The sequence below is a fragment of the Oncorhynchus kisutch genome, linkage group LG2, assembly GCF_002021735.2.
Source record: "Oncorhynchus kisutch isolate 150728-3 linkage group LG2, Okis_V2, whole genome shotgun sequence".
Classification (NCBI taxonomy): Eukaryota; Metazoa; Chordata; class Actinopteri; order Salmoniformes; family Salmonidae; genus Oncorhynchus; species Oncorhynchus kisutch.
Genome location: NC_034175.2, coordinates 59797063 through 59941241, shown reverse-complemented (window position 1 = coordinate 59941241; position 144179 = coordinate 59797063). Strand labels below are relative to the sequence as shown.

Genomic DNA, 144179 nt, shown 5'->3' with positions numbered 1-144179 from the left:
AGTGCGGCCCGAAACTAATGGCCTAAATCCACTACCCCCCTACCCCTTGCCAACCAATAGCTGGAGTGACAGGTTCACATGTAGAGACTTAAAGCGAGTGAACTCTGGGTAGTGCTCCTTCGCTGAGTCTGGGCCATTCCAGACCGCGTTTGCCCACTCTAGAGCACGACCCGTCAGGCAGGAGACGAGGACACTCACCCTCTCCGCTCCCGAGGGAGTGGGTCTCACGGTCGCCAGGTACAGTTCCAGTTGGAGTAAGAACCCCTGGCACCCCGCCGCCGCTCCATTATAAACCCTCGGGAGCGTCAGACGGAGAGCGCTGGAGCCGGGGGATGGGGAGAGAGGAGCAGGGGGATGGGGAGAGAGGAGAAAGGGGCTCTTGAGCTAGGGTGGTCGAAGGTGGAGAGAGGAGACCACTCCTCTCCCATCGGTCCATTCTCTCCATCATTTGGTCCATAGCGGATCCGATCTGATGGAGGACAGTGGTGTGGTGGAGAACCCGTTCCTCCATCGATGGGAGAGGGTTGGCCGCTGCTCCTGCTGACTCCATTATATGGTGCGGGATTCTGTAACGATCTGGGTGTAGTGGGTGCAAAATCAGGCGCAGGAAACAGAGAGTTCAGGGTAGTGCTCTTTAATGCACAAACGGCGAACATAAGCCACCCCACGAAACACTGGGCGCACACAAAACAAATGCCCCAAACACGGGGACTAAAATAGTCCAGCAAAACCCACGAACAGGGAAAAAACACGTTCACCTCAAACATGCACAAATGTCACACAAACAATCCCGCACAAAGAGCAGGCGGGCCGGCTGGCTAATAAAGCCCAACTAATCACCAAAATACATATCAGGTGTAACCAATAAACAGACAAGGAGGGGGAGGAAAGAATCAGTGGCAGCTAGTAGGCCGGCGACGACGACCGCCGAGCGCCACCCGAACGGGAAGTGGAGCCACCTTCGGTAGGAGTCGTGACAACTAAGGCTTTAAGTTGTGCTCACATTCACACAGGGGAGGTCTCAGTGCTCCCTTCTACCCCGTGGCTTATTGGCTAAGTCCCACTAGAAAATGGCATTAGTTCAGGGAAAAGACGGGACGTCCTGTGAAGCTGAAGGCGATCCCAAATGCACCTTTGACCTCTGACTGAGAGGGGGGAAGAAGGGGGATTGAGAGGGGATAAGAGAGCGAGAAGGACACCAAGACGATTGAATTTTGTTTTCCTGTCGGAAGAGGGGTTTGAGGACTTAGGGAGAAATCAAACCCCTCTCTCTCCCCTGGTTCTTCCCCCGTGGTCCAGGCCCTTGCAGCTGTCCCATTTCCCTCTCATTTTTCTATGTCAGATTTCAACCTATAATTAGCAGAAAGACCTCGGTAACTCCACACACACATGTGAGTGTGTGTCTGCGAGTGCGGCCCGAAACTAATGGCCTAAATCCACTACCCCCCTACCCCTTGCCAACCAATAGCTGGAGTGACAGGTTCACATGTAGAGACTTAAAGCAACTTCTTCCTCAACGGCTGAGGGAGGCAGACTTAAAGGACAACCCCGTGGAGGTCCTCTCCACCGTGCCAGGGCATCACTAAGCCTCCACTGAGCCTCAGTCCGCCTTGGTTCCTTCAGCATTCCAGACGTGACACATACAGACCCACCTGTTTCTTATTGCTTTTAATTATGAATTTTATAGAACACAAGATTGTAGATCTAGATTGGCATCTGATCTACGCTGACTGATGAAGTCAAAAGGAGAAGGAAGGTGGCCGTATCTCCACCAGGCATGCTGTCTATAGCAAACCTGGACTCGGGGGTCATGTAAATGTAAATCCCCTTGATGTGTCCCCAAAAAATATTTAAAAAATTATTGGATGAAAATGTTTATTTGGCCTTGCTGTTATTAGCCCATAAAAAGGCATTGAATAACAGATTCACTACATGGAACAACATATAGCCCCTCAAAAAATCAAAAGGAAGTTGATTCTAAAGTAGATGTCCTAAATCTGAGAGATATCAGAAAGATCAGGTAACAATGTATTGTTGTAGTTGTTGTTGTTGTTGTTTTTTTACACTATTCTAAAATGGATAAAATTATATTTTTTCCTCATCAATTTACACACAGTACCCAATGATGATGAAGTGAAAACAGGTTTTTAGAAATGTTTGCAAATTTATAAAAAATTAAAAACAGAAATACCTTATTTACATACGTGTTCAAACCCTTTGCTATGAGACTCGAAATTGAGCTCAGGTGCATCCTGTTTCCATTGATCATCCTTGAGATGTTTCTACAACTTGATTGGAGTCCACCTGTGGTAAATTAAATTGATTGGACATGATTTGGAAAGGCACCCACCTGTCTATACAAGGTCGCATATTTGACAGTGCATATCAGAGCAAAAACCAAGCAATGAGGTAAAAGGAATTGTCCTTGGAGCTCTGAGACAGGATTGTGTCGAGGCACAGATCTGGGGAAGAGTACCAAAACATTTCTGCAGCATTGAAGGACCCCAAGAACACAGTGGCCTCCATCATTCTTAAATGGAAGACGTTTGGAACCACCAATACCCTTCCTATAGCTGGCCGCCTGGCCAAACTGAACAATCAGGGGAAAAGGGCCTTGGTCAGGGAGGTGACCAAGAAACCGATGGTCACTCTGTCAGAGTTCTAGAGTTTCTCTGTGGAGATGGGAGAACCTTCCAGAAGGACAGCCATCTCTGCAGCACGCCATCAATCAGGCCTTTATGGTAGAGTGGCCAGACGGAAGCCACTCCTCGGGAAAATGCACACGACAGCCCACTTGGAGTTTTGCCAAAAGCCACCTAAAGTCTCTCAGACCATGAGAAACAAGATTCTCTGGTCTGATGAAACCTAGATTGAACTCTTTGGCCGGAATGCCAAGCGTCACAACTGGAGGAAACCTGGCACCAGGTGAAGGTGAAGCATGGTGGAGGCAGCATCATGCTGTGGGGATGAACGGAGCAAAGTAAAGAGATATCCTTGAGGAGGCCTCCCGGGTAGCGCAGTGGTTAAGGGCACTGTACTGCAGCGCTAGCTGTGCCACCAGAGACTCTGGGTTCGCGCCCAGGCTCTGTCGTAACCGACGCACAATTGGCCTAGCATCGTCCGGATTAGGGAGGGTTTGGCCGGTAGGGATATCCTTGTCTCATCGCACACCAGCGACTCCTGTGGCGGGCCGGGCGCAATGCACGCTAACCAAGGTTGCCAGGTGCACGGTGTTTCCTCCGACACATTGGTGCGGCTGGCTTCCGGGTTGGATGAGCGCTGTGTTAAGAAGCAGTGCGGCTTGGTTGGGTTGTGTATCGGAGGACGCATGACTTTCAACCTTCGTCTCTCCCGAGCCCGTACGGGAGTTGTAGCGATGAGACAAGATAGTAGCTACTAACAATTGGATACCACGGAATTGGGGAGAAAATTGGGGTAAAAATTCACACAAAAAAATAGAGATATCCTTGAGGAAAACATGCTCCAAATCAAATCGTATTGGTCACATACACGTGTTTAGCAGATGTTATTGCGGGTGTAGCGAAACGCTTGTGTTTCCTCAGGACCTCACACTGGGACAGACTGGACAGACAGGACAGACAGGACAGGACAGACTGGAGACTCTAGCGGCTCAGGACAGACGGGAGACTCTAGCGGCTCAGGACAGACGGGAGACTCTAGCGGCTCAGGACAGACGGGAGACTCTAGCAGCTCAGGACAGATGGGAGACTCTAGCAGCTCAGGACAGACGGGAGACTCTAGTCGCTCAGGACAGACGGGAGACTCTAGCAGCTCAGGACAGACGGGAGACTCTAGCAGCTCAGGACAGACGGGAGACTCTAGCAGCTCAGGACAGACGGGAGACTCCTGCAGCTCAGGACAGACGGGAGACTCTGGCAGCGCTGGGCAGGAGGAAGGCTCTGGCAGCATTGGACAGGCGGGAGCACCTGTAGGGATGAGACGGAGAGACAGCCTGGTGCGGGGGGCTGCCACCGGAGGGCTGGTACGTGGAGGTGGCACTGGATAGACCGGACCGTGCAGGCGCACTGGAGCTCTTGAGCACCGAGCCTACCCAACCTTACCTGGTTGAATGCTCCCCGTAGCCCGACCAGTGTGGCGAGGTGGAATAGGCCGCACTGGGCTGTGCTGGCGAACCGGGGACACCATGCGTAAGGCTGGAGCCATGTATGCCGGCCTGAGGAGACGCACTTGAGACCAGATGCCTCAGAAATTGCAGCACAAATAAATGCTTCACAGAGTTCAAGTAACAGACACATCTCAACATCAACTGTTCAGAGGAGACTGTGGGAATCAGGCCTTCATAGTCGAATTGCTGCAAAGAAACAACTACTAAAGGACACCAATAAGAAAAAGAGACTTGTTGGTTCCAAGAAACACGAGCAATGGACCGGTGGAAATCTGTCCTTTGGTCTGATGAGTCCAAATGAGAGATTATTGGTTCCAACCGCCGTGTCTTTGTGAGATGCAGGGTAAGTGAACAGATTATCTTCCCATGTGTGGTTTCCACCATGAAGCATGGAGGAGGAGGTGTGGTGGTGTGGGGGTGCTTTCCTGGTGACACTATTGGTGATTTATTTAGAATTCAAGGTACACTTAACCAGCATGGCTACCACAGCATTCTGCAGTGATACGCCATCTCATCTGGTTTGCACTTAGTGGGACTATCATTTGTTTTTCAACAGGACAATGACCCAACACACCTCCAGGCTGTGTAAGGGCTATTTGACCAAGAAGGAGAGCAATCAAGCTCTGCATTTGATGACCTGGCCTCCACAATCACCCAACCTCAACCCAATTGAGATGCTTAGGGATGAGTTGGACCGCAGAGTGAAGGAAAAGCAGCCAATAAGTGCTCAGCATATGTGGGAACTCCTTCAAGACTGTTGGAAAAGCAATCCAGGAGAAGCTGGTTGAGAAAATGCCAAGAGTATACAAAGCTGTCATCAAGGCAAAGGGTGGCTACTTTGAAGAATCTAAAATCTAAAACACTTTTTTGGTTACTACACTCTTCACTATTATTCTACAATGTAGAAAACAGTCTAAATAAAGAAAAACCTTTGAATTGAGTAGGTGTGTCCAAACTTTTGACTGGTACTGTATTTTATGTCTAGTCTTTGAGGCCAGGCTGCTATAGCAGGAAGGAAACACTGACAACTTTTCCATGATATTCCCATACAGTCCTTCATGCACTGCCTGGTTGTTTAACCCAAGAGCAAGGTCATGATGTTACGGGTTTGCAGTTCCCCTCTGGACTAACTAACGACCAGACCTGTTTCCAACGCTGTGATTGGTCACCAGAGCCTTCCCACAAAGCCTTCGACCTCATCTTGATTTAGCCATCTGTTATTATTCTACGACTCTAAGCCGGGGGTGTAACAGCGCAAAACAAAAAATAACATTTGATGTCATAGTAAATTTCAAAGTTGCAACTTATTTTATTATTGTTATTAGAATGTCAATGTTCTAAAGCACGTATCCATGTTCAAATGGTACCTCTGTAAACCTGTTGCTGAGGACAATTTATGTAAGACCTTTAAGGAGCTTACATAAGCATTTTGTGACATCTGACATTAGCTCTCAAAATATATTTAACGTATATTGGTGTTTAAGTACACAAAACATTTATCAATACTGTACACACCACTAGATGAAAGTATGGACAGGGACAAAAAAAAAAAAAAATCATTACTTGAGAATCCAAAATTCACCCAAAGTATGTAGTTTTTAAATAAATGGTGAACTACCAAAAAACGAAATATCAATTTAATTGAATCGTTTTCTTGGAAATACCAGACAATAAGAATAACAATCAAATAGAGTAAACAGCAAAGTTCACAGATGTCTTGAAAGGTGGGGAAGGTCATTACAATGATACAACAACTTGAAATTCAAGCATGACTATTTCCAGCTTAATACTGATGTGTAAGTCAGCGTGCAAAATGTGACAAATTCTGCATGCATTTCATAGGCAGCAATATTTCCAATGAAACTTGATACTTATCCTAGTGTAAACCGTGTCATTAAAGATATTACAATGTCATTCTTTTCTCCCTGTTTCTCACACTTAATTTGGGCATTACTCAGGGTTACGGAGGCTTTCTGTTGTTACGCTGGCTTTGTGTGGTTTATCGAGTTTTCCTGGAGTTTCACCCTCAACTCGCAATGCTTAAATCACACATTATCTCCAAACAGATGTGGTTACCCGGCATGGCGTGCAACTCTTACACCTTACATGCTAAGAACCGGTAACAGCTTGATCCTTTCATTACTACGCCACGTGGTACTCAGCATCGACTTACTGGTACAGAATGGTAATCTGATTTTGGGAAAGGATTCAGAGAAACTCAGAGTTGGCTCAGATCCTTGTTTCTGCTGGCATCTGACCCCTGGGCATGTGTTTGTGCCTTTAGTTGTGAAGTTCTGTATTACAGCCCTGTTGTTGTAAGAGCCAAGGGCACACATTTTAATCATGGGTCTAAATTTAGTAAGGAACGGTTGTAAACCGATAAATACTGTTGACTTGACAAGGCAGCAATACCGCCACAATGAGAAGAAAAAAAACACGAATGAGATCTTGTGAGCAAAACAAGTTAAATCCATTCAGTTTGATTGACAAGTTCATATAGGGAGACCTTTACCATAGCAACATAACTTTGGTTGCTAGGATAACATGGGCAGATGGATGGGCCGTCTGATTTTCCGCAGTGACCGACAGTAAGAGAGGGCATGTTGGGGGGCGGGGGGTTGGAGGGCAGGATGGCTAGCTCACTGTGAGCCTACTGAACGGACTTGGCACAGGGGAAATGTATTAGATTGAGTGGGACAAATAATTAACTGACTTCAGCTGGGGGTTTCAGACCCTCCGGGGAAAGGTTGCGCTACAAATATAGTGCCTTTTTTCCCCAATAAATCATCTGCGGGAGGCAGAGGCGTTGGGATTGACGGGATACGTAGAATGGAAGGGGCGGCGACTCTGATTAATGTGACAGAGGGGTCTTTTAAGTCTATGCTGAAATAGAACATCAAACACTTATCTCTAAATCAGTTGTCATGTAACAGACACGTCTTAGTGTAAACAACAGCTATAACAACAAGTCCCAGCTGCACTAAATGCATCCAAGCAGTAGCGGCAAACTAAAACATAGTTGTCAAGGTGTGGCTATGATAAACTGCACCAGTATAACACACTGTGAAGGCTGTCCGTAAACACCTTGGCATAATGTATTAAGGTGTTGAGAGATGCAGTGTTGAGGGGGCCGGCGTACACGGTCGTACACATACAATGATAGTGTGATATTTGTGGGACTGGTCATTCTCTCTCTCGCTCTCGCTCTCGCACTCGCCATTTCAGCAGCTGGAATAGCCGCCCGTGGGCAGGAAACGGCTGGAAAATAACAATACAGTGTCGTTGCTGATTGGGCACAGAATTGGCGTCTAAAAATGTTTAGCATATCTGTGGGTTTAAGCCTTCCAATGCCGTAAAATTAGCACCTTTCCGGAAAGATGGTGAATGCCTGGACTGGAACCAGCGAGAGCATTGGGAGATATTTTGGCAGCTGCTGGAGCAGTGGTTAATGAAAGAGACGATAATATTTCTGCTTTTATTGACCTGTCAGTTCTTATCAGAGACTTTCACTAAAAACAGCTAACAGAACCGAGCAGCGACACAGGAAAGGCGAGAAGCATCCTGGCTGTCACAGAGGTCAGAGTTCACCCCAGATTGTTCTGGCTCCAAGGCCCAAGGTGAGCCCCAGATGCTATTCAGCTATTCAATCTACAGAAATAGGAAAATTGGCTCACAACTCATAAACCTGCGGCCTATAATGTTGGCTTTGGCAAACGTGTCAACATCCCCCCAAAATGTATGAAAAAGATTAACATACACTCTTGTAATGTCTAATATACATTTCTATGCACACATTCAAGCACTGGCACATATGCTCATATACATTCACACACACGGACAAGCACACAAATGGATTATACTCTGCAAACAAGGCACAAATTCTGACAACTTTGCACACAAAGTTGAGCTCACTTTTAGCCTCCAAAGTAAAGCATGACTCGTTGGCCAGCCCTTGGACTTCACAGTCTGAACGAACTGCTCTTTTTGCTTTTTATAGACAATGTGGACAGCCAAGAAAAACACACAATTGACTTTATTTATTTTTAAAATATGTAATCTCTAGTGGTGGATTTTTAAGAGTGTATCTTTGGATAAAAACGGCTGAACTCTGGTATCACTTTTACTCGGCTCCAAACTTTCTCCTTCTCTACCTCTTTCACATTCCTCGGCTTGGAACGGCTCAGACGGAACAATGTGTTAGACTGTGAGAAGAGAGAAAACCCAATTCATATATTAGTGGACATTTTCTGTCAAAAGGTTGACAGTCCTCGAGGGCAGCAGATTCACACGCCAGCAGAATCACGTCACAGACATATTGACTACTTCTGAGCTGTAAAGAACCAACCAACCATTTCTGACACAGACAATGACAATATGTTATCAACACGTACTTATCGGGTCTTCTTGCAGATGATCTCACCAGCCAAACAGATTCTAACTTCAAGTCTACCCCCTCCCTCCCCAGTATGTACTGCTGTATACACACATACCATACCCCCCGCCCATATGCCATCCAGCACGAACACACACAAACACACCACACACATACATGCATGCACGCACACTCATGCACACACACACACACTCCAGCCGGGTCCACCCCCTGTGGCAAGGGTGGCTGTAAATCAGCATGCTGAGAGATTGATGTGTGCGGTATGGAATCTTCATGTGATGTGACGATATCTGGAACACGTTCATGCAGCGGCTGCCCAACCACATGCCTGGAGAGGCTCTGGGTCCTGCTTTTAGATTTCCACTCACCCGGACCTTTAATGTGAAAAGCCCCCGCTGCTGTAATTTGTGGTTGGCTGAAATTGAGGAGATTCAAAGACAAAAAGTTGGGGTGTGTGTGTGGGGTGGGTGGGATGGAGTGGGGTGGGTTAGGGGACGAGCAGTAGGGCAGAGGGAGTTTGTTGTGAAATGTCATAGGGGTTTTGTGAATGTCATGTACATAACTGGAAAAAATGGTGAGGAATTTTTTGGGTTGGATTCTTTCCTCTGACAATGCTTTCTCACTATGTTTCAACTCACTGGAAGTGTCAGATCACATCTGCTGTTTGCATAATGAATGTTTGCATCACAATTAAATTGAAAATACCACATGCCTCCATGAATGTAGATCTAATTACAGCACACACCATTAATCATAGGTTCATATCAGGTATTCTGAGAAGAGCATACCAAGTTATTTTTGTTTGACGGGTAGGTGAAATGAAACCTCCATCGAGTCTTCTACTCATCCAACCCACTAACCCACACTACTGCACACTGTTACTCTAACATGCTGCTCAATTAACCTTGATCTTCTGTGACTTGAATCTACAAGTGCAGTACGTACATTCGTACATTTGTAAGTTTTATACATATTGAATTGGAGTGTTCTTTAGATGGTGGATGGATGACTATGTAGGTAGCCAAACACTGGATGGAGAACGTTTACTCTTTTTTTCAGATTTAATCACAAACTAACCACATTCATAGGAAAAGGCCATATGGACACTCCTGACCTGCAAACCAATATTTACTTTCAGAATTGGTTAAAATTAGGTTAAGTTTAAAGTTAGAGTTAAGGGTTTGGTTAGGGTTATTGTTAGGGTTAAGGTAAGGTACGTTGTTTTACAAGTCAGGAGTGTCTTTATAGTCTCTCCCACATTCACAGCCGTACAGTACATCAACTCAACTACTCCTTTCAACAATGAATTAACATCTGACCAAACAGAATAGAGCAATGTAGTTGCACGGTAGATAATCAATTAGCATTACAATTCCAAACAACTGATTCACCATATATAGAACTACACTGATTTAGAAAATAATAATCTCACATTAAAAAAATCCTACAATAACGTATGGTCATTTTACTATTTGTTTCTAGTCTGCTAATAAAAAACAAATGTAATCTGAATATTGTACATGAATTTGCATAATGCTTGTCTGAAATTTCTAAGATATTTAGAGTTATATTGCATATACATCAAGAAGGCCTATACATTAGAGACCTTAATCCAGACCCAATGGGACATCATCAAACGATAAAGACATATCATTGCTCTTAATAATCATAAAACCATTGATCAAACTCATGCGTTGATAGATAGATTTGGTGTGGAATTTGGAATCATGAATTGCACTAATTAAAGACAGTGTCATCAGACTGGAACCGTTCAAAATAAATGTAACGACCTGGTGACATATGAGAAGTGTAAACTATCAGGGATGTGGCACCAAGACAGAACCTCAGAGAGAGAGAAAAGGAGAGAGAGAGAGAGAGGGGGGGGGGGGGGGGTAGAGGGAGAGAGAAAGACTGAGGGGAGAGAGGGAGAAAGAGAGAGAGAGAGAGAGACTGATCTGTGGATATTATATTACAGTAACCCTATTAATGAAATGGTCAGATGTATGTTGCAATCAGGGTCCTTCTTACTCTGGAATGGGCCTTTAAACCTGTAATGGGGCCTTGTTTTGGTTTCATTAGAGAATACATAGTGCCAGGGAACATTGAGGCCTCCTCTGGTAACATTTTATCTACTGGTTTAGATGATTAAAACAGCTCTGAGCCAACTGACTGACATAGAGTCTCCAGGAATGTTCCACTTGACCATCCAGAGCATACCAAGTGAGGACGAGGGAGGCTGTTTAGGTTACCCAATACCTTCCAACACCGTTGTCAACTAAACATGATATGATAGAAGGCAGCCACTGTGAGCAACACTGCTACATGTGAAAATTCATTATTCTATTAGAACACCTTTCTTGTGCCATCCAGGGCACAACCATTTGAGATAATAAGGTAGGTGCTTACATATGTCCTGTTTCACACATGTTCATATATCCCACTCCCCCTGAGAGTGGGGTCAGAGCCAGGGATCAGCCATTACTGACAGAGACCCTGGAGAAATTAGGGTAAATGCCTTGCTCAAGGGAACATTTACATATTTTTTTACCTGGTCTGCTCAGGGATTTGAACCAGCAACCTTTTGTTTACTGGCCCAACCTCTAACCCAACCTCTACCTGCCTCCCTTAGAGTGTGCTATAGATACTGGTGCACCTGCTACCCTAGACAGACAGACAGACACACACACACACACACACACACACTTTGCTCTATCACCCTGAGAGCTCGACTTCATCCTAAGGCCACAGTCACATTCTTTAGACAGTGCACACAGAACAGGTGTTCCACTGTCAAACACACCCACCTTCCATGTCCTACATGCTCTACTCTAGTTGGTACACAGATGTCTCTCTCTCTCAGGTTTGGACATATGTCATTATCAATGCAATATACAAGTATATCGTATTTGACCACAGCACAGACCTGAATAACCTTTCAGTCAGGGCACTGCAACATCCAAACTGTACTCAAAGGTAACATCCCTTTGATAACCACTGTCCCATTAGGATAGTAGTCAGTTAACATGTTGCTGTTGATGAGAGGGTAATATCTATCTCGAAGACATCTCCATGGTCCTGAGGTCCCCCTCGGTGTGGAGATTCAAGGTGTTAAAATGAGGCCCTGATTTATTAAGTACTAATTGTTGGTGTGAATGCCTCTCCTGCAGACAGGGTGGGTTACTGACAGTCTCCGCTGAGTGCAAACTTTTATTGGCTGGCAGATTCATGGGGCCGAACCCCTGCTGGGGCCGGAATATATTTGAAAAGTTGCAAAGTTGTTGCCACCACTCGAAAATCGCCCCTCACGTCCTCGAGGGGTATTGTCTGTTTTTTTTCACCTCCAACAGGCCTGTGATTGATGATGGGTGACTGTCAGGGGAGGGGGAGGGGGAGAGAGGTTGGTGGAGGGGGGGGGGGGACAAGGTCTAAAATAAGCTTGTCGCGGGGTCGGTCAGGGCTGCTCGGGGTCATGCTGACTGCTGAAGGTGTGTATTCACAGGCCAGCACACGGGACACATGACTAGGATAGCAGGCCATCGTGGTAGGGCCCAAAAAAGAGAGGCTCGCCTGGCAGACCTATTTGTGGAGCAGAAATTCAGCTACGGGCACACTGTCATCCCATGACGGATCACTGGAGGAGCGATAAGCATGGTAGCAGAGCAGAGGAGAGGCAGTGACGAGGGACAGGGCGAGAAGTGGAGAGGAAAGAGGGCAGTTTATTGCAACACTGGGGATTGGGGGGGGAAACTCATGAGCATGGCATGAGACCTGCTGTTACAAAGAGTCCTGGCTGAAAATTCACTGACCTCAGATCTGGCCGTCAGAAAGTAGAAGTTCATAAAACGACATTTCTCACTGATTTATGTCAATTGTTTGTGTGACCATGTCCAGAATGACCCCAATGCTGCTTACACCACTAACGTAAATATGTTATCTAAGGCCACAATGTTCCTGTCAACAATGACTAACACCTAGAATAGGTACACACTGATTTCACAAATACTGTTTCTATATTTAATCATAAGATCCAGATATAAGTATATCAACATTTTATTTTGTATTATTATTTGTATTTATTTTTTACCTTTATTTAACTAGGAAATGACCCTTGAGGTTATAAACATATTTTGCGAGAGGGACCTGGCAAGAGGTCAGCAGGAAGTAGTCAGCGTGTACACATAATACAATACATTAAAAACAATTACAATGGTCAATAACATTTTCTATCAGAGCTTGAAACTCAGACAGCAACACCATTTTCTCCAGTTTTCAAGTACACTATCTATGCAAAAGTATGTGGACAGCCCTTCAAATTAGTGGATTCGCTATTTCAGCCAATCACGTTTCTGGCAGGTATAAAAAAAAATGATCATACAGCTATGCAACCTCCATAGAAAAACATTGGCAGTAGAATGGCCTAACTGAAAGCTCAGTTACTTTTAATGTGGCACAGTCATAGGATGCCACCTTTCCAATAAGTCAGTTTGTCAAATTTCTGCCCTGCTAGAGCTGCCTCGGTCAACTGTAAGTGCTGTTATTGTGAAGTTGAAACGTCTAGGAGCAACAACAACTCAGCCGCGAAGTGGTAGGCCACAGAAACTAACAGAATGTGACCGGCGGGTGCTGAAGTGTGTAAAAATCATCTGTCATCATTTGCAACACTCAACTCCGAGTACCAAACTGCCACTGGAAGCAATGTCAGTAGAAGAACTGTTCGTTGCAAGCTTTGTGAAATGGTTTTCCATGGCCGAGCAGCTGCACATAAGCCTAAGATCACCATGTGCAATGACAAGCGCTGGCTGAAGTGGTGTAAAGCTCGCCACCATTGGACTGTGGAGCAGTGGAAACGTGTTCTCTGGAGTGATGAATCACACTTCACAACCTGGCAGTCCGACAGACGAGTCTGGGTCTGACGGATGCCAGGAGAACGCTACCTGCCCGAATGCATATAGCCGACTGTGAAGTTTGGTGGAGGAAGAATAATGATCTGGAGCTGTTTTTCATGGTTCGGCAAAAGCATACAATAACATTCTAGATGATTCTGTACTTCCAACTTTGTGGCAACAGTTTGGGGAAGGCCCTTTCCTGTTTTAGCATGACAATGTGCACAAAGCGAGGTCCATACAGAAATGGTTTGTCGAGATCGTTGTGAAAAACTGCCTGCACAGAGCCCTGACCTCAACCCCATCGAGCACCTTTGAGATTAATTGGAACACCGAGCCAGGCCAAATCGCCCAACATCAGTGCCTGACCTAACTAATGCTCTTGTGGCTGAATGGAAGCAAGTCCCCTCAACAATGTTCCAACATCTAGTGGAAAGCCATCCCAGAAGAGTGGATTCTGTTATAGCACCAAAGGGGAGGACCAACTCCATATTAATGCCCATGATTTTGGAATGAGATGTTCGACGAGCAGGTGTCCACGTACTTTTAGTCATGTAGTGTATTTTGTAGCTCGTTCCAAGACCAAGGAGCGTTGTAGGAGAAGTGTTGTTTCCCCCGTTTCAGTCCTCGCCCTAGGACCTGTGAAAGAGAGCACTGACTGAGAGCGGTGGCTGTAGGATTGTGATGTCGTTATTAGCTAGGAGCAAAAATTCTGTATGTAGGGAGTAGCCCAAGCACACCTGGTATTTCAATGTGTCTATCACGACTAAGGATAAGACCCAGATGCAGACACAGATTGCGGATAGTTTGAATCTCAGATATTTATTGTAACACGTGGGGCAGGCAAAGGGCAGGTTGAGGGCAGGCAGGGGTTTGTAAACCAGGTCAGAGTCAGGCAGGTACAGGATGACAGGCAGGCTCTGGACATGTAGAAAGATCAGAACAGGGAAGACTAGAAAACAAAACTAGAAAACAGGAAAAACCGGGAAACACGCTGGTATGACCTGAACAAGAGAAGACGAACTGGCAACAGACAACAAAAAAACAGGTATAAATACACAGGGGATAATGGGGGAAAATGGGAGACACCTGGTGGGGGGGTGGAAACAAGCACAAGACAGGTGAAACAGATCAGGGTGTGATCAGGGTGTCCCCATTTTTTACATCCGCAGGTCTTTACATACTGTACACATCTGACCTTGGGCATTACCATAACAATATACTTGACCTCTAGACTGTAAACCAAGGATTCCAATGCACCAGTCCCTGTCTCCCTGTAAAAAGCCCACCATGCCCTTATATATCTGCTCTGAATTTACAGCTTGTGAAATACTCTCAGTTAACAACAGATGGGAGAACTGAGTGTGGGATGGCACACACAATGGAACTGTCGTGCAGGAGGAGGAACCAAGAGAGTGAGTGTGTGCGAGGTGTGTGTGAGAGAAAGAGAGACTGTATAGGCTACTGCACCTGGTCTGGAGAGTGTATAAATTCCGCCGATAAGGAGAGGGGAACTGTCACATAGCTGGGTGTCATTCTTTTAAGATGCGAGGAAATGCCACTGGGCTTGATTTCTTTTTGAATACAACAATATCAAATACGCTGTGAAGCTTGCAATGCTGCGGAAACTTTTATGGATACAGCAGAACCTGCATACATCTGTCCTGCTAGTAAAACCAAGGGGTGACAATGACTCTGGGGTTCTATTAGGCAACTAACAGGCCTTCACTTTTCCTTTTCCCATAAGCCTATCAGTAGAACAAACTTCTGTACATTACCTGACTAAACATAAACAATAGTTTAGACTGTGGGCAAAAAAAGTGGCAAAACTGCTGTATCAGAACCTGACCACTGAAGAAAAGTGCATCTACACACTTCGATCAAGGCAAATTTGTGTCAGTCACAGTAGAGCTTTGGTTATAACTACTGCAACTCAAGTTCTGATTTAATTGTAATACCTGGACTGATTAAAATGTTCATTTTAAAAGTCTGTAAAAAATTACAGGACAGTGTTCATAAAAACAATATATGTGTCAAATAAATAACCATGGACTGGTTTATAATGTTCATCTTTTAATGATTGAGGCCTTTTGGTAAGAAGTGAATACAGCTCTGTGAGCTGCTGCTGTAGGTCTCAGGTGGATTGGTCTGCCTGGGCTGGCTCTTGTAAAAACAGCCTGGCTGCATAGCTGCACTCCCCATCCCCCAATGGTATCACACATTCTCTTATTTTATTTTTTATTTTATTTATTTCACCTTTATTTAACCAGGTAGGCAGGTTGAGAACAAGTTCTCATTTACAATTGCGACTTGGCCAAGATAAAGCAAAGCAGTTCGACACATACATTAAATGGATGCCTTACGTGTAATCTCTTCTTTAATGGGCTGTCAGGCAAGATCTTTAACGTGTAATCTCTTCTTTAATGGGCTGTCAGGCAAGATCTTTAACGTGTAATCTCTTCTTTAATGGGCTGTCAGGCAAGATCTTTAACGTGTAATCTCTTCTTTAATGGACTGTCAGGCAAGATCGTTAACGTGTAATCTCTTCTTTAATGGACTGTCAGGCAAGATCGTTAACGTGTCATCTCTCTATTAACTGGTTGTCAGAAGAGACCTTAGATGTGTATTTCTTTATTTTACCAGGCAAGTCAGTTAACAATGAATTCCTATTTACAATGACGGCCTACCCCTGCTAAAACCCGGACGACGCTGGGCCAATTGTGCGCCACCCTTTGGGACTCCCAATCACAGCCAGTTGTCATACAGCCTGGAATCGAATCAGGGTCTGTAGTGACGCTGTCACGAGTCCGCCCGAGGGAGACTCCCCTTCCCGGCCGGGTGGCGCTCGGCGGTCGTCGTCGCTGGCCTATTAGCTGTCACTGATTGTCTTTCCTCCCCCTCCTTGTATGTTTATTGTTAGAACCTGTTTGTGAGTCATTAGTTGGGCTTTATTAGACAGCCGGCCCGCCTGTTTCTTTGTGTGGGATTAATTATTGTGACCTTCGGTTATGTAGTAGAGGAACGTGTTTGTTCCTGGTAGTGTATTCGGCTGTACTGTTTTCGTCCCCCTTGTTTGGGGCATTTGGTTTTGAGCACCCAGTGTTGCGTGAGTGCATTAAAGAGCACAGTATTGCACTCTCTGTTTCCTGCGTCTGACTCCACACCCACGACACCTGGAGCGTTACAGACGCCTCTAGCACTGAGATGCCTTAGACCACTGCACCACTTGGGAGCCCATAAAATCTCTTCAATAATTGGCTTACCCAGAGGAGGATCGGGGCCAATGAAAAGAGCCCGTCAGAACCTTTACCTGAGGTCATTTGCATGTGGCGTGTTTTAAAACGGAGAAACTTTTATGGCTTGTTGGTCTGGACGCCTGGACATCTGGATGGGGCCTCACAAGTGGCGCAGCGGTCTAAGGCACTGTATTGCAGTGCTAGAGGCATCACTACAGACCCTGGTTTGTTCCCAGGCTGTGTCACAACTGGCTGTGATCGAGAGTCCCATAGGGTGGCGCACAATTGGCCCAGCGTCGTCCGGGTTAGGGGAGCGTTTGGCCTGGAGGTAGGCCGTCATTGTTAATAAGAATTTGTTCTTAACTGACTTGACTTGCCTAGTTAAATAAAAAAAGACTGCCCGGCAGGTCTAAAAGACCTCGGAAGGTGTCATAAACGTCTCTTTACTCACTCCAGGTCGAGCTCTCGAAAGGGAAACTCTGACATGCTGCTTAAAAACCTCTTTAGGATCCACCCCTTTTTTCCCATTTTCGCCTAAAACGACATCCTCAAATCAAACTGCCTGTAGCTCAGGACCTGAAGCAAGAATATGCATATTCTTGATACCGTTTGAAAGGAAACACTTTGAAGTTTGTAGAAATGTGAAATGAAGGAGACTATAACACATTAGATCTGGTAAAAGATAATACAAAGAAAAAAACTCATGGTTTTTTCTATCTTTGAAAAATGCAAGAGAAAGGCCATAATGTGTTATTCCAGCCCATGCGCAATTTAGATTTTGGCAAGTTCATAACTGTGCAATCTCCTAAAACGATAGCATGGTATTCTTTCTCTGTAATAGCTCATGTAAATTGGACAGTGCAGTTAGATTAACAAGAATTTATGCTTCCTGCCAATATCAGATATGTCTATGTTCTGGGAAATGTTCTTGTTACTTACATCCTCATGCTAATCGCATTAGCCTACATTAGCTCAACGGTACCGCGGGGGACCAACCGATCCTGTAGAGTTGAACTTTTAATTCAATGACCTCTGCTGACAAATATTAGTCTTTCTCCACCCCTGAATAATAGGGAGGAAGGGAGTGAGGGAGGGAGGTGGAGTTTCTCCAAGTCTTACATGGATGGAGAGACTGTCAGGGGACCAGCATGCATTGGGGTTCAAACCCAGGCTGTGCCTTCAGTCTGCACCGGGGTTTAAAAGTTGGCATGGAAACATAGACTGGGTTAGAGGTTGACATGAAACAGAACCGTTGCTTCATTCTGATTCTTTTTTTTACCTGAAGTAGAATTTTCCTCTACCGTTTCCTGGATCACTGAATTTTACTTGTTTGATTTAGCAACAGAGATCTCTCTCGCTTCTACATTTTAAATGAACCTTTACCTTTGTAACAATGTAATTGTAACGGTTCTCTTTAGTTGAAGGAGAGGCGGACCAAAATGCGGCGTGATGATGATTCATGTTTGTTTAATAAAGGAAAACTATACATGAATAAACTACAAAAATAATGAAATGTGAAAACTCAAAACAGCCCTATCTGGTGCAAAACACAGAGACCGGAACAATCACCCACAAACACACAGTGAAACCCAGGATACCTAAATATGGTTCCCAATCAGAGACAATGACTAACACCTGCCTCTGATTGAGAACCATATCAGGCCAGACATAGAAATAGACAAACTAGACATGTAACATAGAATGCCCACTCAGATCACACCCTGACCAACCAAAACATAGAAACATACAAAGCAAACTATGGTCAGGGTGTGACAGTAATGGCATAGCCTATAGGTAATCAATCCTTTTGGAGTACATTACTACATCACCATTCAATATAAACCTCAAGGCTCAGGGAAGTAAAATGACTTATTTCCCTCCACCAAACTATTCTGAATACTTAATAAGAGTGACATCACATTTAATTTAACCTGATATTAGGTTTTGAGAGAGTAATCTCAGTTCATTGTGGTCGTGATGGTTAGATCAAGGAGGAAAACAGACATTTGTTTTTAGATTAAAGAGCCACTGAACACCGATCAGCATGTGTTTTTCTGTTACTCATTAGAAAAACAAGATTTCAGTCTTGGAGGTGTATTTCCTGACCGATTCCACATTTTGGTTATGGTGTTTGCGACACTGTAGATGCGAAAGCCTATTTCACTTCTTCAAAATCCCCAGAATTAATCTAAGATAACTCAAGAAATCTGTAAACAATTTTCACGTTTTTGCCGAGGATGTTTTATATGCGCAATTTTACATCTAACTAAGGTGTTTGGTGCCATATTTCTCAAGTAAAAAATGCAAGATGTGTTGACTTGTGTAAACAGTCGGAGCTGCTGGGCAGGTCTGTCTCATTGTCTATACTATTGGATAGAGAGCAATCACTGCAGCTGTTCACCCCATGTTAGTGGGTAAATTGACATCGTCAAATCAAAACTCAACCTTCATTTAACCATTGTGATGCATGGACGTTCCAAGCTCAGTTTTAAACCAGACTGACTTTATAACCAACATTATCCTATTTACACTTTGTAGTCTATTTTGACACTATAATAATTGTTTGTGAGTCATATCGATGCCACATTGGCCGTTCTCAAAGGGATTTGTTGCTTTTTAAAGGCAGTCGCTCTTTAAGGTTGTTAATCTAAAAACAGGTCTGCTTTGAAGTCTGGCTTCAAAGCAGTTTGGGAAATTGCACTGGACAAAAACTAGAAGACAAGTAGTGTTCAATCAAGCAAAATTTCACCCCATACTTACTCCCATTTCTACACCTGACAAACAACAGAGTGTTCTGAGGGGAGAAGTTGATCATCCTGGTGAAAGTAAGAAGTAGACAAACAACAACAAATTCCAGTAAATGTCACCACCCCCCCAGCGACGGTTCAAGGAGGTAGAGGAGAAAACAGGAGTGGAAATGTAATAAATCAGACAGATTTTAGAATCTGATGACAAACCTAATTCCTGTCTGAAAAGAGCCTAGCCATCCCCTCCTGACTGTCATCGAAGCCGGCCTATAAACATTGCAGCTGTCACCCAAGCTCGCCCGGACCGCCAAGGACATGCCATCGCGCCTCTCGCATGCTCTTTCTGTGGGCCAATTCTGGATTGAAGGGGCTGGCAAATTCCACTTTGCATTTTGTCACATTGAGCCCCCCTTACCAGACCCCCCCCCCCACACACACTCCATCCCCCACCCTGCTACCCCCCTATTCCTGGTCATGTCTGACCATCTGTTGAAGGGCATTACTCCTGTAAAATCACTTTATCTTTCTATCGCTCCTAAAACAGGTTGTGAAAACTTAATAAAGGCCCAGTGCAGTCAAACATGTGATTTTTCTATGTTTTGTATTTATTTCCACACTAGGGGGGTGGAGGGGTGGTGGGGAGTGGCGGGGGGGTGGAGGGGTGGAGGGGGGGTGTGGGGTGGAGGGGGGGTGTGGGGTGGAGGGTGGAGGGGTGGAGGGGATGGAGGGGTGGGGGGGGGGGGGTGGGAGGGTGGAGGGGTGGAGGGGGGGTGGAGGGGCGGAGGGGTGGTGGGAGGGTGGAGGGGGGGTGGGAGGGTGGAGGCGGGGGGGGAGGGTGGAGGGGGTGGAGGGGGTGGAGGGGGGGGGTGGGAGGGTGGAGGGGTGGAGTGGGGTTGACGGGGGGGTGGAGGGGTGGAGGGGGGGTGGGGGGTGGCGGGGGGGTGGAGGGGTGGCGGGGGGTGGAGGGGTGGAGGGGGGGTGTGGGGTGGAGGGGGGGTGGGAGGGTGGAGGGGATGGAGGGGTGGAGGGGGGGGTGGGAGGGTGGAGGGGTGGAGGGGGGGTGGAGGGGTGGAGGGGTGGAGGGGGGGTGGGAGGGGGGAGGGGTGGAGGGTGGTGAGTGGGAGGAGGAGGTGGAGAAGGGTGCACCGTGCTAAATGTTGCCACTGCGAAAGGTGAGTAGAGGAGCTTTAGAGGCCATTTTCCACTCAACAAAAGCTCCGCCTGATTCACAGATACACACATACACACACACGCTTGCACGCCGGGGTAACTAGATAGGCCTTAGCGTGTCTGGTCAGCAACCCATACTACTCAAGCTGGCAACTTAGTCGTAGGAAGAAAAAAAAGATATACGATTACACAGCGACGTTCAAGCATCCTGGGAGCATGTCTCAATGCTCCAAAACTGCAAGATGAGCTCTATACCAGTCCATAACACAGAAAGCGCTGTAACTCATGCATAGTATGGTCTACTCTATGGTGTTTATATTTCCCCAGGTCATTAAAATCAGCACTGCCGACTCTGAACTACGACAAAACTATTCCAATTAAAATAGCAGGTACTGTAGCAAACGGTAAATAGTGGCTCTTGGTCTAGGATTCCAAAGAGACTAAAGAGTAGTCATTCATTAATTATTATTGTATACTCAACATTTTACCATGTACTTTCTAAGTTAACACCAGGTAAATTGTGAACTGTAAAAAAAAAAATGTGTGATGTCCCAAAATATATTAGCGAAGGTTTAACTTCTTACCAGTTAACTATTCTCTTTTCACAGTGGATCACTGTTTTCCGCCCATCTACTAGTGGTTGAAATTCCTCACTAATTGTGCCCCCCAGCCAATATAATTGAACATTAATGTTACAAAGAATTTTGACTCTGAATAAATGTGTAGCTAACAAACTGGGGGCTTCCCTCTGTCGGACTGTTTGGATGGAGAAATGGCCACCACATGTCATAAATAAGAGGAAGAATGTAGCAGACCAACTTCCTGCATAATTAAAGAAATGTGCTCCATGTGATGTTGGTGGATGCCTGCTGTTGTGTGTGCACCAGTGGAGGCTGGTGGGAGGCACTATAGGAGGATGGGCTCATTGAAATGGCTGGAATGGAATGAATGGAATGCTATCAAACAGATCAAACATATGTAAACCACATGTGTGATTTCATTCCATTCCAGACATTACAATGAGCCCGTCCTCCTATAGCTCATCCCACTAGCCTCCACTGGTGTGCACCATATGTACATATATATATATATATTTTAAATCTGTTGTAGAATAAGGCTGTAACATGACAAAATGTGGAAAAGTCAAGGGTTCTTAATAATTCCGAATGCACTGAATAACACACAAACACACACACACATAGTTTAATTCTCTCCTCCGCACATGCATGAATGTGTTTTCTTGAATGCACATAAAGCAGTTTCAGACTTCCTAACCTAAAAAACACCAACATATTTCAACCCCTAAAAGAACCCAAACTTTATACCCCAGATTTTCATAAACATTTTTTTTTAACCTTTTGTAACACAAGTAAATGGTTTAAATTCCACAAAATAAACATATATTTTAAAATGTTCACACATTTATTGTCAGATTTTATGTTTAAAAGTATGTTTGTGTATGTTTTTCATGTTTTGAACAATTATTTTGTATAATTTCATCCATAGCAACTTGTCAAGAAAATGTTTATGTTATTCATTCAAGGTGTTGTGTTTCAGTGATACTCACAGGCTGACAAATTGGCGATTGAGCTAATCTGACGTACCTGTACGACCTAAAATAGCCACTGATACATGTGTAGGATCTTACAGTTTTTTCCAACTGCTTACACACAAAATCTTTTCATGTCACATGATTTTTGAAACCTCTCACTCAAAGTGCAAAACTACACACCAAATGTGAAAAACCATAAGCTATTTCTCAGCCTTTGACTCAGTTGTCAATTGCATAAAACACTTTTTTCAAAATACTACACACAATTCTCAACCTAAAACACAAAAATCTAACAGGAAGTGACTTGCTTTCCTTTTCCAAACACAACCAATCAAAATGCTACACTTATTCACCAGGTCACACACACACTCCTCACATGTGCAAACACTAATAGCTTAAATGATCAGTAACCAATCACTGCTTTACTGTAGTATAAGGACTATAAATAGGTCAAAGGTCAGATTACCTGTTTTGAACAATGGATGCCAACAATGGACAGAGAGCAAGAGGAGTAGGAGGGAGAGGCAGAGGACAAAGAAGAGAAGGAAGGAAGGAAGGAAGGAAGGAAGGAAGGAAGGAAGGAAGGAAGGAAGGAAGGAAGGAGAGGCATCTCTAATGAGATTAGGGCAAAATTTGTTGATCATGTGATCAACCACGGTTTGACCATGAGAGAGGCTGGACTGAGAGTCCAGCCCAATTTGAGTCAATTTACAGTGGTGTCCATAATTCGAACCTTCAGAAATGAGAACAGGTATGCAACTATCTAATGACTATTTTAGCATTACAGTAATGTACTGTAAAATACGTATGACTTCATAGTATTGCATAAACATTTGTAACTCTAAGCCATCCATTTACTGCACTGCATTGAATGAATAAGGTTGGTTATCATGCTGTACTACATTTTTTTGTACATTGTTTACAGTTCCTATGCTGAACACATACTGTGTTTGAATTCTGTACAGAGTGGAAAGGCAAAGACATCATGGAGGACGAGGATGCTTGTTTACAGATGTACAAGAGACTGCAATTATAAATATGGTCTATGTGGGGACATAGAGGTTGCCTCTGTCCAAGGTTGGATACGCCATGCTAGGAGATTCTTCCCTCGATGTTTGGCAAGAGAAAACCTATCTTGTGATGTGGACGAAGTATCATGGCCAGACTCAGGCCGGAGAAGAGATGAAGCGTAGCTTAGCACTGGTGACTGCCCCCCCCCCCCTACCAATTCCTGTACTGCCCCCTTGGGACGCCACACACACAATTGTGTTCTTTACTGTATTCTAAAGAATATACTTTTGGTTTACATATGTTTATGGTTTTGTTGTATGCTACTGTATACAACAGTAATGTTTGGCCTAATAAATATTTTCTGTTTCTACATTGCATTGGTGTTTACAGTGTACTTGTTACCCCTCTCAGCCAATTACTTTCACTGTAGAACATTGTATTGAAATGTAGATATAAGCCTATGAAAGACCAAAGAGCTTTAGATTTAGAACAACCGTGTTTACATGGTATATCCAAAAATGTAGTATTATGAAAGCAGTGTTTGCCATTTGATGCAAATGCTTCATTCTGACGTGTTTATGGCATTTTGAATGCAGTGTTACATTTTGAAGGAGATGTGAGGTATTTTGCATTTTGTGTGTGCAGTTTTGGGAATTGTGTGTAGAGTTTTGAAAAAAAGGAGACAGTTTTGAAAACTTGTGTAAGCAGTTAGAAAAAACTGTAATTTAAGCCAGTATAGGGAAAATAATCCTGCAGCAACAGGAAATGAATTGTTATAATTAACTGACATGTTTTGTAGGGGTCGATAAATGTTTTGTTTTTTGCAAATAAAGTATGACATTTTTAAGTGTAAATTACAAACTTTAGAAGCCTTTTTAAACCTTGAATACACGAAGAGTTTGCATTTCCTGCTATGCAGGAAAATTCCTGCAACAACAGGATGATCAAACTGAGATATGGCATCTGTATGGCGTTATAGGCGATATGGGCACCATTGCCATCAGACTTTAAGCTCTAATTTTGGAACACAATGAGCTATCAACTCAGTTCTAACTGTATCTGAAAGACAAGACTCTCACTTGGTATAAAGACATTGACTGGAATCTAAGTATGTATTTACATTTGTTTTGTTATTTTTTAGTTATATTAGCTGGGTTCATATCTACAGAGCATTCGGTAGGTATTCGGACAGCTTGATTTCTTTCCACATTTGGTTACGTTACAGTCTTATTCTAAAAATGGATTAAATGAAACATTTTCCTCATCAATCTACACACAATACCCCATAATGACAAAGTAATTGACAAAATTATTGCAGTGTATTACAAATTAAAAACATTTACATAAGTATTCAGATCCTTCGCTATGAGACTCGAAATTGAACTCAGGTGCATCCTGTTTCCATTGATCATCCTTGAGATGTTTCTACAATTTAATTGAGTCCACCTGTGGTCAATTAAATTGATTGGAAATTATTTGGAAAGGCACACACCTGTCTATATAAGGTCCCACATTTGACAGTGCATGTTAGAGCAAAACCAAGCCATGAGGTTGAAGGAATTGTCCGTAGCGCTCCGAGACAGGATTGTGTCGAGGCACAGATCTGGGGAAGGGCACCAAAAAATGTCTGCAGCATTGAAGGTCCCCAAGAACACAGTGGCCTCATCATTCTTAAATGGAAGACGCTTGGAACCACCCAGGCTCGTCCTAGAGCTAGCCGTCTGGCCAAACTGAGCAATCGGGGGAGAAGGGCCTTGGGAGGTGACCAAGAACCTGATGGTCACTCTGACAGTGTTCCAGAGTTCATCTCTGGAGATGGGAGAACCTTCCAGAAGGACAACCATCTCTGCAGCACTCCACCAATCAGGCCTTTATGGTAGAGAAGCCAGACTGAAGACACTCCTCAGTAAAAGGCACATGACAACTTTCTTCAAGTTTGCCAAAAGGCACCTACAGGACTCTCAGACTCTCAGGTCTGATGAAACCAAGATTGAACTCTTTGGCCTGAATGCAAAGTGTCACTTCTGGAGGAAACCAGGCACTGCTCATCACCTGGCCAATACCAGGTTTAGCAAGGAGTGGGTATATTTTTAAGCAGCAGGGATTGGGAGACTAGTCAGGATCGAGGGAAAGATGAATGGAGCAAAGTACAGAGAGATCCTTGATGAAAACCTGCCCCAGAGCACTCCGGACCATAGACTGGGGTGAAGGTTCACCTTCCAACAGGACAACAACCCTAAGCACACAGCCAAGACAACATAGGAGTGGCTTTGGGACAAGTCTCTGAATGTCCTTGAGTGGCCTAGCCAGAACCCGGTCTTGAATCCGATCGAACATGGATGCTCCCCATCGAACCCGATCTCACATGGACACTCCCCATCGAACCTGACAGAGCTTGAGAAGATCTACAGAGAACAACTCAAATACAGGTGTGCCAAGATTTTTATGTCATACCCAAGAAGACTCGTGGCTGTAATCACTGCCAAAGGTGCTTCAACAAAGTACTGAGTAAAGGGTCTGAAAACATATGTAAATGTGATATTTCAGTTTTTATATGTGGTGATTTTATCACAATTATTTTTAAACATTTTATGGAGATCATTAGTCATTCCTCCATATCAACCCAGAAATCATAGTCAATTATGTTTTATGTTAGTAATTAGTTGCTTGACAAAATCCTAATATTTCATTTAAAAAAATAATTTTGAAATTATGATGTTATTTTTTTACCGCTATTTGATGCTTTTTAGGTTATTAGGGAGGCTGAGAACTGAAGACTATGGACTGAGGGCAGTGCTCCAGCTCCAGTCTGCCTTTATTAAACAGCACTTGACCGCATTTGGGGAGGAAAATGGCTTTACCAGTCATGGCAGTGAGCTGCTTTAAGACGAGCTGAACTTAGTGTGGGTGGCTGCTTCCCCCCTTATGGATATATTCTATTATATTCTATTATGGCCGTCAAGAAAAAGTGAATCAGGAAAACTTTATAAAGACTTGACTGGAGCCGGTAGTCTCAGCCAAGAGGAGAGAATAAACTCTGACCACATAGAATAATCATGCATAATAATACAGATAATTTATTCTTATTCTGACTGGACTGGTAAGGGAAAATATCCAACCACTGTTTGGCATTTCAAACACGTCACACCGTAATTACATTAATAGTTTAGTATACATGAACAGGCAGAAGCAGTTGAAATATGCTTTGCATAATTATTTAGGTAGAATAAGGTACAGATGTAAGATTTTAATTTGAACATCCTGTTGCAGAACTTTCCTGCAATTGAAATTTAAAACTTGTAGGGTATTTGAAGTTTAAAAATGCTTCTGAAGTTTGTAATTTCCACTTTGAAATTTCAGACTTGATATTCCCTTACAAAAAATGTATCAACCCATAACAAAAATCTATATTAGTTATAATCCACATTTCCTGGATTATTTTCCTGATGTTGCAAACTGGCTTAAATTAAGATCCAACATCTGTGCAGATGTAGGATCTTAATTTGACCAGTATTGTTCATTATGTTGCTTGATCGGTGATTAGGCTATTAGCTAGACAAAAGTAGGCAACATGAAAAGAGCAAAAATCTTAATATAACCGTGTGTGCGGGTTTTCAGTGATTTTATATAAATCACGAAGTTCATCTGCATCTCATCTGCATCTCAGCAGTTAATTATCAAATTAAGATCCTACATCTGGAGGCCTACCCCACATACAAAACAGGTAGCTTAGCTTCCAAACTGAAAGTTAACAGTAATTAAAACGTGAGAGGCAGTGTGCGTGTGGGGGGGTCTGTCTGGCCCTTGGTCCCATGACCTCAAAACGGCCCCCAAAACATCCTCTAAAGCCCTGAACTGCCTCTCCACCCCCGGGATACGTCAGTCGACACCTCTTGCCTCTAACTCTAAACACTAATTGTGTCAGTTGTCACTCCTAGTGATCGAGATATCAGGGCAACTGGATTTCCAAAGGCGAAAGAAAGAGGGCCCGAGTGGCTGTGATTGTTCTCGTTCTCCCCAACCAGCTCCATTGTCATTTTCGGGAGGGCGATCACAGTAATAGCCTTGTAATTGGCTTTGAGTGGATTAGGCCGGAGGCACGGCAGGCATAGCTGCTCTGACTTGGAGAGAGAGAGCTTCAGCAGCCTGCTGACCTAGCTGGGCTGATTTGGGCTGTGGTGGGCTGGGCTGAGTATGAGGTCTCAATCTGGGGGAAGTAGCCTCTAGGAGACAAGAGGCACTGCTGAGATCATTTAGGCCTGAGTTGGCACCAAAATAACTTAAGCAGGAGTTGGGGTCAATTCAGTTTTCAATTTAGTCAATTCAGGAAATGCATTAATTCGATTTCAATTCACTTCCTAAATTGAGTGAATTTAAAACTATATTGACCCCAACACTGACCTGGGGTGAATGATGTCTTCAACATTGAGCGCCTATTTATTTATCTGTTAACAATAAATCAACGCATGAGGGTTAAAGCCTCTGACTGCATTCAATTTCCTCTCATCAAATTAAATACATTTTATTCATTGATTTGTTGTGAGTCACAGAGCAGAGAACTCCATTCACTTAAGGATCTTTCCAGTGGGTCTCTCCTTTGTTGCTTTTGTAAATTGAACATGGCATTCCTTTGTGAAGCAGGTGTTAGGGATTACTGAGAAATCCGCTCGGCCTGAGGAGAGAGGGAGATGGGGCATTGGCAGGGATGTGGATAAAACAAGTGTGTAGGGTACAGTTGTTGTGGGACATCTGAACTGGAACTTTGACTTTGGGTTGTTTCTATGTTAAACCATTTTTTTCCTTCTCCCAAGTCTTTACCTACAAAGTCAGTTCTTCACATGTTCTTCTAAATGCATTGCTTTGAAAGGAATGCATGAAACATACATGACTTAGGAAGAGAGCAATGTGACAAAGATATGACAGTTCAAAGAGCAAACATTATCCTTCACCCATATTCATTTGATCCTTGCTCGAACAATATTCCCTTCCTCTTTGCCCTGTGGTGGTGTGTTATGCTGAAGCCCCGGCTGCCACACCTCTCCTACCTGCCTCCCTGCCACTCCATCTCGCCATCCCTCTCAGCACTTGTCATCTATACTGAAAAGACAAGTGTTGCTTGGTTCCTTTAAAAACCTGTGCCTATCCTGTGTAATACTGTCACTGCTTATGGCATATCCACACACACGCACACACGCACACACACACACACACACACTCACACACACACACACACACACACACACACACACACACACACACACACACACACACACACACACACACACACACACACACACACACTCACACTCACACACAACTTCATAAGCTCGACCTCAGAATGTTGTGTGTATCCGTATCCGTAACTACCCACTGGGCACACCCCGTCATTTCAACTGCGGATGCTGTAATTGGGTAATATTTTGTTGAGACGTTGATCAATGAGATTACAACCTATATTCACCCACCGAAAGTTAGTTGAATTTACAATGAGTTATCACTATTCTTTCAACTATCTAAAAGCACAACCAGATTCCAATGGAAAAACAATGTCAGATGTTTGTTTTAGTTGTCACCTAAATGTCTATCACTGTGCTTTCAACCATTTGAAAACACAGCAAAGTTCAAAATGGGAATACAATGTCACATACGTTGTTTATTTATACAACAGATTGTGTTATCACTGTGCTTCATCTTATAGCAGAATCATGTGATCAAGGCAGTTCGAGATTCTGTACAGATTATTATATCATTTGTGAAGATCTCCACAGACCTGCGAAGACCTATGCATACTATCTTGAACATGCAAGCTTTATATGATTACATAAAAATAAATGTATAGTTAGGTTACAGTAACCTCAAAATGTGACCCTGGATGTGTTACTCATTTGAAGGTCAAATGTTACTAAGACATCTTTAACTTTAGGCTATTTACTGTATTTCAAAAGTAACATTGAATTGTGTTTGGTTGACAACGCAACCAAATGTCAACATTTAAAGGAGATTTACAGTATCTACTGCTTGGATATTTCCATCTGTGCCACTGACTTGTCTGGGTTTAATTCCACTTGGTCGACAAATTAATAATTGATATGTTGGATTCACATCTCCATCTCAACCAAAAATCTAAGTTAAAGAATAGGACTTAAATGCACTTTAAATAAGGTTTGATTTGATTTAGTCCTATATTTTCTTTTAACCCCTAGGCCTATTTGTTGTTGAATTCTTGGCTGAATTGAAACAACAGCTGTTGATAACTTTGCAAACGCTATATCCTAAATCTACATTTCATTTGTTCTGTAAACCTACACCTTGGTATGGCTTCGCAACAGTGAATCTATTTAGTTAAATGGATATCTCTCAACAACCAATCTGACAATAGCACATTGGTAATTGTCAGTGATAACTGTTATAGTTAATCAGGGCTGGGCTTGGTTAAATCCCTGGATGGGAGACCAATGAGTAGCTATGGATACATGAACTCTACAGTAGGAGGTACTGCCCAGCCTACAACTCATTTTCTGATAGTGGATATAACCTTGAAGATCGCATTGTTCTAAAGATACAAATTCAACATATGTTATGCAAGGTTTGTCTATGTTGAAATTTTGTTACTATGATGACATAATCCTGTGGTTGAATATTCACAGTCAAAACAACAGACTTGTTAGAAATCCAATGTATTTTCCACCTAGATTCCACATCACAATACTTTGACAAATTACATTAAAACAGCACTGATTCAACCAGTTTGTGCCCAGTGGGTAAGCACTGACAGTCACCACACACATGCACAGACAACCTTTTCAACTGCCTGCATGTCAAGGACTTTAAATGGGCTTTGGCTGAGGGAAAGCAGTTGGTCAGCACGGTCACAGCGTGGTTCTCAGAAAGACGTGGGTTTCAGCCACTTACTGAGTGTGTGTAGCAATGCCAAATTCCATCTGGGAAAGGAGAGAGCTAACCGAGCCTCCTGCTTTCCTTGCCCGGCACACGTCACACGTCGCAATGCAACCCGGACCAAGCCCTTGAACAGGCATGATGATAACGGGTGGAGAGAGAGCTTTCAGCAGCCCTGTTACCGGGGATTATGCCTGTGTTGTTTAATAGTGCTATTGTGACCAGAATAGAATACTGTTTTATCCAAGTAATCAGTCAGGCCTTTGCTTAGACATAGGCCTAGGGGTTGTTTGGAAATGGTCGCCATGAAATGTATTTGAAGCCCTCCTCCAATAGTTCCAGGTGAGAGCCATAAAGGAATGCAGCTGCCACCCACAAACCTGCATTCAGTCACGCACCCAAGGCATATGCAGCCTCCATAGATAGATTGATAGTGGGGGCGCCGCATGGCAGTCCCAAAATCAGCCCCAGCCAGCCATGTTGGCCTTAACACAACGGACACGCTCTTAAGTCCACAGTCGTAGTAACATTTTATGTGACAAGCATTATAAAGGTGATTTATAGTACGCATGTGTGTTGGCAGAATATTTTCCAGAATATTTAGCTGGGGGGATTAGCTGGGCATTTTCAAATCGCTTGAATGATGGTTGTACACCGAGTCCATCTATCGACCGTTAAACAAACTTCCTGTGAAAATAACGAGCGCAGCGAATGTCGACTCAGAAGGCCTACTCTGAAGGCCCCTCAAGACAAGAGACGCATGCCGTGCCAAAGAGTTGGGAAATTCGCCACTTAAAAGCAAGGCCTTTTTATTTATGACACAGAGCATTGCTTTACCCCTGTATCGCTGTTTATACATCCAGAACCATTAATATTGTTTAGCCCATGATCTCTGGGTGATTATCTGATGAGAACTCTCAATGTCCTAGATAACACTGTTATTTACTACTGTGCAGTAACACTGTCTATATACTGCCATACTCACATTCCTGTTAAGAGATACTGTCCTTCTTGTTGAAGACCTGAACCCCCCCATCACTCTTTCTCTCTCTCTGGTTTTTATTCCCACCAATCATCATGTTCAGATCCTGTCTGAGCTGCTCAGGCTCTAGGGAAAATGAGTCGCCGTCCCTAATGTTCTTTTCTCCTGCTGGAGACACCGTGACACCTGTTTCTCTGTATCTGGGCTGTATCTGGGCCCTCCCAACACCCACCCCCCCTTCCAAGCACACCCTACCTCCCCACCCCGTGTATCTGCTAATCAACCACTACCACCCTCCAAACCACCCCAAAACCCCCTAACCCCAGGCCTTTTTTCAAGCCCAGGTTTTGCTCAGCATTGAAAGGCAATTTGAAACCGACAAACCTAAATCCTTCAACATTTCTACCTTCTACATTCATGCCCCTTCTCAAACCCAGGCCATCCCTATTCCCACACAGCTCAGTCTGGCTGAGTCTGGTTGGAGTTCCGGGTCGGTATCCGGGTCAGCCGTCCAGGTCAGTCACACTATCCGCAGGCCCTCTAAGGAGGCAGCCGCTCCGGACCGGACCTCTCTCATTTAGCCATGGAGGTGACACGGTGGGGTATCTCTGTACTCAGCAGGCCACCCGCCACAGGAGACCCCCGGCCGGACCGCTTCCATCTGGGCCCTCAGGTTGATCAGAAAAACCTGCCTCGGGGGTGATGGTATCTCAAACATCTCGTTTCCCTCCTGAAGGGGAAAAAAACATTTTAAGTATTTCCTTTTGACCTATGCGTCCACATTTCAGAGAGAGAGAGTGTGTGTGTGTGTGTGTGTGTGTGTGTGTGTGTGTGTGTGTGTGTGTGTGTGTGTGTGTGTGTGTGTGTGCGCGTGCGTGTGATACTTCATACTGACATATGAGCTGCTCAATGCTGTTTTTCTCACACAGAGCAAGGGGAAACCATGAATCACCACCAGTTGGATCCAGAACACATTCTCTCCTCCTCCTCTCCTCCATGCATGTGGACTAAAAAGCAGAAATAGAGAGGAAATATTTTCTCATACCTATACAAGAGGTGTCTATCCAGAAAATAAGGAACACCATGACTAAAGGAATACGCTTTCGCGTATTGCATAGTTCTTAAGTCAAATTTGATAGCTGGCTGTAAATTCCTATATAAAACAATGAAATAAAAAGTATTTCAAAAGGGTCTCAAAACATTGCATGTATGTGCAATAAAAACGCATGCAGTTGGCAATAAATCAACGTGTTGCTTTAGTTGAAAACTCAGGGTTCAGATATACATCCTGTGTTACTCTCAAAATACCTTCAAGATGTAAAATAAAAAAGGTATGCAAGGTATTTGAAGGAATTGGAATCTTGGTTGTGACACACAGGTGATTTAATGTTGTAATGCACTTGTCAGTTGTAAAGTATCACATTGAGATAGTGAATCTCCTGACAGTTAGTATGATCAGCCAATGCTTAGGAATCCACGGCAAATAGGAGTATAAACACAAGAGGGCAATAGTTTACCAGAAATCGTATCTTATATGGTGATACACACAACGAGCGGTCCAGCCTATCAAAAGAAAACAGCCCCCTAGTCCCCAGTCAAAGTGACGTTTTTCATACCTTTTTCTGCATAGGTCCAATAATGGTCAGAATCAGTCAGAATCCTGCCCAGTCCTGGGAATCACGTTTGGGAATCAGTCAAATGTCTGAAATCTGCTCAAAGAGAAAGATCAATGACCGCAGAGAGGATTATGGAACAGATACCTTCCAGTAAACATGCTGTCACTCAAAATGAGTGCCCAGCAATAGGCACTGGAACCCTCTCAACTTTGTCAGAGTGTCTCATAAAATATCCAGCCTGTCAGAAGTTTGTTGGGAATCTTAAATTGTTCCAGTTTCATATTTTGCTATATGGCAGGCATATACATCTATTAACCAATCAATCGGATTGGTTGCATATTTTACTGCTAATGAAAGAAGCCAAGATGAAAGGATGTGAGGCTTGTTATTCAAGCTTGTTATTCAAGCCGTTCTGAATCTGGCGCTAGAAGGCAATGTTTTGATACGGTAGTACAGAGCTATAACAGACTCTGCTGTGTATTATATCATATGCTTTGTAGATTTCTACTCTGTGTTATTCCTACCACGTGCGTGCCTTTTCTCTGTAAAGCTGAGGTAATTTTGCAGTGAGGAGAAGTTGATTTTAAATACTGCGGAAAAGATGTAGGGGGATATCAGACAAATAACGTGAATAATTATTGGAAATAATGTCCAGATATATGGAGTTTTGCCAAATTATGAAATCATTGCTGCTCTCCTCTCCGGTTCATCCACTCATTGCTGTAGTCATGGTTGGAAAACAGGTGTTTCCGATACTGAGCCCTGTCTCCATGGTCCCAGATCCACTTCATTCTCTGATCATGGTTCAGATATGATATTTCATTGCTGGAACCGTACGCATGATAGGAAGTGATTGGGCAGGAATTTTCTCCTCGGAGGACATCCATTACATGCTGATTGGTCTGCTAAATCACTGGGGTCTGCACATGGATCTGTAATGAGGGGCACCGCAGAGCAAGAATAGAATCATCGTAAATACTGTATGGTTTCTCTCTCTCTCTCTCTCAAGTGATTACGAGCTGCTTTCCTCTGAAACAGGTGGCATATTTATGTCCAGTCGTCCACAACAGTAGTTACATCATGCACATTCCTTTTCTCTCTGGTAGGCAGAACCTGCAGGACTGCCTGTTTTTTTTTCCTATTTCAGTTTGATAGATGTGATGAGTCATTGGTTCAAACCAACCAGGGCAGATGTGTTTCCAGGACCTTGGGATAATAAATAAGACCATTCTTGGATACTTTTTGTAAAACACACGATATGCTGGTATATCTTTCTTCATCTTTACTGTTCCATACATGCATAGTTAGAGTATTGCAGATTTCTGATGATAAAGCCAAAGTCAGTAAGATTTCCTGTTATTTAAACTAATTAAATAAACCCCATGGATGTTGAATAATATGATACCAAATGGTAGAATATCATTGTAATTGCTAGTAAGTGATATTTGAATAAGAAAATGTCAGAGGATGCTCTATTCTTTGTGTTTTTGTTTGTGGTCCACTCTGATGGTACGCGCATCTTATAGTGACGGCTGTAAATGAATCAAAACCATGGAAATTAATTCAAATGTTTATTGAACATTACTGTGCTTGGCACCTGTATGTACATTTTTTTTGAATGCCTTTCTAAAGAATATTTTTGATATTTCCCTTTTTTCCACACATTTGTCTTCATGATAGATTGGCCAATGTAATAGCATTATTGCTTGGCACTTAAATACGCTTATCTACAACACACCAAAACATACTTTAATTACTCTGTTCTCCTATTGTATATTTAAAACATTTCACACAACAATTTTAAAGCGTATGGTTTTTACTTGCATTCACCATCTTATATATGCTTTTTAAAAGGTAATCCACTCAAAATTGTGAAGCCATTCCAGTCTGTGAGGAAAGGAATTGATAAGATTGTGGTGATTTCACTGTATATTCAGTGTCCCCTTGAACAGAGCCTCTCATCCAGCATGTCCACTGAGAGATGCAGGGCCAACAACTGGGCCCCTGTCGGACACACATAGTTCATCCCTCACCCTGACCTGTAGGTCTTTGACTTCATCCCTCACCCTGACCTGTAGGTCTTTGACTTCATCCCTCACCCTGACCTGTAGGTCTTTGACTTCACCCTTTGTCCATCCATCATCCTCCCTTCATCATCTGTGGCCAGAGGGAAAACCATATTGATCAGGCACTGTTAATATCCACAACCCAGTTCTCTCCCTATGTTGCCACAATGCTATAGAATAATGTTGCATAACTGTCCTGTTACAACTAGAGATGTGGAAGTGGAGGGGAAGTTTCTGGATCTCACGAAACCCCTGTCACATCATGTCCGGGGCTGGATATAATCCATAGCAACAAGGCTGAGTTACTGTAGAGGCTGTCATTACTATTGCACCATAACAAATTCATGGGTTCACTCCTGAGAATCCCTGCACAGTAAGAGTATATGGGCCCCTCTCCTTCACGGATCCCTCTGTGTGTCCCCAATAATGGGGTTAGTGTTCTGAACAGTTTACTGAGAGAGTCAGGTATACGGTTTCACTTTGCCTTTTTAACACTATTGTGGCAATTAAATAACAGTTTCATTCTGTTGAATAAAGCCTGTTGGGGAGAAATTCAAAACAACAAGCATCGTGAGATGAAAAGGCATTTTTTTTGAAAGGTTAACTTTGTACACTACCTCAGTATTACAAACGCTAAACGTAAAATGACTCAACATCAATAGCACATCTGAGATAACAGATTTATCGTAGAAGAAACATAACTTGTTGAAATAATGGGACAGCGAAAATGGGTCAGAAGTGAGATCCTAGTTTTTACACGATGTGCATAGACATTTGAGAGGAGGAGCCATACTGCCGGCCATCACAGGAGCCTGCCCCCTGCTGGCCAGTGGAGGGATTGCCAATCATGTGCATGCTGTCCATGCCACCGTTGGACAGGTACTGGCGCTCGGCAAATGCCCCGGCAGGGGAAGAGGAACACAGGAGGCCGCCCTGGGGCTTCTCGGGGCTGGTAGCCAGACGAGGGGAGGTGGGGAAGTTGTATCCATACAGGTTGTAGGGGTTGTGGAGTGAGAAGGCGTTGTAGGACCCCTGTTGCACATGGTGGTGGCCCCCGCTGAACATGTGGGCGGATGAGGGGGAGGAGCCAGAGGAGGAAGAGCCAGAAGCGGAGCTAGAGCCCGCCTGCATCACATACTGCAGCTGGGAGGCCGGGAACGAGGTCAACTGACTTCCATAGGCATCCATCTTTCCGCCAGCACTTCCACTGCTGCCACTGGACAGAGAGCCATGGCCGCCCCCCTGCATTCCCGCAGCAATCAGGGAGGAAGTCCTCTGGGGCAGGAAGGATTCAGACTGCTGGGTGGAGGCCACAGTGCCCCCTGCTGCCTGGAGGCGTCCATAGGAGCTGTCAGCCAGGCCCCCGTAGCCCTGTAGGGCCGCCATGTTGCTGCGGGCGCAGGCCGGGTACTCAGACAACCCCATGCTGCACAACTGGCTCTCCCTGCAGCCCACATTGAAGGTGTTGGGGGCCAGGTGGAAGGTAGGCGGTGAGCAGGAGGGGGACAGGAGGTGGGCTGCACCAGAAGGGGAGGGGGTTCCTGTGCTGGAGGTGGTGGGAGAGGTGCCCGTGCTTCCTCCTAAAAAACACACAGAGACACACACACACACACACAACGCAAAGACAGTGAGACAGAACCAGCACTACAGAGTGAAACATCAACACAAACACTGGCCAACAATCACACTCTGACAATATCTCTCATTTCAGCCTTTCGCCGCCAGAATGTCTCCTTCCAGCAACTGCTGCCGTTTGATCTTAACCGGTGAAATAAGAGAGCGCTGTTTAAGACTGGTGCATAAGCATCTTAATTCACATGTATTAAAGAATTCGATATTACACTTACTTGTAAATTGAAGCTGATTTCACCACCTCGAATTGCTCAACATCTGATTTTAAGGGCTAATTGCATGACCGCATTACTTCTTTTAAATTGTACTATTTATGGGATCTTAAACCCTCTCATAAATAACAGTAATTGTTTCTGAGCATAAATGTGGCTTCAGTTTGGTACATTACATGTCGGGTCAACAGAGCTCTGAGCTTGCCCCTTTTCTCAAAGAATCATGCATTCATAATTTAGACATGTATGACCGTAAAAAAAAAAAAATCATCTTGGCACAGGTTAACATGCAATAAGTCAAGCTTTTGGAGTCAACCGATCGCTGTGGGATATCACTCACATATTTCTTTATTAATGAGAATTTGGGCCGCATTCACTAAAATTCCATTTGAAACCAGCTAAAGAAAAAAAAAACACTGCATAACTAACTAATTCAGGATTCTCTCTTGGCCAGAGTTTTGATTCTGACTGCGCCATATGCCTTTGATAATACAGCTGTTCTGTTCAGCTCAGTTCTGCAAGTTTCTGTTGGTAAGGAGAGGAAGATATCACAGTGATGTCATGTTTTCCTTTCTGGTCGTCAGGGGTTAGAGCAGCGTTAGTGTTGCTGAGGGGAACGGTTGATTACCCCACTGGAAGGCCGTCTGGTGGAGCTGGGGGATGGGGGAGGGGTGCTCAGTCCTTACGGCGTGCCCAAAGTTCATCAGAGGCGCGAGGACTTTAATTAACGTCTAATCGGTTTGGAGGAGTTTGTGATAACAAACAGATGTCGACACAGACAAAATACTGAGTGACGTAACGTCATCATGACCTCGGAGAAAGGAGTGCTGAAGAAATCGACTTGCTTTAAGCATCGGGGGCCTGTGATACGAGCCATGAGTAGAGACACTGGGCTGTGCTCGCTGGGGAGAGACGCATGAGACTTTCACTGATACCGCTCACGTCACAAAGCCGTCCAAAAGCCACAGGGGTCATTTAAATATTTTATTGTTAAGGTCCTGCAGAATGTGAAAAGTTCAGTACATTCCAAGTCAGACGGACATGCCAAAAGTGATGACCAGTGATGACCAGACTGATGAAGGACATAGATAATTGATGTGGAAAGGAAAGGAAAAGGTATGCAGTGACAGTGAGCGAGTGTAGATGGGAGATTAGGACATAGTTTAAATACAGCTTTACACACCTTGCTGTTTCTGCATGTTGGTGAAGTCCTCAAACGTGAGTGTCCTCACAGGCGGTCTCCAGAACGCATAGGTCTCCATGATCGCCTCCAGACCAGTCCTGTGTGAGAGAGAGAACGAGAGACTGAAACAGTGGAAGAAAAAAAAAAGAGGGTCAGTGTGAGGGAAGGGTTGGGTACATAAAACATAACAAGGGCGGGGCAAGAGAAAGAGGAAGGAAGAGTTGTGACGGGAAAACAGATAGTCAAAAGAACAAGAGAGGCACATAGAGAAAGGAGGGAGTGTAAGTATGAGTGAGAGAGGTTGGAAAGAGAGAGGCAGAGAAGGAGAAGTGGAGTCAGACGGAGGAAACTGGAGCCATTAAAAGGAGCAGGTTTTTACTGTGAACATAAATCTGGGTGACATTTCATCTTGAACACGGTTCTCCTTCCTGCGTGATTTACTCCTGTGTGCCCTGCTGAGCCATATCCCAGGGAAACGAGGGCCTGTTCCGACCATGTTATTTTAAGGCCAGTAACTCCCGGGCCATTCCAGCTCGTTAGCGCACTACGCTAATCACACTGGCCCTGGCCATCAGTGCGCTCATTCATAGTGCTCAGGATCAAAACCCAACAAATAAGCTATGCACTCTTTTACCTCATAAAGTAATGTGTCACCAGCCAAAATCCAATTGACGACATAATCATAATTTAATGCCTGAGATGGATCTGTATTAACATATAAATACATAGAGAACCAACTCAGTAGTTAATTGTACAATTTAGCTTGTGTAATATGTCCCTGTTTTTATTGATTTCAGATCGCTATAATGTGGCATTACTCTACACAGTTTAACAGTGATGGGGTAAATTACTTCCATGAGCAGAGTTAGGATATGTAAAGATAAATACATTTTCTGTCTATAAATATCCTATTCCTGCATAATATTTTAATCTGTAGTTTTCTGCAATGAAATTCTAATGCTAGTTCATAAACCCGGCACTCTATTGTTTGAAAAATGAAAAAAAGATGTCTCAAATATCTGTGCCGAAAATGTGCTCCAGATGGGAGGGGAGCTTTCATGTGCTGAGGGTCTGGTTCAGTATTTCCCCCGCTATATATGATAATTCAGACAGACAGACAGACAGACACACACACACACACAGACACACACAGACACACAGACACACAGACACACAAACACACAGACACACAGAGAGAGAGAGGCACACAGAGAGAGAGAGGCACACAGAGAGAGAGGCAGACAGAGAAAAGGAGGGAAAGGGAGAGAGCCCTACCCAAAACATGTGGTTCTATCTCAGATGTAATGGGGTTTTCTTGGCAGGGGAGAGAGTGACTGATTTTATATGGAGCAGCATATGGGATTAGGAGGTATCTCCAGGGGATTATTTCCATATTAAAGGCCACGTTGGAGAAAATGAAAGATTTGCGCCACACATCATGGCGAACGCTGAATCATGCTGCATTACACGGACCTCGGGTTACTGGGGAAATATATACCTGTTTCTGCCTGAATCCCGAAATCCTTTAGCAAATGGGTTGCGGTCGATCTTTAGTCTTGTTATCTTCAGGAAAGAAAAACATTACAATCAAAACACATGACATAGCGATGACCGATGTACATGTTGGAGAGGGAAAAAACGGGTCAACATAACGTTTTTTTTATTGAAGAGGGACCTAATGAATGTATGAATGAAGAAAGAATTTCATGAAAATCTGAATTTGAGTTAATAATATTAATAATTGGTCATGTTCCATTCATAAATTGAATTGATGTTCACTTCCAGAAATGAAAATGAATTGATCCTAAGCCTGGTGCAGATAGACCCATTGAGTGGCAACATACCATTGTAGCAACAAAGAGAAAGGTGTCTGGTCTCAGACCTGTTGGTTCTGGTAGGCGGTGACAGTGGTGAAGACAGTCTCAGGGAAACTGAAGGTCTTCACTCCCTCTCCGCTGGGAACAGGCTTGGTGGGGGACAGGTCACTGCTGAAGTCCTTCCTGATCACATGGACACGAGGCTGGTACTTATGCATGGAGTGGAGGATGATCTGAAACCACAGCGAGATCGTAATGGTTACATTCTGTGTGTGTGTGTGTGTGTGTGTGTGTGTGTGTGTGTGTGTGTGTGTGTGTGTGTGTGTGTGTGTGTGTGTGTGTGTGTGTGTGTGTGTGTGTGTGTGTGTGTGTGTGTGTGTGTGTGTGTGTGTGTGTGTGTGTGTGTGTGTGTGTGTGTGTGTGTGTGTATATGTGTGTATGTGTGTGTAAGTGTCTAAGCAAGTCTGAATTCATATCAGAGCTATATAATTAAGAGGAACATGAGTCCACACTTCTAATGAGAGAGGTGGTGAGGTAAGTATTTAACACCAGAGAGCAGAGCCGAGGAGTCAGGTTACGACGGCCCAGCCTTCCCTCCGGCTCTCTGTCTGCTCTTGATTACAGCCCGAGTGAGAAAGCCTCCTTGGAGCCGCAGACAACTAAGGGGGTCATTTCAAACAGAGATTGGGGAAACAGTACTGAATAACAGTGACAGTAAATGTAATTTCTAGCCAGGGCCCCCCCATCACCTTCCCCTTGCCCCCCTGCTCAGCTCACGGGACCCTGCAGTTATGACCAAGGGTTCTGAGTCCTGCCTGGGCCTGAGTTAGGTCAACCCTGCCCCCGTCACACGTACACACACTGAGCTCACAACAACACAGAGCAGCCAAGGGTATTATCTGACAGATCTCTTGTCAAAACAATACATGTTGTAATGTCCCTGACAGCCTTCTGTAGCAATGCAGTGACTTCAGCGACATATTTATATCTCATTTATGAATCACAACCAAAAGCCAATCAGCTTGAAAAATCAGCAGCAAATGAAACAGATGATTAATAACCAATAGCCACCGCTGTTGATGGAGAGGTTTGATAGTAGTCGGAGGAAGAAGAGAAGAGAGATGGGTCAGATACCAGCCTATCTGCGGTGAGGTTTCCCACACAGGAAGTTACAAAGTTAATTTCCTCTCGCCTCGAGGCCTCCAGGAGAACAAAGGCCTTATAACGAGGCTGTGGGAGAGGAAAAAGGGGCCTTGACTGACTACCCTCAAAATACGCACCCACTGCTGCATCTGTTATTACATTTGTCAGAAGAACGGAGCTGCGATAGAATCAGCTGGCCTGGTGGAAAACAGGCCCACATTGAGGACCAGGGTGTGCCAGTCTACCAGCGCCGCACTGGCATCCCTAAATCAGGACCCCAATGGAGAAATGGGTATGCACCGGCTTCTGACTGTTTCAACAACTTGGTAATCAAACCAATCTGGCCTGTAACAGCACTGAGTTCATGTCATGTGGAGATCAATCATGTGCCATAACTACATCACGACCAATCTACTGTTTCAGTATCAGTCGATTAAGGCCGAAGTAGCAAAAACAGTCTCTCTTCTTCTCTAAGAATAGTCTCATCTATACATGGGTGGGGTGAAATAAATTCCCCTGTTATAATGTGAAGCACTTTGAGAAATATTGAAACAGTACACTTACTAATACATCTTTATATTAGTGTACAAGTGTAACAGTGTTCAAGTGTACAGGTGTAACAGTGTACATGTGTAGGAGGGAGGCAAGAGTTGGTATGTCAAGTTAAGCCGGCTCACCGGCTCACTCACATGGCCCTGGTCGTCCAGCTCATTGTTGGTGAGTTTGAGTTTGTCGAAGCTGACCACCTGCCTCATCCAGGTGTCTCCAGAGGCCAGGGAGTCTGGGTGGATGTAGACCCGCGGGGGCACAGGGGAGTCCGCGTTCCCCGCCACCATCCACTTGGAGCTGTGGTACACATACCTGGATGACACACACACAGTGACAGACATATCAGCACCAAACCACATTTCATTTTCAGTTTTTTTCAACAGGTTTTGCATGTTATTGGGAAGCATTGAAGTCTTGGACATCATGTGTCATGTGTTTCAGATGCAGGGCTTGTTCACAATAGAGACATCAAATATCCCCACACACTACATATGCTTTTAATGACATATTACCAATTAAGCTTAGTCATAACATTTTATGTTGGATTGTAAGTTACGGTACAATTTGGCTGCCCCGCCCACCATAGAGCATTCCCCTCACTGACTGGCTGACTGACTGTAGCACGAGGGGGATTCCAGTCCACTGTAGCCCCAGGCACAGCTGTTTGCCTTTAGTTCTGGCCATGTGCACAGTTGAAAGTGCTTACTTGCAACGCCTCTGCCAAAGTCATCATTCAGCGGTAAAACATGGACAAAACTCTAATTTGGCCTCTTTGTTATTACACAATCCTCTAGTCTCTCTCTCTCTCATACGCACACACACAGCCTTGACCCCCCTGTACACACCTACAAACACTCTCTCCACACACACACACACACACACAGACCCGACCCCAGACCAAACACACACACAGAATGCCAGGCGTTTGTGTAATTTCCTGTTTGGAGTGCTGTTTAGGGTTAAGCTCGGTGTAGCAGGGAAAGTGTTAAGGAAGAGAGAAACCTTAGCCCCAAACAGGACTGGAAATTTGATTAGTCCCCTTTCATCTTCCATAAATCTGCCATCTGGCTCCAGCACAATCAATAAAGATCTGACTTTATGTGACACCCTTTGGACAGATGGGGGGGGGGGGGGGAGTATGCACGCCTCCTCATCCAACACCACACTTCCTATACACACACACACAGACCACCGACACAACATATGTATGCATGCAACTCATCAAACAGATATATACTTCTATGGACAAACAGAAAATCAGACTGACACACACTTGCCAAACCCAGACTGGAAATTGGGTTACCTTACTGACAGAGTAAATATTACTATTACATTACCCTACAGGGTTGACTTCATCAAGTCTGCAAACATGTGTTTTCGTGTGTGTGTGTGTGTGTGTGTGTGTGTGTGTGTGTGTGTGTGTGTGTGTGTGTGTGTGTGTGTGTGTGTGTGTGTGTGTGTGTGTGTGTGTGTGTGTGTGTGTGTGTGTGTGTGTGTGTGTGTGTGTGTGTGTGTGTGTGTGTGTGTGTGTGTGTGTGTGTGAGCGTGCGTGCGTGCGTGCGTTCACATATTGCGGACAAAGTCAATTTTAAGAGCTTGACATTGCTGGTCTGTGTGCGCAATGTGATTCAAACTTAAGACTTACCAACTGTCCACATAAAGGACACTTAATATATAGAGATTTAAAGAGCCCAGAATAAACAGGAAGTTCCTAAAGAGAGGCAGAGAGCCTAAGTAAAGCAAGTAACGACTGTATTTCCAGACCCCCTCTATGAGAACTATGATACATTCCAGTGACAGCTCGGAGCTCAGTTTACAAAGCCCTGTGGTAAAGTCCCGAGCTGGGATGAAAATCCTATTTAATTTTACAAGATCTTTTGGCTTCTAAAAATCTTCCATGATATTTTGGTTCTCTAGAGCGTTCACTCTAAGTCAAATGCTTCAGTCAGTGAGAGAGCCAGGGTTCTACAGTGCTTCAATTAAAAAATGTAAATAAACAACTTAGGAATAGAATACATAATGTTTAACTACTGAAAATGCATTGTTAAAGTGGTTCTTCAGTGTTCTGTTCAAGAAAGCCAAGTTCTGTTTATCAAATAAAACTTAAACATAGTAAAAATGTCTGTAACAATAATATCATTAATGCATGTTATTGATATATAAACTGAAGATGTACTCTGTGTTCAATATGAGATAAAATAAAACAAAGGCATGGTAACCCATCTGTAGCGCTGTTATAACGTTATTGCAACTATGACACTGCCGTTATGTCTGTCGCTCTGACACTGCGTCCTGAGATGGCTGAGATAACTTACATATATAAAACTAGTATTCCACCACGGTCAAATAGGTTTACAATAAAAATATGCTTTGCCATTTACACAGTGAATAAAGCTATCAATTTGATGGTCTCACTCGAACCATAAACACATCATGATAAATACTTTTCATTCTCCTCTGGTGTCCTTCTCTGGAGCGCCAGACATTGCGTTCTAAGCCAGAAATTCATTCAGATACTTTAACTGGAGATATCCATCATAAAAACCTATCCCCAAGATGGACATACAGTAAAGACCATTGTTTCAGATTCCATTCAGATTTATGTGTATATCTGCATTTCTTATCACCATGTGAAATGATCTGTGCATGTTTGTTTTTTTTCAACCACTCTCCATCTTAAAATACACAACAACAATGTATCAATAGTAGGCTATTTCATCCAAGATGGGGGCGGAGACTAGTTTGGTTTGACTGAATTAGAACATCAATCTCAGACATGGCGAGTGTCATGTCCCATTAACCTGTTGTATTTAATGAACAGTGCCTTCAGAAAGTATTCACACACCGTGACTTTTTCCAAATGTTGTTGTGTTACAGCCTGAATTTAAAATGGATAACCGGTGTGAAATGGCTAGCTAGTTAGCGGAGTGCGCGCTAATAGGGTTTCAATCGGTGACGTCACTCACTCTGAGACCTTGAAGTAGTTGTTCCCCTTGCTCTGCAAGGGCCGCGGCTTTTGTGGAGCGATGGGTAACGGTGCTTCGTGGGTGACTGTTGTTGATGTGTGCAGAGGGTCCCTGGTTTGAGACCAGGTAGGGGCGAGGAGAGGGACGGAAGCAAAACTCTTACACCTACACACAATACCCCATAATGTAAAAGTGGAATACTTATTTGAGGGATTTTTACAAATGAATTTGGAAACATTTTTTTTAAATGTCTTGAGTCAATACATGTTCAACCCATTTGTTATGGCAAGTCTAAATATGTTCAGGAGTAAAAATGTGCTTAACAAGTCACATATTAAGTTGCATGGACTCACTCTGTGTGCAATAATAGTGTTTAACATGATTTTTGAATGACTACCTCATCTCTGTACTCCACATATACAATTATCTGTAAGGTTCCTCAGTCAAGCAGTGAATTTCAAACAGATTCAACCACAAAGACCAGGGACGTTTTGCAATGGCTCGCAAAGAAGGGCACCTGTTCGTCGATGGGTAAAAAATTTAAAAGCAGACATTGAATATCCCTTTGAACATGGTGAAGTTATTAATTACACTTTGGATGGTATATCAATACACTCAGTCACCACAAAGATACAGGCGTCCTTCCTAACTCAGTTGCCGGAGAGGAAGGAAACTGCTCCGGGATTTCACCATGAGGCCAATGGTGACTTTAAAACAGTTACAGAGTTTAATGGCTGTGATGAGAGAAAACTGAGGACGGATCAACAACCTTATAGTTACGCCATAATACTAACCTAATTGACAGAGTGAAAAGAAGGAAGCATGTACAGAATTAAAATATTCCAAAACATGCAACCTGTTTACAACAAGGCACTAAAGTACAGTAATACTGCAAAAAATCTGGCAAAGCAATTCACTTTTTGTCCTGAGTACAAAGTGTTATGTTTTGGGAAAATACAATACAATACATTACTGAGTACCACTCTCCATATTTCCAAGCATACTGGTGGCTGTATCATGTTATGGGTATGCTTGTAATCATTAAGGATGGGGAGTTTTTCAGGATAAAAATAAATAGAATGGCGCTAAGCACAGGAAAAGTCCTAGAGGAAGACCTGATTCAGTCTGCTTTCCACAAGACACTGGGAGATGAATTCACTTTTCATCAGGACAATAACCTAAAACACAAGGCCAAATCTACACTGGAATTGCTTACCAAGAAGACAGTGAACAACAAGACTGAGTTGCCAAGTTAAAGTTTTTACTTAAATCTACTTGAAAATCTATGGCAAGACCTGAAAATGCTTGTCTAGAAATTATCACCAACCAATTCCACAGAGCTTGAAGAATTTTGAAAATAATTATGGGCAAATGTTGTATAATCCAGGTGTGGAAAGCTCTTAGAGACTTACCCAGAAAGACTCACGTTGTAATCACTGCCAAATGTGCTTCTACAAAGTATTGACTCGGGGGTGTGAATAGTTAAGTAAATTAGATATTTCTGTATTTCATTTTCAATAAATGAGTTACAATTTCTAAAAACATGTTTTCACTTTGTCATTGTAGGGTATTGTGTGTAGATGGGTGTGACTTTTCTTTTTATTTAATCCATTTTGAATTCAGGCTGTAAAACAACTAAAAGTCAAGGTGTATTAATACTTTCTGAAGACACTGTATGTGTACATCACTGTGGATACATCATTGTACACACCCATGTGAATGGGGAAGTTAGGAAATTAGTTGGGAAGTTAGGAAATGTTTGGAAGCGCTAAGAAGTGTGAGCATACCTTAAGAAGATAGGAGCATACCTGTATCTCTTATTGTCCACAGGAACAATGTCCATGGCTATGTAATACTGCTGATGGGGGTCAAGACCCACGATCTTTACTCTCATTGCAGGGAACATCCGCCTATGAGAGGACAGAGAGAGGGAGAGGGAGTGTGTGATATTAGCAAACTAGCTTGCAAAGTTTAATATTGGATTATGAGTATCAGCAATAAAAAGGGGGAAAGAAACCCTGCACCATGCAGACATTAAGTATAATTAATGCAGACATTAGGTATAATGTCACTTGAAATACATTCTAGTGCACCACTGGGCAAATCACTGAGAAAATTCACAACACCCAAGAGAGAGACAAGGTTTGTAGTTAGACCAATGTTTTGCCAGTCATATGAGGTCATTTTCACCCCTCATCCCATCATAACAGGGCCTAGATGCACGACTTTATGATAATTCATTAAAATGTCTATCAAAGTTCCATGTCTTCATTAAATAAATATTATTCTGATTTAAGAAAGTAGGTCATTTCACCATCAAAGAAGATTGAAACTGTCTTAATGCACGAGCTGGCAACAAACTCACTCTTCCTTGACAATGTGTACCCAATCATGAGACGTTTTTTGTTGTTGTTTTTCGACACAAATCAAACCAGGAAAATAAGTTTAGAACGCAAACAGACGCCATATTAAAAGCAGGACTGCATACACAGAGACATTTACAAGTTAATTCCTCGTTGTACACTTCAAAAGCTGCATTTTAATTTCATTTAAACGCCATACATCTTTTCCCTCATAATGAGAAAAGAGGGCTGTTTTCTTACTTCCTTCCTCCTCTGAATTTATAGGCTTATTATTAGCAAAGCCATGAAATACACGCAGCCAGTCCTGTAAACTCTAGGCCTACTGCATTGAAACAGGGACTGATTATATTCATGGGGCGATTAACAACATAAATCTGATTCATGAATATCATAAAAACAACGTTGATCATATATTGTTTAGGTAAATCTGATTTACGGGTAGGCTGTCAAATTAGCGTACATGTATTATTAACATAAGAGCAAACCGGAAAATACAACTTTACAACTTCACAGTACAACTTTAGAATATTATGCAATTTGATATTGGCCTAGGCCTACCAAAAGAAAATTCAACACGCAAACAACGTGGTCCTTGACATTTCTCCATAAAAACATGTAGACTAATTGGCCAGCTTCAAATAAATTAAGTTCGACAAAAATAATCAGTGGATATCTAGTTTAACGAAATGGAAAGCATTTTCAAATGAGAAGGGAAATATGCGCATCCCTATGTTAGGCCATAGAACATTCCGCTCTGCCCTCGCTCTCCTCTAATGCATGTTACATAGTCAGAGGAATTATCATATGTTTAATACATGTGATTAATATCATAATATTTTTTGTTGTTAAAATTAATATCGTACTATCTTCTGTTGTTAAAAGTAGTAGGTCTATATTAGCCTATACTAGCCTAGACTAGATGGGGACAAATCTAAAGGTTTGATGCTGATGTTTTTACTGGGCCTCTATTTCTCCTTAATTGACATTAAATGGTAGCCTAAAACATAAGTAATATTTCTGATCCATAAAAAATGAAATCTATATATATGTATTTTGTTTCAAATATTTTTTATTAAACACACAAGAATGGTGTATAGGTCTACAAGACAGCTATACAATTCTTATCTAAACATAAAAGAGCATACATGAACAACAAGACACAGAGTTCTGGGTGCAAAACAAATAATACAAAACACGACATACAACAAACAAAGACATGTAGAAAGAGGGTAGAGAGGGTAGATGCCCCCCCCCCTCTCCGAACTCAAAACAGGGTGCTGAAATGGCTTTAAAGGAGTAGGTCACTATTTTAGAACTTGATGTTAGATGGTTCCTCACCCTGAAAATAAGAGAAACTGTAATCCATGGTTCAGTTATCGTTAAACCACTACAAACTTCAGCTAACTTTAGCCACCACACGCTAACAATCAATGGAAGTGATGGGGACATGTGAGCATGTTTTTTTTATGGCCAAATCACCTTCAAGAAACATCAAACCAAACATGGAGTTGAGTTGAATTGATTTCAGGTGATTTGCACATTTTAAAAAAAATTAAACATACTCAGATCCTCCATCACTTCCATTGATTGGTGGCTTGTGGTGGCTAAAGTTAGCTGAAGTTTGCAGTGGTAGTTTAAAGAAAACTGAACTGTAAAATCAAATGGCCTTTGAAACTAAAGTCAGTTATGCCTAGGTTAGATAAACCTCTTCACCTTCTATCGGCAAATACCCTAATATCGGCAAATACCCTAATAAACAAATATGTAAATAGGTTAATGTATTACAAACTATAGACCTACAGAGGAACATTCTTTCCCAATGTTTTTCATTTGTTTCATGGAGGGAAGAGTAATACCCTAGACCGCTTTATTTTTAGGCTTACTTTGTGAATAAGTGGACTTCATAAATTTCCTTGACGGCAAAAAAAAAAATCAAGCAATAAGTTCCCTTCTCATATTGCTTGATCATAAAATTCAAAATGGACGGGAAATACATGGCCTTCCCGGTGAGAGCGCGCAGGGGAAAGGTCTTCCTGAGAACAGTGTAGGTTTAGTTATATGCTCGGTTTAGGTTGTAATTGCTACCCAAAAGGGCAAGAAAACCGAAAACATGTTTCAAAGAGATGAATTGGAAACAGTTCCTTTCTTCGCCGGCTATTCTCTGACATCAGCCATGGAATACCCTCACACTTCATGTATGGCCTGTGATCGGATCGGCCCTCGCACGTCCGGAGCCCTTTCACCCCATGTGCAACACATTAGCACCCCTCAAAAACAGGGTTAATTCCCATAGAGGACGGGCATCTTCTGCGCAAAACTAGGCTCAGTGTGCGTGTGTCTGTGTGCGTGTGCGTGCGTGCGTGGAAAATGTAGCAATTATAATCAATTTTGCACAGAACTTCATAAACAATTTTGCGTCATCAGAGGCAATGCACTTAGTCGTAAAACCTATAGAAAACTAGGTCATATGCCTAGTCTATCCTATAGTAGGCCAACACAGAACATGTGTTCAGCGCAGCCCATTCCTAGAAGGAAATATAATATCAGATGAGTCCCTTAATAAATCATAAATATGGAGCAGTTGCTTTTACCTCCCGGCTTTAGTGATGATCATCTCCGTGCCAATTTCATGGAAGCGCTTCCAGAGGTCTGCGCACTGCAGCTCCACCTGAATCTCCTCCATGGAGGCAGCGGGAGACGGCTCGCAGGCCGCCGGAGCCAGGTCCGCGGGGGAGCCGAAGGAGCACGACGTCCTCTCCGCCAAACCCTCACCGTCTGATCCGGGGCTCGCCTCCGAATCTGTGGAGATTATCAAGATTATGAAAATACAGCCAGAAGTAGAGCCGGGGCTTTAGGAAAATTGGCGTTGAGTATTGACCTGTTTTTATGGTCTCTGATATTGCCCGTTGAGTCCAAATCACCTGCAGCATGAACTCAAAGAAAGCACCAAAACTGGAGAAAATTGAAATCTGACTAAAACTATTCCACTTACGTTTGAAATGTCATAAAGTATCCCGGGGTATACAAAAAAAGCACAAGGGTAAAGCATGCATCAAACGAAATGGGTATTTTTACATGAAAAAAACGCACACGAACAAAATAAAAAAAGTACAAAAAATGAACCCAATTGAATGCCACGCCACAGTCAATGAGAGCATAAAAATATAAAGTATGACTAACAGACTCATGCCCATATGAATTTAAGACGTATTATTCAAATAAACGTACTCACGAACTACACACTTTAATTCATATTACGATGTATATAGTCTTATGTCATATATTACTACGCCATATGAAAAGGATCCAAGACAAAGTTATAACAAAGTTTTCCCATGAAATCTCTAATAGAGGCAACACAATAACATCAATGAAAATGGCAAAAGAAGTGTAGCCTAAATAAACAACATGAATTGATAAAATTTCCCAGATTAACTGTTCCAGATCTTAGTTTCCATATAAAGTCATGGAATCCAAAAGGGTTCCAAAATGTCACTTTGGCTGTCCCCATAGGAGAACCCTTTTTTGGTTCCAGGTAGAGTTCTATACAGTCTACTGTAAAGTTATGCATTCTATTTCTTAGTAATGTACTGTCTCCTTTGTTTGTGCCAATATAAAATCAAATCCAACTGAATTTTATTAGTCACATGGGCTGAATACAACAGGTGTGGGTAGACCTTACAGTGAAATGCTTACTAACGAGCCCCTAACCAACAATGCAGTTTTAAAAAATAAGGATAAGAATAAGAGATAAAAGTAACAAGTAATTAAAGAGTAGATAGTCTGGGTAGTCATTTGACTAGATGTTCATGAGTCTTACGGCTTGGGGGTAGAAGCTGTTTAGAAGCCTCTTGGACCTAGACTTGGCGCTCCGGTACCGCTTGCCGTGCGGTAGCAGAGAGAACAGTCTAGGGAGGCTGGAGTCTTTGACCATTTTTAGGCCCTTCCTCTGACACCGCCTGGTATAGAAGTCCTGGATGGCAGGAAGCTTGTCCCCAGTGATGTACTGGGCCGTTCACAATACCCTCTGTAGTGCCTTGTGGTCGGAGGCCGAGCAGTTGCCATACCAGGCAGTGATGCAACCAGTGCTCTTGATGGGGCAGCTGTAGAACCTTTTGAGGATCTGAGGGCCCATGCCAAATCTTTTCAGTCTCCTGAGGGGGAATATGTTTTGTTGTGCCCTCTTCGTGACTGTCTTAGTGTGCTTGGACCATATTAGTTTGTTGGTGATGTGGACACCAAGGAACTTGAAGCTCTCAACCTGCTCCATTGTAGCCCCATCGATGAGAATGGGGGCATAGGCCTCCCGGGTGGCGCAGTGGTTAAGGGCGCTGTACCATCAGAGTCCCTGGGTTCGTGCCCAGGCACTGTCGTAACCGGCCGCAACCGGGAGGTCCGTGGGGCGACGCACAATTGGCCTAGCGTCGTCCGGGTTAGGGAGGGCTTGGTCGGTAGGGATGTCCTTGTCTCATCGCGCACCAGCGACTCCTGTGGCGGGCCGGGCGCAGTGCGCGCTAACCAAGGTTGCCAGGTGCACAGTGTTTCCTCCGACACATTGGTGCGGCTGGCTTCCGGGTTGGATGCGCGCTGTGTTAAGAAGCAGTGCGGCTTGGTTGGATTGTGTATCGGAGGACGCATGACTTTCAACCTTTGTCTCTCCCGAGCCCGTACGGGATTTGTAGCGATGAGACAAGATAGTAGCTACTACAACAATTGGATAATACGAAATTGGGGAGAAAAAGGGGGTAAAAAATTCACACAAAAAACACGCAAAAAAGAGAATGGGGGCATGCTTGGTCCTTATTTTCCTGTAGTCCACAATCATCTCCTTTGTCTTGATCATGTTGAGGGAGAGTTGTTGTCCTGGCACCACACGGCCAGGTCTCTGACCTCCTCCCCATAGGCGATCTCGTCATTGTCTGTGATCAGGCCAACCACTGTTGTGTCATCGGCAAATTTAATGATGATGTTGGAGTCGTGTCTGGCCGTGCAGTCATGAGTGAACAGGGAGTACAGGAGGGGACTGAGCACGCACCCCTGAGGGGCCCCTGTGTTGACGATCAGCGTGGCGGATGTGTTGTTACCTTAGTCCCAGGGATGTAATATTGTATTATTTATTGAGAGCCCTGAGATGAGTAGGTTGCTTTGGAAGGACACACCAGGTAAGCAGGGTTATGCAGATGCAGGACTGCTAAAGACTGGAGTGTGGCCCAGGACTAACCACCAAGTGATCACCAGCCCCAAAACAAGAGACAAGAGCATTGAGTGGAGACATGAAGACACTGCAGGCAGGACAGATACACCACAGAAACAGAGAGAAAGGGATGAGAGGGAGGGAGGGAGAGAGAGAGAGAGAGAGAGAGAGAAGGGGGGGTGAGAGAGAGGGGGGATGAGGGAGAGAGAGGGGGGGGGGGGGAGAGGGAGAGAGAGAGAGAGAGAGAGAGAGAGAGAGGGGGAGGGGGGGATTAGAGAGAGGGGGGGGGTGAGAGAGAGAGAGAGAGAGAGAGAGAGAGAGAGAGAGAGAGAGAGAGAGAGAGAGAGAGAGAGAGAGAGATTAGTGAGAGAGGGGGGGTGAGAGAGAGAGAACGAGAGAGAGGAAGAAAGAGAGCGAGAGAGAGGTGCAGAGAAAAGGAGTGAGATATTTAAGGGAAAGACTTTTCGTCATCCACTTGAGAGATCCTTTCAGCGTATTGGCGGTGATGATCCTCTCTCTCACACCATGTGTGAGCCGAAGAACAAGGCTGACAGAGTGGCTGTTGATTTGGCCCATACAGCCTCACAGCCATCAGCCAAACCAGATATCTGTGCCTGCTCAGAGCAACCATGACAGCCTGGTTGCTGCTGTCATCTCAGGCCTTTGCTGTCATCAAGCTGCGCTGTGTACGTCTACCAGCCTTCAATGAGTCACCACGCTGTCCCTAATATGTCACCAGACCAGTCCCTGTCCACCACAGTTATCCCACTGTCCCCCTACTCACTGACAGCCTGCTCTGTCTCACCCACTATAACCAGTTAGTACAGCTGAGCAACACAAGTGAGAGAAACGACACACATCTATCCCATATTACACAGGATATTGCTGGGTAAAAAGAAAGATATCGAGAGAGAAATGGGGAGACAATGAAAGAGACGGAGTGAGAGGAAGAGAGGAACAAATACATATATTTAAGGAAGTAGCACCTCGCTGCAGCTAATAGAGAGAAAGGTAGAAGCAGAGTCAGAAATCTGGCGCTAACCTCAACTGCATGATTAATGCAGACCAACTACAATCATAGACAGTTGTCCAATAAAGACTGCACCAGACTCTACTAAACTACGGAGAACAGCACTCACTTTTTCAAAACCCTATAAACTAACTTGTGGTTAGGCACAGAGAAATCAACTTGTGTTGAACCTCATTAGACGGAGAACATTGATTTTCCCTGTACGTCTACCAAGTTTGAAAAAATAACAATAATGATGTCTTCGGTTTGTCACAACAAGAAATCTAGATAGTTTGAATGTGAATTATAACACTTTTATAACACAAAGAATATTATGGATTATGGATTATGGACACAAACTCATTCACTATGTAATGATCTAATTTGGAGAAAAAAAAACATGTTAAGAAACTAACAAATGTGTGTGTGACTATTGAATTGGAACAATGGACTATTCAAAGAGTATGACTAATCTGGTCATTGGTGATCATTACACACTTGCCTTACAAGGTACAGTCCTTCCTATGGAAACAGTTTTATGAATAGAAGATGCATTTAATACAGTTGTAACAGAGTGGGTAAGTAGCAATCTACCAACCATGAAATTGAAGAGTAACCCAATCCACAAGAAGCAGAACCACCTGTTTCTGCCTGAACTTAATTCAGACCCATGTTAGGGAGAGGCAATAAAATAAAGATTTAACCATTTTAATAGCGCACACATCTGTTGTCTTACATTTTGGCTGTTCTTCTCAGAGGCAGAATTTTTAAATTTGAGTCTCTAATGTAGAAAATGGTTCTGGGATAATCAGTACCAAGTGACAATTTATATATCATACAGTGTATAATATATTATTATACAGAATTAGAAAACATATTTAAACCACAGAGTTAAATGAAGTATGGACAGAATAAACACAACATCACGAATATATGGTTTAAAATAAAGATTCAACAGTTCAGTGACAGTAGCCTATGCCTGTCTCTTGAAATTCAATGTCACCCCATAGACTGTAAAAATACAAATACAAGTCTAAATTATTATCCATAATATAATTACCGATTCCCTGTGTGAGACATAGATGCTATACAAACCATTTAGTAATAGGCCAGTAATAGGCTTTCTTTAAGAGTGAGATTAAAGGCAATCTGCAATATGTTATATATGTGTATTTGTAAATCCACAATGACAGTACTCTGTCTTATTATTACAGGCTTTGTATGTTCTCTCTTCCACACACCTGACAGTGCTGATATTTACATTTCAGGCAAGTCATTTAATATTGATAATAGTCCTTGCTTTGGAGGAGAAATTCTGCAGACAGGCCTACATGTGCTTATCTGAAACTAAGGTCATGTTCGTCATACATGTTGGTTCTCTGGGAAAACACATTGGGATTAATTCAGTTTAAGCTATTGTGTGGTGTACTCACTATTTTTTATATATTCTTCCAAGACTTGTCTTTCAATAAGAATGTTATATGACCATGTCGGTTTGAAAGCTTCACATGGAGGCAAAATCATTAAGTAAAAAGCCTAAACCGCACAAACTGACCACAGAGACGAGCTGTTTTCAATGATGGCTGGTCTTCGCGTCAACTGGAGGCTAGTCAAGGCTGGATACTCTCACACACTGCCGGCAACGCTGCCAGGAATCTGGCTCATAATGACATGGAGCTCGTCGAGACAACGTGACTTTTCAATTAACGACGACTCCAACTGGAACAGCTCATGTGAAACAGTGGAGGATATATAACCTGTATTTGACTGACTGGCTCGCTGTCCAATTGTCAATGGTAGTACCGATACCCTGCATCTCAGCTGTGAACTAATTTAGTTCGGTTCTCCTCATTTGGCGGCTGGCGTATTTCAGTCAGCAACCTCTGTGCGCGGGGGTCCAGTCATTTTGCTGAAGGCTTCTCGACCATCCAGGCCTCAACAATGTATTGTAAAATTAAAAATAAATATGTAGATCATAAAGCCATGCACGTGACGCTAAATGAGTCTACAGTGATTTTAATGAACCAAATAATATATATATATATATATATATAACATGTCTGTATATATATATATATGGGCATATAGCCTGTAATGCAAAACGTTTATAGACCCTTTTAGATCATTAATGCAGGCCTAGATATTTGAGAAAAAGCAGGAGGGACTTCGCCTTGTGTCTATAGGCTACAATATCTATTGTGAATCCAGTTGTAATGGGGATTGTTGGTTTACGTGTCTGTTGAAATTCAATGTAGGCTATAATGAGCTGAGAGGATATCTATCAATTTATATTAGGCCTACGATTCAAATCTGAGGCCAGAGGAGGTTAGAATAGGCCAGGGTATGAAATAATAATTTCGACCTATTGAAAATCCTGATAGGCTAAGCTACTTTCTTTTGCTTATTACAACATTTCCAACAAATAAAAAACGATAATAGATTTTGAAAAGATTTTGAGAATTGCGATTTATGGATATGAAATGTTTTGACAGTAATAAAAAGCCTAGGTGATTCATAGCAGGCCATTAAAATTAGCCTGGGCATTTCAATTTTGGGATTTAGGCATACAAAATTCATAATCATCAATTTGAATTAAATATACATTGATGTCCCAATTCTGTTTTAGGCTATTCTTTATACCCAGCATTGCTCATATAGGTGAGTGCTACTTGGAGATTGAGGCCCGAGTCTCTACACAATCGCCGTTTTTCCTATAGCGAATACACTGTAAAAATAAATATATTTAAAACGTTACAAAATAATATTATGGCTCAAGAATTGACTGAAAGCTGTGTTGATGTTTTCCTTAGACTTAAAGTAATCCACTGAACACATTTTGAGTAGGCCTATAGGTCAAACGCAGACGGGGGTTGCGTGTCCTTCATTTCATATAGCGAAATAGTTTATATTATTGGAAAAATAAACCAATACAACATAATAATACAAATTGTTTAAACACACGTTTCATTGGCCTATTGTTTCACAAATATGAACAATTATGGCGTCAGACTAGGTCTGTATATGCTGCACGAAATTGGAATAGAAAATACACACAGGCTAACCATGTGCAAACGACACACACACTCTCTTCACACACACATTGTCTATTATATTTGGACTCACCATTTAAAAAAAAATAAAAAACACAGATTTGGCTTATTTCTACGATATCTTGTATGCAAAAATGCATGATTTGCATTGAACCACAGAAACTACACTAATTCGTGTAATTTTGCTGCTAATGTAGGCCTATCTCATCTCTGCCAAATATCTCTCTCAATTCAAGACCATCTTAATATGTAAATATGAATTACAATTGATCATGTCTCCACTGGCGTCACCTGTATGGCCAATTGTATTGTATCAATAGAGACCCTCTGGTCACACACTGGTTGAATCAACGTTGTTTGCACGTCATTTCAATGAAATGACATTGAACCAACGTGTAATAGACGTTGAATTGACGTCTGTGCTCAGTGGGAAGGCACACGTGAAATACATTTTACCCAGCTAGGCCTAGTAGAGAGGGGGCAATTTTTAAGGTAACCATTTATGTTATGAATGAATATAGTATCGCAATAAGAAAATTAACCGTGACCTTCCACGAGAGGCTACTACGTTTTCTGCGTGCTTCTACTGACAGGACAATTAATTTGTTAAAGCAATGGTTCTTATAAAAAATCAAAACTTTGTGGTTAACTTCTTTGATAATTTACACAATGTTAATACACCACTATTAGGCCAACGGTATATAGTTATGTTAAACTACAAACATATATTATTTACGGGCACTATTAGCCTACAGTAGTAGGCTACTATTATTATTCCACATTAGTTATCTGAGGAAAAAGTATGACTCGTAATCTTTGAGATGGTGATGAAATGGTTGCCTTTTCTGTATTCCTCTTTTCCATGAGATATAATCCGTAGTTTTGTGATGGAAGCATAACAATATTCAACAACCCCAAAATATGAAGTAATGGTGGTTACGCACTGACCGGGGTCGATATCTAGACAATGTGCAGGGTCATCGCCGTCTCCTAATTGTCCGTTGGTGGCGAGGCTCTCCATAGACAACTCCAGCTCCTTTTCCTCCCAGGCGCGGAGCTTTCTCTTCTTGTTTGACCCGATCAGGGCTTCCACCGAAAAGGCGTGCGCTCTCGAGCTCAGAGCAGCGGCAGATCGCCTCCTGTCACTCATTTTTCCCAAGGCAAATCCACAAGAGGGAAAACAAAAACTCCGTCCAAGCAGTGAGCACAAGGAAAATGCGCACGTCAATGTTTACAACAGTGCAAAGAGTCGACAATGACGAAAGTAATCCAAAAACTATGACTATAAATTATGTTTCAAACCTCTAACGATATGATATGCCATCTCTACGGCGCGTTTGATTGCTCGAAAGTAATGTTATCTATCGCTTTTGTCTCTCCGTCCTGCTTTTCTGCCTCTTCCTTCTTCTCTTTTTGTCCTTCTCCCCGCTTTCTGATTGATACTCACTTCTGGATAACTTTTTTTCCGAAGCGTTAAGTGCAACCCTCTCGTTCACTGTCAAACCTCGCGCGTCCAATGAGAAGCCGAGAAAGAGAGAGAGCCAAAATGTGTCAACCAATTGCAGATGAGAGAAAGAACAACTCCTGGAAGAGGAATCCGAAACTGGACTCTCGTAACTGACCATCCAGCACTAAATCAACATCGTCAGGGATTTATGGAAAAAATAGTACTACATTTATTTGATAAATATCATTCAAAACGTATCATAACCTACTGCACGAGTAGGACGTTATTTGATTTAAAATTTAGCAGATTTAATTAAGTTGTGTTAGAGCTTCATGAACAGCTGAAAATCAGAGCGAGCTCAAAGACCATGACAGGTGGCCTGGTCAGAAGCAAGATTATTTGTTTGAGAGGAGCATCTAGAAGATAATATGTATCCTTACCAAGTTATTGAAACGTTGTATCTATAGCTGTGCACTGTGTACTAGAAGACACTGAAAACAAGGCTTTGATCAGTTTTATTTGCCTCTATTCTTTTCATCCTAAAGCGCGCATGTTGTTGGTAGAGTCTGGGCGCAAGTTGGAGGCCAAATGTTTAAAACTGTTTAGCAAAACCATCTAAATAGCCTATCTAATGAATAACGTTAACACACTCAAAACATAAGGAAAAGTGGTTGGCTTATCATATCTTTCCAAATGGAGAAGATTCGACAAACATAATAGAAAAGTTATTATTGAGTTATTACAAGGTTTTTATGGTAGACCTAATCATATTTTCTATTAGACTATAGCCTAATCATTACGTTACAGGATTCTTCAGAAAACCTGAGTGTGCCACTAGAAAAAAAGATACGGGACAAACACGTATGAAATATGTCCTGTATATGGTGGGTTAATGTTGAACGAAGCAGTAATATCTTGTTATGTGGGCCAGCAAAAAAAGCATTTGTGCAAACGTTTAATATCAGAGATAAAATAACAGTACACAAAACATCCCATGAATATACTTACTTATATATCACATTTATAATTAGGAACGTTTTTAGTTTGAGACCCCTTGACTCTAATCAAACGAGGTTTCCTTGAGCCAAGAAACCCCATGTACAGAAAATAAAAGTCGCTTGGTAAACCATTCAGTTTCAAACAAGCATAACATTTATTTTATTATTATAATGAATGTAGGCTATGTATTGTTGTATGTTTCTGACTACAGATCTGAGGATCCTCTAATTAAAAGCGCTGAATAACAAATTAAATTAATTATAAAATAATTTTTCTAAAACTAATATCAAAATATAAACAATAGTGTTAGAGTTGCGGTAAAATTTTAATTTCATAGACCTACAAAATTACAAAATTGTGGTTGCATATTAGTCTATAATTTGATGATGAAATGATCCTATAGTCTAAATGCTCCATGCGTTCCTTGGGTTCTGGATAAATAAACTGCCGATCAATCACCAGCTGAGAATTAATCGTTAATAATACATCAATTCAGAGTAAATAATAAATAAAGGACAACCAGGTTTAAACATGATTAACATAATTAATCGTTAAATTCTTTAGAAAATATAGGAGAAGTTAATGAAGATCACTTTAATTCAAGATGTGATGGCTGAAGGCCTATCAATGTGGAACTTAAATTCATAATGCATACAACACAAATGTGAACAACAACACCACAAAAACAGTCAATTGTTGTGTTCCTTTCTCGTACAAAGATGGACGTATCACATAGGTTAGAGTCATATTGGGCTACATGTTAAATTAAAATACTTGTCAACCATAATTAAAAACGTAAAACGGGAAAGAGGTTGAGGTTGGGTGAATAAAAGCTCATATTTGCAAGGAATGGTTTTGTTATCGAGTTTATTAACGAACCGATGGCCGATATAACAGAGCATTGTGATGAATATCGTTAACCATGTAACAATATTATAATGATACATCAAACAAACTTTGATATAAGGTTATGAACAATATTATGCAATGTGCAAACGTTAATACTTCAAATGCCTGGATTTTTAGAGTGCCCCCTGCCGTGGCCACATAGCCCTAAAATGGCGCAATGCAACATTTGTGCATAATGTCCAATATTCCAGGACAAATAGTGTGAATCCGGTATTGTTTACATTTAGGTGCAGGAGCTCCACAATACGTTTGAGCTAATATTATATAAGAGGAACAGGACCTCAAGCAGTAGAACATGTGAGGTGTCGGTACTCAGCTCGATGAGGTGCTGCCTAAGTCAAGCACTATCTCAGAGCCTCAGCGAAGAATTGGGCCTATAATAATAAATACTCGAGCCCTGTTGACGATTCTAAAAGCATAACGTTAAACTAATTTATGTTAATGAAAAATGTAAAATATCGTCACTAATCTACCCAATTAGGGTTGTCCATTTCTGATGATCATCATGAGGGTTTTACATGACAGCCCTTTTAGCTAATCTGTGAAATAAGATAGGTTACTTCTTAGTTTCCACTATCTAGTCGGATATAATTTTGTTGATTATGAAAGGGTTAAAGACTTCAACACCCACCGTTCACATTCAATTAGTGCAATAAGTTGTTTGACCCCGTGACCCCGGAGAAATAAACTATGCAACGGAGGAAACAGGTCGGGGTGCAGTAGGCTAAACCATCCAAAATGACAACACATCGGCTGTTATAACACTTCCAAATGAACTGACAGTTCAAGCTATAGGCGACCCGGTCCTCTCTACATCAACTGACAGCTCAAGGCCTCGTTTCCCAGAGCCTTAGTAGTGTTAAGATAATCGTTAAAACCTTCTTATGATGCAACTTTATAGTAGCGGGGGTGTCTCCCAGAGCCTTCGTTTGTAACATGGCTTCTAAAAACATTCGCCCATCTACGAATGATCCAGACCACGTGTAGAGCAGCCAAAGTGCATCAGATTATGTTGTGCCCTTCTGCATCACTTTATTCACAGAAGATATCTGCTAAACATAGAATGAAGATGTTTAGGCTGTGACTGTGACCGCCGATAACTTCAGAACGAAGTTGACTACAAATACAAAGTTGCCAAAGTAGGTCTATTTGCAATTGTTACAAACAAGTGAAGGATAAAATGATGCTTCAAATGAAAACAGAGATGACTGCATTAATAGATACATAGAATACATGGGCCTATATAGGTCATTTCAAACATATTTAAATACAGTTCATGTTCAATTAATTGAGTTGTAATGTGCTACTAGGCTACGGTCTGTCATTTTTTCCTCAATATGTTTGTGTGACGTGCGCTATTATGTGCCCTGTCTGTGATTAAGTGCATTATTATTGGATAAATCAAATTTAAGCATAATAATCCGCCTCATTAGCCTATTTGCAGCCTTAGGTGGTAATATCTCTCTAGGAGCTGATATGTCGTCAGTATTGTGTAACAATTATAATGTAAAGGTAATATTTAAATGAAGAAAGCTGATCTGAGAGCGCTGCTTTTCTTTCGATCCTATCAATACGGACAGTCTAACGACACACTTAGCAAACGTTCTCTCTATGTGCTTGTTTGGGAAACACATAAAAACTTGGCTCATAAATAATGATGCATCTGGTACGATCATCAGGTTAAGTTACGTCACAACTGGGAAACGAGGCCCAGGACCCGGTTTCCGATAGCGATGGAATTTAGGCTTAGGACTGTTTTAATGATGCATCTTTCGTTGACACTCTTACTGACCGTGTGACTTCTTCGCGTGATGTGTGGTTGTCTCTACCTTCTTGCCCTTTGTGTTGTTGTCTGTGCCCAATAATGTTGTACCATGTTTTGTGCAGCTACCATGTTGTGTTGCTGCCATGTTGTGTTGCTACTGTGCTGCGCTGTCATGTGTTGCTGCCATGCTATGTCGTCGCCTTTAGGTCTCTCTTTATGTAGTGTTGTGGTGTCTCTTATGTCGTTATGTGTGTTTTATCACAGCCCCTGTCCCCGAAGGAGGCCTTTTGCCTTTGTAAATAAGAATTTGTTATTAACTGACTTGCCTAGTTACATAAAGGTTAAAAAAAATACAAAATTTAACAGTCGAAGATGTAACATGCGTTTCCCAAAACACCACACAGAGAACGGTCGCTAAGGAAAGAAATCGAGCTCTGCTCTCAGATCAGCTTTTTCCATTCAAATCTTACCTTAATATTATAATTATTTCACAATACTGACTACGGATCACCCACTGGGCCACAACTGGTTGAATGATGTCATTTCAACCCTAACAAATCTATATGATGACTTTGAAACTACATAGAAAACTAATTGGATTCGCAAAAACTCATCCAGCAACAAGCTCTCACAGTCACTGCAGAATTATACATTCATCATTCATCACATTCTCTAAACGTCAAATTTCGAAGTCGCTCCAAATGTCAATTTTCGAAGTTTTTGTTGCTCCTGCTGCTTTGTTTCTTCCATTTATCCAAATGTAAAAGTTAAGTTAAGAGTTAAGTTCAGGCACTCATTCCGAATGGTTAAGTTAAGAGTTAAAGATTGTGATAGGGATAGGATTAAACCAAAAAAGTAAAACCAGTGATCCGGAGTCATGGGTGTACGCCCATCCACCATCCGATCCACAACATCCTAGCAAAACCCAAGCCTACTTGATGGTAATAGCGCTCACTTTTGCCCCTAGTGGCCGGTTTTGAAGGCATTTTCCGATGTCCTCTGGACATGGATAGAAGTCCACTTCGACATCAATCTTCAAGGATCTCCCTGCAAGTAAGAGAATTTCGTATTTTACCCTAAAACTTTTAACCTAAGTCCAATGACATAGTACATTTTTTGTTGATTACACGTTAGTTGACAACTCAACCAAATGTAAATCAAAACCAGACATTGAACTGACGTCTGTGCCCAGTGGGCGGCTGGTATTACCACTAAATATTGAGGTGCTTATTCTAATGCTTACCCAATAACAATTCACTAAATCACAGATGTGGCACATCATTGCGCATATGCCAGGCTACACATCATGAAATATATTGAGACAAATTACAGAACTCAGTTGATTAAACATAAAATGTATTTCAACATGATTGAAATATGCATAGCAGACTGTTAATATATTAATGCAGTCATCTCTGCTCATTTTAATCATATTTTCGCACATTGCTTGTTCGTATCAATTGCAAAGACATTGGCAACTTTGTATTTGTAGTGAACTTAGTTCTGAAGTTATCAGCAGTAACACAGAGACGGATCAACTATGTGATTCTATTTTTAGCAGAGATGTTTGTGTATACATTGATGCAGCAGTGAATAAAGAAAACCTATAAGGAAGCACTTAGTTCTTGCTGTTCTACGACTGCTCTGAGGCAGGCGTTAGATTGAGTGTTTTCAAGTGCAACATTAATAACGATGGTTTTGCGAAACAGCTCAGAGATTTAAGATGATCCTATGAAGGTTCTGGTGGTGACCCGTCATTCAGCTCTGCTCCACCTGTTTTGAGCCCCACATTTTTTGCACACATTTTTGGGGGGCTTGCCTGTTTTGCATGTTATTTTGGCATTAATACGTGTCACATATCAGTTTGCAAATAATGTAAAAACATATGTAATTGAGTTAATAAAGCCGCATACAAACATGGTATATATTTTTTCTTGATTATGGCGGCACAAATGCAGGGGTTTCAGCCTAGCACAGTGCTTTCTGTGGTGGTGGGGCAAGCCAGCAGAAAATAAGGAGCATTGTGCTGTGATTGGCTCAGTGTTCTGTCACTCATGGGGACACAACGTCACCTCGAAGTCTAAGGGGACACCTCGAAAATTCTAGCCCCTTTGGTGCTGCCATAGATATGTTAGAAGTGCTCATCCAAGAAGGCACAAGGTCATTGGCCACAGATAAAATGGCCGCATTATATGTACAGTAGCTTTGATTGGACTGATCATATCAACATCAAATCAAATCAAATCAAATGTATTTATATAGCCCTTCGTACATCAGCTGATATCTCAAAGTGCTGTACAGAAACCCAGCCTAATACCCCAAACAGCAAGCAATGCAGGTGTAGAAGCACGGTGGCTAGGAAAAACTCCCTAGAAAGGCTAAAACCTAGGAAGAAACCTAGAGAGGAACCAGGCTATGTGGGGTGGCCAGTCCTCTTCTGGCTGTGCCGGGTGGAGATTATAACAGAACATGGCCAAGATGTTCAAATGTTCATAAATGACCAGCATGGTCGAATAATAATAAGGCAGAACAGTTGAAACTGGAGCAGCAGCACAGTCAGGTGGAAGTTGAAACTGGAGCAGCAGCATGGCCAGGTGGACTGGGGACAGCAAGGAGTCATCATGTCAGGTAGTCCTGGGGCATGGTCCTAGGGCTCAGGTCAGGGCTCAACATCATGCATCACAAAGGATAAATTAAGGTTGAGTTTTGATTTGACGATGTCCATTTACCCACTAACATGGGGTGAACAGCTGCAGTGATGCGCTCTATCCAAGAGCATAGACAGTGAGACAGTCCTTTCCAGCAGCTCCGACTTTGTTTACATAAGACAAGACATTTTTTTACTTGAGAAATACCGCACCAAACGCCTTAGTTAGATGTACAGTTGTGAAACTAAAACATCCTTGGCAAAAATGTAAAAATGACAGATTTCCTGAGTTCTTAGATTCATTCGGGTTATTTTGAGGAAGTAAAATCCACGTTTACAGTGTTTCATGGGGGACAAACATCATTAACCAAACGTGAAATCGGTCAGGAAACAGCTCCAAGACTGAAATATCATTTTTCTAAAGAGCAACAGAAAAACACAAGTGTCAATCACCGTGTTCAGTGGCTCTTTTTTTAAATTATTTTTTTTAACCCTTTTTCTCCCCAGTTTCGTGGTATACAATTGTTTTAGTAGCTACTATCTTGTCTCATCGCTACAACTCCCGTACGGGCTCGGGAGAGACGAAGGTTGAAAGTCATGCGTCCTCCGATAAACAACCCAACCAAGCCGCACTGCTTTTTAACACAACGCGCATCCAACCCGGAAGCCAGCCACACCAATGTGTCGGAGGAAACACAGGGCACCTGGCTACCTTGGCTAGCGTGCACTGCGCCTGGCCCGCCACAGGAGTCGCTGGTGCGCGATGAGACAAGGATATCCCTACCGGCCAAACCCTCCCTAACCCGAACGACGCTAGGCCAATCACCTCCCGGTCGCGGCCGGTTACGACAGAGCCTGGGCGCAAACCCAGAGTCTCTGGTGGCACAGCTGGCGCTGGAGTACAGCGCCCTTAACCACTGCGCCACCCGGGAGGCCGTTCAGTGGCTCTTTAAGACACTTTTTGGAAAGCGGGCCCAGGTCTTTCTATACACTGAATGCAAAGTTCTGAATTGAAGGGACCAAATCCTGATATTTCTGTGAAAATCATGCACTGATTGATACTAGTGAAAATCTATTTTGTGGATTCAGTGTTGTGTTGCAACACAATCTCACACTCAATTTGTGCAAATATGTACTAAAAGTATTTCAGCAGATTTTCAAATAAAATAAAATGTTTTGTCACATGGGCCGAATACAGTGAAATGCTTACTTACAAGCCTTTTAACCAACAATGCAGTTAAGAAAAATGTGTTAAGTAAAAATTAGATATGTATAAAAAAAATTTTTAATAGCAGCAGTAAAATAACAATAGCATGGCCATATACAGGGGGTACCGGTTAGTCGAGGTAATTGAGATAATATGTACATGTAGGTAGAGTTAAAGTGACTATGCCCCAATAGATAAACAGAGAATAGCAGCAGCGTAAAAGAGGTGGAGCGGGGGGGGGGGGGGGTAATGAAAATAGTCTGGGTAGCCATTTGATTAGATGTTCAGGAGCCTTACGGCTTGGGGGTAGAAGCTGTTGAGAACCCTTTTGGATCTCGACTTGGCACTCTGGTACCGCTTGCCATGCGGTAGCAGAGAGAACAGTCTATGACTAGGGTGGCTGGAGTCTTTGACAATTTTTAGGGCCTTCCTCTGACACCGCCTGGTATAGAGGTCCTGGATGGCAGGAAGCTTGGCCACAGTAATGTACTGGGCCGTACACACTACCCCCTGTAGTGCCTTGCGGTCGGAGGCCAAGCAGTTGCCATACAGAAGCTCTCAACCTGCTCCACTACAACCCTGGCGATGAGAATGGGGACGTGCTCTGTCCTCCTTTTCCTGTAGTCCACAAACATATTTTTTGTCTTGATCACATTGAGGGAGAGGTTGTTGTCCTGGCACCACACGGCCATGTCTCTGACCACCTACGTATAGGCTGTCTCGCCGTTGTCTGTGATCAGGCCTACCACTGTTGTGTCATCGGCAAACTTAATGATGGTGTTGGAGTCGTGCCTGGCCATGCAGTCATGAGTGAACAGGGAGTACAGGAGGGGACTGAGCACGCACCCCTGAGGGGCTCCTGTGTTGAGGATCATTGTGGCAGATGTGTTGTTACCTACCCTTACCACCTGAATGCGGCCTGTCAGGAAGTCCAGGATCCAGTTGCAGAGGGAGGTGTTTAGTCCCAGGGTCCTTAGCTTAGTGATGAGCTTTGAGGGCACTATGGTGTTGAATACTGAGCTGTAGTCAATCAATAACATTCTCACATGGGTGTTCCTTTTGTCCAGGTGAGAAAGGGCAGTGTGGAGTGCACTAGAGATTGCATCATCTGTGGATCTGTTTGGTGGTATGCAAATTGGAGTCGGTCTAGGGTTTCTGGGATAATGGTGTTGATGTAAGCCATGACCAGCCTTTCAAAGCACTTCATGGCTACAGATGTGAGTGCTACAGGTCGGTAGTCATTTAGGCAGGTTCCCTTAGTGTTCTTGGGCACAGGGACTATGGTGGTTTGCTTGAAACATGTTGGTATTACGACTCAGACAGGGAGAATTTGAAAATGTCAGTGAAGACACTTGCCAGTTGGTCAGCACATGCTCGGAGTACACGTCCTGGTAATCTGTCTGGCCCTGCGACCTTGTGAATGTTGACTCTTTTAAAAAGTCTTACTCACATCGGCTACGGTGATCACACAGTCGTCTGGAACAGCTGATACTCTCATGCATGCTTCAGTGTTAATTGCCTCGAAGCATTGAAGTAATTTAGCTCGTCTGGTAGGCTCGTGTCACTGGGCAGCTCGCGGCTGTGCTTCCCTTTGTAGTCTGTAATAATTTTCAAGCCCTGCCACATCCGACGAGCATCGGAGCCGGTGTAGTACAATTCAATCTTAGTCTTGTACTGACGCTTTGCCTGTTTGATGATTCATCGGAGGGCATAGTGCGATTTCTTATAAGCTTCCGGGTTTGAGTCCTGCTCCTTGAAAGCAGCAGTTCTACCCTTTAGCTCAGTGCGGATGTTGCCTGTAATCCATGGCTTCTGGTTGGGGTATGTACGCAAGGTCACTGTGGGACGTCATCATCGATGCACTTATTGATGAAGCTAGTGACTGATGTGATGTACTCCTCAATGATATCGGAAGAATCCCGGAACATATTCCAGTCTGTGCAAGCAAAACAGTCCTGTAGCTTAGCATCTGCTTCATCTGACCACTTTCTTATTGACCTAGTCACTGGTGCTGCCTGCTTTAGTTTTTGTTTGTAAGCAGGAATCAGGAGGATAGAATTATGGTCAGATTTGCCAAATGGAGGGCGAGGGCTAGCTTTGTACACATCTTTGTGTGTGGAGTAAAGGTGGTGTAGAGTTTTTTTCACTCTGGTTGCACATTTAAGATGTTGGTATAAATGAGGTAAAACTGATGAGTTTTCCTGCATTAAAGTCCCCGGCCACTAGGAGCGCCAAGTCTGGGTGTGCGCTTTCCTGTTCACTTATGGCAGTATACAGCTCATTGAGTGTAGTCTTAGTGCCAGCATCGATTTGTGGTGGCCTGTAGACAGCTACAAAAAATACGGATGAAAACTCTCTTGGTAAATAGTGTGGTCTACAGCTTATCATGAGATACTGTACCTCAGGTGAGCAAAACCTTGAGACTTCCTTAGAGTTCGAGCACCAGCTCTTGTTTACAACATACAGTTGAAGTCGGAAGTTTACATACACTTAAATTGGAGTCATTAAAACTCGTTTTCAGCCACTCCACAAATTTCTTGTTAACAAACTATAGTTTTGGCAAGTCGGATAGGACATCCACTTTGTGAATGACACAAGTAATTTTTCCAACTATTTTTTACAGACAGATTATTTCACTTATAATTCACTGTATCACAATTCCAGTGGGTCAGAAGTTTACATACACTAAGTTGACTGTGCCTTTAAACATCTTGGAAAATTCCAGTAATTATGTCATGGCTTTAGAAGCTTCTGATAGGCTAATTGACATTATTTGAGTCAACTGGAAGTGTACCTGTGGAAGTATTTCAAGGCCTACCTTCAAATTCAGTACCTCTTTGCTTGACATCATGGGAAAATCAAAAGAAATCAGCCAAGACATCAAAAAAAGAATTGTAGACCTCCACAAGTCTGGGGGAGCCATTTCCAAACACCTGAAGGTACCATGTTCATCTGTACAAACAATATTACGCAACTATAAACACCATGGGACCACGCAGCCGTCATACCACTCAGGACGTAGACGCGTTCTGTCTCCTAGAGACTAACGTACTTTTGTGCGAAAAGTACAAATCAATCCCAGAACAGCAGCAAAGGACCTTGTGAAGATGCTAGAGGAAACAGGTATAAAGGTATCTATATCCACAGTAAAACGAGTCCTATATCAACATAACCTGAAAGGCCGCTCAGCATGGAAGAAACAACTGCTCCCAAACCGCCATAAAAAAGCCAGACTACGGTTTGCAACTGCACATGGGGACAAAGATCATACTTTTTGGAGAAATGTCCTCTAATCTGTTAGTAAATGTTTTGAAAAAAAACAAAAACAGAAATAATTATTCAGACCTTTTTGCTATGAGAGTCTAAATTGAACTCAGGTGCATCCTGTTTCCATTGATCATCATGTTTCTATAACTTGATTGGAGTCCACCTATGGTAAATTCAGTTGATTGGACATGATTTGGAAAGGTACACACTGGTCTACATGAGGTCCCACTGTTGACCGTGCATGTCAGAGCAAAAACCAAGCAATGAGGTCGAAGGAATTGCCTGTAGAGCTCAGAGACAGAATTTTCACGAGGCACAGATCTGGGGAAGGGTACCAAAAAATGTCTTTAGTTTTGAAGGTCCCCAAGAACACAATGGCCTCCATTATTCTTAAATGGAAGATGTTGGAAACACAAAGTCTATTCCTAGAGCTGGGCGCCCTGCCAAACCGAACAATCGGGGGAGAGGGGCCTTGGGTCAGGGAGGTGACCAAGAACCCGATGGCCAATCTGACAGTGCTCCAGAGTTCCTCTGTGGAGATGGGAGAACTTTCCAGAAGGACAACCATCTCTGCAGCACTCCACCAATCAGGACTTTATGGTAGAGTGGTCAGACTGAAGCCATTCCTCAGTAAAAGGGACATGACAGCCCGCTTAGACTTTGCCAAAAGGCACCTAAAGACTCATGACCATGAGAAACAAGATTTTCTGGTCTGATTAAACCAAGATTGAACTCTTTGGCCTGAATGCCAAGCATCACGTCTGGAGGAAACGTGGCACCATCCGTATGGTGAAGCATGGTGGTGGCAGCATCATGCTGTGGGGATCTTTTTCAGTGGCAGGGAATGGGGGACTAGTCAGGATTGAGGAAAAGATAAACGGAGCAAAGTTCAGAGAGATCCTTGATGAAATCCTGCTCCAGGGCGCTTAAGATGTCTGCCCCAGTCTAAGGTTCACCTTCCAACAGCACAACGACCCTAAGCATACAGCCAAGACAACACAAAAGTGGCTTGAACCCGATCGAACATCTCTGGAGAGACGTGAAAATAACTGTGCAGCGACGTTCCTCATCCAACCTGACAGAGCTTGAGAGGATCTGCAGAGAACAATGGGAGAAACTCCCCAAATACAGTTGTACCAAGCTTGTAGTGTCATACTCAAGACTAGGCTGTAATCGCTGCCAAAGGTGCTTCAACAAAGTACTGAGTAAAAAGGTCTGTATACTTATCTAAGTGTAATATTTCCATTTGTTATTTTATATAAATTAGCAAAGAAAATCTAAAACCCTGTTTTTGCTTTGTCATTATTGGGTATTGTGTGTAGATTGATGAGGGGAAAAAACGAATTTAATCCAGGCACTGTAAGGTAATTTACCAGTGTGGACCCAAAACAAACACATTCTACACATTTACAAACTACCTGTTTTAAGTGTTATTACAACCATGGTGTTCTGTTATTACTGAAGCTTATATACTGTATCTAATAACCTGACAATGAGTAGACAAATGGTAGACAAATAATGTGTGTTATGCAGCAAAACACAACTATCCTTTTAAGGATGCAAACCAGTCATTTGAATCACTGTTGATCCATCCTGTTCTGATGAGATGGATGGAGGGTTTTCTACAGCCTAGAATCAAGGGCTTTCCCAGTCATCTTACCTTTATTTCATGAAGAACAAAGCTAGGCCCCTCTTGGTTCTCATTGGCGAAGACTGAACTCAAGTTAGGGGTTATTTGTCAGACTCTCCTATACCACTTCGCACAACATGTTATATCCCAGAGGTTGAAAATAAACCCCTTTTAAGGTGATATATCATCATTATTATAGGGCTGTGAAACCCATTGCCGTTTTTATTTATTTTTTATTTTACCTTTAGGCAAGTCAGTTAAGAACAAATTCTTATTTTCAATGACGGTGGCTGGGTTAACTGCCTGTTCAGGGGCAGAACGACAGATTTGTACCTTGTCAGCTCGAACTTGCAACCTTCCGGTTACTAGTCCAACGCTCTAACCACTAGGCTACCCTGCCGCCCCATATGGCTTCAGACATTACATTTCTCACCATATATATTTACTGAAAGCAATTTCCATTTTATGTGCATTTATTTACAGTAGTGTGTTGGTTTAAGTATTTCTTTCAATGGAAATACAGAATATGTATAAAAATGCCAAATATAGCAAAAGCTAAATCAAGCAGAGATTTATGACTATAGAACCATGTTAATCATTAGTGAAACATGCAAACTACAAACATTTAAACAGTTAAAGAATGAATACATGATAACTAGATAAATATTTAACAAAAAATTATTAATACAAAAGTTGGCTATAAGAGGAGTACAAACAAAGTAGTGTGTGTATGTGTGTAAGTGTTTGTGTACGTATTAGTGTATTATAATTTCCCATCATTAAAATGTATCTGCATTCCCCAATGAAATACCTTCATTGATAGCACAAAACAAAACAAAATCTGTCTCTCTCAAATATGGCATCCCTCATAAAATTCAACATAGCCTTGAATAAAATGCATTATGAAAGAAGTGGTGTAATGTACACAAAAAAGTGGAGCCTTGTATTAAATGCATTATGAAGAAAATTGTGTAATGTAGGCTCCACGAAATATGAAATGTGTTATGAAGAAAATCGTATAGGCCTACTGTTGCCTACACGAAAAAAAGGGCCTATGACTACTAGTGCACCAGTATCCCAAAGTGTTAAGTGAAAACAAGCATAGAAAACAGTATTGGCATTAATAGAAATTTAAAAAACACATATGGTTACTATTATATTATAATTATTTTGGTGACAATACCAGATTATTGGATTAAAAACATGTGTTTTTTATATAAATAAATATTGGACACAAAAAAGGCAGTGTAGAACAACATTACCCAAAATGCATTGCTCCAATAACTTCCAAAAGATTGTTCTGAAGATTGCCCCAAAAAATGTATTTTCCTACAAATTAAGTCACAAAAAAATCTGCTGGAATACTTTGTACATATTTACATGAATTGAGTGTGAAATTGTGTGGTATTTATACAGTGAGCTGCTGCAGTTATGGAAAATGGGAAAAGAGCAGGATAGCCTACACATACTCATTCAGAAATGTAGCCTAAGGATGAAAAATGAATAGTCCAACAGAAATTGGAACTTAGTTTAACATGGGAATTATAGGGAATGTGGAAATAATGACAGTGTATTTGGTTTCTGAATGTGATTTATTGCTCTGAAAAAAGACAATTGCCACCCCCATGCACCCTGACTTGTCTGCTCACAGCACACTGCCAGGACTATCAATAGCCTAACCAAACTTTGGCTAATGGATTTCTGAGATTAATTCATTACATACTAAGAAATAAAAAATGATTAGTTAAGGGGTACAATGTTATTTCAAACTTATGAGTAGCCTAAATCAATTAGCCAACTATTATAGTACAAAGTCAAACAATTTAAAATAAAACATGAATACAAAACCTCAATGTTTGTTTTTAGTGACAAATAAGATTAATACTAAATACTTGAACCTGCATTTGCCTCCGTTACTGTTTTCTATTGTAATGAAATTCATCTAACACTTCATAAAGTAGCCTGAGTCCGGCTACGTGTTGCGGATTAAAGTGCCTTTCCGTCCTTTCAGAGTATTTCAGCAGCTTTGGAGGTTCAGGCTATTTTCCTATGAGTTTTTAGCCTATACCATCAAGACACAACTATCGGATAGGCCTACCAACCAGGACATATTCTGGGCACAGATGACGTCTGGATCGAATATAAATCCGAGAGGAGATTCAGCCGAGGTAGACTAAAAATACAAAATCAAGTCGACCTCCTTCGTAAAAATATTAGAAATTCTAATAAACCCATTTTTATTTCTCATGCTAGATTAGATTACATTAAAATGATCTTATAAAATATATTCTATGTTTTATACTGAAAGATCCTTGAATATATAAATATATTGCATGTATTAAATTACATTTGGTAGCCTACTCCTTAGTCATTGTAGGCTATTATGAATAGACTATTTTCTGCCATATTTGTCCAGCTCCCACAGAGGGTTGTTTTTCATCACCAGGACTGTGGGAGAAAATATCAGGATAAACCACAGAGTGTAAAAATATTATCCTAAGCAGTCCAGATCGCAGGTTAGTCTATCCAAGTATCACAGTGAGGCTGAGCTCTTCTACATGTTCCATCTTCATCTATAGACCAGAGCCCACAACTGAACAGGCAGAATGCCTACTATTGACAGGGCATTAGCCTACTCACTACACAGACTGTCTGATGAAGGCCATGAAGGGAAGGTGTGTGTGTTGTGTGTGTGTGTGTGTGTGTGATAGAGCTTGAGAAACCCACAGAGCATACTGCACATATTTATTGTTTAAATACATTTTTTAAAAAGCATTATGAAACAAGGCACAGAGCCTCATAAATGACAACACATAGTCAAGCACCATAGCCAATCTTCCAGTCTCTCACTCACACACACACACCCTTTCTGGATTGGGATTATTCAGAAGTAAATTAAATTCATTAATTGACAAACCATAGAAAACAGGCAATTTGATCCCCCCTTTTCCCCTCAGCAGAAGCCTACTCTGTGGCGGACCTCCTTGAGTACAGGTGCAGCCAGCTCCCTGGCCCTCTGGGCTCCATGGGCCAGCAGCCTCTCCAGGTGCCCCCTGTCCCCCCTCAGCCTCTCAATATCCTCCCTGATTGGTGTGAGCCGCTGCACCACGGCATCCGCTACCAGCTGTTTGTACTTTCCTGTGTCCAGCCCCTTGGCCCACCCTACTGCCTCCTCTACCGTGCACCCCGCCACTGCCGCATGAATCAGCACCAGGTTGGACACGCCCGGACGAACCTCAGGGTCAAATGTCACCTCAGAGGTGAAGTCTGTGACGGAGCGGCGGATCTTGAGGACGATGTCGTCGGGAGAGTCGGTGAGGTTGACAGTGGCCATCTTCTGGGGGTCTGATTTGGACATCTTGGAGGAGGGGTCACGGAGGGATTTCACCTTCCGCGTGGAGCCTGATTGGGATGAAAGAGAATAGGTCTTGTTAAGGCTGGGTTGTGTTAGGCAGCGATATGGCTATAGTCTCTTATTAAAAGGTGGATGTATGCATGATACCCTTGCTTCAAATGAATCCCTTTTGAATCATGTCACCATAAGAACCAGGTCCTGGCAGTATGCTGTGAGCAGAGAAGTCAGTGTGCATGGGGGGGTGGTAATAGAGGGTGAAGAGGGGGTGTGAGGATCCATATCCTGATAAGCTCTTAGTTTCAGGGTGATTTAAGAGGACATCTTTAATTTGGTTTCAAAGATGCAGCTGATGATTGACAGGTGTCAAACTGCTGACAACCCCTGTAATACACACACACATCTATTCATCTCAACACACACACCAAGTCATCTTGAGGACAGAGCACCCCCCCCCCAAAAAAAAATTGATTATCACTCTAGTTCTCAGATAAGATGACAGGAACAGTCCTTTAATCAAAACCCCATTACACGCATGGTTGGTAACATCTTATGCTTTTATGTTGGCCATAAGGATGGAGAACATGCTGGCCATGTGTCTTTCTGTCAGTCTCCATCTGTAGAACATGCTGGCCATGTGTCTTTCTGTCAGTCTCCATCCGTAGAACATGCTGGCCATGTGTCTTTCTGTCAGTCTCCATCCGTAGAACATGCTGGCCATGTGTCTTTCTGTCAGTCTCCATCCGTAGAACATGCTGGCCATGTGTCTTTCTGTCAGTCTCCATCCGTAGAACATGCTGGCCATGTGTCTTTCTGTCAGTCTCCATCCGTAGAACATGCTGGCCATGTGTCTTTCTGTCAGTCTCCATCCGTAGAACATGCTGGCCATGTGTCTTTCTGTCAGTCTCCATCCGTAGAACATGCTGGCCATGTGTCTTTCTGTCGGTCTCCATCAGTAGAACATGCTGGCCATGTGTCTTTCTGTCGGTCTCCATCTGTAGAACATGCTGGCCATGTGTCTTTCTGTCAGGCTCCATCAGTAGAACATGCTGGCCATGTGTCTTTCTGTCGGTCTCCTTCTGTAGAACATGCTGGCCATGTGTCTTTCTGTCAGTCTCCATCAGTAGAACATGCTGGCCATGTGTCTTTCTTTTAGAGTCTCCATCAGTAGAACATGCTGGCCATGTGTCTTTCTTTGTCAGTCTCCATCCGTAGAACATGCTGGCCATGTGTCTTTCTGTCAGTCTCCATCAGTAGAACATGCTGGCCATGTGTCTTTCTGTCAGAGTCTCCATCAGTAGAACATGCTGGCCATGTGTCTTTCTGTCAGAGTCTCCATCAGTAGAACATGCTGGCCATGTGTCTTTCTGTCAGAGTCTCCATCAGTAGAACATGCTGGCCATGTGTCTTTCTGTCAGAGTCTCCATCAGTAGAACATGCTGGCCATGTGTCTTTCTGTCAGTCTCCATCTGTAGAACATGCTGGCCATGTGTCTTTCTGTCAGGCTCCATCCGTAAAACATGCTGGCCATGTGTCTTTCTGTCAGTCTCCATCAGTAGAACATGCTGGCCATGTGTCTTTCTGTCAGTCTCCATCAGTAGAACATGCTGGCCATGTGTCTTTCTGTCAGTCTCCATCAGTAGAACATGCTGGCCATGTGTCTTTCTTTTAGAGTCTCCATCCGTAGAACATGCTGGCCATGTGTCTTTCTGTCAGTCTCCATCTGTAGAACATGCTGGCCATGTGTCTTTCTGTCGGTCTCCATCCGTAGAACATGCTGGCCATGTGTCTTTCTGTCATGCTCCATCGGTAGAACATGCTGGCCATGTGTCTTCGTCAGTCTCCATTAGTAGAACATGCTGGCCATGTGTCTTTCTGTCATGCTCCATCGGTAGAACATGCTGGCCATGTGTCTTTCTGTATGTGTATATATTTGCATCTGCACATGTATGAGAAACAGAGAGTGAGAGCGAGAGAAATGTTCAGTACTCTGCCTGCAAATATAACCAATGATCATACAGTGTGCTGACTTACTGAGCAGAGCACGTGGCTCAGGGAAGAAGTCTCCGTAGGCGTTGTTGAAGATGCGGGCCAGGTCCTGAGCCAGCTCCAGATGTTGAACCTGATCTTCTCCTACTGGGACGTGAGTGGACCTGTCAGAACATAAAGGAGAAAACCCAAACTTACTAAACATTGTCTTAAATATTTTATTCATTTAGCAGCAGCAACACACAGACACAATGTGGTACTGTAGAGACTGAGCTCACTTGTAGAGGAGAATATCTGCAGCCTGCAGGACGGGGTAAGTGTACAGCCCCACACTCCCCTCATTCCTCTGTTTACTCTTCATCTGGGGAGAGGGGATAGAAAGAGAGCGGAGAGAGAGAGCAGGAAGAGAAATTAAAGGAGGGGGAGAGAGGGAACATGAAAAGAAAAGCGTGTTGGGTTATATTTAAGAAGGCATTTTCTCTTTACGAGTGAAGAGTACTCCCACAAACCCAACATGGCTGAATTCAAGGGACATTTTCTGCCACGTTTGACATGAACTCATCGGTTGAGTAAACAAAAGGTGTTTTCTGAGTAGAACCAGAACACTGCTGGCTGTCCCTTCCTTCCCTCTGGCATCCTAGTAAAACTGCATGTGGCCAGGGAAATCACTGTCATTATGAGAACGATAAAACATATCTGGCAGGTGAGGTATGAGAAACAAACAGGACTAAAACAATAGTCAGGACGCTGAAAATGGAGGAAGATGGAAGAAAAGCATTGACTTGTCCACCATTTGTAACTTGACTAAATAATTGTACGTATCAGCACAATTCTCCCATTTACTGAGCGCAGCACAATTCTCCCATTGAAATCAATGTATAATTTACAAAAACTCATGATTTGTCCCCAAGTAAACTCATTCAGTGGTTCTACCACCGTATTTCAAAGTCCACAGCATTCCCAAGCCGTTCTGTACCTTCCACTGAGGCAGATGTCTGAGTCGGGGCATACTGGTAAGACAGCCTAGGATCCAGGACAGTTCAGCGTGTTCAGAGACCTGTGGAAGAGACATCACAACCAGTCAGTCAACATAATTGAAGCCCAAATATTGTTTGTCTGTAGTCTTTTCCAATCGTATCCATATACTGGTTGAAAAATGAAAGATTTGGACATAGATAAGCACAGGAATTGGAATGCAGTGTCTGTACAGTAACATGCTATACATGACGTCAGAGCTCAGGCTCTGCGCTTCACAGCTCCGTATTGGTTTTGACTGAAAGCCGTTCTGAACTTGAGTACCGCACACATCAAGAAGTTGCCCCCATCCTCCGGCTAATTTGGCAACATTGTCTTAGGTCTGGGTGAAGGAAATGCTGTAAATTACAAGGGCTCTATATACTTTGAAAGTTGATAGTTGATAAGTTGAGGATTATAATAAATACCGCTTTGATGTCATACAAGCATGCCAAACACCCATGAGTCCAAATGTGCACTTCACATTTCCATATCATAAAACGCATGTAATATACAGTGTCACTATTTATGATCACTATGTCTGATGTACAGTTACAAAGATGACATGCCGTTATACTCTGGGTTGTCCTGAACAGAACGAGCCTGTTTGCTAAGAAAATTTGCCATGGATCACACATATGAATGGACTCATGACTCCATTCTATTACGATCTGCTTCTCTGAATTGCCTTGCGAAAGCCTGACACTAAGATCGTATTTTATAACTTAGCTAGTCATGTTGGCAATAGAACAAGCTTTCAAATTATGGCCACCTGACTCAGATTGCGTTATATAATAGATCGTTTTCGGATTGCGCAAACAGTAATTGTGTAAAGACGGGGATGCAGGGCTGTGTTGCAAAAGTGTGCTTGCTCTAGTTCCTCATTGGGACAGTTAGGAGAGCATGGTTATGCATATGCTTCCGTATTTCCTCTGTAATAAATATTTCAATTTATCCCTATAGGCCAAGTGTAAGGGGTTAGACAAAGCCTACCTGTAAAATGAAAATCAAAGTCTCTTCTCCACTAGTCTTGTTGACCCCATGGGTCAAGTCAGCCAGGCTACTTCTCCACCACTACAAAACATACTGTAACTAAAAACCTTTCAGATGCTCTGGGGACAGGTGGGGGTGACGCCTAGCCCCACCATGTGGCAGAGATAGGAACTACACTGGATTCCCCCCACCCCCCTCTCTGAGTCACCACACCTTAGCAGGTGCTCTTTTGCCCTAGAGGCCATAGCCAATAGCCATACTTCATTATACATCGGTATCAAGGCATTAGAGCCATTAAATAACTCCAATAACCTAAGCCTTAGCAGGGCTGGTTTAATGACTCCCTCTCTGCACAAGGCTACAACCATCCGATGCTTCTCTTTCTGACATGGTCCTTTCTAAAATCAATGGGCCTGGCCAACAACTCATTGGTGTGAAAAAAAAAGAAAGTTTATTGGCACTGGCAAAGTGGCTGCCATCCCTCTCCATTTAAAACGGATTCTAAAGAGTCTGATTTAAATTTAGGACAGCACAGAACTAAACCAGGATTTTAAACTGAATGAATGTAAGTAGAGAATTCCAGCCAGACGATGAAGGTGAGATAAGAGGTTGATGACAGCAGAGTGAGGGACACACTGACACGGCTCTAGTTTCAATAAAATACTTTTTAGAAGGTTCATAATGAACAACTTCATTCATATTGAATGTGATCTTTTTTCGTAGTAACTGAAACAAAGACCCTACTATTAATGTTATGGACTATGTCATTATAGGACGACTGATTTAGTCATTACACAGTAGATCAACAGCTCTTTCATTTCATTAGCGGGTGGGAGCCAAGATATTCCTATAAAACTCACAGCTTTGTCGATCTGCTGCTGTTATTCCAGTAAGAAAGGGTCTAACTTTACTATGGTCTTTCTTTCGCACCCACACCCACACACACACACACACACGCTTTTTCCATTCTCAAGATGAGGGCCCTTCCCTTAAGACACTTTTGATTTCGGCTTGTAACCACTTTTTCAATGAAGTCAAGTGTTTTCTTTGGGTGGTAGTGGTATTTGTACATGTGGAACAGACTCCGGCTCATGTGTTCGATGGGAGGTCCCCTTCACTGCCAAGATATGTGGCATGAAGCTAAACGGGAATAAAAATAGGGCTGTGTGTGTGTGAGGAAAATCACAGATGATCACACTATCAAAACAGACAAGGCATTTCCAGAGATAGACACAAACACAAAATGTAGGTCTCCAGGGAAAATAAAATGTCATAATTCACTTCTATTCCTAACACCTCCCTGAAACTGATCTGTTGAAGTGGTGCATATGGTTAATCTATCATTATCCCCCCTTCATGTTGTTTCCTCTGAAGTAAATGGTGTTCTGTGAATGTGTTTTCCTAATCCCTGTGAATTTGCAGAGCACACAAAGATAAGGATCAGAGTGATAGAATAAGAGTTTTAAAGCTGCTGCATTACGTAAACATTGAGCTTGCCATGATAAAACATACGTTCCAAAATGGCCACTGCTCTAGCTCAGTCTCTTGTTGACATGCTGGGAAACAGATCCAAGGCAGCCTGCTCAGACCGCCAAGTCACAAAAACGCTCAGCTTTTCTACCGGTTTGTAAACCACATAAGAATGTAGAGTACCAGTCAAAAGTTTGGACACAACTACTCATTCAAGGGTTTTTCTTTCATTTGACTATTTTCTACATTGTAGAATAATAGTGAAGACATCAAAACTACAAACACATATGGAATCATGTAGTAACCAAAAGTGTTAAACAAATTAAAATATATTTTATATTTGAGATTCTTCAAATAGCCACCATTTGTCTTGATAACAGCTTTGCACACTCTTGGCATTCTCTCAACCAGCTTCACCTGGAATGCTTTTCCAACAGTCTTGAAAGACTTCCCACATATGCTGAGCACATGTTGGCTGCTTGTCCTTCACTCTAAGGTCCAACTCATCTCAATTGGGTTGAGGTCGAATGATTGTGGAGGCTCATCAGACCAAAGGACAGATTTCCACCGGTCTAATGTGCATTGCTCGGGTTTCTTGGCCCAAGCAAGTCTCTTCTTATTAGTGTCCTTTAGTAGTGGTTTCTTTGCAGCAATTTGACCATCAAGGCCTGATTCATGCTTATCCTCTGCAGTAGAGGTAACTCTGGGTCTTCCTTTCCTGTGACGGTCCTCATGAGAGAACAAAATTCCACAAATTAACTTAAGGCACACCTGTTAATTGAAATGCATTCCAGGTGACTACCTCATGAAGCTGGTTGCGAGAATGCCACGGGTGTGCAAAGCTGTCAAAGGCAAAGGGTGGCTACTTTAACCTCTCTAGGCTAGGGGGCAGTATATTCACGTCCGGATGAAAAGCGTTCCCAAAGTAAACTGCCTGCTACTCAGGCCCAGAAGCTAGGATATGCATATTATTAGTAGATGTGGATAGAAAACACTGAAGTTTCTAAAACTGTTTGAATGAGGTCTCTGAGTATAACATAACTTATTTAGCAGGCGAAACCCAGAGGACAAACCAACCAGGAAATTTGTTTTTTTGAGGTCACTCTTTCCAATAGTTTTTCAATGGGAATCTAGAATTGTAAGGCAGTTGCTTGCAATTCCTATCGCTTCTACTGGATGTCAACAGTCTTTAGAAATTGGTTGATGTTTTTCCTTTGAGAAATGAAGTAGCAGCCCTGTTCAGAACGAGGGTCGAGTGAAGTGACACGATTGCAGGTGTATGGTGGTCTGTGTGTGTGCGTGTCTGACTAACCTGTGACTGTTGGAAGAGGATAGATGTCTCTGGGTTGATGCCACAGGCCAGCAGGCTGGCAGCCATGTCCAGTATGTTAACCCGCAGCAGGGCTTGGTCCTGGGGCTGGGTGATGGCGTGCAGGTCCACTATGCTGTAGAGCACTGAGGGGTACTGGTTCTGCAGGGACACCCAGCTCTCCAGAGCCCCAAGGTAGTTCCCCAGGTGGGGCACACCCGTGGGCTGGATTCCTGAGAACACACGCCCACCTGAAGGCTCCTGGGGTAGAAGAGAGATTTGATTTTCATTGATGAGCTGTTATTGAGATGCTGAATTATCTCCATAGCTAGTACCTCTAACAGTCAGTGGGAGAACAGAACAGCCAACGAAATGAACCAATGAGGCCAGAGCATGAACTACAAACTGCCAATGAAAGCAGGGCAGGCTATCAAACCAATAAGAGTAATTAAAAAGACTCCTCCTATTTAATGTAGGTATATAGTCCGAGCACAAATCAAATTTGGGGGAGAGAGAGAGAGAGGGGTCATACTCAAGATCGCCATAAACCAAAGTGTATCAGAAACAAAGGCCTTATTTTAAAGCCATGGAATGGGCCCTTTCCCCTCTAAAAGAGAGAGATCACTCTTCCCTTTCTGATCTGTGGGTAAATAGTGTTTCTGGTTCTGCTGGGTTCTGTCATGCTCAGGTCTGGCTTTGACTTACTCCATTGATCCATGGCATCGATAAAGTCTGCTAGGTTCTGGCCTTGGTCCATTCCTACTAGATATGACATTGTGCCAGGCCTGCACCAAATACTGTGGTACGGAGGTGGCATGGAAGGGGACCTTATGACTTGAGGGGTTTCTTGGCTAATTATATTTTAGAGCACTGCTGTTCAGCAGAAAAGCGTAAACAATTTGTTTTAGTATGTTAGGAGGGACTGTCTGCTGACTCTGCTATGCCTGTCTGAGTTTTGGTTATACACAGTGCTTGAAATTGTATCGGTGCACTACCCTTTACACCACAAGCGAAAACAGGTGTCATAAAATCGATTCTGGATACCTTGCAAACAACAAAATTGGGTTGAAATCCCTTGCTGTGTAACTTGAGCTGCAATCTTTGAAATTCTTTATCCGTTTTATTTTTTGTTGGTAGTTACCATCTTTTCTCATCGCTACAACTCCCGTACGGCTTGGGAGAGACAAAGGTCGAAAGCCATGCATCCTCCGAAACACAACCCAACCAAGCCGCACTGCTTCTTAACACAGCGCGCATCCAACCGGTAGCCAGCCGCACCAATGTGTCGGAGGAAACACCGTGCACCTGGCAACCTGGTTAGCGTGCACAGCGCCCGGCCCGCCACAGGAGTCGCTAGTGCGCGATGAGACAAGGATATCCCTACTACGATGCAGTGCCCTAGACCACAATGCCACCCGGGAGGCCCGAAATTCTTTATCTTGACAAATCTTTAGGAACTTACTCTCAGATATTGTGCAGGTAATTGTACAGTATTTTGGGTTATCATAACTAATCAGAAAACCAAAACACTCAGGATTTCTTGTATGTTCAGCAAACAGCAGCAGTATTCTGAATCCCAATCAGTTTCTGTGATGGACAGACAGCCTTCCACAGCCTCTGGGATAAGATAACAGCAGTTCCTAGACCAGTCCCATCCTGTTTGTCTTCTCTGTCTGTTTGGCCTAGGGGATCAGATAACTGCTCTGAGACCAGCCCTCTGGGATCAGATTCCAGGTCAGTACGGGGCAAGCACTCAGCGCCAGCAGGAAGGAACTGGGTGCTTATGTCATTATTACTGAGGCGGTAATTTCAGCAGAGAGCCATTGATGCTGAGGGCCCCTTCAGAGGTGTCAGGAGTGATTTGGGTGTGGACGGCCTGAATATGGCTCATGTGTTCTCACCTCGCGTTGACATGCCAAATGCACCCCCCCCCTACTCTCACCCTGGGGGAGGCTATTAGCCATGCAGACATGGTAATGGTGTTATTTGAGACAATCGCAGACTAACAGAGTAAACGCTAACTGCTAACTAGCCACTGGGTAATCAGGCTCACACATCACAGACGCCTGCATGACACCTCTGCTCAGTTTAGCATTTGGTCAGAGAAAATTCTAAAACTTTCTTTAACATGTGCGACTACAGTTGAGGAAATACATTAAGATACGTAGGAAAGTATGCTAAATGTTGACAACGCGACAATATCGGGATAATTAAGGCAAAAATGTAACATGAAAGCGGCTGTTCTTTGAGGAACTGAAATGATCAGATGCTAGGTGAATAGTCAACGATGCAGAATATCTCTCCCATTCGTAACCAAACCCCCTCAATCTGTCTCGCCCTCTCTCTGTGCGTCTCATCCTCTCTCCCACCCGCTGTGGGCCTGTTGATGACACGTAGCAGTATCGGTAACCTCTACTCATATTTTACTATGAGGGGTACGATGCTGTCCTACCACAGCGTAGCCTAGGTGACGAAAGGTTTCTTCATCCACATCTAACATATGGTGATTACATTACACACCGAGTGTGACTAATGCCAACAGCTAGAAGGGTTACGTATACTTTCAGGCCATGTTTCCACAATCACAGACACTTTCCGGGATGCGTGTTCGTATAACAGGTGTGAGTGTGTAAGAGAATGATGGAAATAAACTGAGGGATGGATGGAGGTTGTGTGTGTGTGTGTGCGCACAGCAGGAATATGACAGAACTCGTCACAGATGGAAAAAGTGAATCACATCTGACATCGAAACCACACTAATGACATTACAGAAATGCAACGCACGGCTTCTATTAAGCAGAAAAACATCAACAATCATCGATGGAAGTTTTGGAAAAGATTCAGTTAATTAGAAAAACTGTTTTCTTTATGACTTATTCAACCAGAGAAGACCTGTGGCCTAAATTCAACAGAACAGCACAACTCCTCCCCAAATTCTCCTCCTAGTTTCCCCCAGACCACATGTGGATCACAGCATGTGCAAAGAGGAATGCCAGAAATCCTTATTAATTGTGTGCAAAGTACAGTGCTGTGACATCTTTCCACTGGAATGTTTAAAAGATGACAAATATATTGCTTTACAACGGGAGAGAGAGAAATCATTTTTAATTGAATGAAGGATTGTTCTCTCAAAGGCATTCCAAAGGGAAGTCCTCCAAGTTACCACAAAAAGAAGAGTCTGCTTTCCTGACAGTCCTCCAAGCATGTTGTGTAGGTCTACATCACTTGAGCTACTTCATCTATGTGGACTTCCAATCTCAGTTGAGCTGTCTGGCTGCTGACTTGCAGCCTGTCTGTCTAAGTCTGTGTCTAGCCAGCCAACACCATAAATCACTGGAGTAGCTTGATTGCCATTGGGCAAGAGGCTGGGAAACTGATTTTCTTTTCTCCTCACACATCATATGAGAGTGGCTCACTGACATTCCCCTCACAGGGCTTCCAGAGGACCGGCCCCTGCAGTGGCCACAACTCCACCATGCCAATTTCAACACTTCTCAGAGTCTCCACCGGGGGCACCGGCCACCTCCACAGGGTACCGTCAGCCCCTCCGTGGGACCAGATCCGTCACAGCATGGGAAGGTTCGAGCTGGGCCTAAGCGGTGGGGATTAGATGCTCTCTGGTCCTTGTGTCCGTTTGCCTTAGTCCCTCTCGGTCTCCCACTGAGACAGACACACAGGGTCCAGTGTTCACCCTCACCCCAGGCATCCCATTAAACACAGAAATCATGCTGAACCAACCTCTAAAACAGGCCTTGGTCCTGCCGCTCCCACCACCTCCTTTGTCTCCCCCCTCTCCATCATCCCTCTTTCTCTCCATCCCACTCTCGCATAGGGACCTGTTAAGGCAGGCGACCAACAGAGTCCCACTTCAGTGAGCTATTGAGCAGGAAATGGTGTTTAATGTACACCCTCACTTTTAGAGGGTGATAGGGCAGTGTGTGTGTGTATAGCCTGTATCAGATCACAAAGTGTGAATGATCACAGAGAAAACACAGGGGTAGAATGAAAGCAAGAAGGAAGATATTAAAAAACAGAGAGAACTTAACAAAGTGAAGGAGAGCAACGGAGAAGCCAGAGAGGGAAAGAAGGTAGGTATGGGTGAAAGAGAGATGATTTGTTCTCTAAAAAGGGGTTGTGAGGGGTATGGATGGAGGAGTGGGGTGCCCAAACGGAGCGTTTGATTAAATCTGTGGTTGACGTGTGGGACAGGTGAGATTGATGAGGTTCCTCTGTGCTTCATACTGTGCAGAAAGCGGGGAGGAGAAGGGAGAGAGGAACAGAATGTGTCAGTGAGGCGGGACAGGGAACAGGGCCTGCTCAGACCATGGGGTCCCCCGGCTGATTAATGGGACTGGAGGCCCTTCAAAAACAGTGCTCCCCGCAGACAGAGACCGACAGCACTCCAAAAATAACCAGGAGGCAGCCCAGCACAGGACTACCCCAATACAGAGCTATGGCTACAGTCGGACATCAGACCAAGCTTAATGCCTACCCAATAAAGCCCTGGCCTAGCTAAGCCGATACAGCTACGGGCCTGGCCTAGCTAAGCCGATACAGCTACGGGCCTGGCCTAGCTAAGCCGATACAGCTACGGGCCTGGCCTAGCTAAGCCGATACAGCTACGGGCCTGGCCTAGCTAAGCCGATACAGCTACGGGCCTGGCCTAGCTAAGCCGATACAGCTACGGGCCTGGCCTAGCTAAGCCGATACAGCTACGGGCCTGGCCTAGCTAAGCCGATACAGCTACGGGCCTGGCCTAGCTAAGCCGATACAGCTACGGGCCTGGCCTAGCTAAGCCGATACAGCTACGGGCCTGGCCTAGCTAAGCCGTTACAGCTACAGCTTTGTTGGGCACACCATGAACAAATCAAGACAGTGGATAAATTAGGTCCTTGTCAACAGCATTTGATACCATTAATAGGCCTTTGCATTAAGTAATGAGTGTTTTAAATTTGCCTATAAAAAGATGGCTGAATGAGTTAATGATGGAGTGGTGAAATTTTACTCCACAGACTAGAAATAATAATACCATAAACACAGCAAAAATAACCTGGAGACACTTCATAAATTATTCAATCTATAATGATGGTAACACTGAGGCCAGGGCCAACCTCTGCCAGGAAACACACGCACACGCAGCGTTTGTTGACTTGAGCGCGCCACAAAAGCACAATTCCAGATACATCTTAATTAAAAACCATCAGACCTTCTGTCCAACGTCTGGGTCTCCACAGATTAAGACATGGGATTGGAAAGCTTTTAAGGCTCCCTGGGTATTAACATAGACATATTAGAGACAGACTTATTCTGTAATTCAGTTTAGGTACATCGAAGAAAGAAAAAAATGCTGACATTCGGGGGAGTTTGGACAAATGGCTGATTTGCAAAGCATTGGTTGGCCTAGCAGGCCTTTGACACACCTAATTATCCTGGATGGAGGAGACTGGTGAGAATTAGTGGGGTTTTCTGACAGTTTCAAATAAATAGAGCAATTAATGAATGTACTCAACTTGAAGTCTATGATGTTTCCCTGTTCCCCTTTCCCTGTTGTGTGGGTGAGGGAGCTGCTCTAATGGTTTTAGCTGACACCACAGTGAGTGAACTTGGAACTGAGCAGAGCAGAGGCGAATTAGAAGTCACTTCCTTCTTCCTGGAGCGTGGGGTTGAGATGACTGATATCAGCCATTAGGAGCACAGACGAGTTAAGGAGCAGACAGAGAGGAAGGGAGGGAATACCATGTTACACAATGCTAGGAGGAATCATGGCTGCCCAAAGCTGCTGCCACAAGTCTGTACTCAGTTTACTCGCTCTCTGCCCCTAACAACGAATGTAATATCAGTTCTGCTACACCACACCCTAGCCTAAAATAGATGCACCATTATGGCCTTCTCTGGCCAGCTGTACATTCAAGTGCATCAACTGCCCACATTCTCATGCTGCAAAATACTTCAAAAAGGTACAATATGCAGAAATCGCTCCGCCATTTCCTGGTTGCTAAAATTTGAATAGTTCGCCTTATTTATTATTTTATGTGACAAAACAAGCAATTGTAGAGAATTATTCTACCATCTAAACTGCTGTGAAATATCTTTTCAATAACCAAAAATATTGTAGATTTGCTTTCAATTTTATTTTATATTTCATTTTACCTTTATTTAACTAGGCAAGTCAGTTAAGAACAAATTCTTATTTTCAATGACGGCCTAGGAACAGTGGGTTAACTGCCTGTTCAGGGGCAGAACGACATATTTTTACCTTGTCAGCTCGGGGATTTGAACTTGCAACCTTTCAGTTACTAGTCCAACACTAACCACCAGGCTACCCTGACAGATCTATAATTCACATTTCTATGTGAATTTGGTCAGGTCTCCCAAAAATGTACATATTGCGGATTTAAAGAAAATGTGTTAATACATTTAACTATTTACGTTAAAGGTCATTTCCAAACGAGTTGACAGATGCACCGTCTCCGTGAATGCGGGAACATTGCCTTTAAATGTCAATCGAGCTATAATACAGATCCTCACCTTTACAACCTTAGTATTTAAAGGTTCCATCATTTTCCACGACTTTGTAGACTGACGGAGCTGAATAAACACAAGAGTTAAACTATCTCACTATAAATTGTATGTGTGGATAGGTTACTAAGAAAATATGGCTACAAAATGTGTTAAATAGTCTCAGATTTATAAAAGGCCAAGTCAAACGTCATGGGCTGATCTAGATCAGTGACAGTTTATAGTTAATCTCTATTGGTCTGCAGAGGTTCTGTGATTTAACACACTTTTTCGAGCTCAATGTCTTGACGCACATCACACCTCGGAGCATTGTGTCCGGATTTGCGATTTAAACAAATGAAAACCAACACTTCATTTCTGATGTTATTTCAGGTAATGAAGCACTGCTGTGATGATGCTTTCGGTTCCTCCACTTCCATCTAGCCGTCCGCCTCGGCGCGCACACACCTCTCCAAAATCTCGAGAGACTTAGCCTTAACAAAACACAGATGCAGCGGCGGTGAGCGCGCATTCCGTTCCTCAGCACCACTGGCCAGTCATTTAAGGCCCCACAGCTCGTACATCAGTTTTAAAAAATAACTCGGGTCGTAACACAATAATTAGCATCCTTACTGTGCCAAAACTATTGTTAGCGGATTGTTGTTGGATTTAACAGTCTATTAATTTATCCAAGGGGCTCGTGTCATTGCAAGTCAAGGGTGCAGCGCAAGCTCAAAACAGTAAACCATCCTAGAATAAATTACGCATTTTAAGGAGATCAAATATGTAATAATTATAGACCTCTAGATTTGGACACATTTCCTCGAGAAACAGCAGTCTATAGCACTAGGCTATATCAACTGCTGAGCATTTCACACATGGCCTTACTCAATAGCCTACTCAGTGTGCAGACTTTTGTTCCAGCCCAGTACTAATACACATGAGGGCTTGCTGATTGAGTTCATTAGTGGGGAGTTAGAACAAAAGCCTGCATTACCAGAGTTGGTGACCACCATTCTAGCAAAAACTACTACATTAATTGCCTATTTAAGTGTAAGGTTTTTAGTAGTTAGGTTTATTTGATATTGTACACATTCGCAGCCAAAATCGGAATTACATGATAGACAAGAAATTGAACAAATAATTAGATTGAGGAAATTGAAGAGTGATGGATTAAAAAGTTGATTGAAGCAGTTCGGGATGAATGGCGTGTGGTGAAGCACCATTGTATCAAATATGACAAATGGCAGGATAATACCACACAGCCACATTGCTCATAATCTCAATATTTTACCAATAGGAAAATAACAATAGTAGGGGGGGGGGGGATTTTTGAACAAATTTAAATACATTAACAACATCGTTTTCGTTTATAAACCATGCATTTTCCCAACAAGATAATGTCAGGAAGCCTTGCATCAACTAGCACTGTTTCATGAAAATGAACTGTCAAAAACAGCGTCCTACAGTTATCTCCTGGTCTAAACATAATTTCAAATCAAATTTGATGTCACATGCGCCGAATAGAAAAGGTGTAGTGGATCTTTGTGAAATGTTCATTTCCAACAATGCAGAGTTAATAAAATCAATTTGGAAAAGGAAATGGTAACACAAAAAAATAACGAGGCTATATACAAGGTGTACAATAACAAATTAATATACAGTAAATGTGCATTTGAAACACACTACCTTTCCGTCCGCACATTGTCCAGCGCAGAATAGTCTTTTTGGAGAACGACAATTTTGAACGAATTGAAGGAGATATTTCACATTACCCCTGATCGGGAGCGCCATCTTGGAATAAGGAACTACGGTGGCTAACATAGGCCAAACAGCGCGTTCATAATGTACTCCTATATCGGCTACTCTCAGAAATGTGCCTTTTGAGAACTAACTTGAGTTGTATGAGATGGCTGGGGAACCTGCATATTTAATATAATATTATTATACAATAATATAATATTTACTATAATATATTTACTCTGATGTAAGATATTTTTCACAGTAAAATTGTTTTAATCGAGCCCTTTTGCTATAGATAAACTCTTTCCGAAACATGTAACTACTTTTTTAAGTGGGAAAATAGTATTTGATTTAACAAATAGACATACATAAGTTAAAAGTTATAATAGTGCAAATGTGAAGATGCTGTATATTATATACATTATATATTATGTATATTATATACATTTTCAATTCCTATGATATTGTTTGTCTTTGTATTTTTAGTATGTATTGGGAAGGCACAGTATAGTAGACCAGACATATATATATTTATACATATGTATAGTTGTGTGACAGACATGTATGGTTTCCTCTCTGTCTGAAACCTATGTCTAATTGGCGGGTGTTGTGTCTAGCCAGCTCCTAAAACTTCCCCAGCAGCTGCAGAACTCTGCTCCATACTTCCCTAATTACGAGAGGCGATATATATGATTATACGCTGAGGTGGATTGGATTTCACACGTTTGGAGGGCACGCTCGATCCTCCAAGTCCTCAGAGTTCAGACCCATTGTTTTGCCCCAATCAACATCTGCTCCTGGTTTTTCCCACCTTTACATCTGGCTGTATTTGCACAAATATAATTCCATATTCATTATTATTTCCTGAGGCGCTGAGCTCCTAATGCACCAGGTCTCTGTGGGGATCCTCTCCAATCTGAGTTAGCGGTTGGTGTGTGTGTGTTTGTGTGTGTGTGTGTACGTGTGTGTGTGTACGTGTGTGTGTGTGTGTACGTGTGTGTGTGTGTATGTGTGTGTGTGTGTGTGTGTGTGTGCGTGTGCGTGTGCGTGTATGTGTGTGTGATGGGCCTGGTGTGTGTTGGCTGGTTTCTCCCGCTTCACCGAAGCCTCTGGCCCCGTTTCCTGGCCACCCACTTGAGGTTTCTCTCTCCTCTCCTCCTTCTCTCCCTCACTCAAGAGGAATTTACTCCCCTTGTTTCAAAGTACCAAAGTGTGTCTGCAGGTTATTCCTCTTCATCTCTATTGGTACGGGGAAGGAGGGTTTTGTTTTATCCCCTCTTTTTGTTACCGTCCTCTTCTGTTCTTTTCACACATGGTTTGTTAAATTAACACCCATGTCAAATTAGAGTTTTTAAGTAAATGCATTAAGAATGGGCCTTCCTTCATTGACTGTGTACACTGCCATCTACAGACTTTTGGCAGACTTTTCAGACAGTCCATCTGTGGAAAATGGAGGGAGAATCAACGAGGGCCATTTTGTGCCAAAGTCAGCAGATCTCCTGAGGCCCCTCCTGCATGTCCAGCAGCCTGCTGAGAATTGGTGAGAAGCTGCCAGCTTGCTGAGTGACAGCCTCACCCTTTCATCACTCTCCACAGATCACTAATTGTCTGTCCTTTCCCCACACGTCCATCTGGGGGATTTATCTTTGATCCTCCACAACTTGACTCCTTCACCTTCCTTCACCACCCCTTCAATAGGCAACATTGGGGCCCTATCCCCTTCCAATAGGCTATGTATTTGGGCCAAACCCCTTGTCCAGACATATGTATTTGGCCCGAGACCTATTGACCGCCCCTCCTGAGCTGAACAGAGAATGGGCAGGGTGGTGGCGACCGACGGCCCACCTGTGATAATAAAGACAGGCAGGGGGCAGCGGCCCACCGTGGGCCTGGGCTGGGAAGCCTGGGGCTCTGCAGCACTGTGTATGGGCCTCAGTGTGGATCAACGGATCCTCGACACGGCTGTATCCTGACACTGAAAGACAGGCCCTCCCCTCTGACACAGCGGCCGACTGAGACCATGGGGTGTCCGCCACCCAAGTGGATGGACAGATGAGTGGAGGGGTGGATGGATTGAGGAAAAAGAGGGGGCCGAGGGGGTCAGAAAATTGGAGAAGATGAGGAAACCTAATGGAAGGTGTCTCTATGGAGTGAGTGTGTAAGGCCTGCAGAAACATTCCCCAAACAAATTTTATTATTTTCTTAGTGTGAAAGTCTCTGGAAGGATAATAAACATTTTTTGCACTAAAGTATTTTGTGTAAAGCAATGTTTGCTTCCCTGAGGAAGGTCTGGCTTTCATTAAGGCAGCAGCGTGTTTGTCTGTCTGTTGTAGCCTGCAGGCAGGCAGCACAGAGAGACAAGCAGACAGGTAGAGTAGCTGAGCAGAACCCCCCAGGCCTGACAGAGAGGGGCTTTAAGTGAGTTGTCTCTGTCACAGCATCTGATGTGACTGACACCAGAACACCAATCACACGACCAGGGGTCACCTGGGCCTGGACATCAACTAACCACCATGAGCAAGACAGACACTCAGAGTTTCTCTTTTCTTTCTTACACACACTCTCTCTCTATATCTCTATCTCTCTCTCATGTGCCTCTGATTTGCTGGCATCTCCTATGGATAGGTATATAGTATACAATGAGCGGGTACTGTAACTTTAGCATGTCTACAGCAAAAAAGGAAACCTACAAAACCCTTAGACATGTTTTGCATTGTGGTTGAAAAATGGCGATGGTAACATTTGGTATATTGTCGATGATATACTGTCATCATGTATATTTCTTTGTTGAAATATTTTGAAAACAACATTGATTGAACCAGTTTGTGTCCAGTAAGTTCTCTCTAGTGGGATTTTAAGTCTGTTTAATAGATCTGAATTTCCATGAAAGCTATTTCTACAAGAGTGTCATCATGTCGGATTAAGACAACACACAAGGGGGTGTGTTTGCTGCTCATCTCCACAATAACAAAGATCTGGGGATGACTGCATGTTAGTTAGCGTGTAATCAAAGCCAGCTTCTTACGTAAATCAATGCTCGGGTTTATCAGAAAACGACTGACGCTAGTAGATCAAGACTTCTCCTGATTTTACCACAATTGAGGACCAGCATTAGCCAGACTGGCATTATTCATTTAGTGTGAATGCATTAAAAAAATGCAGGTCTTCCTGAATCCACCCTGAGACTGGGTGCCACAGAGCAAAACTCAATTTTGTTGACAGTTTTTTTCACATCATAGTTTCACTACATCCATGTGACCGTTTACCAAGATCTATCTTCTTGCTCATATTTTCCTCTGTTTTTGTCTCGCTAGTTTTGGGGTTCAGTAAGGATTCAGTGATGTGGGAGGAGAGAGGGAGGGAAAATAAAGAAAAGAGGGTTTACCAGATCGTAGCCAAACAGCCTTGCTTGGCTTACTGTGTGGATTGGTACACACACACACACACACACACACACACACACACACACACACACACACACACACACACACACACACACACACACACACACACACACACACACACACACACACACACACACACACACACACACACATACATACATACATACACACACATCATACATACATACATACATACATACATACATACATACATACATACATACATACATACATACATACATACATACATACATACATACATACATACATACATACATACACACATACACACTGAATAGACTCTCCATGGAGCGAGGGAGTGTGGTCAAGCCCAGCTATGGAAGGGGGTTTACTTTTGCTCGGCCTATAAGCCTTTGATGATTAAATAATTCATTGTTTCAGGCTATAATTACCCTGCATTAACACATGGTGGAGGGCGGCAATGACGTAGGCGTCGCCCGCCTCTCTCACACCCTAATGACTGATGAAGCGTCAGAACAGTGCACACACTGTTCGCTCAAGTGTCAGTAATCTAGTGTGTACTAGCGGGAGTGTGGGTATTTTCAAGGGTTGTTAAAAACACCTCATTTTCTCCAGTTTTAAAGCCAGAGAAGGGGTGAAGGAAAGGTCAGACGTTTTTTTCACTGTACAGATGTTCAAAACACATCAATTTACAGCAAAGTTTCAGCTGGAATTATCTAGATGAATTAGTGATCGTTAATTGATGATTAATTAAAGATGCAGTCCAGGATCTTAAGCACAAAAAATCTTAACATATTGTACGAATTGGATTCATAACATATAATACCAAATATATATATATATATACTTTTTTTTGTAGGACGTAACGTAGCATACGAAATGTACACAAAAATGTACACAAAAATACTAACATTCCAGAGGATCACTTTATAAAAATAAAACAGAAAATCACGTTTTTGACTGCACTGGGCCTTTAACAAGATCTATATGAATAAAACTGTTTGGTCGGTAGAATGTTCCTGCTCCAGGCTCACCTGGTGCAAAGTCTGGCATCACCTGGTTCATGGATCAGACATGAGTAAGCACAAATCAAGATGTAGACTGTTGTAGTTCTTTACACTTGTACCCGTGTATGGGTTGAAAATGGCAGATTTGGGCACTGATAAGCGCCTAAATTGGAACTCGGTGGCTGAACAGTAAGCAACATTTCCTTTCGTAGGATACCCGGAGGCAAAGTCATTCATATCTGTTGGGTTGAGGCTTCTTGGGTGGCTTCTTGGGAGGCTTCTTGGGTGCTTGACATCACTCCGAGACCTTACCAAAACACAAAACATGGCAGACAATTTCTCTTGCCTCGGATCTGAAACCAGTAGTAACCACCACCTTCAATTATAAGTTGGTGGACTAATAACATTCGTCTCTCTCTGCATCATCAGCCTCTCTCTGCATCTTCCTCTACTTTCTCTCTCAAGGGACTGATGTGCCCAATCACTCCTAAAACTCTCCTAGAAGATGAGTATGCTTAGGTCCAACAAACACTGCCACCAACAGAAACAATCCTACAGTCCTCCAGCACTGGCATGTAATTAGATGCTTAATTACAGCACACAATAGCCGGCTCTGAGACACACAGGATCTGCCGGCTGCTTTTACAGGTAGCTTAGTTTAAGGTTCTTTCTCGGATAATGAAGCGTAGAGGAGCCCAGGCATACCCGCCCCAGTTGGAGTTCATCCTGAAATCCTAAATATGACTGCAACAAACCGTAAAAACAAACCGTAAACATTTCAGACAGATCATTACACGATCATTAGTGGTGGCTGTGTAGTGGCGGGAGGAAAGGTAATATCTACTGGTTGTAAGGCAGGAATGTCGTTAACAACGCAAACGTTGTTGTTTATGTTGCCAGCTAAAAGTCACAAGTTCACAGGTTGTTGTTCTTTCAATTATAGTTCAGTCTGAAGATTTGACTTTGTGTCAGTTTTCTGTAAAATGTATATTTTGCTCTGCAAATGTATTAATTATGGAGTGGTACTGTCCACAGACACTAATTTACACAGTGAAATGCTGGAATATTGAAATTATGTATTATTTAAAACATTTATCAAATTTCTTTTGAAAATAGAAAATCACAAATTAGGAAACTGTACACAATATTTGAGCAAATTTGTATTTATACTAATATTTTGCAAGAATGTGATCTCAGATTCACAGGTTTTTAAAACAAACCGTAAACACTTCAGACAGACCATTACCCGATCATTAGTGGTGGCTGTGTAGTGGCAGGAGGAAAGGTAATATCTACTGGTTGTAAGGCAGGAATGTCGTTAACAACGCAAACGTTGTTGTTTATGTTGCCAGCTAAAAGTCACAAGTTCACAGGTTGTTGTTCTTTCCCATTTTCTGAAATTATTTGTGCAAAAATAAATATAGATGTAATAGTCTAATTAAAAGCATACTAACACACCTTTCTTTTCTCCATTGGTATTGTTATACTCTTAGCAGTATTTATTCTGTTACTATTTACTTGATTCACATCTACAGTATGGTCTCAGATAAATCAATGAAAATCGATTTATAATTTTTATAATAATTATATAATTTGGATTATATAAGTAGTATATCAATCATAACTAGCCACAATATCTCTCTTTGAATCTAGGAAAGTGTCTTCTAGCGGAAGGGACCAGCCTTTTTACATTTCAAAGCGACTGACAGTTAGGGGGATAGTATTCTCACAGAGAGCGAGACAGAGAAATGGATCCTGCACATCTGCCTGATCTAAGCAGTGCCGCTTCCAAACGGCCTGCCTTTGTAACCCACATCCTCTGTACAGATGCAGGATCTTCATTTGACTAGCATTTTCGCAGCAAAATAATCCTGCTGCAACAGGATTTCAATGTTTAATCCATATTCATACTTTTCCACCCACCGCTGTAATGTTGCTTGATCGGCCAAAATAAGGCGACAAGAAAAGTTCAATACTGTTAATATAACATGTGTTAGTGCGGGTTTTCAGTGAATTTATGTAAATCCTGCAGTGCAGCAACAACAGAAGATCCTATATCTGTATGTTATCCAATGACTCTATTGACTTAGCATTTCAAACATCTCCCACATTCCTCCAGGCGTTTGTTCAGCTGGGTCCATACCTCAGGTTCAACAGTTTCTCAGCTCACAAGAGATTCGCACACCCACAACCCTCTGGCCCGAGGCTCAGAACAGACTGCCTCTGCTAACTGTCCACCTTGCCCGCAGCAGCCTAAGCAAATACGTTAACAATAATTACATTTACTGATTTCCCCATTTAAAAGAGGTCACAGGTGCTCCATGTCTTACGGCTGAATAATGTTCTTGTCTTTAGAGTAGTGAATTATTTGATTCATGGAGGTATGACATCTAATAACATGTTATAGTTTAATTAGTTTAAATAATGAGGTGTTAGCAAGAGAGGTAGGGCCCTCTACTGGTTCTGATTGGTCAGCCGGTCTCTGCTGACACTACTGGGGTTGTCCAGATGTTGTACACTCAATCCCAAATCCACCTATAACCCCTACCTCCACCACCCCTAACCCCTAAACTTTAAATGTGTAAATGTGCAATCTGGCAAATATTCCAATAGCCTATAAGAGGGCAAGGTAAAGATATAACCCATCGAATAGTTCAATATACACAGACAAAGACACATCTTTCTCTGGTATATTTTCTGGCAACAAAAGTCAGTCAGAGATAGTCAGGTCATAAAAGCAGAGACATATTGAAGACCTACAAGACTTCTACGTCCCACGTCTGCTTGTCTTCTCCTCAGTCATTTCACATTTCATCTGCAAATCTCCTCACTAGGAGAGATGCCTGAGGCCAGCAGGCTGAAGCCCTGACTCCACTCCAGGGGCAGACAGCAAGCCTTGGCAGAACACTACTGCAACTATAGCAACCCATGTCAAACAATCCTCCACTTTAGATGGTGAAAGATAACAGCTTTTATCAATTCCCAAATGAAGCAGAAGATGTACTGTATATATACAGTAATGCACCATTTATTTCACCGTTATGTTCAAATTTTCCAAAAGCCCCCCCAAAATTATTGTTTTCACTAAAATACCAAATGTGACTACTGAACAGAGTAAATATTTCACTAGTTAAACCTCTACACAATATGTGGCATTCCTGATGACGTGGATGACGTTTAAGGCAGCCTCCCGCACCTCTCTGATTCAGAAGGGTTGGGTTAAATGCAGATGACACATTTCTGTTGAACGCATTCTGTTATACAACTGACCAGCTATTTCCCCCCCCCCCCCCCCAGTTGCCTTTCCCTTTCCCAATACATGCAATGTACAAGCAGACAGTGTATCTTTCCTGTGTGAAAGGCCTCCGCCTACTGGCCAGGCTGAGAAACCCCTCAGAGAGCAGGGCCCCCATCCACCAGGCTCTTCCCTGAGCAGGAGAGACAGAGAAAAACAACGAAGTGTCATGAACAGAGTTAACCATCCATGACCGCTCTGAGAGAGCGATAAGGTAATCCCAAAGCCGACCACAGTTTACTGGTGAACGAAGCAGAGGCGCGCTACACTAATGGCAGCAATACAGAGTGATCAGGCTTTAATGTGTTCTCAACCCAGGTGGATTGAATATCATAGTGGGGGAAAGTGTGTGTGAGTACGTGCATGTGTGTGCGAATGTGTGGCAGTGTGTGTGTATGCATGTCTGAGGGAATGAGGGGTGTACTCTATTCAAGAGAAGGTGCATCAAGTGTGACACTACATCTGCGCATCAGCAGTCCCATCCCTCCATGAAAACGATCTTCAATCCCGCTAATCAAGGGCCCTGGAAGAAGAGGATTCAGGTCAGGAGCCGTGTAAATGGAGCTGGGTTGCCGTGGAAACCGAATACAGTACATATTAATTACGTGATCTATTGGTGCCATCTGGAATAGATTGGACCAGGGTGCCGTCGCTGCCTTCCTCTCTCTATATGAAGGGATTCATTACTGTATTTATTTGTGCATCTAAACCCTGGTCGGCGAATGAGATTATGTTGTGGGGGATTGAGTGTATATCCTAAACAAACAGAGCTATTAAAGCTGGATCTCAGCTATATCCTGAACAATAATGCATTTGCAAGGCAAGAGTTTTCACTTTTCACAACCTCTTCATTTTCCAGAAATTGAAACCAGACCCAGAGAAAGAGAGAGTTCCCTGCTATGTGCACAGTGAGGGGGAGGGACCTGGCCAGTTTAGTTATCATAGTTTTAAAAATCTGAAGTGAGGGAGAGCGAGAGACGGAGATGGACTAGAGAGAGAATACTTACAGAATGAATGTACTTCTCCATACAAGCAAGTTCTGTCAATCTAACTTTTTCTGATCATTCTAGCTACATTCCTTATTTCATCATCCCTTCTAATCCTTTCTCCTGCTCTCAGAAGAACACCATTCTACCTCTCTCTCTCTATCTCTTTCTCTCTTTATCTCACCTACTTCTTTAGCATTCTCTCTTGCTCTTATTGTACATGCTCTACCGTTCGATCTTCAGATTTTCTGTGTTCCTCTGAACAACTCTCTTGCCTTTCTCATGCCAACTGATCAGTGTCATTTTCACTTATTAAAAAACACTCAGGCAAGCAAACTCATGTTAAACTCAATCATCTCTCAGTCAGCAGTAGCGAGGGCTTCCCACAGTGTTGGTGGTAGCTAGTGAAGACTGGCTCTGGATCTGGCCTCTTCTCCATCAATAGACCGGGAGGAATCTTTATCTACTGTTAGTTACTCACTGCATGCTTTTTCCATCTGAGCCGTGTCCAGAGGCCTGCTGTAATGTACTGCTCTCTGCTGTGTAGCCTCCTCCAGGGCCTCTGCTCTGTGTTCAATTCTCCAACCTCTACCTGAGCAGAACCAGCTATGCTGTTCATTATGTACTGTCCATCATGTACTGTACTGTCAATCATGTACTGTACTGAACTCAGCTACACACATATGTGTGAGATGTACAATATGCTTTAAAAACATGTGCGTATTGTATTTCTTCATGAGAAATATGTGAGTTTATATGTGTGTGTAACAGTACAGTAGGCCTAATGCTCAGATGTATCTTTACATTCTTCTGTTAGTCTTGGGAGAGTAAGTCAGGTCCTGTCCCAGCCCTGTGAGTGAGACTGGTGATATCCCTGACCAGCTCTGAGTGAGTGAGACTGTTGATATCCCTGACCAGCTCTGAATGAGTGAGGCTGGTGATATCCCTGACCAGCTCTGAGTGAGTGAGACTGTTGATATCCCTGACCAGCTCTGAGTTAGTGAGACTGTTGATATCCCTGACCAGCTCTGAGTGAGTGAGACTGTTGATATCCCTGACCAGCTCTGAGTGAGTGAGACTGTTGATATCCCTGACCAGCTCTGAGTTAGTGAGACTGTTGATATCCCTGACCAGCTCTGAGTGAGTGAGACTGTTGATATCCCTGACCAGCTCTGAGTGAGTGAGGCTGGTGATATCCCTGACCAGCTCTGAGTGAGTGAGGCTGGTGATATCCCTGACCAGCTCTGAGTGAGTGAGACTGGTGATATCCCTGACCAGCTCTGAGTGAGTGAGACTGGTGATATCCCTGACCAGCTCTGAGTGAGTGAGACTTGATATCCCTGACCAGGTCTGAGTGAGTGAGACTGTTGATATCCCTGACCAGGTCTGTGTTTGTTTCTGATTGTAGCGGACCACCAACCTCAAAGCCTTGTCTCCATGTGTGTGTCAGCGCCAGGAAGGACCAATCAGGGTGTTGATCAGGAACGAGGGGGGAAACTGCCAGCTATCACGCACACACTGAAGATGACAGGCCCAGATCACAGACAGGAGATAAGAGGGAAATAAAGCGAGACAAAAAAACTGGACCGAGGTAGCTACACCCTCACGCCTTTACTCCCACCCCTATCGACACCCCCACCCCTCCACAGCTTCCACTCTCCAATCAACACCAGAGGAACAGAGACAGAGATGGAGAAGGAGAGTGAACACAGAGTCTTTGGAACCTGTCCACAACACAGCTCAGTGGATCGGGCATGTCAACACCATCAGTGTAACATCTAAGGTAAGTCCTAAACACGGGCCTGGGATTCTGAGCTGATTTCAATTATCAATCTAGAATCCAGACAGAGACCAAGACAGTTAAGGAGAGTCTGTTTGGAATAGATACAGATTATCAGCACTGATGATTTCTGTTGCCTCCCTCCCTCGCATCCTTGGTTCTCATCTGGTCTTGATTTTTCTCTCTGCATCCTCCTCCTGTCTCTTAGTGCTGCAGCGTCTTCCCAGCCAGCCAGGAACAATCCAGGAACCAGCCAGTCAGCCAGGAACCAGCCAGCCTGGCCAGACCCAGGGAAAGCCGAGAGGAGACTCTGCCTAATTGGGCATCTTCCACAGAGCCAAGAGGAAGTGGAGCTGCCAGGTCCCCTTTCCCCCACAATCCCTCACCCTGCCTGGGCACAGACCGCCCGGGGCTGGGCCCCTTCAATCTGGAGCTCTCTCCAAGTGTGAGGTGCCAGCTCCAATCTTTCAGATTTCTCCTCATCTATGCTGGGATGCCCTCACCCCACTATCTGGGATTCTCACTGTGGTTATCCTTCCCTCGCTGTCTAAATTAGTTGCGATTGGGTCTCCTGTCTTGGGTTACGTGTTGACTTGTTAATGTAACTTTTTTTAACAAACAAAGATATGCCTAGGAGTGCAGCTGCATCTCAATGTTTGAACAACACACACACAAACACACACACACACATATACACACACTATAGTACATTCCCATACAGTTCACACACTGACACGCACATGCCTGACAGACTCCCGAGGCAGATCGATGTCCACATGAAGCCGAGCACCCCAATACTCAATGTGCTCTACAGATGTGTGTTACCAGAGTTAACAGTTCAGCACAGCATGAGAGGTGTTCACATTTTTATCTGAGACTGTGGAGCCGTCACATTTTACTGGTGTATCTGACACCTTTGTGAAGTTCGAAGCTCAAAGACTGAGATGGCTCAGGATAAGCAGAGGATCAAAACATGAAACATATCTGAAGTCTGGTAGATACCCACACTGTTTGTCTGGTCCATTTTATCTCTCTCTCTCTCTCTCTCTCTCTCTCTCTCTCTCTCTCTCTCTCTCTCTCTCTCTCTCTCTCTCTCTCTCTCTCTCTCTCTCTCTCTCTCTCTCTCTCTCTCTCTCTCTCTCTCTCACTGAGACATAGTAAAAGTGTTAGTTTGTGAACCAAGTCCAGGTCTCTCTACTTCCCCTGGAGGTTTCCGTCGCTGGCACACAAACCAGGGGACCCCTATGGAGCAGTCTCCACAACAGAAACAACACTCTGTCATGTCTGTGTGGGTCCATTGTCTTTGTGCATGTGTGACTCATACTATAACAACAGCAATAACACATGGCTGATATTTTGATATCATATTAATCAAAGCTGTACTGGAGTATGTCTTTAACGGCATGTTTTGTAGAGCTACACACACACAACATGTTTCTATATAGTGCCAATTAAGGGTTATGGTTTGTAACCATAGCAGATCCCTTGTGCCTTCAGAAAGTATTCACATCTCTTGACTTGTTCCACATTTTGTTGTGTTACAGCCTGAAATTAAAATGGATTACTTTGAGATTTTGTGTCACTGGCTTACATACAATACCCCATAATGCCAAAGTGAATTTATGTTTTTATACGTTTTTACAAATTATTTTAAAAAATGAAAAGCTGAACTGTCTTGAGTCAATAAGTATTCAACCCATTTGGTATGGCAAGCCTAAATAAGTTCAGGAGTAAAAATGTGCTTAACAAGTCACACAATAAGTTTCATGGATTCACTCTGTGTGCAGTAATAGTGTTTAACATGATTTTTGAATGACTACCCCATCTCTGTACCCCACACATACAATTATATGTAAGGTCCCTCAGTCGAGCAGTGAATTTCAAACACAGATTCAACCACAAAGACCAGGGAGGTTTTCCAATACCCTTCAAAGAAGGGCACCTATTGGTAGATGGGTAAAAAAACGGAATATCCCTTTGAGCATGGTGATGTTATTAATTACACTTTGGATAATGTATCAATACACCCAGTTACTATAAAGCTACAGGCGTCCTTCCTAACTCAATTGCTGGAGAGGAAGAGAACCGTTCAGGGATTTAACCAATGAGACCAATGGTGACAATAAAACAGGTATAGAGTTAATGGCTGTGATAGGAGAAAATTAAGGATGGATCAACATCATTGTAGTTACCCCACAATACTAACCTAAATGACAGAGTGAAAAGAAAGAAGCCTGTACAGAATAAAAAATATTACAAAACATGCATCCTGTTTGCAACAAGGCACTAAAGTAAAACACCTAAAAATGTGGCAAAGAAATGTACTTTATGTCCTGAATACAAAGCGTTATGTTTGGGGCAAATCCAACACAACAAATCACTCACTACCAGCATGATGCTGGCTGCATCATGTTGTGGGTATGCTTGTCATCGGCAAGGACTAGGGAGTTTTTTAGGATAAAAACAAAAGGAATAGAGCTAAGCACAGGTATAGTCCTAAAGGAAAACTTGGTTCAGTCTGCTTTCCAACAGACACTGGGAGACAAATTGATCTCAGCAGGACAATAACCTAAAGCCAAATATACTGGAGTTGCTTACCAAGATGACATTAAATGTTCCTCGGTGGCATGGTTACAGTTTTGACTTAAATCGGCATGAAAATCTTTGGCAAGACTTGAAAATGTCTGTCTAGCTATGATCAACAACCACCTTGACAGAGCTTGAAGAATTGAAAAAATATAATGTGCAAATATTGTACAATCCAGGTGTGGAAAGCTCTTAGAGACTTACTCAGAAAGACAATATGCGATTTGAACATGAATTGACTCAGGGGTGTGAATACTTATGTAACATTTATATTTCTGCATTTTATTTTCAATTAATTGGCAAAAATGCCTAAAAACATGTTTTCACTTTGACGTTAAGGGGCAAACATATCGATTGACTCCATTTTGAATTCAGGCTGTAACACAACAAAATGTGGAATAAGTGAAGGGGTATGAATACTTTCTAAAGGCACTGTATAACCATTTTTGAAGGTTCTATAAAGAACCATGCTCATAAGGTTTTATGTAGAACCTTTATGATTCTAGAAAGAGCCTTTATAAAATATTCTATATAGCACCAAAAAAGGGTTCTGCTATTGTTACAACCTATTTTGGGGCTATATTGAACACTGTTTTATGGTTCTTTAAATAACCTTTATGGAGAATGGTTATATAAAGAACCCTCAATCTCAAAGGTTCTTTGTAGATCCTTCTGAAGAACCATACAAGGCTTTTTATTCTGGTTAGCCATATTATATTGTTAAATTCCTTAGGCGTTGTTGTTGTATTAATTCAGTTGAATCAGGTGTGCTGGCTCTAGAACACCTGGGGGTTTCTGAGGAGAGATGTGAGAACAACTGATTTAGTCAACAGTTCTCGATTGACACAAGGCCTTATGAGAGTCTTTCACGAGACACTGAGTCACCGACCATTGAAAATTAGGGATTTTATGCATTGAATTAATTGTAATGAATAAATGAGAAATGAATACCTTTCTATTAAACAGAAAAAGCGCATCAGCCCAATGTGAGCAGCCTACATGTGGTCAATATTTTAGCCCGCATTGGGCCCACATCATGCCAATGTGGGCGGCAGGTAGCCTAGTGCATTGGACCACTAACTGAAAAGTTACTGGGTCGAATCCCTAAGCTGACTAGGTGAAAAATCTACCGATTTGCCCTTGAGCAAGGTACTTAACTCTGGCTAAAAGCATATGCTAAATGACTAAAATGTAAATGTTTGCTGGGAAAGATGGGCTTATTTCAGGCAAAGTGAGGGCTGCCTTCACCAGATATGAGCTGGCCACACTGGGAAAATTCTTTGGGGACCAATGTACAGCTGAAGCGCATTGGCCCAATGTTGGCAGCTTAGACATGGGACTAATATTTTAGACCGCATTGGGCCCACATCGTACCAATGTGGATATGTTTGCTGGGTTGTTGGTATGAGGACTGTTTGTACCAAATCTCCAAGTCTGTCAGCACCCATTTTTGACAAACACAGTGGCTTCACTTCAGTCCATTCTACGTTACTGTACTCAGCATCAGGCTAGCAGAATACCAGAACAGCAAAGGCTCTAACCAAGAGTTAAATGGGGATAAAGATAAAGATGAAGAGGGGAAGAGCCAGGAGGTTCAGGACATGAGTATCTCTGCTCTAGAGCAGCAGTGGAGAGGTTCTCTATCAAAGACGCTTTTCCTTCCGCTCATAAATACCAAGTCAATGAATAATATCCCTCACTCCAAACGACGGCGGGCATAGAGTCAAAATCTCAGATCTGGTCAACACATGAGCTCCATCCCCCCCTCACTCTCTCTCAAAGAGAAGTCCACATCTTTCTCTGAGTATTGAAGACATTCAACATTTACTGACCCACAGTTCCTTTCCTAAGTCAGGCTTTGTGATCATTATTATTATTCATCAGTATAGAAATGGACCAGCTAGTCAATTTAGAGTAAGTAGGATTCTGTCGAAGAGCAACAATGAAAGTCAGTTGCTCATCTGGCGACCAGTAGTGATGCGTGGATAAAATCACCGGGGAAGCAAAGCCATGGGGAAAAAGCCATATTACAACCTATGTGTTGTGATATTTGCGTTGTTTACTCTATAACCTGTTAGTTCATATACTTTGACACCGTGATATATAGGTCTAAGGCCGAGACAATAAGAAGACACAGTTGCAGAAGGAATTCAACCACACCTTTGTTTCATTAGAGCAACATCGGTCCGGTCCACAAAAGTCTACAAAACATATTGCATGTAACAAACAGTTACATGACCTACAGCATGGTTTTGTTGTCCTAGGCAACATGGCTAAAATGCTTGCTTGCTATCCTAATTTCCTGTAATGGGCAACGATGCACCAGGCCAGCTAGTTAACAATAGTGTACTAGCTACATGTCGAGCTTCCATCCATTCAGGCTCACAATGTATGAAATTATGGTTGGATCAGAATCACCGTTATAATCATTGGTCAGTACTGAGAATTAAGTAAAACCGCATGTCCAAATCCCTATCTCCATCCATGGATAATTTAGGAAAGAGGCGATTTTAGCTAGCTAGTCACCGGAATACAATGACTCAACCAGATGCAACAATTCATTTTCTGTCAATGACATTTGGCTTCTGATGTGATGTGATTGGTGTGAAGCCAAATCCAAAACTTGACACTTTTTTTGGTGAGCCAGGACCATTCACAGCTGAGCTCACTCAGTTTAGCTCAAAGCTGATTGGCTATTATTTTATATTTGTTTTATCAAGGGAGGCCAAATGTTTGATGGCTTCCCTTCCATTCAATGCTACAGGTGAAAACAATGTCATACTCTTCTCGACCAGACAGCATCAGAAAGACGGGCTACACATACTGAGACAGAGGGGCGCTGTTTCGTTCGCTGGGATGCTTTCTCTGGTGAGATACATTCAGCCTCTTGTGAATTTAAGCAAATTTATGAAACAGAGACAAAAGATGAATGGGGAAGGTTTCCCTTGGCATCCATCAACACACGCCACTCCTAGTGACTCTATTTCTATGCTAATGACATAACCAGGATGTAGGCTCTGACAGACGGAAGCTGAGGTCACGCCTGACTTAGTGCAGCTCTGGCTGCAACCCCGGGGGGCTCCAACCAACCACCCAACCTCTGTCTCTCTGAGTCTGAGGAAGGGAATCCTCTAAGACGTCTTAACCAGACAAAGAGCCCAGTGGCCTTAAACACTTCATCTGAGGATTACCCCAGGATGCTCTCTGGCTGAGCCAAGACCGCGGAGAGGGGATATATTGGCCTCAAACAACCCTGCTGCTTCCTTCATTCTGTATCCTGTCTTTATCACGGAGCCAGGCTGAATAGGAGCAGATTGGATTGTTTTTCTCCTTGGAACAACGGAGCGGGTGGATGGGAGCTTTCCTTCCTTCCAACAGAGATTCAGCGCCGAGGACTTTTGCCAGCGAGCAGCGCTTTGAAAGTGAAACACTAGAGTGGCAGATCACAGGCCAAGAAAAATGATATTCCTCTCGTTACGACTCCCCCAGCCGATTCCTTTGTTGTGGGGGCTTCTGCTTTTAACTGAAAACAGGTCTTCCTCTGCTGTCCTGTGTTTTGGAGCAGCCCGCACAGACACACACACACACACCATCATCATCATTTCTCCATCTTCTGAGGCCTAGTGACAGCTTGTTAAACCTGATGCCACATGCACACTCTGTCTCTCTGCAGGAACTTTGTCCTCACCTGTCAGTGAGACGTGGGGTGGTGAGGTGGAGGGGTTGGGGGTGTCGACTGCCATAGTAGGCAGCTGGTTGGGGGACATTGATTGTAGTGTACTATAAGAGATCCAAGTGAGGTCTGACCAGGTAGATCTGCTGCAGCACAGAAGGTGAGGAGAGGGAAACGAGAGAGAGAGAGAGAGAGAGAGAGAGAGAGAGAGAGAGAGAGAGAGAGAGAGAGAGAGAATATAACATCCCTTCTGAGCGTGTTAACCTGTCAGCGCCATTTTTCTCTCTCCACCTGTTACACACCATACTGGGGACTGGTATTCAATCAAACACAACTTACATTTGTTCTGGGATAAGCCAATAACACATTTTCTTTACACTGCACTTGGGGTGGCAGGGTAGCCTAGTGGTTAAAGTGTTGGACTACTAACCAGAAGGTTGCAAGTTCAAAACCCTAGGTACAAGGTACAAATCTGTCATTCTGCCCCTGAACAGAATTAGTTCTTAACTGACTTGCCTAGTTAAATAAAGGTTAAAAAAATTATAAAAAATGCACTAATGCACATGTGGGTTCATGTTCTCATCAATACCATGTTTAGAGTGTGAAACTCAAAACAAGTTCAACTGCATATTCATTTTGGCATCTAATTTTCACCCCCAGCAGCCTGGTGCAGGGTGCTTCTGGCTGCCTGTTTTATTGCTGAAGCTGAGCCTTCCTTTCTGGCTGTGTGACGGTGTTGGGAGGCCTGTTACTAACCCAATGGTTAAATGAAACTCCCGTTCTCTGGCTCGGTATGGTAAACCATACCAGAGCACTGCATCCTTCCACAAGTCCATTCTCCAACATTCTTTAACGCTCATGTTTTTGATTTGCCATCAGATATTGTTGATTTGGGGGATTTCATGCTTTGTTTAATAAAACAAAAAATTGTGTAAAGCAAATCTGGCGCCACTTTCTAGTTGGCAAATATGCTTTTGTCTCTGTCACCCTGGTTCTATTTTCTGGAGGGGAGAGATCGGCAGGCTTCAGAGGCTGTGCCGAAGCCTGTAGCGTATGAGTGTGTAGCGTGTAGCATGTGATCGCTCATCTTTTTAGCATTAAAGGAGATTGACAGCTTTTGGTGGAAGCCGGAGGATGGGATTTGGGACCACTTTTGGTTCCAAATACATTCACACAAAACATCGACTCCTCTGTTGAACCCAAAGCGGCATAACAGATTTGTCTTCATAACAAAACAGCTGTTGACTCATTTCTTTTTAAATTTAGGGGGGCCATAACCAAGGTCCCAAACTCATATAATCTTGAAAATCGCTGAAACAATGCCACTTTGACCCCTGACCCTTCAGTAAAGGTCACAGGACTCGTTGGTTCCTTGTCATTAGTTTTTCACTAACAGGGCCATCATAAAAGCCGGAGTTCCCATGCCTTTCCTCCACATCTGCTGCATATCGTTAAACAGAGAAAACCAGTAAAACATATTTACTTCCCTCTGCCTCTTTGAGCTAAATATACTTGTGGAGACGTGGGAGTGATTGGGCTCTGAAAAATGGCCTTTCTGTCTCTGTGTGCAGCTGTAACAAATTGACTGGTTGATTTTCATCAGGTGGGTTTTCTCTCAGTCCTGTGATAAATTACTGTAGCACAACATCGCATTGCAATGCAACACGTGAACCATGCTTGAGATTGATGCCTTCGCACCGCCATGAGTATAAAGCCAGAGATATTCAATTGCTAGACTATTAGAGAGTGAAACGACAATGAGCTCTGTGCTTAGAAATGGACAAAAAACTCAATCAAGGTCAGATTGTTATATCCCAGATGACTGTGTTCTCTCAGAGGTAGTCAGACTTCAGAAAACATTGGCAGCTCCAGCTTAAGCACTAAAGATCCCAGACTAGCCAACATGCTGGGCCAAATAAACTGTAGTTGATGCAGTCAGACCTGGGTTTGAGACTGCATCAATAATCCAGACCAAAAAAAGTCCAAGACAGATGTGGACAAACAGAGCACATCACTTGTACAGTGTATGAGTTGGCAGAGGTCCAATGAGTCAAATTGTCCAGCGTATTGCATAGTAGTTTGCATAATGTGCGAGTGGAGTACACAGAGAGTTGATTAGGGGAGATGTCAAAGTGGATTCAGATTTCAGCAGCAACTGATTGACCCTGAAGCCTCCCAAATTAGCCCAGAGGACATGGAAAGTCTTGGAAAGTTGGAGAGAGAAAGAGAGAGACAAAGACAGAGAGCAGAGAGACAGAGAGAGAGAGACCGAGAGAGAGACAGACAGAGAGAGAGACCGAGAGAGAGAGAGAGAGAGAGAGAGAGAGAGAGAGAGAGAGACAAAGAGACAGAGAGTGCTGGAGCATTGTTATCCTGCTCTTATTTCATAGGCATACTAAATCAAAAAATTGGGAGTGAAACTTGCTGGATTTTGGATGATCTGACAGATTCATTCGAGGATATTTACAACGAACGCCAAAGTTATAACGAGTCAGGCGTCATCATGTCTTTCAAGTCGTTCATGTCTGCTTTCATCCTGTCTGTCTCGAGAGGCACGCACAAATATTCATCCCAGTAAAAAAGTGGACTAAGATAAGAGGACATAAAAGGTTTATTGTCAGCTTTATACTTTCACTTTGGATAAGGAGAGGCAGACAAACAGATTTTAATCGAGTAGAACTATAGGGAGATCTGTTCTATCTGATTTATATATAGAGGCTGGAGTAGGGCTGATGTCCAGTGTAGATAGATGCTGGCAGGACTATAGAGAGACTGGCTCTGGGCCTTGGGCTCTCCTGTAAAACTAACTGACGTGACAGAGAAGTCTCCCTTGGTGTCTCAGACAGATGGCATTAACACACACAGGCCTAACAGACAGGCCTGAGAAACACACACACACACCTATGGAATACACTGTACTACTTTTGTCCAAAGACATTTAAAAGTTACCCCTTGTCCCGCATGAGAGCTGCCCAGAGTGCTGAACACTACCAACCATCTTTCTTAGAACATCAAAAGAACCCTGAAAACAACCTGAAAATATTGTGACAGTTTAGGGAGCAGTATGAACCCAGCTAGCACATAACGTTCTGAGAACCATATGTTTCTGATATCTTGATGAGAGCGTGGTTGTCCTATGGTTATTTTGCATACAACCTTCCCACAACTTTCTGGGAATTGTTCAGGATTTTTGCTTGGCTTTGGAACATTCTCAGCACATTTATGGAACTTTCATTACTTTAACAGGACTTTTCCTAAAAGTTCAAACACGATTACATTTAATTTCGATTTTAGGTAATAGTAATGTTCTAAGAACGTTCTCCAACTGGTTTGACATTGGTAGTTCAGAGAACGTTAACAAACAACATTCTTCTGTGGGATTATCAGTACTTCAGCATCATGTTTCCTACAGGTTTCCTCATGGTTCTATTTAAAGTCATGTTCTCAAATTGTCCCAAGAACGTTAAGACAACTTTCCATGAAAACCACAAGAAAACTTTAGTAACATTCAGAGAGCGTTCTAAGAATATTATTTAAAAACATATACAGTACCAGGCAAAAGTTTGGACACACCTACTCATTCCAGCAAAGTTGTCATCAAGGCACAGGGTAGCTACTTTGAATGATCTCAAATGTAAAATATATTTTGATTTGTTTAACACTTTTTGGGTTACTACTTCATTCCATATGTGTTATTTCATCATTTTGATGACTTCACTATTATTCTACAATCTAGAAAATAGTACAAATAAAGAAAACCCCTTGAATGAGTAGGTGTGTCCAAACTTTTGACTGGTACTGTATATTCCATTCTCAGCATCAACAAAAATCTCACTATTCTCTATCTTGTTAAGTGTGATCAGGTGTATTGGCTGCGCCCAGTAATTGGCCACACCTGATCTTAATGAGTGCTTGTTTAATTTGAAATGGGGTCTGTTTGAATAGACAAAAATTAAGTGCTTTGTATGTGTAACAAAACATGGCATGCTATTTTTTTTTTTAAATATATCTGTTATTTTACCAGGTAAATTGACTGAGAACGCGTTCTCATTTGCAGCAACGACCTGGGGAATAGTTACATGGAAGAGGAGGGGGATGAATGAGCCAATTGTAAACTGGGGATTATTAGGTGACCGTGATGGTTTGATGGCCAGATTGGGAATTTAGCCAGGACACCGGGGTTAACAACCCTACTCTTAAGATAAGTGCCATGGGATCTTTAATGACCTCAGAGAGTCAGGACACCCGTTTAAGGTCCCATCCAAAAGATGGCACTCTACACAGGGCAGTGTCCTGGGGGATTGGGATATTTTTTAGACCAGAGGAAAGAGTGCCTCCTACTGGCCCTCCAACACCACTTCCAGCAGCATCTGTTCTCCCATCCAGGGACTGACCAGGACCAACCCTGCTTAGCTTCAGAAGCAAGCCAGCAGTGGTATGCAGGGTGGTATGCTGATGGCAAAAATAAATATTCATCTTGGTGGTGCAGTGGACTCATTACATGGATAGAGAACAGAATATTATTTGTTTGACTCTCACTGATATCGAGTCACAATAAAAAAAAATATGTGTTTGCGTTAGGGCTGTCCTCAACTAAAAAAATATATTGGTCGACAGAAAGTCGTCTGTTCTTTCAACCAATCAATTGATCAAATTTTTTAAATGTGCATTTTTCCATATATAGACACACCCTATGTGTTTTAATAAAATCAACAATATGCATTGACCTTGTCTGATGCTTAAAGTTTACGGTTTGATGAATAAGACAAATGCCTCAAGAGGGCGCCAGAGATCAAGATAACCAGAAGAAGAAAAAACTTCACCTGACCGAACTGTTCTCCTCCCGCTCTTAGTGGCTTTCGCAGATTCTGCCATTACTCTCCTGTCATGTGGTTAATCAAAATTCTATAAAAATCTAAATGAAAATGATACAAACCTAAAAAGTAAATTCTATTGCCATTGCCAACTATGTAAAAATAGCCTACATAAAGCCAACAAATAAAAACATTGCAGCCTGCAGGAGTGTGAAGGTGAACGGAAAGGCTCTGGAGCAACGAACCGCCCTTGCTGTCTCTGCCTGGCCGGTTCCCCTCTTTCCACTGGGATTCTCTGCCTCTAACCCTATTAGGAGGGGCTGAGTCACTGGCTTACGAGGGCTCTTTCATACCGTCCCTAGGAGGGGTGCGTCACTTGAGTGTGTTGAGTCACTGATGTGATCTTCCTGTCTGGGTTGGCGCCCCCCCTTGGGTTGTGCCGTGGCGGAGATCTTTGTGGGCTATACTCGGCCTTGTCTCAGGATGTTAAGTTGGTGGTTGAAGATATAGTGGTGTGGGGGCTGTGCTTTGGCAAAGTGGGTGGGGTTATATCCTTCCTGTTTGACCCTGTCCGGGGGTGTCATTGGATGGGGCCACAGTGTCTCCTGACCCCTCCTGTCCTATCCGGTGTCCTGTGTGAATTTAAGTATCCTCTCTCTAATTCTCTCTTTCTCTCTTTCTTTCTTTCTCTCTCTTGGAGGACCTGAGCCCTAGGACCATGCCTCAGGACTACCTGCCAAGATGACTTCTTGCTGTCCCCAGTCCACCTGGCCGTGCTGCTGCTCCAGTTTCAACTGTTCGGCCTGTGATTATTATTATTTGACCATGCTGGTCATTTATGAACATTTGAACATCTTGGCCATGTTCTGTTATAATCTCCACCCGGCACAGCCAGAAGAGGACTGGCCACCCCACATAGCCTGGTTCCTCTCTAGGTTTCTTCCTAGGTTTTGGCCTTTCTATGGAGTTTTTCCTAGCCACCGTGCTTCTACATCTGCATTGCTTGCTGTTTGGGGTTTTAGGCTGGGTTTCTGTACAGCACTTTGAGATATCAGCTGATGTACGAAGGGCTATATAAATAAATTTGATTTGATTTGATTTGCAGGTAGAAAATATCCTGATAAAAATAAATATCCTATAAATCACATTGTTTACTTATGGCCTGTCTGCAACAAACTTGAAACATTGTATCAATTGTTAACTTGGGTCCGACCAGAAGCTTGCCCTAGCGAACTAACAACATTGTATCAATTGTTAACTTGGGTCCGACCAGAAGCTTGCCCTAGCGAACTAACAACATTGTATCAATTGTTAACTTGGGTCTGACCAGAAGCTTGCCCTAGCGAACTAACAACATTGTGTAAAATATGCTGGGCCCTCAGAGTTTCCTGTGCCAGTGAGCTCGGGAAAGACACAGCTGTAGGCTATTTGCGCAAGGGATAAGAAGCCGTGCTCGACTTGGGCAGGAGTTCACCAGAGCTGAGTACCAGCACCTCAAATGTTCTACTGCTTGAGCTCCTGTTCTTCTTATAGAATATAAGCTCAAAAGTATTGTGGAGCTCCTGCACCTGCACCTAAACATAAACAGTACCAGCACCCAAAATTAGTATCGGAACCTATTTCAGTCCAAGTCAGGCACTGTTAAGAAGTAATCAGGTAGGCCTGTTATATGACGTTTCCACTGGATCAGAGCATGACATTTTTCCCTTTCACGCTAAGTGGTTATCGAAAGGGAGAGAGTTGGAAAGATTTTTCAAATATATTGAGGAACTATTGCAATTATCAATGGATGTAAAAACAGACTTTGTTTGCTTGCTGTTTGAGTTGAAAAAAACACTACTTTGAGAAGTAACAAACTTTGTAGATGAGAAATGATAGGAATTAACAGTAAATGTACTACTGGTGATATATGTAAAGGGGAATTGATATACACTAACAATCAAATGCAAACAATTCACACAATGATGTTATGAAACAATGAATGTGCACAAATTGGCAGGAGAGAGCGCATTCCGGAGAGAGAAGTGCATTTAAAAAATAAATAAAAATTCACCTTTATTTAACCAGGTAGGCTAGTTCTCCTTTACAACTGTGACCTGGCTAAGATAAAGCACAGCAGTTCGACACATACAACAACACAGAGTTACACATGGAATAAACAAACATACAGTCAATAATACAGCAGAAAAAAGACAAATCTATACATGGTGAGTGCAAATTAGGTAAGATAAGGGAAGTCAATAAAGGCAATAAATAGGCCATGGTGGCGAAGTAATTACAATTTAGCAATTAAACACTGGAATGGTAGATGTGCAGAAGATGAATGTGCAAGTAGAGATACTGGGGTTCAAAGGAGAAAGATAAATAAATAAATACAGTATGGGGATGAGGTAGTTGGATGGGCTGTTTACAGATGGGCTATGTACAGGTCCAGTGATCTGTGAGCTGCTCTGACAGCTGGTGCTTAAAACTAGTGAGGGAGATGTGAGTCTCCAGCTTCAGTGATTTTTGCAGTTCGTTCCAGTCATTGGCAGCAGAGAACTGGAAGGAAAGGCAGCCAAAAGAGGAACTGGCTTTGGGGGTGAACAGTGAGATATACCTGCTGGAGCGCGTGCTATTGGTGGGTGCTGCTATGGTGACCAGTGAGCTGAGATAAGGTGGGGCTTTACCTAGCAGAGACTTGTAGATGACCTGGAGCCAGTGGGTTTGGCGACGAGTATGAAGCGAGGGCCAGCCAATGAGAGCATACAGGTCGCAGTGGTGAGTAGTATATAGGGCTTTGGTGACAAAACGGATGGCACTGTGATAGACTGCATCCAATTTGCTGAGTAGAGTGTTGGAGACTATTTTGTAAATGACATCGCCGAAGTCGAGGATCGGCAGGATAGTCAGTTTTATGAGGGTGTGTTTGGCAGCATGAGTGAAGGATGCTTTGTTGTGGAATAGGAAGTTGTTTCTAGATTTAATTTTAGCTTGGAGATGCGAGTCTGGAAGGAGAGTTTACAGTTTAACCAGACACCTAGGTATTTGTAGTTGTCCACATATTCTAAGTCAGAACCGTCCAGAGTAGTGATGCTGGATGGGCGGGCAGGTGCGGGCAGTGATCGGTTGAAGAGCATGCATTTATCTCTACTTGCATTTAAGGGCAGTTGGAGGCCCAGAAGCCTGGAAGGGGCCCGGAAGGAGAGTTGTATGGCATTGACGCTCGTCTGGAGGTTAGTTAACAGTGTCCAAATAAGGGCCAGAAGTATACAGAATGGTGTCATCTGCGTAGAGGTGGATCAGAGAATCACCAGCAGCAAGAGCGATATCATTGATGTATACAGAGAAGAGAGTCGGCCCGAGAATTGAACCCTGTGGCACCCCCGTTGAGACTGCCAGAGGTCCGGACAACAGGCCCTCTGATTTGACACACGGAACTCTAACAGAGAAGTAGTTGGTGAACCAGGTGAGGCAGTCTGTTGAGTCTGCCAATAAGAATGTGGTGATTGACAGAGTCGAAACCAGATTGCATAGTGGAGAAGGTACGGTGGGATTCGAAATGGTCGGTAAATCTGTTTGTTAACTTGGCTTTCGAAGACCTTAGAAAGGCAGGGTAGAATAGATATACAGTGGAGAAAACAAGTATTTGATACACTGCCGATTTTGCAGGTTTTTCTACTTACAAAGCATGTAGAGGTCTGTAATTTTTATCATTGGTACACTTCAATTGTGAGAGACAGAATATATTTAAAAAATCCAGAAAATCACATTGTATGATTTGTAAGTAAATAATTTGCAGTTTATTGCATGACATAAGCATTTAATACATCAGAAAATAAGAACTTAATATTTGGTACAGAAACCTTTGTTTGCAATTACAGAGATCATACGTTTCCTGTAGTTCTTGACCAGGTTTGCACACACTGCAGCAGGGATTTTGGCCCACTCCTCCATACAGACCTCCAGATCCTTCAGGTTTCGGGGCTGTCGCTGGGCAATATGGACTTTCAGCTCCCTCCAAAGATTTTCTATTGGGTTCAGGTCTGGAGACTGGCTAGGCCACTCCAGGACCTTGAGATGCTTCTTACGGAGCCACTCCTTAGTTGCCCTGACTGTGTGTTTCGGGTCATTGTCATGCTGGAAGACCCATCTTCAATGCTCTTACTGAGGGAAGGAGTTTGTTGGCCAAGATCTCACAATACATGACCCTATCCATCCTCCCCTCAATACGGTGCAGTCATCCTGTCCCTTTTGCAGAAAAGCATCCCCAAAGAATTATGTTTCCACCTTCATGCTTCACGGTTGGGATGGGGTTCTTGGGGTTGTACTCATCCTTCTTCTTCCTCCAAACACGGCGAGTGGAGTTTAGACCAAAAAACTATATTTTTGTCTCATCAGACCACATGACCTCCCATTCCTCCTCTGGATCATCCAGATGGTCTTGGCAAACTTCAGACGGGCCTTTTGTTTTAGATTCCGTCTCTCACAGTTGAAGTGTACCTATGATAAAAAATTACAGACCTCTACATGCTTTGTAAGTAGGAAAACCTGCAAAATTGGCAGTGTATCAAATACTTGTTCTCCCCACTGTAGGTCTGTAGCAGTTAGGGTCTAGAGTGTCTCCCCCTTTGAAGAGGGGGATGACCGCGGCAGCTTTCCAATCTTTGGGAATCTCAGACGATATGAAAGAGAGGTTGAACAGGCTAGTAATAGGGGTGGCAACAATTTCGGCAGATAATTTTAAAAAGAGAGGGTCCAGATTGTCTAGCCCGGCTGATTTGTAGGGGTACAGAATTTTGCAGCTCTTTCAGAGAATCAACTTTCTGGATTTGGGTGAAGGAGAAATGGGGAGGCTTGGGCGAGTTGCTCTGGGGAGTGCAGGGCTGCTGACCGGGGTAGGGGTAGGCATGGCCAGCCGGAAAGCATGGCCAGCCGTAGAAAAATGCTTATTGAAATTCTTAAATATTGTGGATTTATCGGTGGTGACAGTTTTTCCTAGCCTCAGTGCAGTGGGCAGCTAGGAGGAGGTGCTCTTATTCCCCATGGACTTTACAGTGTCCCAGAACTTTTTGGAGTTTGTGATACAGGATGCAAATTTCTGCTTGAAAAAGCTAGCCTTAGCTTTCCTAACTCCCTGTGTATATTGGTTTCCGAACTTCCCTGAAAAGTTGCATATCATGGGGGCTATTCGATGCTAATGCAGAATGCCACAGGATGTTTTTGTGCTGGTCAAGGGAAAGTCAGGTCTGGAGAGAACCAAAGGCTATATCTGTTCCTGGTTCTACATTTTTTGAAAGGGGAATGCTTATTAAAATGTTGAGGAAGGCACTTTTAAAGAATGACCAGGCATCCTCTACTGACGGCACTGTGCATCTGGACGCATCGTCTGCATTGGCTGTGCAGCATTTACGGTGATACGGCCTCAGCAAAAGTCAGGGCATTCATACTTCTTGCGCTTCGCAGAGCAGTGCTGAGCTGTTGTCAAAGAAGTGAGTTTGTGTTTTCTTCCGTCAACCAATCATGTCAATTCGGAGCTATACAGCGCCCTCCAGATTGTTACAAAATTTGGAGGCGCATGGCGAAGCCGTATGGAACTTGATTTGGCCTCTGCATGCCTCTGGACGTTCTGCAATCGCATCACACTTCCGACCACATTTTCGGATCAAGCATAAATTGGCTTTTAGTCTAGGTCTCCACAATGGATTAGTTCACTGAGATGGGTGCAAATATATACTGTATATATGTATTACTGCTCGACTAAAACAATCGAACAACAGCCTAACAACAAAACAATTGACCAGTCGACTAATTGGGGTCAGCCCTAGTTTGCATAATTAATGCCTAAGGAAATTAATTGAATGTGTCCTATTTCATGTGAATTGTCTTGTGTCCTTGGAGTTCAATAAAGTATACCCCAAATAAGCTAGCACTGTTATGAAAAGTCAAATTGAAACATTCAGTGAAAGTTTTTTTTTTTTTTTACTCCAACAAAACCTCCCTGGAAAACTTTCAGGAACCATACATTCTCAGAACCTCCCTGCAAGCAATAGATTAATGTTCAATTTTCACTTCTGTTCTCAGAACGTTAAAACTATCAGTTTAACGTATGGCTTCGTTCCCGGAACCAATTGGAAACCAAAAACCTACATTCCTACAGCTTCCAAGGAACCAAATGTGCTAGCTGGAAAGTCTCCCATGCAGATCCTGTAGATGAGAGGAGTGAGAATGCAGAGTATAGATGAATCATGATGGCTCATTGTCAGTTAAACTGTGAGTTATGCTCCCTGTCTCTCCCAGGCATTAAACACTGGAGACATCCATCATTCATCCAGTACATGACATTTACAGCAACTCATGTGTTCACTTTAGGGCTTTTTCACTCTACTGTTCACTGTACAGTAGAGAAGCAGAGAAACAACTACTGTATATCTGTGCCTGTGTAACAGATGGGGCTTACACCTGCTGTCACTGCATTGTGGATTTCTGTATAATGTGTTTATTTTGATTGCTGCATTCTTAGAACAGGTCTCCAATTTCTTTTCATTTTTATCAGAGTAAAACGTTTAAGAACTTTTATTGGCCTAAAATCTGACCGTCTTTCGTTCCCAATTTTTACCCTCACAATTTAGTCAACTGCATGTCCAGTTCACAACGCAATCTGTTGGGTGGGAAATCTGCCACACATTTGACCCCTAGTCCCTGGTCACATACTGCTTTTCCCTGATCTAAGAACTGTAATCAACAGCCAGCCTTATGGCCTCAATGCAAGGTGGAATGAAACAATGAGACCCAAACACCTGAGACTACAAACCTACAAAGTCTACAAAGTCATTTATTTTTTTCTCAAACTGAGAAAAAGAGGGCAACTTAGACAGAGGTATAGAAAGAGTTGAGGATGCTTGCCAGGGCAGGAGAACACCTTAACAATTCAACAAACATGTTCTGGGCTAGCCGAGCAAAAGCCTGAGGGAGAGACAACATGTGGAAGAGGTTTTCTCCCCTTCTCTCCTAAAGCGTCTGAGGAGTTGGGAGCGAGATAGAAGCAGTGATAGGCATCAGAGCCAGCTGTGGAATAACACAATTTACACTTCACTTAGAGCAGGTAACAGTGCCACCTCCCCATGGCCCTCAGAGGGGACGCCAACGTGTGAGACTTGGCCAAAGCTTTAGAGTCCCAACCCCAGTCTCAACCCCCAGCCCCTGGCCTGCACCTTCACAGTCTTCAAATTTAATCAAAATAAAACACTCAGCAAAGAGCTGTTTTAAGAGAGCTGGCTCTGTTACTGCAGCGGTAAAATTGACTAAGAATGAACCGAATTCCAAGGTAGTAATGAAATAGAGAGACAAAATCGAATTTAGCACCACTACTCCCACTGCTGTTTTAGAATGCTTGAACAACATTTCAGGGAATTTTGTTACGTTCGTGGCAAGTTCAGACGCTGTGACATTTATTGAATTCACTCTCTCTCTGTGTCAATCACTCTGTTTCTCTCTCGCTCTCTTTCTCTCTACTCCATCCTCCTTTCTATGTAGTGAAAAGATGTGTAGTGTGGGTATACAGCCTCCTTTGTAGGACCTTTCCAGAGGACTTTGACAGTAATGATTTACAGTCAACAGGGTACTGTGCACATGAAAAGATTAAGACAATAATGAACCAAGAATCCAAAAAGTGGTAGTCATTCAAATGTAACCAGGAGGACAGGATACACATGAATGTACACGCACACTATCTCGTAAGTAATGTGACTGTCGGCCAGTCACTCACCCACTCACTCTCACTCACTCATTCAGTCACCCACCCATCCATCCATACACCCATCAATACAATTGAAGAGAAGGGTTGCTATGCTATCCTATCTGCCCCCCTTTATCAGGCATATACAAAGAGAGAACAGGGGCCCAATTCTGCTGACAGGGGAGGTTAGTATTGAGCCAGTGTGTGTGAATGAGTGGGGGGAGTGGAGCTAGAGTTGCCCTGCCCCTGACACTGTCCTGCCCTGCACACTTGTGTCATATGAAAGGTGACAGGCTTGGAGAGCAAACTAGGACAGGTTAAAGGACAAGGTAAGACACCTCACATATTCCTCCTGTGTGGTTTCCCCCAGGGCCTTTTTACATCATCTACTGTAGGACTACATCTCTTAACATAGTAGAGAGAGGGAGAGGGAGAGAGAAGAAGACACTGTAAACAAAATGTTCAAGATGTGCATTGCTCAGTAACACCATCACTTCCTGTATCTTTGGAAACTGATATGTAGCTGCTTTCTTTGATAAATATCAAAACATCTGAAGTCATAATCATTTACATGTGATGTGATCTACAGTAAACCAAACCTTGATTTTTTTTTCAAAAGGTCATTTTACTTTCTGTTATATGTATGCTATCTTCCATAGACGTTTATTATAATACACACAGCTTCTCTTCTAGAAATGTACCATAACAATGTGCTTTGAACTCCCATTGAGAGCACCTAAATGACCAACATTGACAGGTGTAGAGAGGGAGGTAATTTATCATTCACAATCTATAGGACACAGGTTAACATTCATTTAACATCATGTTCATCGAACTTGACTGATATTTGTGGAGAATCATTACTTTAGAACTGGTCGGATCTGAACCTTACCTGCAAGTCTATCTTGCAAATTCTATAGAAGACATAATTGATGGGAAATAGTATGATCATTGTTTAAACAACTAATGTAACGGTTTTTGATGTCACCTCAACTAAGGGTTTTTAATGACGGCCTCAAAATTCAACATAAATCATTTTACAGTAGGCCACTTGAGATACAGTATTATGTCAACAGCCATTTTCATTTGAATGGCTGAACAGTAGGTATTTAACATGTCATGTTCTCTCGTTGAATGTGTGATAGCCTGGCATATTATACAGGTAGAGATTGAGCAGCTCTGTTTATCATCCCTTTATTCTGTATTGCACTGCCCTCAGGTGTTCATAGATCACATTGTTGTCAATCACAGCATGAGAGATGTACAGTCAACAGTAATATACACTGCACAACAAAAAGCATCATTGACTTTTTATGATTTGTGTTTTTTGACATTGTTTTATTGGAGGTTGACTATATATTTTTTGCTTTTCAATCTGGGGAAAAATCATTTGTATCATAATTTTCTTCCAGGTTATGACTCTGCCAGGAGTATTGAAGTTCATTCAGAGACAATGAGCACCAGCTGTAATCGGTGAGTGGTTCTCCATGGATGGCTACTCAGGTCAGCAGGTGAACTCAGCGACTGTCAGATACAGTCACATATAGTAAACTCAGATAAAATTGCACAATACAAATCTCTGTCAGGCAAACTCAAAGATAAACCTATGTCAGTTGAGGAGTCACTAACAACCCTGTGATAATTTGGTATGTAGACTACAGTAGTCGTTCAAGTTATTGTGTGCAATGTACTCTAGGTCTAGGTCACTGACCACCCTGCTATACATGTACTGTAGTGCTGTGTGTTACTGACCATGCACACATTCTGTGTGTTTTATGTGTAGGCCTAGTATGTATGTCCCCATCTGTGCTGTAGTATGTAATGTGCAACCAACCTCCCTTCTCTATGGCTTGCTGTGCCATCAGCACAATTCCAGCCTCTGTAAGCACAATAACTCCAAAGGTCACAGCGGGGTCACACTCACTGCCAGTGGTAATCTCTATGATAGTTTTATTTAACTCACACAAAAGCACACAATCACACAATTGGAATAGATCTAACTCTGAGCTGCATTGCTCTGTTAACCAGACATTTCCGATTGGATTTGTATGTGTCTATGTCACTGAGGACTAGAGTGATTAGTTGTATCAGAATGATATTAGTAGACCCTTCATAATGTCATTTGACACGTTGCTGTGTGTGTTGCATTTCAGCTGTTTTGCTCACCTCTATTGATGTGAGTTCTTTTCCTTTTTTTTCACAGACTGACATTTCATGAAATGACAATGACTAGATGAATACATTTTTTTTTAATGTATACTGCCTGTTAAATGTCCAGACCTGTCTAAATCCACCTTTTCTCACTGAAAGAGGATGGCCAGAACTTACCCATGCTGTTGCACGATTTAAATCAATCAGTCATCGTTTTAGACAAAGTATGATATTTTTTCACTTTAGGTGACAAGTCTGACCTGCCCACTTCCTGCAAATCCATGTGATTGCAGTGTTTTTTCTTATGCTATTACATCCAAATTCTTTTCAGCCTACATTTAGTTTCAGGACTGAGTTTTATTTGAATGTTACCATCCACCAGCATGGCGTTGTTTATTAGTCAGAAACAGCTGCAAGGTTCTTCCTCTTCATGACTGAGATGAGTCAAACAGCCTTGTGTCCACTTGGCCGCCTGAGCCATGGAGCAAATGAAAATAGTGGGTGCAAACTTGTGTTTTTGCACTAGGGCTGTTCTAGTCACAGTATTACCGCAACACCACAGTCATGAGTCATCACCACAGTCATGAGTCAACACCACAGTCATTAGTCAACACCACAGTCATGAGCCCGCAGTACAATTCCATGTGACCATTGAGTCACAGTAATCTCCTGCTTGGAATCTGGACATGTATTGGTAGTATGTACCCAACTTGCTAACTACCATCAGGTCCTAATGGCCTGGTACTCAGCACTCTATTGTCCCTCGAACCACTCTGATGTCAATGCAAATGCTAGTTAAAGTCATATCAATCACTTGTCTTCAAAACAGTATCACACTTCTAAAACTCACCCCACTGTGATGACCAATTTGAAGAAAGAAGTCCAGGTTGAAACTGAGTGTAAAACATGGTAATTGTGAATGTTGTTTTCAAGCCTAACACAACAAAACAGATTTGACTTGGTTTCCCAAATTAAGCACTGGGTAGATGCAGGAACAGGGTTGGAGAGGCCATGGTATACAGTTTGGGCGGAATATAACCTGTGGCGCAGAGCATGCTCCTCACATAGTAGTTGATGTTTGGATTTAAATAAGTTCTCATATTTATTTGTCAGCTTGCTCATATTAAGCACATGATCTGCTATAAAACCGAAGCAGCTTACCAGGCAACATTGAAAACCAGACGGTGGGAAAGCGTGCTGCCTTCATTCTCTATTCCAGTGCATACAGATGACATGGATTCTTCCTCTGCCCCTGTTCCTGACCATTTGATAAGGGGCCATTCTAAATCAAAACTCATTTTACATATTAGTAAAGACAAGATTAAATTGATAATAGTCTGATCCAGAACATCCCAAACATGCTCAGTGGGTGACATTTGTAAGCAGGCCATGGAAGAACTGGGACATTTTCAGCTTCCAGGAATTGTGTACAGATCCTTGCGACACGGGACTGTGCATTATCATGCTGAAACATGAGGTGATGGCGGTGGATGAATGGAATGACAATGGGCCTCAGGCTCTCGTCACGCTATCTCTGTGCATTCAAAATGCTATCAATAAAATGCAATCTTGTTTGTTGTCTGTAGCTTATGCCTGCCCATATCATAATCCCACCGCCACCATGGGGCACTCTATTCGCAACGTTGACATCAGCAAACCACTCGCCCACATGATGCCATACAAGTGGTCTGTGGATGTGAGGCCGGTTGTACATACGGTCAAATTCTCTCAAACGACGATTGAGGCCGCTTATGTTAGGGAAACTAACATTCAATTCTCTGGCAACAGCTCTGGGGGACATTCCTGCAGTCAGCATGCCAATTGCACACACCCTCAAAACTTGAGGCATCTGTGGCATTGTGTTGTGTGACAAAACTGAACATTTCAGTGTGGCCTTACACTGTCCCCAGCACAAGGTAATGATCATGCAGTTTCTTGATATGCCACACCTCTCTGGCGGCTCAGGACAGACGGGAGATTCCGGCAGCAAACTCCTGCAGCGCCGGACAGGCGGGAGACTCCGGCAGCGCCGGACAGGCGGGAGCACCTGTAGGGAGAAGACGGAGAGACAGCCTGGTGCGCTGCCACCAGAGGGCTGGTGCGTGGAGGTGGCACCGGATAGACCGGACCGTGCAGGCGCACTGGAGCTCTTGAGCACCGAGCCTGCCCAACCTTACCTGGTTGAATGCTCCCTGTAGCCAGGCCAGTGCGGCAAGGTGGAATAGCCCGCACTGGGCTGTGCTGGCGAACCGGGGACACCATGCGTACGGCTGGTGCCATGTACGCCGGCCCGAGGAGACGCACTGGAGACCAGATGCGTAGAGCCGGCTTCATGACACCTGGCTCGATGCCCACTCAGCCCGGCCGATACGAGGAGCTGGAATGTACCGCACCGGGCTATGCACACGCACCGGGGACACCGTGCGCTCCACCGCATAACACGGTGCCTGCCCGGTCCCTGTCGCTCTCCGGTAAGCACGGGAAGTTGGTGCAGGTCTCCTACCTGGCTTCGCCACACTCCCTGTGTGCCCCCAAGACATTTTTGGGGCTGCCTTTCGGGCTTTCAGCCGCGCTGCCTTGCTGCCTCCTCATACCGGCGCCTCTCCGCTTTCGCTGCCTCCAGCTCTGCTTTAGGGCGTCGATATTCCCCTGCTTGTGTCCAGGGTCCCTTGCCATCCAAAATCTCCTCCCAAGTCCAGGAGTCTTGTGTTTTCGGCCGCTGCTGCTGCCCGTTACCACACTGCTTGGTCCTCTTGTGGTGGGCGTTTCTATAACGGATTTCCTCCTCTTTGTCTGAGAAGGAGTAAGGATCGGCCCAAAGCGCAGCGTGGTAAGTGTTCATGATGTAATCTTAAATGAAACGAACTGAACACTGAAATACAAAACAATAAACGTGAAATATACAAAACCAAAACAGTACCGTGTGGACCAAACACTCACACGGAAAACAAACACCCACAAACCAAAAGTGAAACCCAGGCTACCTAAGTATGATTCTCAATCAGAAACAACTAACGACACCTGCCTCTGATTGAGAACCATACTAGGCCAAACATAAAACCAACATAGAAAAACAAACATAGACTGCCCACCCCAACTCACGCCCTGACCATACTAAAACAAAGAATAAAATAACAGAACTATGGTCAGAACGTGACACTTACAGTATATAGTGCCTTCAGAAAGTAGTCATACCCCTTGACTTATTCTATTTGTTGTGTTACAGCCTGAATTAAAAATGTATTTTTAAAAAACACACAATAGCCCATAATGACAAAGTGAAAACATGTTTTTAGACATTTTTGCAAATGTATTTAAAATAGAATACAGAAATATCTCATTTCCATAAGTATTCACACCCCTGAGTCAAAACATGTTAGAATCACCTTTGGCAGCGATTACAGCTGTGAGCCTTTCTGGGTAAGTCTCTAAGAGGTTTGCACACCTTGATGTTTGCCAAGTGTTTTAGGGTATTGTCCTGCTGAAAGGTGAATTAATCTTCCAGTCTCTGGTGGAAAGCAGACTGAATCAGGGTCTGAGCTTAGCTGTCTTCTGTTTCTTTTTTATCCTGAAAAACTCTCCAGTCCTTAACCATTACAAGCATACCCATAACATGATGAAGCCACCATTATGCTTGAAAATATGGAGTGTTCCCCAAACATAACACTTTGTATTCAGGCCAAAAATGTATTGCTTTGCCACATTTTTTGCAGCATTACTTTAGTGCCTTGTTGCAAACAAGATGCATGTTTGGGAATATTTGTATTATGTACAGGCTTCCTTCTTTTCACTCTGTCAATTAGATTAGTATTGTAGAGTAACTCAAATGTTGTTGATCCATCCTCAGTTTTCTCCTATCACAGCCACTAAACTCTGTAACTGTTTTAAAGTCTACATTGGCCTCATGGTAAAATCGCTGATCGGTTTTCTTCCTCTCCAGCAACTGAGTTAGGAAGGACGCCTGTATCTTTGTAGCGACTGGATCTATTGATATTCCATCCAAAGTGTAATGAATAACTTCACCATGCTCAAAGGAATGTTCAATATCTGCTTTTTTTTACCCATCTACCAATACATGCCCTTCTTTGCGAGGCATTGGAAAACCCCTCCGGTCGATGTAGATGAATATGTGTTTGAAATTCACTGCTTGACTGAGGGACCTTACATATAATTGTATGTGTGGGGTACAGATATGAGGTAGTCATTCAAAAATCATGTTAAACACTATTACTGCACACTGAGTGAGTCCATGCAACTTATTATGTGACTTGTTAAGCACATTTTTACTCCTGAACTTAAATTAGATTTCCCATAACAATAGGTTTGAATACTTACTGACTCAATACATTTCAGCTTTTCATTTTTGGGCTTGCTTGGTCCTGTGTTGCTCAGTTAGTAGAGCATGGGGCTTGCTTGGTCCTGTGTTGCTCAGTTAGTAGAGCATGGGCTTGCTTGGTCCTGTGTTGCTCAGTTAGTAGAGCATGGGCTTGCTTGGTCCCGTGTTGCTCAGTTAGTAGAGCATGGGCTTGCTTGGTCCTGTGTTGCTCAGTTAGTAGAGCATGGACTTGCTTGGTCCTGTGTTGCTCAGTTAGTAGAGCATGGACTTGCTTGGTCCTGTGTTGCTCAGTTAGTAGAGCATGGGCTTGCTTGGTCCTGTGTTGCTCAGTTAGTAGAGCATGGGCTTGCTTGGTCCTGTCTTGCTCAGTTAGTAGAGCATGGGCTTGCTTGGTCCTGTGTTGCTCAGTTAGTAGAGCATGGGCTTGCTTGGTCCTGTCTTGCTCAGTTAGTAGAGCATGGGCTTGCTTGGTCCTGTGTTGCTCAGTTAGTAGAGCATGGGCTTGCTTGGTCCTGTCTTGCTCAGTTAGTAGAGCATGGGCTTGCTTGGTCCTGTGTTGCTCAGTTAGTAGAGCATGGGCTTGCTTGGTCCCGTGTTGCTCAGTTAGTAGAGCATGGGCTTGCTTGGTCCTGTGTTGCTCAGTTAGTAGAGCATGGGCTTGCTTGGTCCCGTGTTGCTCAGTTAGTAGAGCATGGGGCTTGCTTGGTCCCGTGTTGCTCAGTTAGTAGAGCATGGGGCTTGCTTGGTCCCGTGTTGCTCAGTTAGTAGAGCATGGGGCTTGCTTGGTCCCGTGTTGCTCAGTTAGTAGAGCATGGGGCTTGCTTGGTCCTGTGTTGCTCAGTTAGTAGAGCATGGGGCTTGCTTGGTCCTGTGTTGCCCAGTTAGTAGAGCATGGGGCTTGCTTGGTCCTGTGTTGCTCAGTTAGTAGAGCATGGGCTTGCTTGGTCCCGTGTTGCTCAGTTAGTAGAGCATGGGGCTTGCTTGGTCCTGTGTTGCTCAGTTAGTAGAGCATGGGGCTTGCTTGGTCCTGTGTTGCTCAGTTAGTAGAGCATGGGGCTTGCTTGGTCCTGTGTTGCCCAGTTAGTAGAGCATGGGGCTTGCTTGATCCTGTGTTGCTCAGTTAGTAGAGCATGGGGCTTGCTTGGTCCTGTGTTGCTCAGTTAGTAGAGCATGGGGCTTGCTTGGTCCTGTGTTGCTCAGTTAGTAGAGCATGGGGCTTGCTTGGTCCTGTGTTGCCCAGTTAGTAGAGCATGGGGCTTGCTTGGTCCTGTGTTGCTCAGTTAGTAGAGCATGGGCTTGCTTGGTCCCGTGTTGCTCAGTTAGTAGAGCATGGTGCTTGCAACGCCAGGGGTGTGGGTTCAATTCCCACAGGATTCAGTACAAAGATGTATGCACTCACTATTATAAGTTGCTCTGGATAAAAGGTTCTACTAAAGTATAAAATGCTTTACTGCAGCCTACCTACCAAAGGTTGCACCATGTCCTTTACAATGTAGAAAAACACATATCTTTCAATAGTTATCAATATGACCAGAGTTTCATCTTATTCTTTTTAACTCTTTCAATCACAGATTCACAGATGCAATTTATGGAGGATGCCAAAACTTAAAATAGCAATAGATGGCAAAGACAAAGATAGACCAGTGGTTTAAAACAAATAAATAAAAACGGTGTGCAGGTGGGTTTGGAAGCCCAAAGGATTATATAAAAACCACAAAACGATATACAATACATAAGTACAAAGATAAAACAGATAACAAAACCCACCAATCATAAATGTACAAATAAACCGATCATCAATCACAAAAAATAATAAACAGCATATGTTTTTTTTAAATGTGTGTGTGTGTGTGTGTGTGTGTGTATGTGTATGTGTGTGGGGGGTGTGTGAGTGTGTGAGAGTTGGGCTATATGGAGGAGATTACTGAGTAGTTTGGTTCATCAGGCTGACCCCCAGTCTTCGTTATTGAGGGAATTTTGGCAATGTGAAGATAAGAATTCCAGAGTATGGTACCACTGTATCTGATAGAGAATTGACTATGTGAGGTGCGACAGAGGGGAAGGTGAAGGTTATCGCAGCGTCTTGCGTTATATAGATGGATTACAAAATTAACCTGGAAGAATCCATGGAAGGGTTAGGTGAACTGTTTTTGAGGCATGAGTATTTGTAGATGAAAATGCACAATTGGCGTACATTGATGTCGTATATAGACAATATTTCAAGTTTCTTAAACAAAGGTGCAGATAGAGCCAGGTCATTAGAGGAGGTGGATAGTCTTGCAAATGTATTTTGTATGATGAGTAATTTTTGTATGTAGGATAAATATTTACTGGCCCAGACAATATAACAGTAAATGAGATATGGGTAAATTAAGCTATAGTAAAGAGTAAGGAAGCAAGACTGATGAACAAAACCACTAATCTTCCTGATGACACCAACAGATTTCATCACTTTGCTGCAGACCAACTGAATATGATCTTTCCAGGACAACTGTTCATCAATAAGAACTATGAGTAATCTAGTGGATGTGACTTGATCCATATCAGTCCCACCAATTGGGATTCTGGCTTTTTCTTTTTTACAATATTTCTTGTTTTTACTAGTGAATATAATAAAGTTCGATTTTTTAAAAAACATTTCAAGATCATTTGTTTATCTGAAACCATTCAGAAATTTGGTCATGCCTGAGTTGGCTTCATTAATTAGTGAATCAAAATTCTTGTGTGATAAAATCTAATTGGTATCATCAGCAAAGAGAATGGGAAGTAAGACATTTATTTTGTATTAATGTTTTTATTGAACCTTTATTTAACTAGGCATGTCATTCTTATTTACAATAACGGCCTACCCCAGCCAAACCCGGATGGCGCCGGGTCAATTGTGCGCCGCCCTATGGGAAATAACGATATAACCAATTATATGTATAATCAGCTATATTCGGTTAGTATGCTAGCTAGCTACACTGACAGCTGTCAGTGCCCTATTTGTCGATGTTTATCAAATCCACATGAAAATTCCAACACCTAATTTGTGAATATGTATAAGTAGCCTTCGTCTTTCTTCGGAGATGAAACCTAAACATACATTTCCTCTCTAGGACAGGACATTACATTGAAATACTGGCGTACACCCTATCCTATCCAATGCCGTAGAGAAAGAGATAGGTGAAGTCAAACTAGCCCGGTTCATTGGAAAAGGTACATTGTTAATATTTTGTGGTAGCCAGGCTCGGCAAGGGAAGATTCTGCAAATGGAAAAGCTTATTTGGAAGAAGATTAAAAGCCATGTCCCTTGTGCTTACTCTAGGTTGAGGAGAGTCATCACTGGGGTCCCAATATCTATGTCCATAGATGATATTAAAGAACATGTGAAGGGAGGAAGAGTGATAGAGGCCAAAAGGTTGATCCGTAGAAAAGAAAGTCAACGAAGTGAAAGCTTACCAGTGCTGCTGAGGTTTGAAAAGGTTTTACCTGGAAAAGTACAGATAGTTTCAATGTCAGAGAATTTGTCCCATCCCCATGGCAGTGTTTGAATGCCAAAGAATGGGTCATGTAGCAGTTCAGTGTAAAGGAAAGAAGAGATGTGCCACGTGTGGAGAGGAACATGATTACGGTGAATGTGGAAGCAATATGAAGGCCAAGTGTTGTAATTGTGGGGGGGGGGGGGGGGGGGGGACATAGTGCAGCATTTGGTGGATGCCAGGTGCAGAGAGAGGCTCAGAGATATATAATAATTCATGATGTATCATATGCAGAGTCTGTAAAACAGATTGGTGGAATGAATGGGCTGTGTCACTTTGATAATGAACATAGTTTTCATTGGTAAGGTTATCAACACAACTCGGTTTGTGGAAAGCACAAATGCCAGGTTGAAGGTTATAGTGGATATGACAAAATAGTTATTGGGGGTAGCATATGTTACTGTTGAAATGGTAGAAGTTAGTAGGGATTTATTTGGTCATTTAATGTTATTTTCTTAGTAGTACAGAATTAAGCAAACCATGATTGATTGCACACTCCAGCAAAGTAGGTGGCGGCATTCACCTTAAACGTTTGTTTGCGAACCACCATGATATCATAGAAGAAGAAGAAGTAGTGGCGTCAACTTCCTCTGGGGGGGGTCTATAATAGTTCAACTACTCAAATGAAGACAATGAGATTCATAGGCTGCTGTAATTATTTTTTAGAAATGGAAAAAGATGAATATGACTGCACTGTTATGTTTTCTGGCATTTTGATTGTGTAGATTTTTTTCTCTGTTGTGATAATTGCTTAGTATTGTACTAGTCCACTAGGAATATTTACAATAAACATGGGTGTTGACAAGTTGGCTAGTTTTGTATTGTGTCCTTAATTAACTTTAGGTTATTTGAGGTCATCTCTGTGCGTACAGATCCAAGCCCAGCTGTATTTCCAATGCAGTTGTCACGTTCTGACCTTCATTTCCTTTGTTTTGTCATTATTTAGTATGAGTGAGTTGGGGTGGGCAGTCTATGTTTGTTTTTCTATGATTTGGGTATTTCTATGTTTCGGCCTAGTATGGTTCTCAATCAGAGGCAGGTGTCAATAGTTGTCTCTGATTGAGAATCATTCTTAGGTAGCCTTGGTTTCACTGTGTTTGTTTCCGTGTCTGTGTTTTTCACCACACGGTACTGTTTTGGGTTTTGTTCATTCCACATTTATTGTTTTTGTATTCAGTTGTTCATGTGTACATTTTCGTATTAAAAGAACCATGGACACTTACCACGCCGCCTATTGGTCCTCCGATCCTTTTCCCCTCTCCTCTTCGGAAGAAGAGGAAATCCCTTACAGCAGTGTGTAATGCTGTGTAGCTTAGTTTAATTCACCATCCCAGCAGCGCAAAAGACTCGCTGTTGAGCCAAAATCATTTGGGTCCAAAGCTCCGAAAGTCTGAATTTCCACACTGTATTCTTGTGAAATATGCACCAGAAGCTGTTTGCAGTTATGATATGTTTCAATTGCACAACAATGTACAGTGATTTTTACTGTGTTAAATCTCCAATGCTGTAACTATTTCTCCAGTTCTTTTAAGACAGGCTTACCTGATAGTGTAATTGACAACATTGCTTTACATCTGCTGTCCCTGACAGTGATCATATATCCCACAGAGAGGGGATCCGCTGTGCTGAGATGGCTATGGTATGTCTCACAGATTTTGAGGAGTATGCCAAAGAGCACCTCTCCAAGGCAACCTGGGACTACTACGCAGCCGGAGCAGACGAGTGCTGCACCAGGGACGACAATCTGCTGGCCTACAAACGGTAGGTGCTTCTCCCTGTCCTGTAAACTACAAGACTTACAATTCAATGTCACAAAAACCACTCAACACCACACGTCAAACTGGAGTGCTAGGAAGATCTGGTAACAATGTGACTCAAAATAATACATTTGTCTCTGTCCCAGGATCCGTCTGCGACCACGGATTCTACGAGATGTGTCGGTGAGTGACACCAGGACCACGGTGCAGGGCACAGAGATCAGCTTCCCTGTGGGCATCGCCCCCACTGCCTTCCACTGCCTGGCCTGGCATGAGGGAGAGATGGCCACCGCCAGGGGTGAGGGCTAGGAGGGGTTTAACAGCTGTAGAGGTTGAGCTCTGCAGAGTAATAGCTTTGTTGTCACAGTGTATCCTAGGGGTGATCAACTCAAAAGCTCTCTCTCTTTCCTCAGGTACGGAGGCAGTGAACACCTGTTACATCACCAGTACCTACTCCACCTGCTCTGTGGAGGAGATCGTGGCTGCAGCACCTAACGGCTACCGCTGGTTCCAGCTCTATGTGTACCGGGACAGGAAGCTGTCTGAGTCGATCGTTCACCGTGTGGAGGCCCTGGGCTACAAAGCCTTGGTCCTCACCGTCGACGTGCCCTACACTGGGAAGCGGCGCAATGATATACGCAACCAGTTCAAGCTCCCGCCGCACCTCAAGGTCAAAAACTTTGACGGGGTCATCCAGGTAATGGTAAAATAAACATATTTTTTGCTTTTCTAGATTAAATATTTTTAACAGTAATGATTTAACCGTAAAATCATATTGGGACCATTTCTCGGACAAAGATTAATCATAATTTTGGACTAAGAAGCACTTTCAATTAAGAATCTCTATTGAACATTTAGTCCTTTTTAGTCCAGGACTAGGCTTAATCTGTGTCCAGGAAACTAGCCCATAGTGCGCATAGTAGAGACAGTAGCTGCTTTTGAATGATTTAATAAATCCAACGAATGCATTTCCCCTGAGGCGTCCTTCTGTGTGTGTATATGTTACTGTACTGTATGTTTGTACTGCATTTTATGTCTGTAGGAGGCTGCGAGTTCTGAAGAGTATGGTATCCCTTCCAACACCCTGGACCCCTCCATCAGCTGGAAGGACGTATACTGGCTGCAGTCTCTCACCCGCCTTCCCATCATCATCAAGGGCATCCTGACCAAGGAGGATGCTGAGCTGGCCGTGGAGCATGGCGTCCAGGGCATCATCGTGTCCAACCACGGAGGACGCCAGCTGGACGGGGGGCCCGCCACAGTAAGAACGGGGACAAATTACACCACCTCGTCCTCATGTCCCTTCTATTTCACTCTACAATCAGCAAGCCAAACAATATTTAGTTAATGAAATGGTGATATTAAAGGGCAGTTCATTTGAGGACTCCTACTGTACAGTAGGAGTCCTTAAATTTACTGTCCTTTATGTCATGGCTAAGTAGGCTTTTCTTCTCTACCTCCCTCTGCTCTCTCTGCCACACAGATAGATGCCCTATCTGAGATCGTGGATACGGTTCAAGGGCGTATCGAGGTGTATCTGGACGGGGGAATTCGCACCGGTAGTGACGTGCTGAAGGCCGTAGCTCTGGGAGCCAAGTGTGTGTTCATCGGGAGGCCAGCCGTGTGGGGCCTTGCCTATAAAGTAACTATTAACGTTGTGTGTCATCGACCTATTAAGTTAAGATACTGAGAGTAACGACTGTCTTGCTGCCTGTTTGTTTACTCAGGGCGAGGAGGGGGTGAGGGAGGTACTACAGATCCTCAACGATGAGTTCCGTCTGTCAATGGCTCTGTCTGGTGAGTGAGGAACAAAACGTCTTGCATATAAATGAAGGATATTAATTTGAGCCAGTTAGCTACAACAGGAAAATAATTCTACAGCAATAGGAAATGTGAATTATGTGGATTATAATTAATGGACATTGTTGTAAGGGCTGATACATTTTCGAAGTGGAAATGACAATCTTTAGACTTTTGAAACTTCAAATACACTACACATTTGCATTTCCTGCTGTGCAAGAAAATTCTTAGCAGCAAATTAAGATTCTACATCTAATTATATTTTTTCCAGTCAGATTAAAAACCCTTTGCCATCATTACATCAACCTCATAATAATGCAACACTAATGTTTTGTTGGTCTTTCCTCCCCCAGGGTGCAGAAACGTGGCTGAGATCAACAGGAACCTCATCCAGTTCTCTAAACTGACTTGACAGCAGGGGGCGCCAGAACCAGCCAGATGACTATGACGAAGCAACAAAACGGAGCTATCTTCTCAATCAGTATAACTTCGAACTAAACCGGAATTTGGGACAACAAAACAATACCTGTCACATGAATCATAATGAACTGAATCTGACATCAATCTAATACATCCTCAACTTTAATAGTTGAATCCAATGTGGCTGCCTGAATTATTGTGGGGAAATAACTGGACATTTCAATACAAGCAGCTTCCATATGATATAACAGCAAAATCACTCAGCTGAGATGTTGACATGATATAGATCATGCCGTTTTAACCTATTCCTAACTCTCAATGGCTGCAGGCCCAGTGTTAACCCATGTATGAGTGAGAGGCCTGATATTGTGTCTCTGATACAGTGACTAAAGTTTAGTGAATTGTGAAGGTTTGCCTTTAGATCAATGTTTAACAGAGATCCATCAGTCAAAGCAGATCTGAGGGTTAAATGATTGGTCCCTTCTGGCTTGATTGTAATAACTGTTCTGGATGGTGAGGTGGAATACGGTTGTGAATGCAGCAGTGAGAGGAGTGTGGTTGGTTGATTGAGTGATATAACATGGCCATTTGGTATTCCAGTTCCTAATCCTCTGAGAACAACAGTGTGATTTGATTCAGAACCCTGGAGACACAATGACATGACAACTCATAGAAATAAGAATGAATAGAATGGACTTGGAAGCGCTAACCCTGGCAATTGACTGGTAAACTCATGGGTACACTCGCAATGGCTGCCTGGTGTTAAGATACAATAATTTCCATGGTATTTTGGAATGTTCCATCAACTGATTCTGGAGTGCCGTGGTAATGTAGAATGTTCATTAAAATGACGCTAACTGATGTGGCTCATGCAATGGAGTGTTTTTATAATGTCAGTTGAATTGACTCAACATATCACAGCACAGATTGAAGGGATCCTTTCTGATTTGACTTCCTGGCATGGGTACACTCAATGGCTGCCAGTCTACCCATGCCATCATTGACTTGAATTGAGATGCCCTTTTTATTTATTCTTATTTCTGTGAACTACTGTAAAATATATTTTAGATGACTTTATGCCTCTTATCTTTCATTCAGTTTGATTTGATACAAAAATGTTATGTTTGTTTCCCCGTACAATTGAACTCACATTTCTTTAGATACTAATTATTTGAAACATGAGAATTTTAAAATGTATAATAAAATAAATGTAAGACACTGTAGTGCCACATTTGACACTAAAGAAGTACAGTATAGGAGTCTCTGGAATTTGAAAGGATGAGCAACAAGTCATTGTATACATCTGTCAAAGATGTTGGTTAAATGAAGATGTCCCATTGAGGTCGTTTACCATGAAAAAAAAGTATTTTGGTCTGCTTATGGGGGTGGCTCTCCCATAGGCACTAATGCATTAGCAGCTGAGTCTGTTCTGCTTAGTTCATTGTCTGTATATGAACCAGAAACAAATTGTATGTGGGATGTCTCGCTTCCTCTTCCATCTCTGCATCGGTCTTTACAACACCTAATGTGTCAAAATAAGGGTGGGGAGGGTTAAACGAAATGAGCGAGGAAAGAGAACTGACACAGGAAGTGGCTGAGCTCTCGGTTAGCTGTGAGAAACTGACTGTGCTGCTGTTTACCACGCTCTACATAACGGTTCCACTCTGCATCCAGCTGCTGCAGGAAGACATTTAGTGATCTGTAAAGCATTAAACAGATTGCTGTATGTTGGTTGTGTGTGTATGCCGGAAGAAGGCCGTCCGGTTAGGGAGAACCTGTTGAAAATAATCACTTCAAGGTAGGTTCCTTCCTTTCCTCGCATGTTTGTTAATGCAGGTGTAAAGTGTGTACATTTGATATAGAGCACAAAGTCTTGCACAGAAACATCCATGATCCAAAAATAGAATATAAACAGAAATTATGAATATGTAGTGAGGTGTAAGTTCAGAGTTCAGAGGTTACTGTTAGATGTAAAAAAAAAAATCAAAAAAAAACTATTGTAATCCACTAGAAACATCAGAAAATGTGTTGAAGTATTTAAGTTACACGATAGCAACATAAATGTTGTGTGAAGTTACGGGAATGTCTTAACATTTACAGCGTACACGTATACATGTATACACTAACACAGAGACAGTATGGTAAAGATATGATCAAGGAAGTCCCACATTGCAAACATGCACCTCTAGCCCTGGGCCTGTTCTGATGAAGTGAGTCATACTATACAGCATTGAGTACCAGACAACCTATGTATGAAACAAAGACATACTCAACTGTTTCATTTCCCAAATTGTAGCTTGTTCAGAGTGAAGAGGTTCTGAAAGAGAGAATAGAAAAATGTTGTACTGACAGACTAAACATCAATTTAATCCTGCCCTGTTTTAGTTTTGTCTCATGTCTCTGTTTCTAAGGAACCTTTCACAGAGGGGCAGCAGGACATCCAGCAAGACACCAACTGAGATGGGGTATGCTGATCCAAATATTTGTCATTTTTAGGTTTAAGTATTTTGTCAGGGACACAACTTTCACACCACATTCTGAAATTGTATTTTTGTTCCCCCCAGTTTTATAACTGGAATGTGATACAAAATGAGACAACGGTGTGCTTTAGGGCCATGCAGATGCCTCCGAGCGGTCGGGTAGGCTGTTTGGAATGTTTCTCCGATAGGATAATTTTTTAAATTATAATTATGCCCCCACACTTCTAAAACCAAAGTTGCGCCCCTGGTTTTTGTATATGAATCAATGTGCGAATTCAAAAGACGAGCCACTGTAAACCTTAATGTAAATGGACAAAAATCCAATATATGCACTTTTCAGCACTGAAGATATGAGTTTATGTGAAAAACAATGTCATAGACAGATTAATGTGATAAAGGGTGGAGTTAACTTATACTGTAGCTGAGGATGATACAGCAGCTCTCAGACCCCTGTCGTTGTGTTCCAGGGGCAGTGGAGAGGAGAAGGAGAGTGTGCAGGGGAGGTTTCACAGGAGACTGTCTCGTCTGGGAAGCAGAGGCTCTATTAGAGAGCCACCCAGACCTCCACCCCAACCTGTCCAACCCTCAGCCACATCTCCGCCCCTAGCCCCGGCCCCAGCTCCAGCCCCGGCCACAGTTGACAGTCCCACTCCCCCAGCAGCGAAACCTCCAACCCCTACAGCCCCAGCCCCTAAACCCTTGGAGCTTCCCCCGAAACCCACTGATATAAGCCTGAAGCCAAGCCTCCCTCCAAGGCCTCTAACCAGGTGGTTCAGCAGCAATGAGCATGGCACCACAGTCCTACAGGTATAACCCAACCAGCCCTCATACACCAGGCAGAGATATTAAAGGTGTAATAGGGTTATCCCACATAACAAATACTACATTTTACTATAGTACTTACTATAGAATTCTATAGTGTCCTGTAGTAAACTGTAGTATACTGTAAAATACTATACTATACACTGTAGCATCCCTCGATCATGTAGTGCTTATAAATATAATTTTGTGGTATTCTGTAGAATATTATACTACACACTGTCGTATCCCTCGATCGTGTAGTGCTTACTGTAGAATTGTGTTGTATACTGTAGAATACTATACTACACACTGTACTGATACGCACATGTTTAATATGCATATACCCCACCCATTCCCCTCCCCAATATCCATATCCCATAAAAACACTGCAGTAAATACTACGTATAAAAATATTACAGTATACTATAGTGTTTTTTTCGTAGGATTATTTAGCTGTGAGGGTTGCCAAGATGAAAAAGAATCCTGGGACGATTATTTCAGTAATCTATCTGAATGGTTGCTAACATCATTTAACATGGAGCGGATCGAGACGATTGATGGAAGATTAATCTTATTCTTCCTTCCAGGGGTTTGAGTTGTTCCGTGGTGATGAGACTCTGTGTGATGTCATCCTGGTGCCTGGGGACAGCAGTGACACCTTCCCCGTGCACAGAGTCATTATGGCCTCTGCCAGCAACTACTTCAAAGCCATGTTCACTGGTTAGTCTGTGATAAATTACATTCAAAGAGGGCTTTCAATTTATGCAATATGTCAATATATTTTTATATGTAAAATTATTTCACTGGTGATTGTTTTAAAATGAGAAAAAAAGAAGGAACCCGCACACTGCTCTTGATAGTATCACTGCTCTTTAATAAGCTTTACATATTGGCCTCACGGCCTTCTCAGAGATTTTGTGAGTTTTTTTAAATTAGCACCCTCAACCTAGCCCCACCCACATCCGTTCCACGCATCGAATGGGGTTGGAGTTGAAGGAAAACAAATAAGTGCTACCAAATATAACAATATGCATTTCATAAATATTCAAATAAAGTGTGTACATAAAACACGTCTGTAAAACCACAATGTGGACATCGACCTGCCAAGCAAGTTTTCAGAAATCATTGGGTACAGCGCAAGAAAAATATCAGAGTAAACTGAAAGCAGCACAACAAGGCTCCACGAAGGAAAAGATGTAGGAGATGCAAGTGGTCAAAGAGGGGACCAGGAACACAGGCCGTGGACACGGAGCTACAGCAGGACTCAGTAATTAACCTCTCCAAAAAAGTCTGACTCCAAATCTCAAATCTCATCGTTACCCCTTGCGCTTTTGTGGCGCAAGGGGTAACGATGCTTCGAGGGTGGCTGTTGTCGGCGTGTGCAGAGGGTCCCTGGTTTAAACCCAGTCTTATCTAAGGGCCTCTCTTTTGTACCTACATGTGCAGACAAACCATTTGATATGAAAGTAGATCTGTTTATATTATTTCGCAAGAAGTCAACTTAAGCACGTGTTTTCTCAAAACACTGTTTCGTGCCTAGAAACTCAAAGAACTGGTACCCATTTTAAGCCCAAAAGCTAATTCTGTCCTATGGTTAACAACTCCTCAATTAATACCTCCTCAATTATAGTCGAACAAGACGCCATGTCAGTGTAACAGTTTGGCTTCCGTCCCTCTCCTCGCCCCATACCTGGGCTCGAACCAGGGACCCTCTGCACACACCGACAACAGCCACCCTCGAAGCGTCGTTACCAATTGCTCCACAAAAGCCTCGGCCCTTGCAGAGCAAGGGGAACAACTACTTCAAGGTCTCAGAGCGAGTGACGTCACCGATTGAAACGCTATTAGTGCGCACCCTGCTAACTAGCTAGCCATTTCACATCGGTTACACTCACCCCCCTTTAGACCTCCCTCTTTTCCGCAGCAACCAGTGATCCGGGTCACGGCACCAATGTAACAGTTTAGCTTCCATCCCTCTCCTCGCCCCGAACCAGGGACCCTCTGCACACACCGACAACAGCCACCCTTGAAGTATCATTACCCATCGCGCCACAAAAGCCAAGGCCCTTGCAGAGCAAGGGGAACAACTATTTAAAGGTCTCAGAGCGAGTGACATCACCGATTGAAACGCTATTAGCGAGCACCCCACGCTATTAGCGAGCACCCCACTAACTAGCTAGCCATTTCACATCGGTTACATCAGTACATACGAGAAAAACAAACTACATTCAGGAGAACCTCACTAGAGCAGAAGAACAGGCACTTAATGAACTAATGAAAGATTCATCTTTGGTTATTAAACCTGCAGACAAGGGGGGTGCTGTTGTCGTTTTAGACTATGAAAAATACAAAGAAGAGATTCAGGGACAACTCAGTAATGAATGTTTCTATAGAAAACGGAGTGTTGATCCCACACAGGTGTTCCAAAGGGATATATGCTCTAATCTGGATCCCTATTAAATAACCTTACCTGTACATTTTGTCGAAATTACACAAACATAAAACACAACAAGGCAATAATCCAGGCAAACCGGTGGTTGCAGGAATAGGCTCAATGCTAGAGCCATTGTCGAACTTCATAGACTCTTTTATTAAAATTTATGTGCAAGCATTGCCATCATATGTGAAAGACTGTAGACTTCATAAACAAGATTTCACTAATAACGGGTTTAACAGAAGACTGTATTTTGGTCACATTAGATGTCGAGAGTCTTACTATTTCAGGTCTGATGATGAACACCATCTCCAAACAAATGGAACATAGATGGACTCCACATTCGCTCCGAGCTATGCTAACCTTTATGTACCCAGGTAAAGACAGTTTCAGGTTGGATATTCAACCGATATTCGCGCTTTCAATCCTGAATAGCTTTCAAACCACTTGAGCCACAGACTCCAAATAAGTGTCATGATGTTGGAAAAATTGCGCAGGTCTTATTTTCACTATTTGACCCTCAATTAGCTTTGAAAAGCTAATAAACATGTGGAAATGTGAGCAGCATTTTGTATTCCTAGTTGAATTAGAGAATGTAAACAATTTGAATTTCAATAGCTCCTTGGTCATGTGACCTACTGACTTCAAACAAGGTTCAGAATGTCCACTGACTACCCTTCTATATTGCACACCCTTGAGTTTGTCCATTTTCATCTCACAAGTTTTTACATTAATGTTTTTAACTTTCTAATTTCAAAAGCTCCTTGGTCATGTGACCTACTGACTTCAAACAAGATTCAGAATGTACACTCAGTGGGCCTACACATTGCATACCCTTTTGTTGTCAATTTTCATCTCACGCGATTTTACATTAATTTGCCTGCTCTGCCCCCGTGAAGGATAGTGTCACTCACACACCTATTCACTTGGGACTTCTCCCTGGGGCCTTCCTGACCTCCAGCAGGCCCCCATTGACCTGGTGACCTCTGACTCCAGGCCTCTAGGCCTACACGCCTGCCTGCCCTCTCCTTGGGCCTGAGAGTGTATAGCTTTCTCCCTGGAACTACAGCCCTTCAGGCCTCCACACCTACTCTCCCTACCCGGTCAAACACCCCTCTCCCTTGGCCTTAGCATATAGCTTACTCCCTAGAATTACTAAAACGTCTATAGGCCCGCTGTCAGGAACCACGTGCACCTGGTAACCCGTAACAGGCTCTGTGCTCCTGGTGACCCACCCTTTTTTCTGCTCACAGACTAAGTCCCCGCTCCAACATCCATGGCCATGGCCTGAGTGCAATCCTTATCCCGGAGTTACAGATATTTTTTGCCAACTTCCCTTACCTACATTGTTATAATATGCCAGAGGCTGTTACCCTTGGAGACCTGCTGAGGATATGGGTACTGCCCGGCCTGAGATTTGCACCTTCTCCCCAGATTTTCAAGGGCCAGGGAGAGCTCACCAGACGCCGCAGAAACCGCAACGCTTTCCAGGGCTTGGGCCCCTCTCTCGGGGCGAACCCATTCCAGGGCGCCCTGCCCTTCACAAAGAAAAGAAAACTCTCCCCGGGGCTCCCGCCAGCTTCTCCGGGATCGGTCGTGTTACCATACTGGATGCCTCGCGGCCCCCATCTCAACCAGTCCGTGGACATTCTGAAAGTAATTTGAGGTCAGTAGGTTACATGACCAAGGAGCTATTGAAATTAGAAACATTGAAAAACATAGAAAATTAATGTAGAATTGTGAGAGATGAAAATGGACAAACTAAAGGGTGTGCAATGTGTAGGCCCACCGAGTGTACATTCTGAACCTTGTTCGAAGTCAGTAGGTCACATGACCAAGGAGCTATTGAAATTCAAAAAAATTATAAATCATTTAAAAGTGTGAGTTGTAAATCGACCCAAAAATGTGTGTGTCATATGTGTCTATGCCATCGGGTTAGATAGAACCAGTTTCGAAAGTTTTAGGAGTAATGGTTAAAGAGCTATTAAAATTTGAAAACTGAGATATGTCACTATGTTGACGGTCCCTAACTGCGGTTGGTGGACGTAAGGAAAACTACAGGCGACTATCCGTTGAACATCCAACCAGAGTCTGTGTTTACCTCGGTCCTTTATGTGGGTCTTTTTGAAGAACGTTTAGTTAATAATGAAAACGAAAATCTATTTTTGAATCAAGTCCTGAAGTGGTATCGATATATTGACAACATTTTTTTTGCATATGGGGAAGAACGGGAAAAGAGCTGTCAGAATTTATGGTATTACTCAATGACATTGACCCCAATCGCAAATTCACTATTGAATGTGACACTAAAACGTGTTCATTACCTCGATATGTGGATTGAGAAATCAAATGGAACCCTGTTTACAGATCTGTATAGAAAAGAAACGGACATAAATACTATTACAGGAGGACAGCTTCCATCCTGAGCCATTAAAAAGAGGACTTCCAAGAAGCCCGTTTTTCAGACGGCTCCGTATATGCCACTCCACAGAGGACTATCTAGAAAAAGCAGCTGAGATGCGCAATAGGTTTATAACACTGAACCCAAACCGGCTGCGCGCGTGCGTTATCGTGCGCCATCGTGCATAAATGTATTTTGCCTCCCCCACACCAAACGCGATTACGACATTACATTAATTTGGGGACAGGTCGAAAAGCATTAAACAGGTATGGTAATTTAGCTAGCTAGTTAGCTTGCACTTGCTAGCTAGGCTATTTTACCTGAAATGAACAAGGACCTCTACTCCAACAATTAATCCACACATAAAACGGCCAACCGAATCGTTTCTAGTCATCTCTCGTACTTCCAGGCTTTTTCATCGTTTAATTTATATGGTGATCGCATCTAAACTTTCATTGTATTACCACGACTACTGGCAAAACAGTTTGTCTTTCAACCACCCACGTGGGTATAACCAAGGAGGAGATGGCACGCAGGTACCTGCTTCTATAAACCAATGGGATGGGAGAGGCAGGACTTGCAGCAAGATCTGCGTCAGAAATAGGAATGAGTTCTATTTTAGCCCTTGGCGTCGCAGACGCTCGTTGGCGCGCTCGAGCAGTGTGGGTGCAATAATTGAATAACATGGATTTCTACATTTATTTTGCAACGCTCGCGCACGCGACGTGTCCGGTTTGGTCAGCATGTTAGAAGAGGCTATTCTCCACAATGTGTGGATGAAGCTCTTAATTTGCCATTGGGGAAAACAGAGATGAACTGCTACAAAAAAAAGACCAACTAGAGCTAAAGAACACTCTGTAATGTTCACAACCACATATACTGTACTTTGAACTCGTGAAACGTGGGAGATGCTGTCAAGAAACACTGGCATGTTTTATTATCGGACCCAGCTTTGCCGGCTGAATTTAAGAATCCACTACTTGTTGTATATAAGAGAGGTCACAATTTACACAATAAATTGGTCCATGCCAACTGAACTGCCAGCCACAAAAGAAAATCAGCCAGGCTCTTTTACGCCCTCTTCCGAATGGCAGCTATAAATGCAGAGGTTGCGCACAGTGCAACAATATGATGAAGTGTGAATATTTCTGCCACCCACATACGAAAAACGGTTCCAAATAAATGACATTATTACGTGCTCCACCACCCATGTTATCGACATTATTAAATGTCCATGTGGGCTGTGCCATGTAGGTAAAACCTCTTGTTCTCTCAAAGAGAGAATCATCGAACATAATTAGGAGAAACGACAGGGATTATCCAGTCACAGTACATTTTAATGACCTAAAACATGACCTTTCTACCTTTTAGATTTTGTGTCATAGAGAAAGTTTAGATATCAGACAGGGGAGGTGATATTAATAATACTCTGAGTAAAAGAGAATGTTTAGGGATTTTCACCCTCCAGACATTATTTCCTAAAGGTCTTAATGATGAAATGCCAATGTATGTTATGTTGTAAATTTGAACATGAATTATGCCCCTATTTCAGATTACGCTGACGTAAGATTTATGAAAACTTGCTTGGTAGGTCGATATCCTCATTGTGGTTTTACAGACGTGTTTTATGTTCACACTTTATTAGAATATTTATGAAATGCATATTGTTATATTTGGTAGCACTTATTTGTTTTCCTGCGACTTCAACCCCATTCGAACGAATGTGGGTGGGGCTAGGTCTACATAAGGGTGCTAATATAAAAAACTCTCCAAAGCTCTGAGGTAGACCGTGAGGCCGATACATATAGCTTAGTGATACTATCAAGAGCCTTGTGCAGGTTCCTTCTTTTTTTCTCATTTTATTCAACTGTTACCATGCACCTGCAAAAAAGATAGCTCAGATGTGCGAGTGCCTTTTGAATTACTGGTGATTGTTTTACAATGTGTGGTGGAGAGGATTTGTCGAGGGCATATGCTCCCAAAGGATCAATGATCCTAAGTATGTAAGATTGTTTCACAGACGAGTTCAGGGCTGAGCTAATAAAGTCTCTCTCTTACTGTACTTGCACTCATCACGTCCACTCAGACCAATCACCATAAAGGGGAAATGTGGTAAGAGACAAATTCCAGACAAGGACACTGACACCTTGACTTAAAACGTCCTCTTTTTACATCTCACTATGTTAAAATATACTTGCACTCTTACACCATTAACTGTAACAGCATCCACCCTCTATATCTCTCCCTTTTTCTCGCTCCCTCTCTCTAGGGGGTATGAGAGAACAGGATATGAGGGAGATTAAGCTCCATGGGGTGAGTAAAACAGGTCTGAAGAACATCATAGAGTTCATCTACACATCCCGGCTGAGTCTGAGCATGACCAACCTGCAGGACACTCTGGAGGCTGCCAACTTCCTCCAGGTCCTCCCCGTCCTCGGCTTCTGCAACAAGCTGCTCAGCACTGAGGTTAGTGAATCCGGATACCTACTGGTACTGAAACATAAAAAAATAAAATAAAAATGTCATTTAACTAGGCAAGTCAGCTAAGAACAAATTCTTATTTACAATGATGGCCTACCGGTGAACAGTGGGTTAACTGCCTTGTTTAAGGGCAGAACAACAGATTTTTACCTTGTCAGCTCGGGGATTCGATCCAGCAATCTTTCGGGTACTGGCCCAACGTGCTAACCACCTGCCGCCCCACAAACAACAGGCAGGTGGATGGGTGGATTGAAGAGACAGTGGAAAGTTTGGCAGATGTAAAAACAGGAGACCCTTCACAAGTTCATCCAGTCTTGTCTGTTTACCTGTTCGTGTGGCAGATCACCATTGATAACTGTATGGAGGTGGAGCGCATCGCCGGGGACCTGCTCCTGGAGGATGTACAGGCCCACATTGGGAAGTTTGTATGTCAGAACCTGTCAGCATTACTACAGTCTGGCCACTACCTGCAGCTCTCTCAGCCCAGCCTGGCCAACGCCCTGGCCAGCGACAGCCTCAAGGGCTTCTCTGAGATGGAGCTGTACCGCATCGCCCGCTCCTGGCTGGACCATGACCCCCCCACCCGCCGCTCCGCCGCCTACTCCCTGATGAGCCAGGTCCGCTTCCCCCTCATGACCCCCACTGAGCTGCTCGAGATCTCCCAGGAGGATGAGGGGCACGATGATGGCGGAGCGGCCATGATGCGCTCGGACACGGCCTGCGTCAACCTCCTGCTAGAGGCCAGCAACTACCAGATGATGCCCTTCCTCCAGCCTTCCTTACAGACGGAGCGCACACGCATCCGGTCGGACGCCAAACACCTGCTGGCGCTGGGCGGGGTGATGAAGCAGCAGCTGGTGGTGAGCAGAGAGCTGAGACTGTATGATGAGGAGATCGGCCATTGGAGGGCGCTGAGGCCTATGGAGGTTCCCCGCTACCAGCACGGCGTTGCCCTGCTCGGGGGCTTTCTCTACATCGTAGGCGGCCAGAGCACCTACGACACCAAGGGCAAGACGGCGGTGGACAGCGCCTACCTCTACGACCCGCGCTTCGACCGGTGGTTGCAGGTGGCCTCGCTCAATGATAAGAGAACCTTCTTCCACCTGAGCACCCTGAAAGGGAAGCTGTATGCTGTTGGGGGCCGGAACGCCTCAGGAGAGATTGGTGAGTCACTAAGTGTACTGGATAGGTTTTTCCTGCAATCTGTTACACAGAAATATCAATAAATTCCAAGGGATTATGATCTTTAAGGTGCATGTTGAGTGAATTTGTTTTTTACTCCTTTAGACACCATGGAGTGCTACAACCTTAGAAAGAATGAGTGGACATTCGTGTCTCCCATGGTCGACCCCCACTACGGGCATGCTGGGACAGTCCATGGTGACCTGATGTATGTCTCAGGTGAGTTTCTCAGACCACTGGTAGTTAGATTACAAACTTACCAAACTGTTAAAACCTACAATGTGAAGGCCTGAATTGACTGTGATTGTTGCCCTGATAAAATCAGCTCAGACTGGAGAGGTTATGAGTTAATGAATTCAAACAAAGGCTGTGTTGTTGACATGTTTTAATCCACTCTTGTCAATTAACAGCTTTGATAGACTTTAACAAAACATAGTAGTTCTGGAATGTTCTCATTCTCATCTTGGTCGATTTCTATGTTGGTCTCCTATCAACTATGAGGGCCAGGAAACACAGAGACCTTTGGATGAAATGGGGCAGAGTATACTTATTTTCCGATGAGGTTAACCACAGCTCTCTGAAGAGCAATTGTGTAAAAGTCTTGCACACAGACAGACAGAAAACAGCTTATTCTGAACACATGTTTTGAAAGTGCATGTAGAAAATGTATCATTTTTAATCTGCAATCATTTAAACAGTGGTTTAGTAGTTTGAGCCCAAAAAGCAGGTGGATCACATTGGATGTGTTATGGAACATGTAGAGGAGGGTGTAATGTGCAAAAGAAGCTGGTGGGATGGAATAAATGGAATGTAGTCAAATGTGGTTTCCATATGTTTGTTTGATACTGTTCCCTTTATTCCCTTCCAGCCATTACAATGAGCATGTCCTCCTATAGCTCCTCCCACCAGCCTCCTCTGGTAATGGGTTAATGGCATAGACATTGAAACCAGTAGATAGTGATAGCGCTGACGCCATCCATGTATTCCTATGGAAAACTCCCGATTGCGCATAAAGCCGGACGTATTTTAATTTGAATTGCTGAATGGAGCAATCAGTGGAGGCTGCTGAGGAGAGGTTGGCTCATAATAATGGCTGGAATGGAGCAAATGGAAA

General features: G+C 43.1%; 4 protein-coding genes across 18 annotated transcripts in view; 2 read left to right on the top strand and 2 right to left on the bottom strand.

Annotated features, from left to right (window-relative positions):
• Window positions 1–34192: 34192 nt before the first annotated feature.
• LOC109869310 (T-box transcription factor 15) lies at window positions 34193–57268 on the bottom strand. 4 transcript variants are annotated; one of them, XM_020459407.2, is made up of 8 exons: window positions 56767–57268; window positions 49157–49364; window positions 46011–46112; window positions 41377–41548; window positions 39610–39777; window positions 39226–39290; window positions 37728–37825; window positions 34193–36280 (listed from the first exon to the last, which is right to left on the bottom strand). In XM_020459407.2, exons 1-8 carry the CDS (start codon window positions 56966–56968, stop codon window positions 35454–35456), a joined length of 1842 nt encoding a protein of 613 aa, XP_020314996.1. In that variant the 5' UTR covers window positions 56969–57268; the 3' UTR covers window positions 34193–35453. The 4 variants fall into 4 exon arrangements, with proteins under 4 accessions (XP_020314996.1, XP_020314972.1, XP_020314988.1 ...); XM_020459383.2 differs by having other exon boundaries at window positions 37728–37849; window positions 41365–41548; window positions 56767–57247; XM_020459399.2 differs by having other exon boundaries at window positions 41365–41548; window positions 56767–57247.
• Window positions 57269–72420: 15152 nt separating this feature from the next.
• wars2 (tryptophanyl tRNA synthetase 2, mitochondrial) lies at window positions 72421–88140 on the bottom strand. The gene is made up of 6 exons (XM_020459361.2): window positions 88004–88140; window positions 79820–80077; window positions 76007–76087; window positions 75309–75391; window positions 75076–75194; window positions 72421–73091 (listed from the first exon to the last, which is right to left on the bottom strand). The coding sequence occupies exons 1-6, from the start codon at window positions 88136–88138 to the stop codon at window positions 72643–72645; spliced, it is 1125 nt and encodes a 374-aa protein (XP_020314950.2). The 5' UTR covers window positions 88139–88140; the 3' UTR covers window positions 72421–72642.
• Window positions 88141–117459: 29319 nt separating this feature from the next.
• LOC109903081 (hydroxyacid oxidase 2-like) lies at window positions 117460–132504 on the top strand. Of its 12 annotated transcripts, none has more exons than XM_031799067.1 (9): window positions 117460–117630; window positions 118714–118774; window positions 128918–129070; window positions 129213–129364; window positions 129480–129763; window positions 130109–130327; window positions 130550–130708; window positions 130794–130863; window positions 131220–132504. In XM_031799067.1, exons 2-9 carry the CDS (start codon window positions 118755–118757, stop codon window positions 131276–131278), a joined length of 1116 nt encoding a protein of 371 aa, XP_031654927.1. In that variant the 5' UTR covers window positions 117460–117630; window positions 118714–118754; the 3' UTR covers window positions 131279–132504. The 12 variants fall into 12 exon arrangements, with proteins under 12 accessions (XP_031654927.1, XP_031654934.1, XP_031654923.1 ...); XM_031799074.1 differs by having other exon boundaries at window positions 117538–117630; window positions 118714–118804; window positions 129480–129769; XM_031799063.1 differs by having other exon boundaries at window positions 117564–117630; window positions 129480–129769.
• A 436-nt stretch (window positions 132505–132940) lies between these two features.
• LOC109869264 (kelch-like protein 9) overlaps window positions 132941–144179 on the top strand; it is a 15538-nt gene continuing 4299 nt past the window's right edge. Inside the window, exons 1-7 of the mRNA XM_020459279.2 lie at window positions 132941–133084; window positions 133698–133751; window positions 134234–134573; window positions 135155–135287; window positions 141672–141868; window positions 142225–143047; window positions 143171–143284. Coding sequence (XP_020314868.1) covers window positions 133029–133084; window positions 133698–133751; window positions 134234–134573; window positions 135155–135287; window positions 141672–141868; window positions 142225–143047; window positions 143171–143284 — 1717 coding nt within the window. The 5' untranslated portion in view covers window positions 132941–133028. The remainder of the gene's footprint in view (window positions 133085–133697; window positions 133752–134233; window positions 134574–135154; window positions 135288–141671; window positions 141869–142224; window positions 143048–143170; window positions 143285–144179) is intronic.

Excerpts from the sequence above, each read along its gene's own strand:
- LOC109903081 (XM_031799035.1), top strand. The coding sequence starts at position 128,730 with ATGCACCAGAAGCTGTTTGCAGTTATGATATGTTTCAATTGCACAACA. Across the intron at positions 129,071-129,212 it reads AATCTGCTGGCCTACAAACG|GATCCGTCTGCGACCACGGA; the intron begins GTAGGTGCTTCT and ends TCTCTGTCCCAG. Across the intron at positions 130,328-130,549 it reads TGGACGGGGGGCCCGCCACA|ATAGATGCCCTATCTGAGAT; the intron begins GTAAGAACGGGG and ends TCTGCCACACAG.
- wars2 (XM_020459361.2), bottom strand. The coding sequence starts at position 88,138 with ATGTTAGCCACCGTAGTTCCTTATTCCAAGATGGCGCTCCCGATCAGG. Across the intron at positions 80,078-88,003 it reads GACAATGTGCGGACGGAAAG|GAGCCTTCAGGTGGGCGTGT; the intron begins GTAGTGTGTTTC and ends CTTCTACCCCAG. Across the intron at positions 75,392-76,006 it reads GACATCTGCCTCAGTGGAAG|ATGAAGAGTAAACAGAGGAA; the intron begins GTACAGAACGGC and ends CCCTCTCCCCAG.
- LOC109869310 (XM_020459383.2), bottom strand. The coding sequence starts at position 56,968 with ATGAGTGACAGGAGGCGATCTGCCGCTGCTCTGAGCTCGAGAGCGCAC. Across the intron at positions 41,549-46,010 it reads GTGGACAATAAGAGATACAG|GTATGTGTACCACAGCTCCA; the intron begins GTATGCTCCTAT and ends TGTGTCATCCAG. Across the intron at positions 39,778-41,364 it reads AGGGCCATGTGAGTGAGCCG|ATCATCCTCCACTCCATGCA; the intron begins GTGAGCCGGCTT and ends CTGTGGTTTCAG.